A 116,112-nucleotide genomic window follows, 5' to 3' on the forward strand; every position below is an offset into this window, starting at 1 on the left:
TCTGATGCTGAGACACTTAACTAGTCTAGTGAACACCTTAAGTCCTTCTGTCACATTCCCATTAAAATACTAAGTATGTCTGTCTGACAAATATGCTTATTTTTGGGTCAGCTGACTAGATGATTCCATCTCATCTTTTCTGCTCTCCTACTTCTACCTGGACAGCATCACCATTCATATTTAGTGACCTTTCAGGTGTTGCATCTAGTTTCTCAGTTACAAAGGGACATTTCTAATACCAATAATAATCTCAACTTGAATGTATCTTTCCTATATTTTGAGGAAAGTGGTTTTCTGCATACTGTTGTATTATAAACACATTCTTCCTATACAGGAATGAAATTTAGGGACTTTTGAAAAAGGTCATTGTAATAAGAGGAGATTAATTCTTAGGTTGCCTGAACTAGAATGTTTAAATGCATTAAATCTTTAGAGTTGTCATGAGAAAATTACTGAGGAGTCGACTCTCAAAATAATGTTCAGTGGGATACACTGAACACTGATACACTCTCTGATACACTGATACATTCTCTTACATTTCCAGTCTTAGTTGATATCTGATCTATGTAAGCTGTTGTTCACAGACATAGCTTTAAGTAACCTTGGAAATTGTCTCTTGAAGCTCCCAATCTCTTCCTCTAAGGCCTGCCATCTTCCTTCTGAGCACCAAATGCTTGCACTTTTTGGCTTGTGACTTTCACTGGCCGCAGGTGGGAGGAATTGAGATGCCAACACCTGTTAAGTAAGCTAGCTAGAAGGTCTCCCTAACCATAAATTCTATATTCAAAGCATAATTCTGGGGTGCTCAAGAGCTTTTCATAAACCATGAATTCAAACAGAAGTGTTCTTGATATTGTAAGTAGTGGTTATGCGAGTAAATGCATCACTGCTGTGCTTGTGTCTGATTGCCTTTAGTCCAGATTTGGTGACAACATCACCACAGGTATGTTCCTTTGTCCGCTGTGTCACCACAGTGAATCCTGGTCAGACTACCTGGCATAAACATGTTCTTGTTTATGAATGCATGGCTATGAGAATGCGAGTGGATCCTATTTAGTCTAAAATCAAAATTGCCTGTAAATGTTATACACAAGAGCCGTTTGTGTTTGAGGAAGAGGAAGGTGTAACACTGGAAAGGTGCTGCAAAGGTAGATCATAATGCTTCTCTGACCCTTTTCAGTATTTTTGGGTCAGCTGACTAGATGATTCCATCTCATCTTTTCAGTAGTTTGTTAAGTAGAACCAACACAGAAGGTTTTGGGCAACTGCACTCTCAACGCTAATGTTCTCACAATTCTCATTTAGCTACATAAAAGTAGAGCATATATTCTTTTGGGCACTGGCTCACAGTATTTCAGGCACTTTATAACTAAGGTTGTGGTACAGTCTTTATAGTAACACCCTATATAATGAGTTACAAATTAAATATTTATACAGCTTACCTGGTGCTTCAGCAGAAAAAGTATGAAAAATCCATAGCAGAAACTTATGGAGGCTCTTGCAAAGTTGTAGTAGGAGCTGCCATGGTTGAACATGCATACAGTCAAGTCAATGACTTGATCTTTAGATGAACAAGTCATCTAAAGATGGGCAGTCCTGGGAAAAAAAAAGTATAGCCTATGGCTCTTATAAAGAAGACCTTTATGAAGAGTTGCTGTCAAACACTACATAAGGTGTCATAAAATATGTGAGGCCTGCAAACTTGCTAATCCCAAGGAGCCACAGTGCATGTGTCTCAGATATGTCAAAGCATAAACTAAAACCTGAAGCATTTCCAGCACTGGCAAGGCTAGTATCAAAATAAATGTCAGCTGGGTCAGCACTGGAGCTCCAGTGTCAGTTTTCCTCAAGGTGCTCTAGGGCTGCAAGGCACCACTAAAGAGGATCCTTTAGGATCCTTTACAGCCTCTTCCCCTTTGTACAAAAGGAGAGTCTTCTTATTAAAACTGGAAAATTATTCTGGATTTGGAGCTACATGTTGAAAACAGATTATGTTCCTTTGCTTTCTGAACCAGATATTAAAAGTACTCTCACCTTGCTAAAAATACATTAGCATTATTTTCAAGTAAGGCTACATTTTCACATAATGAATTCCATTTTAAGAGGGGAGAGCTGTGAGTCCAGTCAACACATATATTTGTAGATATTTTGTTATAAAACAGCATCTTTGCTCTTGATTCAATAGAGAACTAGATAAATGCTTGCTGGCATGTTTAATGCATTACCATTAGTCATGTGGGGAATATAGATGAGAAACTGTAATATAATGCTGTAATATCTGTGTTAAACTTCTCCTAAACTCTCTTATCTGGGAGATTGACTGTTTTGTGGTATGTGTATATGTGTGTGTGCTAAAATTCTTTCCCTACTAGAAATTAAAAGTCACATTAGTGGTCACTTTTGAATAATAACTTGGATGAGCTTAGGTTGAAGTTAGCTCCCTGAGGTGTGTTTCTTTTTGCAGGGCAACTCCTGAATTCCACAACAGAAAAAAAATCCCAAACCTGTAAATGTGTTTGTCTTCTGACTTCAATCTATATTTGTACATTGCATTCTTGTGCTAATGAAAAAACAGAAAGCAAAGACAACAGATGCCATCACTGTGATGAGGAAGAGGAGGCACCTCAAGGAAATAAAAAATCTCCCCATTTCTTAACGTGTTTAATCAATATCAGAAGATAGCTGTGAAATTATTATTCTTGTAACCAGCTTGTGTTAGTTTCCCATTTCTATTTAGGTACTGATTAAATATAAATGGTAATTTGTCTGTGGATAGTTGAGAATGGAAACTGATTAACATTCAAGAATATATGTATATATTCAGTAATATCCATCTCTTGGTTATTAAACAGATGGTTTCTATAGAGGGCTTGCTGACCTCTCCTGGATAAAGACTCCTAAATGGTTTGGAATGCTGTATTTGTTAATGAGAGAAATCTGATCTCCATCACAAGCTGGCCTGATCCTTTCATCTGTTAAAATCTACATTAGATTTTAACTACATTACAAACTGATTGCTGTAGTTAAGAGCAGCAAATTCCCATTCCATCTCACAAACCATGTGAAAGAAACTGTGTTTCAAAGCATGACTCAGATAAGGCTGTAATACTGGGTTCAGTTCAGTAAGCTGAGCTTTGTAAGTTGAAAGCTTAGAATTACTAACTTTACTGCCAAGGGAAAGTTCTTATTCTTTTAATTCTGCCAAAAAGGGCTCTCTTGGCAGGTACTGGAGAGTTCCTGGGTGACTTTGCTGGAAACCTTGCAAAGTTACAGAAAGCACCAGCCACCCAGTCTGCTGCAGATGGGACATGAACTGTAATTCCCTGACAGTATTGCTGGTCAATTAGAGGTGCACTCCTGTGACTGAGGCCTTGATCTGTGTCTCTGCTGTGCAAGCTGACACATGCTCTTGCAGGCTTGCCAGTTCTGCACTGAGCTTTGCAGAGACCATCCTCTGCAGGGCTTTCACCAAGGACAATGGGGAGTTGGATTCCTTTCATAGTATGATGTGGGACCACTGTGATCTTGCCAGAGGATTCCTGGGAAGCTGCCAAAAAGACAGCAAAACTTTCTTTTATTCCATTCTGAAGGAAAATATCCTGGGATTTTCTACACACACCACACTAGCAGAGGTCTTTCAGTATGTGCCCCCAATCTTTTTAGCTTTAAATCCAAGGTTAAGGTGTTAGAATGTATGTGGTTCAAAGATCCTCCTGAACAAAAAGCTTCTAATACTGTAAAAGCCTGAAAGTCTTAAAATACTGTAAAAGCCTGAAAGCAAAACCTGTGCTTGGTTCTATCTAAGAAGCAATATGTTGAGTGACTTGGAGTGGGTCTTGAAAGTCTGGCAGTGTAAAAGGACATACATGGTATTGAAAGACTTCTTGAAAGAACTGAGCTCATTCGGAAGTGAATAATAACGATTGGAGTCTATAAGCCCTGTAAGTTTCTAAAGGCTCTGCTTCTTGCATCTTTTTCCTTGTTTACTATAATTATTTTTCCTTTAGTAAAATTACTCTTTCTTTAAAAATACTAAAACTGCGTATCTTTCTATTCCTCTAGTGAAAAAAACTTCTTTTTTGATACTGTAATCCTTAACATAAAATCATCATATTTCAATTGACTTGCAGCCTTACTTAGGACAAAAATATCTGTGCTCCTGCATTTTACTTATTTGTTCTCATCCAAATGCTGGTATGGGAAGCAGACTAGAAAACCTGAGGGGTACAATATTGTCTGAAGTCCAGGGGAACAGTAAGAACCATTATAACCTGACAGGAGGATAGCAGCTGATCTTAGGTGGTGGCTTTTTCTTGGTTCTCAGTAGGTTCCTCTGAGGCCTCTTTCCTCTTGTACATGAAGTTTTTTGTTAAATCCAGCATATGGCATTGAGGAGTTTCTGAGTTCAAGCATACTGTGTGGATTTGTTACTGTGCACTGCATCAGGTCTCCTTCCACAGCTCCTGGCATTAATGTTCTTACAGCACCTTCTACTGAACTCTTTTAAAAGTGGAGATTGACCTTCCAGTAAAAAGTCATGCAGGCTTGATACCATAATGTGCTGGAAAAGCTGGATGTCAGTGGGTGTCAGTATGACTTTATACTGAGGATAGCAAAACTTTTTCCCTTCGCAAGCTATCTTAATGAATCTGATGTGTGTGGACCAGAGAAGGGGTGAGTCTGCAAAAGGATTTACAGTGCTTGAAAGCCACCCTCTTGAATATATGCTGGAGGCAGGAATTTCTTGAACATTTTGGAGCAATTTCTTTCTCCCTCCCCCTGAAAGTGACCATCCTGCAGTAGTGTCACTTTATGTGCACACAGAGGGGAGCAACCACAACACTTTTTTTCAGAATATTTAAATGGTTTTGACTAATCTACTGGAGTCAGAGTCAAAGAAACCAGAACTAGCACAGAAATGTGTGGAAAGTGGCAGACTGGCTTCTTCAGTGAGTTACAGAGTCACACAGAATCACAGAATGGGTAAGATTGGAAGGGACCACAGGGGGCCAGCTGGTCCAACCTCCCTGCTCCATTAGGGTCATCCTAGAGCACAATGCACAGGATTGTGTCCAGGTGATTCTTGAATATCTCCAGTGAGGGAGACTCCACAACTTCTCTGGGAAATCTGTTCCAGTGTGTGGTCAGTCACCTGCACAGTAAAGAAGTTCTTCCTCATATTCAGGTGGAATTTCCTGTCCATCAGTTTCTGCACATTGCTGTTTGTCCTGTTGCTCAGCACCACTGAGAGGAGCTTAGTTCAATCCTCCTGGCCTTTCAGAGACTGATAGACATTAATGAGATCCCCTCTCAGTCATCTAAAAGCTGAACAGCTCCCTCAGGCTTTCCCTGTCCTCTCAACATCTTTATTGCCCTCCACTGGACCTGGTCCAGGAGCTCCATGTTATATACACATGCACAGTCATCTCTCAGCTTTATTTCCCCCTCACACATACCCATTTTTCTTACCTGTTTTATTTTCTTCTTCTCTTCCTGACTTCAAATGGTAGAAATGTTGCCTGTCAGTACAGATAAGAGGCAAACATCTTTCCTTGAGCTGCAGGCCTCTAGTTAGACCCAAGTTTTCAACGGGACATGGAAAGAACTTTTTTCTTCATATGCTGATCACAAGCCCCTTCTGCAGCTCACTGAAAGACTGCTCTGAGTCACTCGAGTAGAAAATTTTTGACCAGCAAAGTCGTCCAATGACTGCCTCGCCCACAGATGTGTGTGCTAGGAATATCTGTCCTCATTAGAAGTAGGGGGTGCAATGCAGGAACAAAGCAAGAGGCTGTTTCATGCAAGCCCTAAGTACAATAACATTCCAGTCAGGTATTGTGTAAATGTTTGATCTGCTGCTCATGTTTTAAGGTGTGACTTGGGCAGGTTCTACTTGACTGGGACATAAAACAGATTTACTGCGAGATATACCCAATGACATAGAGTCATTAACTCAAGCTTTTGGGGAAGTTTTACATTGTGGCTATTTTCCAGACAGTTCTAGAAGTCTTTACATAGAGAGGGTACAGATCTTAGCAGTCTGTAAACTTATATTCTTCCTTTTGATATTCTATATTTATTTGCCCATCTAGATGTCCATTATCTAGAATAGTGTGAAACCTCCAGTGTAAGAAAGTGGTCAAAGAAATGATCCATCATCTTTCATCAAAACATCCCTCCAGAATTTCACAGGTACTTCTGAGAGCAGTTTGTGTGTTAAAGGTCATCCACAAAGCTGAGAAATAAACTTTTAATGTCACTGTGGGCTTCCTTCAAAAATTCTAACTTTAGGAGGAAGAGGATATTCTTAAGGATGAAGTAAAAGAGGATGTAATTTTTAGAGCTGGCTGAAAATCTTGAAGGTCACCTGAAATAAACAATTGCAACAAGTAGAGTCACCAGGCTTGGAACAGGCATGGAAATCCTTGCTTTGCTCCAAAGGCCCATTTCTCTAAATATGTAAGTTACTGCTTTGATAGTGTAGGTCAAAGCTTGATCCTGAATTCTGTGTTTATGAAAGACACTCGTATCAATACTTAATGTGTTGTCTTTTAAATCTCATCCTATAGGGTGCTTACATTTTAAATTAATTCTATCCCCACTGAACTTTGAAAAGAGGTTGTGAAAGTTGCCAGTTGGAAGTTCTCAGCCTGGTGTGTGCAAGTTTAAAGGTTAATATGATGTGTCGTGTATCAACACAAATGATTCAGTCCTTCAAACACTATAAACCAAGAATTTTACAATCAGAGCAATGACGTGAAATGGAGCTCAGAGCAGCACTTTAAGGTCACTACTGCTTCGACATCAGGAATATGGTGACACACAAATGGAAAAAATTACATGAAGTTCAAACAGATTAATGAAACCAGACTAAAGATAAAGCCCATAAAAAACCGATTAAAGTCACAGATTAAAAGTAAAACAAGAACTTCCTTTCTGTCCTATAAAAGTGAACATATCCAGATGACTACAGAGATGACCCACCTTAGTTGTTTCTGAGAACAAATATCCTTTGTTCATTATTGGAGAGCTTAAGATTGAAATAGCATGATGTTACACCTGCATTAAAGTAGAACTAACCATGAAGAATAGTATAAAAAAACTTGGTTGAAAGAAGAGCATTATGCATTATGGTTACCTGTTTCAAAATTTGTTTGAGTAAAACAATCCTGTTCACTTTCAAATGGAAAAACACAGGGATTCAGCTAGTCAAAGGAAATCAGATCTTAATAGAAACTATAATGAGGTGCTTTTTTTGTACATAAATATTGTGTTTAAATATGTTTGTTTTAGCCTAAAAGATCACCTGACAACAAATCAAATTTTCTACTAAAACAAGGCCAAATATTCTACAGCAGAGATAAAAATCAAACTCAGATTTTCAGGTTCTGGTGGATTATCTATAACACCTCTTGTCTCATTTGCAGAATGCCCATGATTTGCAGCACTGTAGAATCCACATCAAGGCAGATGGAAGTACTTACACCACCCTTAGAGTGGGATTTAAGGAGCTGCAGGAGTCACAAGGCTTGCAAAAGCCAAGAATTCTGAAAAGTGAATAAAAGCCACGAAAGGACTGCTTTGTTCCAACAGGAATGAAAATGAGAGATTCACTTCCCTCCTGATCTGTCCCAAGAAAGCAGCAAGGGCACTTCTTGTGCGAGGCCAAATACTGGCCATGTATTCTCCTGTTCCATGTCTGGGTGAGGAGAAGTGCCTTGTTGCTTGGGCTGGGACTGAAGATTTAGACTGCAAGGTAATACCCAGGGTCTGAAAGGCAAAAATAGGAGCAGAAAACAGCAAAATTCTGCAAAGATATAAGAAAGGCTGCCATAAAAAGGCCCAAGTCAGGTATATGAAGTTTCTGTTTCTAATGCAGCAAACTATAAGCAGCTATCTAGTTAAAAGACATGTAAATACTGACTAGGAATTCTGGGAGCTGTCAGTTAGTCTGCCCTGGGCTAAAAGATGTTTCTTACAGCTTTCTGCTCTTGGTTGATGCTTCAGACTGAAAAAGCTATTGGCATGCTTCTTCCCTCATGTGCAGGTATCCATCCATATGTGCATGTCAAGGTGTGTGTAACCTATTAATAGTCTTCCTTCCAGGTATCATTACAGATATATCTAGAAGAAATTCTGATTAAAATGAGACTTAATGTTTACAAAAAACCAGGGTTGTGTAAAAATGAGGTCTCCTTCAGGATGAGGGAGTTGTAGCATTGGCCAGTTGTAGCATGTCACCAGCACTGGCTGGTGACTCTCTTGAAATGATGACAACCTCTGGCACTTCAAGGGAGCAGGGCATGCTCATGACTGATGGTCATGTGTTCTACATCCTTGTATCTCCACATAGAGCTGTTACTGAGAAATGCCAGAGGAAACAACTGATAAAACTTTGGTATCAAGGACTCAAATGTGAATGTAGGGATTTTCTTTCTGCTTTTCCAAATAGATCTAGATATTGCAAGTGACCATATCGAAACAGTTGCCCAGAACCAGGGCTTTTTGGAAGCTGTTACTTCTCAATTTATCTCTCAGTAAAGCAATGTCTTGCTGCAGCATGTGAGAGCACTTGTGTCCTACATTTATTAATATTGAAAATTCTTTTAATCTGCCATTAAGATTTACTGTGCTCAAAATGATCTGCCGGCAGACACATTTCTAAGTACCTTAAATATGTAAAGGATAGGTATTCACTTGCCAAAGTGTTCCTGATCTTGGTGCTGTGGTTGTGTACTTGGTCTGTATGGCCTCCAGCTTACACTTTGACAGAGGCTTGGAGAAAACTCCAGTTTCACTTCAGTTGTGGGAAGGAGCTGGGGAAAAGTCAGCATGGTAAACTGTTCTAGCAAAGGGCTAGGAGATGTTTTTTAAGACATGCCTTTGATTCAAAGCAAGCCCAGCTAGTGCTTCTCAAATGTTTGTGCTTGCCAAGGAATAGGACTTCTGCTCTTCTGTCAGCATGATGGATTTTATGACCATCACTAAATCCTTTCATTCAGATTTTCATTCAGAACAGTTCCTTCTATGTCACGTTTTGTGTACTTGTAATTTCACAAATTAGTTTCTTACCTCCTCAAGTTATTTTCTATCCAAATAAGGTTTTCCATTTCTATTATCAAGATCAGCTGACATGCCAGATTGAAAAAACAATCACAACTGGCCAGTGCTGAATATCTGAAGAAAAGTCTTAGAATTAATTTCTAAACTAAAAGGTAAGAAAAAAGTGCTATTTCAGCAGTGCTTCTGGTTTTCTGAAGGGTATTAGACATCCCATGATGTTAAAATACTACTTTTTTTTCCAGTCCTTAGTGCTGCTTTTGAAGATTGCTACAAAAGGCACAGCTCTCTAAAGAGTTTTCCTGCCAAGAATTCAGCACAAATTGACAGGGTGTTAAGCCTTAATAGCTGCTTTAAGGGAGAGAGTTGTATTGGGAATAGAACTGCTTTTGGGCAAAAAAATAAAAATCAGAATTTTGAAGCATAGTTGAAATCTGCACGTAACTACAAGGGTATCTGTTTGGTTCTCAGCTCATTTCCTGACATGGGAAAAACACTGCAGGGAGGGCTCTGGAGTACTGTGGATAATCATCCTCTTGCCCTCCCTGTCTGATTCACTGATCATTCCCTTCCTTTCTGACAGATGAATTAAGAGCTTCCTTGCACATCAGTGAGAAGCCTGTTGCTGAATAAAAGTAAGCAGAATGAGAAGTTAATTTACAACCGTGGAACAACCACATTCCCATTATTAGTGCACTTTTTCTTTTTGCACTAATGGAGTCAGACACAGCAGGATATTTGCTCTAAGATTCTCTCCTTCATCTATTTATTGGATAGCTGTAGTTCCATAACTTTGGAATAAGTTCCTGTAGCCTGAACTGAGAAGAAAGTTCTCAGTCCTGCATCTCCTGATGAATCTCATCAGTGCAGGGTGCTGCCCACCAATTCGTTCTTACAGTTGTTGAGCTCAAGAGAGATTTATAGCACCAGGGATTTTTTTCCTATTGTGTTTTGTTTGTTTGCTTTTGCATACTGGTGAGATATTCTATATGTTGAAATGACTCATCTAAACATTGTACAAGGAGGTGGTTATGTGTAAAAGAAATGTAACGTTTCTAAATTATTATCAGGCCCAGTACTATATAGGTAACTCATGAAATAGCCAAACTCTGGCCAAACTACTGCTCTTTTGAAACAAAGTTCAGCAGGAATATGTGGCAGATACTTGATATAGGTTGAATCATGCCTTGGACAGGAGCACTCTGCTGGGTTAAGACCTGGCTGGATGGGTCCAGAGAGTGGTGGTGAATGGTGCTGCATCCAGCTGGTGGCCAGTCACCAGTGGTGTACCTCAGGAGACTGTGCTGGGGCCAGTTCTGTTCAATATTTTTATTGATGACATGGATATTGAGTCTTTCATTAGTAAATTTGCAGATGACACTAAGCTGGGAGCATGTGTTGATCTGTTGGAAGGTAGAAGGGCTCTGCAGAGAGACCTGGAATGGTTGGGTGGATGGGCAGAGTCCAATAGGATGAAGTCAAAGTTTAAGAAGACCAAGTGCTGTGCATTTTGGCCACAACAACCCCCTGCAGCGTTCCAGGCTGGGGATGGTGTGGCTGGACAGTGCCCGAAAGGGACCTGGGGGTACTGGTGACAGTGGCTGAACATGAGCCAGCAGTGTGTCCTGGTGGCCAAAAAGGCCAAGGGCATCCTGGCCTGGATCAGGAATAGTGTGGCAGCAGGAGCAGGGAGATCATTCTTCCCTGTACTCGGCACTGGTGAGGCCACACCTTGAGTGCTGTGCCCAGTTCTGGCCCCCCAGTTTGGGAAGGACCTTGAGACACTGGAGCAGGTCCAGAGGAGGCAATGAGGCTGGTGAGAGGCTTGGAACACAGGCCCTGTGAGGAATGACTGAGGGAACTGGGGTGGCTCAGCCTGGAGAAAAGGAGACTCAGGGGTGCCCTTATCACTCTCCACAACTCCCTGAAAGGTGGCTGTGGTCAGGTGGGGCTTGGTCTCTTTCTCCAGGCAACCACTGACAGAATGAGAGGACACAGTCTCAAGCTGCATCAAGGGAAATATAGGTTGGATATTAGAAAAAAGTTTTTCACTGAAAGAGTGATAAAGTACTGGAATGGTCTGCCCAGGGAGGTGGTGGAGTCACCATCCCTGGATGTGTTTAAAAAAAAAGATTGGATGTGGCACTCAGTGCTGTGGTTTAGTTGAGGTGTTTGGGCATGGGTTGGATTTGATGATCTTGAATGTCTCTTCCAACCTAGTGATTCTGTCATTCTGTGATTCTGAGTCTATGATAAGACTTGGGTCTAGCTTTGAGCAGATTTTTTTAGAGGGATTATTAATGCAAAATTCTCTTAATTACTTTTATAAATGCCTTTAACTGAAATGGTAGTGTAATGTTAATATTGTTTGGGAGCCTTAAGTAGTGATTCATCTAAATACAGCTGAATAATGCATCTTTTGCAGGAGTTTCCAGTTGAGGCACTGATGGTATGTCTGGAATCTCTCCACTCCCTCTGCACAGTGACTGCCAGAGCTCTCAGGGTTTGAAGGACAAATAATTGTGCTCTGCTCACTTTTCTGTAACGTGGAAAATACAGTGCATCTATTGTGCCTGCTAAGGGATCCAGATGAACAATAGTGCATTTATTAACTGGGTTTCTATACTTCTGGGGATTTTTTTCCCAGAAATACTCAAATGAAAGGTAAACTTCTTGTGCCATGTTATCTGTAGGTTTTTTTCTATTTCTGAGTTAAAAAACAAATTGGACTTCTTTGTCCAGCAAAATCTTGCTGCCTTGATGACGGTTTCATCCTGGGGATAACTCTTCCCAGATCTTAGTCTCCTGTCCAATGATTGAGTCTAAGGTCTGTTCCAGGTAGCCTCATATTGCAGTGAAACTCTGATACAGTGGGAAACAAGGGGAGACACAGCACTGGCATACTCAGACATACCTTCTTTAATGCAGAAAAATATTGGAGCTGGGAGAAGTAAATAGAAGAACAATCTAACTTTCCTTTATTCCAAAAGGGAGGGTCAGACCCTAAACTCTATGCGAAATGATTGCTATAAATGTTGACTAGGATTCCTTTGAATGTGAACCATTAGTCTGCACTGTGCCTCAGTGAGTCTGCGGTGGTTACATACCTACCACTCACATAGCTTTTCAGGAGAGTCTGGGAAGCTTTAAATAGAACTGCATGCTCTTGTGTGACTATGTCATTAAAGCTGAGCTGGTCAGCATGGTTGGCCAGCACCAGAGCTTTGTGCTTCAAGCAAGGCAGCACAAGCACAGAGGTTTCCATTTGTTGATACACAGATTTGAGGAGGAAGGAAGAATAAAAATCCTTACACCAAAACATTCTCAGCTTTGAAAGTCAGCTTTATTGTGAACTAAGAGACAAGCTAAAAAAGGTGGCATGACTTGTCTGTCCTCACAAAATGGATTTCTGTCTGTAACACTTCTCTGTGACACTTTGAAAATAAAGCCAGATAGGTGGAATGTATTTTCCTCTCAAAAGAGACAGGCCTTAGATTCCTGTGTGAAGAAGGGCTTTCCTTGCACTGCTCCTTTGAAAGAACCAAGTGTAATCAAGTGGACTTTAGTTTCTGCATCAAGGTGCAAGGTAGTTTCAGGACTCTGAAGAGCAGAAAACAAAAACCTGCATCATCCAGTTTATGTTTTAACTTCAGAGATGAGGAAAGGGACTCAGCTTCTGCTTGTGTCCTGCCCTGTCAGCTGTAAATCCTTGCACTTAGGTGTATCATCTTCGAAGAGCTTTAACCAGTGCCTTGGAGTATTTATGGCAGCAGAAGACCTTCAGGCCAAGGGGCTGCTGTTCATTCACCAGCAGGGCATCCCGTCAGAGGAGGCCTGAGTGCAGAGAGAGGCTAACTGAGCTGGAAGGTCCCTTTCAGATGTGCCATGAGTGGGAATGACTGGAGGATTAGTGATTGCAGAATCCCTTGGTGCATGTGGCTGTGTTAATGGAACTCAGATTCTTGCTCAGCCCAGCATCTTCACTGGGCACAGGGCAATGGGTGAAGCTTCAGAAAGCAGTGCTTTTTGCCATCCTGGCAATTGTTATCTTCTGGGGTGCAAGCTCTCCGTTCACCTAATGTGATTCAGGCCATGCCCTCAACTGGACTGCAGAGTCATGTAGCTGCTTCTGGATTGTTTCCTCTGCAGATCAGTGGTGTAAGAGCACCCAGCTGCAACTTTGTCCCCACACTAGCAAAATGAGGGAATGTGCTCAAACTTGAGCAACCTGTTAAGTAAATCCCGTCTTCTGTGTATGTCTGGATAAAGAGGTGACTTCCTAGATGTGACAGCCAGTTTAATGTGATAGCAAATTCATCAAATAGCTGATATGCTTTCCCATGAATAAAGCACTAGGGTGTCAAACTTTACAGAGATTTAAAAACAACCGTGTGTGTTGTTTTTAATGACTCTTCAAACTAATCCGGGAATTCCTCCCATCACAATCCAGGAATCTTTTTGCTGACCGTCTGTCAATGCCTCACATACGCCGCCAGGGGGAAGAGTTTATCTGTCTTTCAGGTACCAGGCCTCCATTCCTCGAACTGTTTAAAAGTTGATACTAATTCTACAAGAGAAAGCAACTGGTTGGGTTATAAATAAGTGTTGTGCAACCTAAGGTCTTCAGTAGGTTACAAATAAGTTAAAGTAATTTTTGTGGTCTAGTACAGATTACAAACCTTCCCTGAAAGTATGCTTTTCTTTGGAAAATAAATAATTCCCTTCCCTTCTTTTGGATGCTAGTGCTATGTGATATATATATTAATACTACTGAAATGCTTAAAACAAGAAAATAATTTAAATTCTCAGTATGCTAAACTGAAAACATGTTGTTCTTTCCTTCCATCCTTCAGCCTAAAAGTGTACAGGCAGTTGGACATTTCCTGCTGGGATTTATGGATGCGAGCTAGCACTGGTAGCTTTTTAGAAAACTTGTTTTTTCCCTAAGAAATACTCCAGCAGATGAACATGACTGCGAATATTGGGCTAGGGGGAAGTGGGATGTTAAGGTGCATGGTTTTTAAATTTAGGATCAAGCACCTGTTCACAGAGAGAATCTCTACATAGTCCTCATCTGCTGTGCTTTGTTTTGTGCAGTACAGCAGGCTTTGAGCATGTGAATATTTTGTGTGAAATTAAGCTTGAAGGAGAGCTCTGGCAGTGCCCCTAATGCACTTCAGCCACAAACAAAGCACCAGTCCCTAGGACCAGAGCAAAGCTAGTCTGAAGTAACAACTGCTAAAGTAGGTATGTTGTGGCTGTCAGATCCTCAGCACCAAATGCTCTGTAGGGATTGTGCAAATTGCAGATGCAGACACAGACACATATTGAAATAGTCTGTAAACCATCTTTAAAGAGTCCTTAAATTGCTAAGCCAAAATTGCACAATTATACATGCTCGGCATACATACTAAAAACCTGGGCAAATCCTACCTGCAGATTCCTGCTCTTTCTGAAAATATTCATGTACTAAGCCTGTGAAGGATTCAGCAAAAGTCTCACTGATTGTTATGGGATGGGAACTGACTTTCTGCAAAGCTGCTCCTTCGCTACTGCTGACAGCATTTGGTTGAACTCCGTAAAACTGTCCACTTTTAGCTGATAATCTTTTCAGGAGGAAGTGTTGCCAGCACTGCTTTGAGCACCAAGGTGTATGACTGCCTTGAAATTTGCTTTTGTAGGGAGAGAGCTGGCATTGGCACCTTCTCTTACTCCTTCTAATCCCCAAAACTACATTCTTCTTCTCCTCTTGCTCCTCCCCACCTGTGTCTGTAGAAGAGCTGGTTCTTGAGTGATTTACCAGGAAGCACAGAGGAAAATCTCTGTGACCCTAAGCTCACTAACAGCAACACACTTCTGCTCCAGGAAGGGCCCCAAAACCTTCTCATCCAGCAATTTGTAGAAAAAGAGGTCCTATAGGTTTTTATTCTCTTGATGAAAGTCTTGCTATAATTACTGAGCTTAAATGTATAGAATTTTTAAAATATCAATGCAGAGGACATATTAAGAAGCTGTGCTACTAGAATGAAACCTAAGACTTCACAATGTCCATTGCAGGATTGTTTTGATCCCTGTTCCACACACCTACCCAAAGCATTTCCCATGGGTTTTGCTGGCACTCCTTGCACTATACCTTTGTACACACACTGACAACATGGATGTAACCCTGCAGCTACTTGCCAGGTAGCATAGTATTATCTTAATTTTACTGATAAGATTGACTTGTCTGAGGTCACAGTGGAAAAAAAATTACCATCTTGATCTCATCATGATTCTCAGTGGAGTTCCCTCTGTCTGACAGCGTAAATCAAAGGGAAAAAAATTAAATCAGTGGAAAACTGGTGTAGCTTTTCATCTGTTATCCCTACATTCCCTGTGCCTTTTGAGCTTATTTGATTGCCTTTCAGGGACATGGCTTTTAAATTTAATTAGCATGCTATTACTCTTTCCTCTATCTGACACGGAAAAGCTAGAATTAATTGCGTATTGACTAACTGAACCACTTACAGCAAGGCAGTGCATTCATCCAGCAGTGTGCCCACTGGTGTGTGCAGGAACTTGGGGCTCACTGGGCTGCTACTCGCAGGCTGTGACCTGTAGTACTTGCAGGCACTACACCCAGAGGAGCTGCCACCTCCAGCAGCAATCATGACACCTGAAAGCAAAGATGGCTCTCTTGCTTGTGTTGCAAAGTTTCCTCATCTGCGCTGCCTCTGCCTGCAGCACTCGCTGTGTACCACACACACATTTTGTTTATATGTGTATGTGTGAATTTATCTACGTATTGTATGCATTTATAGGTGTGTAAATGCATTTATAGGTGTGTAAATACATTTATCTGTACCGGGTCTGGCTGGGATGGAGTTAGCTTGCTTATCAGCATTCCCTGTGATGCTGTGTTTGGATTTGTGGGGTGTTGTTAGCATACAGGTTGGCTGTGTGCTTGCTTGGCATGAAGGTTTTCTTTTTCCCACTCTGCCCCCCTCCAGCAGACCATTCATAGAATGGTTTGGGTTGGAAGGGTCCTTAAAGATCACCTAGTTCTGACCCCCACTGCCATGGGGGGTGATGTATATTGTATGTATGAGTATGTGTGGGTCTAGAGAAGGGCCATAAAAACTATTTGGGGTCTGGAACATCTCTCTCAAAAGGAGAGACTGCAGAAGGTGGGCCGCTTTAGTCTTGAAAAGACTGAGAGGGGATTTCATTACTGCACATAAATATCTCAAAGATGGGTGCCAAGAGGATGGTGCCAGACACTTTTCAGTGGTGCTCAGTGAGAGGGTGAGGAGCAGCGGCCATAACCTGAAGCACAAGTTCATGAGGAAGAACTTGACACTGAGGGTGGCAGGGCCCTGGAACAGGCTGCCCAGAGAGATCATGGATCTCCCTTTGGAGACTTTCCAAACCCACCCGGACACATTCCTGTGTAACCTGCTCTAGGTGACCCTGCCTTGGTGGGAGGGTTAGACTGGATAATTTCTATAGGTTCCTTCCAACCCTAACGATTCTGTGATTGTGTGGTACTAAGGTACATATATGGTATGCACGTGTCTTTATACATATCTGTATTTACACATGCCTGCATACAGCCATAGCTGCAGACGTGCACACACACGGTTTGTGTGTGCCGACACACTCACACCTCCCTGCTGTGCCTCCACAGCCGCGTCTTTGGAGTACATGCAGGCGTGTAAGTTTTGCACGCACACTGCCCCATCTATCCCGCACAAACCCCGTCTCCCTGTGCTCCGTGTGTAAATTCACACTCCCGCCTGCTCTCCCGGCGGCCGGGCCGGCCGGGCCGCGTCCCCATGGCAACGCCCGGGGCTGGCGCTCGGCCGGACGCGGGGCCCGCGGCCCGGGAGCTTCGGCTTCGGGACGGGCTGCGCGGCAGGCGGGGGCTCGGGCCGCAGGGAGCCTCGCTGAAGTGAGTGCAGCCCGGTGAAGTGTGCTTGGCCAGCATGTCCGGCGAGCTGACCCAAAGTGTCATCAAGAGAATAGTCCGCCAGGTGGGCCTGGAGTGCGCTGCCCAGGGACAAAGCCTCTCGGAAACCTTGGTGGCCTTCATGGTAAGCGCGAAAGGAAGCGTTCAGGGGCTGGCGGCAGCTGAGGCTGTCAGGGGTGACCTGAGCTGGGTTTCCAATTGCCTGCACTGAGGTATTTTTAAGGGGCACTCAGCCCCAGCATTGGGTCCTAAAAACCTGCGAAAGAACTTTATTCCCCTGAAATCACAATGTGAATATAATGCTCCAAGAAGGCTGCAGGTCCTGAGTCCCGCAAACTCTCTGAACTCCAACTCGCAGCTTTCTTCTGCAGTCAGATAAAACATTGCTTTCTTTCAGAAGTGAAAAAGAGAAGTGTTACCAAGTTTTAATAACGTTTCTTCACACTCTCATAAATGAGCCTGTGATGCATAGGTGAATGTTTAATGCAGCAGCTATATTTATTCTTCGATGTTCACCTCCTCCTTCTCTTGTGATGGATAATTTTGTTTGTTTCTCTGCTCAGACAGAGCCAGGTAGTATAAATGGGCTGAATATTTGAAGGAATGGGCTTTGATCCCATTTAAAGTGAAAATTTAATGGAATCAATATCAGTATTTTCCTTGGTAGACAACTGTAAGTATCCTTAAAAACATTTTAGATTTTGGCATCTCTTAGGAGACGCAGCACTGCTGCAGAATATAGTCTGGATGTACCTGCAAAGCTGTGTCTGAAGAAAGATGGGCTAGATTCCTTCTTTATTGATGATCAGCTCTTGATAAACTTGTATATAAATGTAAATGCTTCACAGCAGTACTGTTAATGTGCTATTTTTTCCTCTAAAGGTGACACTGCAGCTTTAGAAAAAATATTGGGCTCAAAAGCAGTATTAATCAATTAAGCAGGAACATTTTAATGAGTAAAATATTCATACAAGTGGCTGGCAAGATACCTTGCACCAATTGAAAACATAGATTTATTTTCCTGCATGTAGAACACTATATTTTTTTATTCAAATGGTAAATGTTTATGTCAATGCATATAGCACCAACTTAGAAGTTTATAAACAACTATGATGGATTTTCAAACAATGTTACTTAGGAAATTATTTTTCCAAGTAATTTTTAAAGGAGCTATATTTAAATATTTGTATCACAAATTTTTTTTTTTCATTTGGGCCTGAGAACTGAGATTGAAACTGGTGAGATGTGAAATGAAGTAATTTTGTTTCATTATCAAAGACTGAAATGGATAAAAAAGAATAGTAAAGAAATATTGAATGCATCTGAGATTTTTCAGGAAAAAAAAAGTGAGTTGCAAGATGATATTTTGTGATGTAAATTAGTATCTTTCTTTTGGCAATCTCTAGGTGAAAGCTGTTGTTTTAGATCCAAGAAATGATTTTAATATGGATCGAATCCTTACAGAAAACGATATGCAGGATCTCATCCAGGTAATTCTGACATGATGTTGAGAGTCACTACTTATCTAAGGCTGTAGCATTATTTGCTACCTTTTCCTGTAACTAAAATTACATGAACTCTTTCAAAATTTTAGTGCTGCTTTATTCTCATGGCTTTGTAGCTAAAGACTGGATTATGTTTCCATAAACAAATGCCTTAGAAAAGCTTTTTATGGAGAAAATGGTAGTGAGGGGGCTCTACAGCTGTTGTGAAACCTTCAGTAGATCACTGTCAGTTCAGATGTTTCCCCAGAGATGAGAAAGAACTCACTTCTCTGACTCTCTTTTTAGCTCTGTGTTACCAGACTGCTTGACACGACAAACCCATCCCTAAGCACAATTAAGATGCAAGTTTACTTTGATATGAACTATGCAAACCGAGGTAATTTCTAATATGTTTTCATAGAAGTTGATGCTGAGTTTATAATTTATAATAGTAATTAATAGTAATTAATAGTATTAATAAGAGTAATTACTGTTAAATGAATCCTGGCCATAAACAAAATAAAAATCCCAGGAGAAATTTACTGTACAGGAGTCTGATGTTTCAGTATGGATATAGTAGGGTAAAGTGTACATTAGATTTGAGAGTACATTCTTCTCATGCTGTCTGGGAGATTTACTGAATATATTTTATTAGGTTGCTTGAGGACACTTGCACTTTCAGGTTCAGTGGTTAGCTGCCTTCAGCAAGAAAAGCTTGCACCTGCCCCTGTGTCTGAAGGCACTCAGAACTCAGTATTTTATCAATATCCCTAATTGGGAGATTTGAGTAATCTTGAACAATCAGTGACAGCTTTAGCTAAGTATGTTTTTGTCTCATCAGTAGTAATTTCATATGGTCTGAGAATGAGCATGTGAAAATAAAACATGATGGGGAAAATGCCTCTGCTGTAATTGTAATTCCTGATCTCAAAGGGACAGTGGAGGCTGGCTGGGAAATAGAAGACACAGAAGAAGAATAGACATCAAAAAAGCATTTCTCTGTGGGGAGAAAATGAAAATGTTTTCCTGTTAGCATGGATTAAAACCAAAAATTAGCAACTGGGAGCTGCTCTTAAATCCTCTGAACTGTATAAGCTCAGTAACTCCAGCAAGTTTTTGAGATCCTGAGTAGTATTCAGACTTAAACATGTAACTTCAGGTGTGTTTGAAATATGTGTGTGTGTAAGTTAAGTCCTCCTGCAGTCAGAGGAGTCCAGAGAGCCAGAGACTTGCTGTCTAGTTTGGCCTGAACGGTTCTCAGGACTCTACTGACTGATGTTAATTATGCTAATTTTATTAATGTTTAACTCTGCTGTTTTTAATTCTAATGGTGTGGTACTATGAACTATCTCTTCCACGGACCTGTGCTTCAGAAACCTTAAGTTGGTGCTGTGACTGTGGAAATGAATTGCACCCTCTGTATGAGCCAAATTTCAAAGGATTTAGATAGCACTTTCTAAGTGTCCTTCTTTCCTAGATGAATTACTGAGTGAACAGGAGCGTGTTCTGGAAGGAAAACTGGCTTCTATAGTTAGAGCCACCACAGAGAGTGGTCCACGTGCACAAGAAGAAATGGAGAATGTGTATCAAAATATTGTTACCTATGTGCTGCTGAGATCTGGCCTGGGATCCCCAACAGATATTGAGGCTGTCAGGGAGGTAACAGGTCAGTAAACTCCCAGCTGTGAAACTGGGCTTTCTTCTTGAAAAAGTAAAATTTCACCTTCTCTTTGCTGATATTTAGATACAAACATGGTAAACTGTGATGAATGCTTGCTATCCAAACTGTCACTGCTTAGCCTTGAAGTGTAAATTTCCCATAGATTTCCTGCTTTTTGCATTTGTTCAGGAGAGGCTATTTTTGCTTATTGATTTTCTTTTCTGTTCCCTCATATTGAGGGTTTTCTTGCACTTTGTAATGCTTACAGCTGCCTTGCAGAGTGTATTCCCCCAGACAGAGATGATTACTTTCATCTCACTCAGTAAGAAGGACAGAGAACAACAGCTGAAAGATCTTGCCATGCTAGTGACAGGAATTCGTTTGTACAACAAGCAGTGCCAGAGAGGAGGAAGCTGCATTGATGACTGTAAGTACACAACTGCGTTTGAGCTGGGTATTCCCAATTCATTCTGCCTGGACTTCTTCACTGGAGCTGCTCCAATAATTTCCCATCTCAGGGAGGCATGTTATTGTTATTGGTATTTTACAAATTAGGAAACTAAGAATGGAAAATGGTGCAGATTCTCTCAGGAAACCCATGTCAGTTGTAGCAACAGAGCTGCATTTACTATAAAGCAAGTTTTCTCACATTCCTTGACTTGACTGTGGTATTTCCACACCTGTAATTCTAAATATTTGCAACAGCCTAAACAGTGAGATAGGGTGGTTGAATCCGGTTTGCAAGTATTTGGAAATGCATGAATATAAGAACAAAATGTAGAAATCAAAATTTCATTGGAGGACCATTATGTTCAAATACTGCACTTTAACCGTGTGATAATGGTTTCATTCATTGTTTTTATACATATTTCATATTTATTCCATGTGGATAGTGCCAGGCATCCTGAGCGAAGCCATTCCCTCAGCTACACAGACTCTGGATGAACGTCTGAACTCCTGCCAGCTGCTGGCCCACCGCTACACGGCCCTGCTGGAATCCATGCAGGAAAACCCCCAAAGGTTCTCCCAGCTTAGGTTTCTTAAATTGAAAGAAGCACTATTCAATGTGAGACAGTATGAAGCCTTCCTTTGCATCCTTCAGGTGAGATGTTATACCCTGTGGACTTCTATTGCAGATGGAATGTCTTCAAGTTACCTACTTGCACAGGATAGAAATAAAGAAAAAAATATTTGGAAATAAATGAAACAAAATAAAACATATCTTTAGATAAAGAACCATAGATTGTTTAGGTTTGAAAATATCTTTAAAATCATCGAGTCCAACCATTAACCTATTAGCCTGGCACTGCCAAGTCCACCATTAAAAGTTGTTTGCATACTGATTCTCTGCCCCAATGAGAGAAAAAAATCTCCTTGATCAATCCATAAATCATCTCAGTTTTAGTCTGCAGACACTTCCAAAATATATGGAGTAATCAACAGTCTTTGAAGAATACAATTTAAATTCTTGTTTTGTTAATGAAGAGCTTTTCATTGTCTTTTGAGAAATTGAAGGTTTTATTAGTCTTTCCTGTATAAGGCATTGAAAAAAAAATTTTATTCTCTTCATTGGGAAAATGTAGAGGATTTTCCATAAAAATTGGTAGTTTATGTGTGCCTGAAATGCCTGAACACCTGAACATTTAAGGAAAAATGTATTTTGTGGATAGCTAGAGTACATTTCATTCCCTAAAACAATTGTTCTGAAAATAGTTGAATGAAGAGGCCCAGGTAAAGACTTATTACTAAATACTTGATTTTTGAGCTATGATATGTTTTACCTGATATTCTCTTTCCAGTCTGATGCAATTACAAGTGCTCAAGAAGTTGAATCATTGGGTGTTCGGTTTGAAGCAGCAATGATGGTATTGAAAAACACAGTGCAGAATAAGACTTCCATAGAGTCCAGAGAAGTTTTTGTGAGTATTATGAGTAGAAAACCCATTACTTCTTTAGTAGAAAACATTATTAAAGTGTGTGTTTTTAAATAGTTTATGTTTACCAAGAGGGTACAAATTTTCTCTCTAGTACAATATAATCTGTGATTTTTGAAGGGGCAACTAAAAGACTTAAAGTAAGAAAAATGTAAGGTACAAAAAGGGAGCAAAGGAATTAAATGGTATTTTACTGTAAGTGTCTTGAGTTGTCATTATTTGTAGATTTCATTTTGTGTGTGTGTATATACTCTTTCCTGTTCCTTGCAGAAACTGTAAGAACATAATGATTGCAGAAAACAGCCCAACAGAGTATGATTCTTTTAAAGTTCCCTCACATAGCAATCCCTGTAATTACAGTATGAGTCATTGATGTAATTTTTCTGAAGAAACTGGGTTTCTGTGATGGGAGTGTCAGCCTCTTTTCCCTCCCAATAGCTTGTGAACCTATTGGCAAGTTTCAGTTACATTTGTCAGAGTCCAAAGATATCAAAATATGTAATTTTCTGCAAGTTTTATGGGAAAAAAAATTAGCAACACACAATTAGAGCCTTACCAAGATCAGGTCTGAAATGGGGTTTATGCACTCTCTGGCCAGTGAGCAGCCACTGAAGGATTGATATTCTGTACTGTTGCACCCTTGGTTGGGAGCTGCAGGACATGGGAAGGAGGTAGTAGGGGGAAGGGGAATGAGTGCTGGGAACTACAGGTGTTATGAGGGAGGCTGCTTAATGAGCCTGTGAAAACCTGGGATTATTATGCTGGCATGTTATAAAGGAAACAGGAGAGAAATATGCTAAAACCAGCTTAATTTTTGCTTTTCTTGTGAGAGCTCATTATTTTGTGTGATTTGATTATCATTCCAATTCCTTGTGGTTAGTTGCTGCACCAGCATGCCGTTTCATGTATGATTTAGGTTATTTTTTAACATTCTAAGCTAATTTTAAAAAGCAAAATAAAGTCTGCTGTGGAGGAAGAGGAAGATCATGACCCCCACCTACTCAGAGTATTTTTTACACTTCCCATAAGAGCATCCAAGCTGGAAACTCATGGGAAAAGCACTTTGAGTGATCCAAGCTTCAGTTTATGTATGCTTTTGATTTTATAAACCAGATGTTCTCTTTTGGAGAACATTTTTCCTTTTTGTCTAGCTACGCAAAGCAGTTTTTCCTCTTCTATATCTTTGTGGGGCTTGAGTGACTGATATACCTTACGCTTTTCCCTAAAAGCTGTCTATTGTTTGCTGCCTTCCTGGAATTTTTTTTGTCTTCTAGTTGGTTAGTTGTTTTGTCTTCTCTGCTGAAGACAGAATGTATAATGCCTCTTGACTTCAGATCCTTTTCAGGTAGAGATTTTTCAATTAAGACACCATTTAAATAACTTCTTGTCTTTGGCTTGTTGCTGACAAGCTAGATCCTCTACACAGGTAGAGAAGCAGGGCATTCTGTCTTTTAAAAAGCATAGGATAAGGCCTATATTTGTAGCAACATTTGTTTTAGGAAAAATAGTACATTTCATTAATAGTTTTTGCTTATTCTATTAAGAATGTTTTTTATCTTCCTTTAGGTTCTTCCATTTTTGTAACTGTAACATTTCCACAGCATTAGCAATGCTGATGAATTCCAGAGCTGGCTCTGTTGGCTGCTCTTATGATAATGTTGTTACCATGCATAAAATGTGTGGTTAAGTGTACATTTCAGATTGGATGAATCTCTTCCTGTAAATGCTCTCTGTGTGTTTAGATGTAACAGGGCCCATTTTATGTCACTGTCATTGAAAACAGCATTGATACTTAAAGCTTATAGGCTGCTTCTTTATGTGCCTACACCTGTATGCCAACAGCATGTCAGTGCTGGGAAGGGCAGCCTCCAGTTTTGCCCTGAGCCCTGGACCACTCTGAAGAGGCCTGCACCCCTTCCATTTGACACACATGATGGCCTGGGGGCCGTGGTACAGGGCAGACAAAATAACAAAATCTGGTAGTTTGTAGTTTCCTGCTTTAGTAATTAATCAGGTGTGTTCCTTCTGGTTCTTACTCCTGTACACCATATTTTCAGTTATAAAACTGTATTGTCATTTGGAAAATTCAAAGCATGGTCTCACAGTACATTTATTTGAGAAAAGCTCTGGAGTAAAATATAGAAAAATACAACTCTTGCCTGTGGGTTGACATGCTGGACTTGCTTTAGGCATATGTGATGGAAGCTCTTCTTAGAGTGTCCCCGAGTTCCCCTGGAATTTCTGGTTGCTGAAGGCCTTGGAGATCAGCTTTCCTTTGTTCATATCTACATTTCAAATAATTTTCTTTGTGTTCCAGCCTCTGTTTATGGAACTTTCTAAGCTTTGGACTGGCTTTCAGGATGAAATGCTACTGGTAACCTTCCTCACAAATATGGCTGACAATCTGCAACAATTCTTGGAAATCCAATCACAGCTTTTTCCAGAGGAAATGCTAACATCTCTTCTGGAAGGAGTTACTGTGAAAAGTGATGTGGAAAGGATAAAAGAAACCATGGGTATGGAAAATTGAAGTTTTTACAATTTCCTTAATTTTCCAAGATTTTGTAGTTTGAATTTTCTTTACAATGGGTGCTTTACAGAAGGTGTTATATATTGATTTTTTAATACTCAGAATTTCCACAGTAAATTAAAACAAGCCTTGTAGGGTGTAGATTTACATTTTCATGTAGTGTTGCTTGTGATTCTATTTTTACATATTAAAATAGACCTTCTAGATACAAGTATACCTTACAAAAATGGCAGAAGGATCTGAGAATATTTATATTTTTTGTAATTTTTTTAAAGTGTATTCATGTATTTTTATACCTTCCAGAACTTTGGAAATTGAGGGGTAGAGTACAAACAAAATAATTTAATGGGGCTTTGGTTACCAGAAGAGTTTGTTTGTAAGATGGTATTCCTAGGAACCAAGTTTTATGCCAGGGAGTTCGTAATGCATGTGTGGGTGAAAACAAAATCAAATAATAAAATATTATTTTCCTGTTGTTGTCCCATGTTTTCAAAGAAAACTAATGCTACTAAAGAAGGTTCTTGCAGAACTGATTTTCAGTAGGTTCTCTTTCAAGGCAGGACTAAACTTTGGCTTTTGGGATCTGGGCACTGAAGGTCATCCTGTGAAAACCAGTTATCTGGTCATCCTGTAATATTATTAGCTTTTAGTCATCTGATTTTTTAGTATTGAAGTCCTTCCTTTGTTTTATCTTTTCTTAGGAACCAGAGTGAATGTTTCTGATTTCACAAACCAAGAATGGTTTTTTCCAGAGACTACTGATAATTTTGATCAGTTGCTGATCCAGTACCATGGTTTCTGTGCACATTCAATTGGTGTGAAAGGTATCACCCTACCAGGTATGCTTTGTAGTTAGGTATTTTTCATACTGTATACACATACACAATGATCAGGAAAAATGTAAAGGCATTCTGAATGCATCCTCTTACTCCAGTCAAAACTGGAATACTGTTTTTCTACATTTTCAATTTTCACCCCAGATAACTTATTTCCCCTGTTAAAGTATCTTTATTTTTTTTTAAATACACAAATAAACTGCCCTTAGTAGAAGGCAGGACGGGTTGAGGAGGAAGCAGGGGCAGAAACAAGATGGGATGGATAAATGTTTCTTCCTGCTCTGTGTGTGTCTGTATAACCTACACTGCAGGTGAATACAGGTTTGGTTACTGTTGTTAATGTGCAGTAATGCAGGCAGAGGGAAAGGGCCATTCCTTCTATTTTGTGCATCCATATGTAGCAAACATAGCCATTCATGCCTACCTCATATGTATTTTTAAATAGTCATGACAAAAGTACTAAAAATCTTTCCTGAAAAGAATGCAAAAGTGCACTTAAGTCAACTAATTGTAGGAATTTTTGGCCTCTCTATGCTCATTTGTCTTGAAAGTTAGCCTTATTTCAACTATCCTAGTTCATGTTTTCCATCTCCCTATCCTTTCTAGAACCTGTCCATATAGAATTTATTTAAACCTATGGGAGTTTGGAAGGAAAATGTGGCCATTTACTTGTCAGTATTAAAGAACAGATATTTTTATGGCAGTAATTTACTTACTTAGTATTGCACATGAGAACAGCTGTCCTTAGTTGGATTGAAGGTCTCTGTAGCCCTGTATCTGATTACTGCACATGGACAGTCATGAACACTTTAAAATTACGAGAATTCAAGTCAGAGTGATCTTTCCTTTCTTGTTCTAGCAGTTGGTGGTTATGGGATTTCCTCTGATTAATGTTGAGTCTGTAACCTTCTGTTGAATAATCCTTCAAAGAGGTTTTTCATTTATCTAATTGATTTTGGAATCCATTTAGAGTTTGTCATGGGATGTTCTTATTCTCAAGAGCCCCACAATTATTATTATATATGCTGTGAACAGGTACCTCTTTTTGAGATGGTTTTAAGCTCTGGCTTGATAATTTCAACAAAGATAGTCCTTCTGTTAGGAAAATTACTAAATAGTAATTTTATATTGCACACAATTCATGGTTTTATAACCCCCTATCATATTATTTCTTTTTTTCTTTTTAATGCTGAGGAGGCTTTCTTCTTTAACCCCTCCTTCTATGAAAGGTATCACAAGCCTTTGATCACCCCTAGCTCCCTCTTACTTGCTCCGTGGTGTTGGAACAAAATGTATTATTACAAATATTATTACAGTTTGTTATATTGATTTTCTTCTCTTCCTCTGTTTGCATACTAATAATTTCTTTTTTGACTGAGTATGTTCAAGGCACTGTCTATGAGGGTTCTGGTCTTTCTTGGGCAATGACATCTGAAGCCCAACCTGCCACTGTCCTTGAAATCAGTTTGTGTTTTCCTATATAAGTTATTTGGCCTTTATTGACACTTCATTTTCTCTGTTAATTTGTTGTTCTGCTTCCCAGCTGCTTTATCTGCTTCTTCAGTTCATCTCAGTGTTATGCCCTGTGGTATAAATGCACTTCTGATCTGCAATCAGACATTTGCTGGAGATTTTAGGGGAAACATCAGAGGGTAAAGACTGGTTTCTTAAGCCTTTGCTATATGTGTTTTATCTATTGTTTTTCTGAGACAGGCACCTAAGGCATGCTGGATGTGAACTGATCAAAAGCAATTTTACTGACCTAACAAAATGGAGTTTTCTGTATTTTAAAAAAGCTTGCTTTTAAGGGTTTATACTGAGTTCAGAAATTAAGGAAGTGAAACTAACTTGAGGAAAACACAGAATCTTGATTACAAATGTCTTTTGTGTTGGATATCTTACTGTTCACTGTTTTAATTTGTGGGGCTTATTTTGGGTTGGTTTTTCTTCTCATTTTTAGGAAATCCTGCTATTGGAATTTTGAAGCACAAGGAGAAATATTATGTTTTCAGTTCAAAAGAAGCTGCATACAGCTTTGCTGAAGATCCAGATAAGTTCATTCAATTGAATATAGAAAAAGCAAAAAAATATGCAGAGCTAATTCAACTGCTTGAGCTCCATCATCAGTTTGAATACCTTGTTCCACATGCACAGGTACACACTGCCCATGCCTCTTGCTAAACAGCTGCTGGGTCACTGGTTGGTCTGTCCTTTCTAAAAGAGAACAGATGATACCTATCTTTAGGAAAGAAGTAAAATCCTCTGCCTGTCTGAAGGTCCATCTTTTCCAGGTCTTCAGAGTGTTGAAGAAATGTTTCTGCTTAGTGACATTCTCACCTTATCTATTCAGAGGAGAATATGTAAATCCAAAGCATTCTGGCAGTGATAAAAGCTGCTAGTCAACAGCCTAGGCAGGTCTTGTGTCTGATGTTTCTTTTCCTCATTTTTGCAAAAGTAGCTTAAAGGACCAGTGAATAAATGCAACAAAAGATATGTCAGATATCCCGTTAACTGGAGCTTTAGCTTAGCAGTCCATCCATGTGTGCTGGATGAGGGTGTAGTGATATCTGGGGACAGGAGTTATGGAACATATTAAAAAACAAAAGGAGAGTCATCAATAATGAATGTGATGGTGTTATTCTGTGAAATTCAAAGACTTGATTTGGATTTATAGACAACATTCTCTGTGATCCACTTGTGAATTTTATATCCCTAGCAGTGGAAAGAATGTAGTCTTGAACTGGCCCTTGGTTTGAAACATAGTTTATATCCCACTTGTGGCAGAGATCTGTGCACTTCTCCCAGTTATAATTTGTGATTTTTACTCCATTCATGAAGACAGACTGGGGTGCCTGCATCACAAAGTACTGGTAGTGAGGGGACCCATTTTTTCTAAAGTCCAACAATTAAGCACTCACTAGGTAGACAGGAGCCTGCAACTCAGCTGTGGCCTCTGCCTCAAAGGTTTTGTGTCAGAAATTAAATCCATCAGGTACTTAATGTTTTCCTTTTAGTGGGGGCATGGGGAACAAAAACATTGTTGAATGTAAAAATCATTATCCACTTGTAGTTTGCAGGTCTCTATTTGCTTTTAAAAAGTACCATACCCATGTGCTGTTTCTGTGTATTCTTCTCAATGCCTTGCTTGGCTTTGGTTGTTTCTTTTCATCCAGGCCAGAAAGGCAAGCAGAAGTTCGATGAAACCACCCCCAAGACGTGAGACTGGTACTCAAACTGATACTCATATCTTGCCTCCAACTATTGTGAGATCTTATGAATGGAATGAATGGGAACTGAGAAGAAAAGCTATAAAATTGGTTTGTACTGTTATTACCAGATTTTCATTGTTGGATATAACAAATTTGAGAATAAATTATTCTTAACTTTTGTTCCTTGAAACATAAATCTAACCTTTTATTCAAAGACATACCCCTTCATTACAACTGGTTCAATTTTTTTTTTCTAGATATTCTCTCTCCCTATATTTAGACTTCTTCTTTCACTTCTTCCATATTTTTCCCTGCTTTTTTGAGCAGTGCTTCCACTGTATCTATTAATTTCAAATTTTTCAGTTGCCTTCTTTATCTGGTAAGAGTTTGTTGTTTTGAATTTACTTGCATTGAATATTAAGGTTATTTTGCATTCAAACCAATTTAATTGGTTGAAGATACTACTATATAATTTCTTTGTGAGAAAAAGCCAGAGCAAATGTTTGTCATACTATCAGGATTTTCTGATAGTATGACAAACATACATGGATTGGAAATCACAGTCTGTCCATAGAAGGTTGACCACATAAGTACATAAAAACTGTTAAATTAACAGTAAATGTGTCAGGAGCTTCTTTCTAGGGTTTGCCAGCACATGTAGTTGTCAAGGTATAGCACCTGATTTTCAGAATTCAATCAAAATTAACGTCTTGTGAGTACAGGGAATATTGCAGTTAACAATATCAACTGAACATATAATACTAAAGGGTTTTATTTTCTTCTGAGAACAGATGCACTGTGGAGGCCTGTGGTCTACTGGGCAGCCTATTTCCTTTCTGTTTTCCTTTTTGCCATGAAATCTCTAACATAATGAAAGGAAACCAAATTTTGGACTGCGGAGTCTTGCCAGTGTTGCTAGCTCATAAGGATTCTAAGAAATAGTTGTTACTGAGGTATATAAAGAAGCCAAATAAGTTTACAAGAAACCTAGTTAAAAGCCTCTTTTGCTTCTGTAAAGGACAAAGGTCATAAATAAACATAAGATGTGGTCAGTGGCTCTTCAGCATAAGCAAAAGTGGATATTTTCCAATATCTGGTCATGAAGATCATTCCCAAAAATTTGTAGCTCGTTAGTTTGAAATATTTGGAGAATATACTTTGAAGTAAAATAAGGGTGTTTTAGCCTCAAATGTCCAAATGTGAGGTTAGTGATGTGGCACTGAAAGAAAAAATCCCAGATGCATGCAAAAGTGCTTTGACTATGCTAATTTGTAATATAGAGGTGATGAAACATTTAACAACAAAGTGATAAAATAACAGAAATAGTTTACTAGTGCATCATTGAATTTGATTCTTCAGGAAAACATCAGACATATTTGTGGGTTTTGTTAGAGGATGAGCTCACATGCCTTTGGTGTTTTTTGTGTTGTTCATACTTAGCCAAAAAACTTGTAGTGGTATGAAATATTAAGCTATTCCTTTGTTAGAAAACCTATATGCTGCTAGAAGTAAAATTTTTAGCTCACATTTGTTTCTCTGTGCAAGCATAGTTCCTTGTAATAGCATACATTCTGTCATTAAAACCCTCAGAAAGAAAAAAGATGTAATATACCGTCTTTCTTCCCATGCCATCTCTTCTGTAAGTTCCTTATTGTTCCTTGTTGTTGGATTCTGCTTGATGACTCTGCATATAAGATTTAGTTGTAGATTAAGGTACCAAAATGTGCCTACATTTAGGTGCTTCACCTTCCATTCCAGCAGAGAGAGACCTCAGTGATGGAGGCTGGAGAATATTTTAACTTGCCCTGATACAACATTTAGGACATTTGGACAGCTGTATCCCTCTCCAGCTTCCACTGAATCCAGTCTTCACTGACTGGACTGGACTCTAGGGACTCACTTACTTGGAGGGGTCTGAATTCCAGCATAAGACTGCATTTTGTGTATTTTGAGGAGAACATTATCATAATTTACAGTGTTTTACATTGTTGATGACATAGAAGGCTCAGTGGAATAAGGAACATTTTTTTGTTTCAAGTGCTGGCTTTGGAATATTAACACCTTGTGAGAAATAGTTTTGTTGTTGTCTCTACGGCAATTTCTGTGAATAACCAGCTTTAATCATAAATTGCCTTAACTTTTACCCCTTGTCAAGGGGTTAGTGAGCAACGTGGTATAAGAAGGCATTTTTTCACTTTTATCTGATACTTTGTGTCACCAACCTCTAAACCTCATCATCATTTGTCAGAAACCAGACAAAGACTGGAAGCACTTGCCATAAAAATATTTTATTCTAACAAAACAAAGGTGAAGCATTTAACAAAATTTGAAGGACAATATCCAATGGTATGAAATTATTAAGAGACTAATTTAAAATTGTGTGGGGTACCTAAAGTGCTGTTCAAACATCCTGTTAGATCAGGATTTACGAAATCACAGTCATGTATTGTCAGGAATGTAAAGTGGGCCATGTTCCAGGTTTGTGAAGCCCACGGATGTAAAATAAACATTCCTGAGTATATCCTCGTGCTAAAATGTTCAAAGTTTTGCTTAATCTGATTCTTTTTGTGTCTTTAGGCCAACTTGCGCCGCTTGTTAACTCACTCCATGCAGACTGATCTCAGCCACATGAGAAGAGAGAACTTCACCCAAGTGTACCTGCCAAAAGATGCTGGCACCCAGACTAAGCGTGACAACTCAAGCAATGTACCCAAACCCCAGATTTTCTTGAAAGGTCTCCGAGGAGGATCATCTCCCACTACTCATATGGTCACAGTAGACTTGACAAGACCACTGGATGAAACTTAAGTGAAATGAGAAACCTGAAGCTGCATCTTGAATGTGTACATAAAGTCCCTGAATATATCTGAATTTAGACACAAAAGATTTTGCTATGTCTGTTGATTCCAGGAACAGTTGGTCTATTTCATTTATCTTATCTGTTGGTACTGCTGACTGGCATTAAGTGACAGAAGTGATAAGCCTGAAGCAGATTTTAAATAGCAGTTTAGAATCAAGATGTTCCCAAGGACTTTCACTTCCAACATTCAAATATGTAGCATTCTGGGATTTTACTGACGTTTTAGTGCAAAACTGCTTGTTGAAATACTGTCTTTAAGTGAAAAAACTTACCCCGGGAAAGTCACTCAAATGTCACAGCTCCAGCCTTAGAGCAGAATTGTTAAGAAGGCAAAACCAACAAAATGAAACCAGTCTGGGTCCTTGGGCCTGTCTGTTTGTGCTGGCATTAACCCAATGAGAGTAGATCAAGGCTGGGAAGTTGAGAAGAGGGCATCTGTCCTGGGTGGTTCTGGCACCCTTTTAGGTCTCTAGCAATTTCTTGGCTAAACAGTGTACTGGGGAGCACACTGCAAACCATTGGAACTTGACTGCCAGGGACCATTTTGAAAGCTCTCTTTTGGTTGTGTTTGAAAAACTAAAGCACGACAGAGAAAAGGTTTTTATCTTTATGTCATTGTGGCAAAGAAATATTTGCCATGTCTGATCAATGCAACTGCAGATGGTATTTCTGTTTGTGAAAACCCGAATTATTTGAGCTTCAGGATGAAACATCTTCTGAAATGGAAATGGGGTACTTTAAAACAGAGATTCTTTTGATGACAATAAAGACTTCCTCAAGCTGCTATCTGCACAATATCCAGGTGCACAACTCTGATTGCATAGGGCGTGCTAAGGTTTCTAAATCTCTTTCTTTGTGTGCGTGCATTGTGATGCAGTGTGGTTTCCTGGCTGGTAGCTAGACAAGCTTGTGACAAGGAAGATTCAAGCAGCTGAGTGATTTTTCTGTGGCATTGTGCAGGATAGCATTCTCTTGTTTTCCAAGGTATTTGGCTTCACTTTTAAAAGTTACATAACAGGGACGAATCCCCAAAGCATTATTAAAAAAAAAAAAAACAACAAAGGAGCATGAGGGGAGCACTAAGAACTTTGCTAAATTGTTTTTGACTACGTGATTTTCTCTGTTGGGAAAGTAAACTAATCAGTAGCAGCTAGATGTGCTGCTCCTCCATGTTTTTAAATTATGAGCGGGCACCAGTGATTAGATTTCTTAATTAAAATATCAATGCAATTACTAGCTGAAGCTCTTTTTTTTCCCCGAGAAAAATACTGTTGCTTCTTTATTGTTCCTGTGACCTCTCCATATAATCATTATTTGCTTTGAGGCTTTTATGTTATAGTTCTTACCAACAAGCTGGTATTTCAAGAATCCAGAAATACATTTTATTTAAAAGTGAACCGATGACTGAAATTTCATTTTATCCTACTTTGTTATTTTCCACTGGAGAAGGTACTGCAGTGCTGTAAAATACCGAGGAATACGATTGTAACCTCCATCTCGCTTTTTCTCGCGGCAGAAACGTGTCGGTGGCTACGAGCTTGCTCCTGGCAATGCGAAATACGTGTGTGAGATTCCTGGATGTTTGCTGCCAATGAAACGGTTCCGAAAGGCGGCCGGGCGGAGCAGGATGCTCTCCAGGATATCCAGGCGGGACGGAGCTCGACTCGATGGTTCGGCGCGGGCGGCGGGGCGCTCTGGGCGGCCGCGCCGCACTCTATGGTGCGATGGGAGGAGCGGCGGGGCACGGCGGGCGGCCCCGGCCCGGCGGTCCTGGAGCCTTCGGCGAGCACCATGTCGCCTCCGAAAGGTAAGGGCGGCAGAGCGGGGCGCCCGGCGGGTCTCGCGGCTCCCGGTGGGCGGCACGGCCGGAGAACGGGGACAATTTCCACCCGCTTTCCCAAGAGGAAACGCGACCCGCGCGGAGACTCCCCGTGCTCCCCCCTGCCAGAGGGAGTGGAACTGTCCTCCGCGCTGGGAGCTGTGGCACCGGACGCTACTACTGCGGGAGCGAAGGGGGGGAAGGGGCTCCGCGGGGTCGCGCCGGGGAGGGGCTCTCCCGCCTGCTTTCCCGCCCTGCCGCTCTCCTGCCGCCGCCCGGGCGCTTCCCCCCGCCGTGTGGCACCGCCGCGTCCCCCCGTGTGGGCGGCGGGTGCTCCGGTGCGGGGCTTGCCGGGTCCCCGGGACGCCCCCGCCTTTAGGATCAGCCACAGTCGCGTCTCCCCCGCCGCCAGTTCCCCTCTGGGAGCGTCTGACCCCGGCGCAGCGTCTGTGGGGCTGAGCCCGGGGCGCAGGCGGTCAGTGCACGGGGACAGCCCCTGCGCCCGCCCTGAGGGGGCCGCAGGTGCCCCGGGAAACGCCGCAGCGCCCAGGTGCATCCTGGAGTGTGTTTAGGTTGGACATTAGGAGGAATTTCTTCGCAGAAGGGATGATTAGTTGCTGGAATGGAGTGCCCAGGAAGGTGGTGGAGTCACCATCCCTGGAGATGTTTGAGGGAAGACTGGATGTGGCAGTTCGGGACATGGTGTAGTTCACTGGTGGTGTTCGGTCATAGGTCAGACTCGATAACACCAGAGGTCTTTTCCCAACCTAACTGATTCCCTGATTCTCAGGGATTCTGCGTACAACGAGGCCAGAGCCCAGTCCCGAAGGCAGACCCTCGGGCAAGCCAGGAGGGTTTAAATCCGCCCGGACGGCGCCGCCTGCCCCCTTCAGCTGCCCATGGAGGCCTTGCCCAGGGCCGCAGCTCCGGCGGGGCCGGGCGGGGTGAGGGGCAGGGGACACCTGCCAGCCCAGGTAACCGGGCTGCGTGCTCCCCTGCCAGGCTTGGCCCGGCGCTGCCTTCCAGGAGCCCTTAGATGAGCCATGGAGATGTGTGGGAGGCTCGCACTGTTATCCTGAGGCTTTTGGCCTGCCTGGTCCCTTTTTGCCAGAAATCATTTCATCCAGGTGGGATTTACTGGGAAAAAAAACCCCAAAAGCTTCTTCCAGCTCTTCTTTTCTTTAGGCAGGTGTAAGTTCAGATTTATCAGCAGAAGTTATGGGTGCCCCAGCTATGCTTTCTTCTGCTCCCCTTGCTGCACTGGTACTGATGCTGACATGGGAGGCTGAAGAAATGCCCAGGCTGAAAAGAATTACAAACACCTTTCTACATAGTACTGGTACTATCTAGTCTAGATACTAGATTTGTTATGTCTTGCTGCCTTTGGTTTACCCAAGTTCCCAAACCATTGCCACATTGGGGCTTTTTTTTTTTTTAAGAGTAGTTACTAGAGGCAACGATTACATTTAGCTTTAGTTTGGTGGTGCATAGACTTAAAATCTTCGTGTGTCAAATCACAGCATTAATATAATTTCTGTCAGCACTGAAATATCGTTTGAAGATATGTTTTTGTGAAACCAGATGGGGTTAGTTATATTTCCTGGTTGTTATGCCCTTGTATTTCTTCCCCACAATACAAATATAATTTAAAAATGGGTTACAGCTTGTAAATCTCTTCTAAGCATTGTTAGTCCAAAAACTAATTGGCTCTACCTTTTAAAAGTGGTTACTGACGTGCATAAGATTTTTATCTATAAGGAAGTAGCTAATTTAAATGATTGCAGTGGCAGGAGGTATTAACTGTACCTTGCAGAAATGTTATGCAATTGAAGACATCTCTGGTTTGAAAGTAACATGAACCAAAGCATTAGTCGCACTGGACTCAGCAGCTCATTCCTTTATTAAATAAACAAAGTTATTACAAAACTACTTATCCTGTACCTCATTCCCTAATCAGCAGAGGAATACAAACTCACACCAATTAAAACACATTTCTTTAGGATATTTAGAACACGACAGTGGCCCCAAAGGTGCTGTTGAATGACCAATACCCACCAGAGAGATGCCAAACATAACAATCTGCCAGTGTGAAAAGGGATTTTGAACAAGCCACATGTGCTGTGGCTCAGACACATTGCTGAGACATTTGCTGATGTCTCGAGTTGGGTCTTGCCTTTGTGCAGAGAAATCCCATTTGGAGTTGTGTGCTGTTCTCCTGGCTGCTTCAGACTCAGGCTCAGCCATTCCCTGACCTGGGAATGCACTGGAGTGGCCTGATGGAGCTCTCTCAGGCCTTGAAGAAGTGTATATGGATGAAAAACTGCCTTCTTCCAGGGGACCTTGGACAGGCTAACTCCAAAATTTTGCAGGATGGTAGTTGGTCCAGGTCAAAACTGTTACAAGTATTGCTATTGCTGTGGGAATCCTATCAGGGGGAAGAGAGAGGGGCTAGCACAAATTATACACAGTCCTTGTGTGGTTTAATTTACTGCAAGAGCCTTAACCTTGGAGCTTTCCACATGGATTTTTTAAAGAAAGTCCTTTGTGTGAAATCCCACCACCATTCAGAGCAAAATCTTCTTTTACTGACTTAGGTGGAAAATAGGGCTGACAGAAATGCTGCCTTTTTCATTAAGATTTGCTAGATTTCTTTGCTTATACTGAACTTTTCCTCTCTTTTTGCTTTTGCTAGTCTGCCAACGCTCTTTGTGTCAGAGTTCAGTATATTACACGAAGAGGATCAGCTGCTATTTCAGAGCAAGCACCTACTGTCAGCTAAAGAGCAGGAAAGCACAGAAAGACTTTTTGGTTGTTGTTAGATAAATGTTAATGCATGACTAGTTTTTTCTAGAATGAGGGATGATTACAAGGGCAAGAGAGAATCTCATTTTCAAGCACTTGGAGTTCCTGTACAAGCTTCTTTGAGAAGGCTGTAATATTTAACTAAAATTTTTTATGGAAAGTGTTTCTTAACATTATAATTATTGTCTGCTGGCACAGTGGTGTTCAATACACCCCTCCAGCTGGAGAACACACTGTTTCAATTCTTGAATTAAAATGGGGGTCACGCTGAGTCGTCTCCTGTGTTTTGTTTCAGAAAATGTCAGCTTACTGTTCAAGCTGTACTGCCTCACGGTGATGACCCTGGTTGCTGCCACGTACACGGTGGCACTGCGGTACACCAGGACAGTGCAGACAGAGCTCTACTTCTCAACCACGGCTGTGTGTGTCACTGAAGTCATCAAGCTGTTCCTGAGCGTGGGCATCCTGGCTAAGTAAGTGTGGGAGTGCTGATCAGTGTTTTGAAAACCAGTCCTTGCTTCTAACCTCAGATTGTCGGGTCCTGAAGCGCAGGTATGTTTGAGAATGTGGCTGGATAATGGTGCTGTGGAAGGGTAATTCAGAGCAGGTTAGAGCTTGTGAGTCCTCATCAACTGAAACAGCTTTGTATACATCTCAGGTATATCAGGTGTATCCTTTCTACATATTTTCTATTTTTGTGTGCTTTGGAATCAGTTCAGAGTGTCAGCATGGATTATCCATGATGTTTTGGTCTTTAAGATGTTGGTGAAGATGAAAGTTGGAGTTTGATCATCTGCTGTGAGCCATCATCTGCTGAATTACATAAAATTCTAATGTTCCTACTAATACGTTTTCCCAAACAATGTTACAGACAGACATTTTGCTGTCTCTAACAATCTGCAAGCCAATGCTGAAAGGCTGTGATCAAAAAATATTAGTTTCTGTGATCCCAGACTGCTGCTAAGAACTAGAACTTCAGTCCATGCATGAGTATCTCAAGTAGGGAGGCTGTCAGTCTGCTGCCTTTTCTCCTTTTCAGCTTCCCTGTGCTACATCCTTCCTAGGAAGAATCTTTATATTCTGGACTTTTCCAAAGCCCAGTTCTTGCTGCTGTGGTTGAATTTGTTCTTTTAGGGTCTCTGTCTCTCTTTGTGGCTTGTGGTACATCAGAAGGCTGGCTGTTATGTACCAGAGGATCATGGAGTCACATGATGTACTTCAGATTTTCATCAGCTCTTTTCCTCTTAACATACAAATGGCATTTTACTTGCTTTAGAAGTGAGGCGATATTTGAATTTGTGAAGGTAACTGTGACAAACTGCTTTTTTTCTTTAATCTTTCATTAAATGGGATGTGTTAGAGAAGGCAGATGTGACCAGTGGGGAATGTCTGTTTTTCTTTACATGCACCCTGGACTTCTCTGTCAGCACAAAATGCTGGCAGAAGTGACTCTGCTGACACTTGGTTCTGCTGTGGTTCTCACTTGCTCTCTGGAGACTGTAGCAGCCCATGCTTCCCAAAAGTGAGGGCTACCTCTGGGTAGCCTCATCTGTGTGTGTAACTTGTCAAATCTTGTGCACCTGGGACTCAGGCTGTTTATAGTACACCTAGTGCAGCAGGGTAAGCAATCCCTTTTTTAAGGGTCTGTAATATTTTGTTCATTAAATGTATTTTTTTTTACTTGAAATAATTAAAAACTAAATTACTTTTAACTCAGAACGTAGCATGTTGATGTTTTTAGAACAGCCCTGCACAGTAAAAAGTCTCTGTAGCCCATTATTTTCCCTTTGTCAGCAGAAGATGTGTAGAATGGAAGTGTAGCCAAGGGGGCAAACATGGGCTGAGCTTTCCTTAGCTGGTGGCAGAAACTTATGGATCCTGTTGTCTTGTGTTGACAGATATGGTGAATAATCTTTCCTCCTTCATTTTGCTTTTCATAACTCTACAGATCTGTGTTTTCATCACTGATTTATTTCCTAAGCCAGGAGCCCTAGTATAATTTTTCTGGGGTCATCATAGTACCCATCCTTACAGCATTTCCAGTATTGTTACATCCCTTTTGAAACAGGATCTGGAGCTGCATGCTGTATTCAGGAGGTGAACATTCCATGGCAGAGGGTGAAGATGTTTTCGCTCTTGGCCCCAGTTCCTTTCCTAAGGATTCCCCTCATTTCTCTGAAGCTGATGCTGTCTTCCTTGAGCTGGTGCCATCCAAGAAGTATGGATTGCATTTTTTTGCCAGGTGCCCATAACTAGATGAGAGGGGGTTGCTGTAAGTAGGGGTGGCCATTTCCTATGGTTCTTTCTCATTGATTGACACCTGAATCTTGTTTACCAGTTAAAGTGGTACGTTTTAAATGAGATTCACTGAGCTGTTTGGAGGTTATAATGTCTATTCTGACCTGGTCAGCTGGTGGGGTTTTTCTCTCCATAGCTGAGGGAGAGGTGGGCACCAGCAGACACCATTCATCAGGCCATGCTCACCTCTCCTTGGTAACATGTCTGGCATGCTGGTGAGTCCAAAAGTTGCCAACTTTCTAGTAACCTCTCCTTTCAGATCACTTATGAATGTGCTGAACAGCATCAATTCCAGCACAGCTTCTTGCTGTGTCTCCTTTACAGCTTCCTTCAGTTTTAAATCCTAACCAATTAGTCTCACCCAAGGTAAGGTGCCTTTGTAGTTCAGTAACCAGTCCTGGTTTTTTGCTGTACAGCAGCATACATTTGTGTGGGTACCTTTGCTTTTTGAAAGAGATAGTGTTGGTAACTGCAGCATACAGGATACTAGAGCACAGCTCTCCCACTGTTCCAGCTTCCAAATTTGTTTTCTTACACATTATTACATGATGCCTTCACTGTTTACTCTCAAGGCGTCTCCTGGAGGGCAGCTTGGATGGATGAATGCCAAAGAATTGTCTTTCAAAAGAGAAGCTTATGATACTTTAAGCTGTGCTAATTGTTAACTGAAGTATGCTCTCCATTTCTCATGCTTATTTAAAGTCCTGTTCACCATCTGGTAACAGCATTTGCTGCATTCTTAGCTGGTACATAACTACTTAGTAATGGATGAAGAAAAGCAGAGCTGTTTTGCAAACTCTAGTTTTAACTTCAGCTTTTCTAACAAATGAGTTTTTCTGTTGCATAACTGATAGTTATTAGTATTGCTCACCTCTTCATACCTAGAAAGTGGCTTTGTCAGTGGGGTAATGAATTTATGAAAGGGGAAATGGATTTAAAGTGAAAGAAAATAGGTTTAGGTTAGATATTAGGAATAAGTTCTTTGATGTGAGGGTGGTGAATCCCTGGAACAGGCTGCCCAGGGATGTGGTGGATGCCCCATCCCTTCAAGACCGGGCTGGATGGGGCTTGGAGCACACTGGTCCAGTGGAAGTTGTCCCTGCCCATGGCAAGGAGGCTGGGACAAGATGGTCTTAAGGTCTCTTCCTACCTGAATCATTCTACGAAGAAAATTGATTATGTTTTAAAATTCAAACCTAAATCAATGTCAAGAAAGCTGAATTCAAGCTAGATAATTTTTTATTTTCTAATTTGGTCTTGCAGCTTACTTCTTTGGACACCTAATTTTGCTTTATCAGCTGTACATGGAGGTTTGCTTTAAGTTGTTCTTGGCCATGTACTTAATTCAACTTACAGTTAGTGATTCTTGGTAAGTGCATGATTCAGAAAGCACATCCACTGCACTGATAAACTATCAGATAGTTTATCTTCATGTTCTCAAAATCTAAAAGGAAGATGGTGATTATTAGACACGTTATTCTTCATTGCTGAAATTTTCTTCTTGAAGTTAAAGTAGACAGAAGTTACTATTGCTGCTGTGACTTTAAAAATGTGATCAGCAAATTCACTGAGCATGGTCTGGAACAGAAGCAGTTTAAATATTATCTTAAATATTATTTTATAGTTTATTATTTTCTTGTTTGACAGCCCACTTTAGTATCAATTAATAGAAGAAGTTATTCCTGCGCAGTATTTTTTTTACTTCTTATTTTCATAGAGTAGAACCATGTATATACTAAATATATTTTATTTTCAGTTAGACATTTGAGATAGAAGCACTTTAGTCCAGCTATACTAGGGAATTACCCAATTTTCTTGTACATCTTATCTCCCACTCCTAGACAATGTAATACATACATTCAGAAATGGAACAAACAAAAAAAAATCTGCCCATAATATCTCCTAACTCTAACATCTTATACCATTCTGTATCTAGTGCAACCAGATGGTGCACTGTAGCATGAACTCTTCCCCTTTCTTGTATTGCAGACTTCACTTTAAGTGCTATTTGTCCGTGGATTTTCTTGCCACAGTTGTTTCCTTTGGCTAGACATGTCTGGTTTTTTGTGTGTGCTTTCTGCTACGGAAAAATACAAAAAGAATCCCTTGCAGCTGCCTGTATAATGACTGCTCTCCCTGCAGGGGAAAATAAAACTGGAAAAGGAAGGCAAGGAAGGAGGGAAATTTGGATGGAAGGATCATGAGAGGGTAAAGCCTGTAAATCTTTGGAGAGGAAAATTGAACAACTGGAGTACAGAATCAGTTGATCAGGAAGGGAAAATATGCTGAAAGGTGGTTAAAGCTATTTATTCATACAAGTGCAATAGAACCACAAGGAGAATTAAAGAGAATTAAATTTAAAAGCAGTACAACTTATAAGTTGAAAGGCCTGTGGGAGGGGGCAGGAATGATTTTGGGTGTTGGTATTTGTCAGTGCTAAGCAAGAGAAGATTGGAAAGGGGGCTGTGGGAGAACTGGGGAGAGGACTGGAGCAGCAACAACAAGAGAGCAGCAAATGTCAGATTGATGTACAAGTGATAAGGGAGTACCAGTAATGCAGAGGGCAGCTGTGAAAAGCTGAGTAGCAAACTGCAAAAGCAGCCAGCAGCAACACGTTTTTCCCCTTGCCTGCTGTCACACACTAATTACTTTAATGAGAGGTGTGAAATGCAAAGACAGGGACAGGGGAGCCCCCACACAGCCACCAGACCTCTTCATGTGTGTGCTGGTGCTGGTCCAGCATCTCCCACAGCACAAGTGAGACTGGGAGCCCATGGCTGACTGAGGAATGAGAGGTTTTTCTGGGTAAGTAGTATGCAAGGGTACAATCCTTTTTTGACTGTACTGTGAGGCCGAGTTTAAAGGGGGTCTGGAAAGTCATGGGCATTTGACATCACACACAAACATTAATAGCCAGTAAAAAAGGGGAGATGTGAACAACAGCCTTCTGTTCCACTGCCTATATTGACACACTGCTAGACATTAATGCAGCTAACTTCCTGATTCCAGAATGTCTGTCTTGCCTTCAGGGCTTTCTGCTTGTTGAAAACCTCACTTGTTTTTTGCTAGTTAACCACTTTTTTCTTTTATGAGCAGAAAGTACAACTGATTGTGGAGGACAAATTTTCAGCACTCCCAAGGGATTCATTGATTTGATTTCTGTTTTAAAATACCAGTTTAGGAATGCCCTCCATTGTGCTAATATTTTATTTTGCAGAGAAACTGGAAGTCTGACCAGGTTAATAACATCTTTAAAAGAAAATGTATTCGGAAGTCCTAAAGAATTGCTGAAATTAAGTGTTCCATCTGTGGTGTACGCTATCCAAAACAATATGGCATTCGTGGCTCTTAGCAACTTGGATGCTGCAGTCTACCAGGTAATACGGGTTTCTGTCAGTAACAGACCTGGAAATATATTTGTCTTTCCTGGTTCATTAGACACAAGTGTCAGGTATCTGCCTGGCACACAGCACTCTCTTCAGCCTCAGTGTTAAGAGTGAAACTGTGCTTTGTTCTGTTCAGAGCAAACGCTCCGCTGCAGAGCTCTGGCTTTCTGAGCCAAGCCACTCACTGCTACAGTCACTTCAAATCCACATTGTTGTAGTTGGAGATGGATGTGTAGGAAATCAATGAATATAAAAATCTGTCATTCTGTAGTTGAATTTTCTATTTTATTTTCTTGTTTTGGAGGAGTTTATAAAGCCATGTCCTCTACACTACATTGCCATCTGTTTTAGGTGACATACCAGTTGAAGATCCCTTGTACAGCTTTATGTACAGTCCTGATGCTGAGCCGTACCCTTAGCAAGTTGCAGTGGTTCTCTGTCTTCATGCTGTGTGGTGGTGTTACCCTTGTTCAGTGGGAGCCTGCTCAGGCTACAAAAGTACAGGTAAGAGTTAAAATTTTCCCATTTTCCCTCTGCAGATAAAGAATAAATGATCCTTGGTCCTTGGCTTTCACCTTTATTGTGTATCAGTCCAGGCAGGCTGTGGTATTGCTCTGGTCTCACTTGTTGGAAATGCAACAGATTGCTACAATTAGTATAAATTACCACAGCCATCCTAATCTAAGGCACCATCCTAGGAGTGTCGAGTAATGGATTGTTTCCAGCAGTTGGCCTTGGTAACATTGTAATTGTTGGAACAGAGAATTTAGAATCAAAGCCCTGTGAGGAATTGGGCGCAAAACTCCAGCGCAGTGTGGGTATGTCATTTAAACACACCCTTCAGAGGCTCTGACCTAATGCTGCTGTAGGGAGAAACAAGTGTCTTCTGTTTCTTAGGTCCCAGCTGCTGCCCGGCTGCATTAGTGGGAAAGGTGGGTCATGCTCTGGAGTACTGGCCACAGCCACAGCCGAGTAGACAGTGCCTCTGAGCCCTGTGAGAGTACCCACAGAGGGTGAAACACCAGCAGCTACACTGAGCTGATCTCAGGGACAGCCCTAGATCTGCAAGGGCACGTGGTGCTGCACTGAAATGCTGATAATTTTGCTCTACTTTATGAAGTAGCTCTGTGCCCTGGTTTTGGCTGGGAGAGAATTAAATTTCTTCCAAGTAGCTGGTTCAGTGCTGTGTTTTGGATTTAGTATGAGAACAATGTTGGGAACACTGGTGTTTAAATTGTGGCTCAGTAGTGCTTAACTGTGAGTCCAGGGTTTTCCAGTGTCTCCTGCTCTGCCGGTGAGGAGGGGCACAAGAAACCAGCAGGGAACTGACCTGAACTGGCCAAAGGGATATGCCATACCACAGAATGTCACACTCAGTAACATTGGAAACATGGAAAATCAGGGAATTTGGCCAGGAGGGGCTGATTGCTGCTGCGGGCTGGGCTGGGCATCTGTCAGCAGGTGTTGATCAGTTACTTTGTGCACCACTTAGTTTTCTTGGATTTTATATCTCTCCTTTTGTTAATACTACAAATATTAGTAATTTTTATTTTGATTTAGTTATTAAATGTGCTTATGTCAACCCACAAAGTTTACCTTTTGTTTTCAATTATTCTCCCCACTGTGGGGCTTGGGGGGAATGAGTGAGGGGCTGGGTGGTGCTTAGTTGCTGGCTGAATTTAAACCACAGCACTCTGGAATTGATTCTTGTGAATGACTGAAGTGTTGTGTCCTTTCTAAAATAATGGTTGATGTTGCAGGTGGAGCAGAACCCATGGCTAGGGTTTGGAGCGATTGCTGTGGCAGTGTTTTGTTCAGGATTTGCAGGTACAGTATTATTTCTGTATGTGGGCTGCATCTAAAGGACTGCAGAACTCACAGTGCTTAAAACTGAACATTCTACATTTGTTAACTGCCTTCCTCTAATAGTTTATTCCCTCTGCCCATAATTGTATTCTACTTTTGGTAATTAAGGCAGATTCATAACATGATTACTCCCATTGTCAAGCAAATGATAGGAGCATGTACCATTGGTTTTACACGATGCAACATAGAGGGCTGGTTTGCAATTGGAAGTGTCTTTCAAATGCTGTGAATAAGACTGTAGGGAGCAGCCTAATGACTCACTCCGTGCATTTAATTAATGTACATCAATTTTATAAAGTTTACTTTGCAGTGAATAGCTCCCCTTTGGTGATCACATACAATACTTGCATTTTTTTTACAAGGGGAACTGAGCTCCTCACTCACTTCTGTACCAGCTCAGCCCAGAACTATTGCCATAGTTCTGTAGGTGGAAAATCTAACTGGGATGTAGAAGAGAGCATGAGGAAAGCAGAGAGTTAGAGTAGTAGCAGGAAGCCTGGATAAACTCAGTGAAGGATTTTTGGTTTTGTTTATTTTTGCTTTGTTCTACAACCAGTGCCTCCCCTCAGCACAGTTTTTTCTCTGGCTTCTGGAGAAGGACACCAAAACTTTGGGACAAGTGAACTAGTGCTCAGAAATAAAGAAATGCAAATTACTTGTTAATTTGAAATTTGGCTCACAGGAGCATATTCTTCTAACTGTAAACTGGATTCTTCTCCTTTTCCCTGTAAAAAGCACGGTACTATCACCCACCTCTAGCACTGGAAAATCTTGCAATGATCTTGTGCTGTGCATAGATGCTCATTACTCATGGAAAAACACTCTGGTGGGTAGAGGAGTAGAGTGTCATTCTTATTTGGTGTCGTTTCAGTAAAATAGGCACTTTGAAGAAGAAATACTAAATAACTGTGTAGAGCTCAGAGAGCTTTTCCTGGAAAGGTTATGAATTTCCTTATTTAAATAGATGCTCCAAAGCTGCAAGACAAAACACAGCCTTCAGAGTCTCCTAAAACTCCTGCTTTCCCCAATAATGTGGGTCAACAGCTGTGCTTCCAAAGACCTGCAAATTCAGAGCACTGACAGGCTGGTGCAGGCAGCGTGAGACACTTAGGGCTTTCTTCTCCTGCAGAAGGATTGCAGCTTGGGTTTCCTTGCTGACAGCTGAAGCTCTGGGGCAGCTGCGAGGGACTGTGTGTTTCATCCACAGAGCTCCTTGTGCCCTTGGGGGTTTACATGTTGAAAACATAAATTCTATTCAAATCCCTTTCCTGTTCTTCCTTCCCACACTCACATGAAGCAGTTACTTTGCTGTTAGACCTCCAGTTTCTGTACTGACCATGTTTTATGGAGTGTTTCTTTAGCCCAGCAAAATGAAAAAAAGGTTGTGAGTGTTTGTTACTTAGAGAAGGAAAAGAAGTTTTTTCTTCAAATTGCTGATCCTGTGATAATTTCCAAGTATCTGGGGCCCCAGCCATGCTTTTAAAAGCATTGGAGGGATAATTTAACAGCAGATCCTTTGTGACTTAAAACAGTTCTGAGGAGTAGGTTCTCTTAATCAGCCCCCATTCTTTCCTTCATCTTGCCTAGTGGATTTGTGAATTGTATATTCACAAATCTCTAAGCACAGTTTTATTGATTTGCCTACTGTTTTCTCAGTTTATAACATTGACAAGTATGGTTCATACTCAAGCTAAATTTCTGTTATGTTGATTACACCTCATTGTGCTCTGTGGGTCTTCTCAGAGTACAGAAATCTCAAGGTAAATATTCTGGGTTATTTTAAAGGCTGCAGTCATTAACAATACTAGTTTGTTGTTGTTTACATTTCAAAAATTTATATTCTTATGAGATAATACAATATTTTCTTGGTTTTGTAATTATTTGAACCCCTGAAATATAAGTCTGCCTTCTCATTTATTCACCATAAGTACTCACTGTATTCTATTAAATTATAAATGGCATTTTTCACTAATAAAAGAGTAGAAAGAGCTTCCTTGAAGCTAATTTGGGGTTTGGGGGGTTGGGGGTGGTGTGCCTAGGGCTTCTAACACACGGCTCTTTGTGCCACCCTTGTTGGTTCCATATTATTTTCTCATATTGTATGAAGGCTGGTGTGTGATACTAATCACCAATAAACTTCTGGTCAATAGGGCCCTCACCAGAAGGTCATGAAAGTCACTGGTGAGAGTCCTGCAAACTGCTCTCCTTGTTTTGAAATGTAGATGAAATTCCAGAGCTCGGAAAAGTCCTGACTGGGTGAGCAATGGTTAAAAAGGCAGGTGGTGAGGGCCTTGCCAAAGCTCTGCCTCAGTCTGACAAATGCCTCCCAAGTAGAATAATGAAGAAGTATTTGGGGAGTTTCAGTAATGCAGAGCATAGAAATAATGCTCTGCAATGTGGTATTGAGAGCTAGAGCTTTAGATTAAAATGAACTCCACTTCCTCAAAACCAGCCTGTATTTTCAATTAGCAGAAGGCCTCAGTTTTGATTTGCTCTCATAATCCCCTGAAGCTGTGGTTTCAGAATGAGCTGCTGTGCCAAATGCTCTGCCAGCACAAAGCTCCTGAGGAGTTTTCAGTTTCAGTACTGAGGTAATACAGATCCTCCCTTCCTCCCCTACCCTCTGAGAAAAATCGGACTTAAATAAATCTAAAACTAAAATCAACATAAAATTATTTTTATGGAGGCTGTGGATTGAAAAAGGGTAGAGATAGGCAAGGGTAAGGATAAACAGGATTGAGGGAGACCTTCCCATTGAGTCAAAGCGCATCCCCTTGCTAAACTAAGTCCCAGACTTGACCAAGGGTTTAGGCCTGAAGGTTTTAACTGCACTTAAAACGTAACAGCCTAATTGAAACAATTTAACAAAAGATTCTGTGAGACAACAGTAACTCCTTGTAGGGCTAAGTTCGTTACAAACCTGAAGTACTTGAGAATGTAAGAGAGGAACATTCACAGTCCCTTTGCTGTAGCATATTCATGCTCACACAGGTGTAAAGGAGTTAGTGCAAGGTGGAAAATGCCCCTGGAGCTCAGTGAAGTGCTCCCATGGGATACCTTTTCATCCTTGAGCCCTGAGGAGTGACAGCACCAACCCTGGATCCATCATTGGTGTTCAGCAGCGGTCTCCCACGGCCAGTGAGCTTGAGAGTTTGCTGGCTCTAAGAGGTTGTCTGGTTTTAAAATGCAAGAAACCATGAATCATTCTTCTCACTGAAATATTTTCGGGTTTTTGTTTTGTTTTTTTCAGGAGTTTATTTTGAAAAGGTGTTAAAGAGTTCAGATACTTCCTTGTGGGTGAGGAACATTCAGCTGTACTTATCTGGGATTGTGGTGAATTTATTTGTTGTGTACATGTCAGATGGAGACAAAGTTCTTGAGAAGGGGTTTTTCTATGGCTACACATACTACGTCTGGTTTGTTGTCTGTAAGTATCTTGTGGTTTTTGTCTTTTGACATTGTTTTTTTCTTTAACAATGATACAACTGATTGGAAGAAGCTACAAATTCAGTCTGACACACTCTCAACTGTTTTGAGGGATTTTATTTAACAGTATAATTTTCTTGGAAGTTATTCACTGACTCAATTTAAATTGTGCTGAAACAGCAGCCTAAATAATTGACTAGCAAGTAGATCATCTTTAAATGAGTTATATCTTATTTACTGGATGCCATGTAGACATCGTATTCCACTGAATGATCTGTAAATCATTAATTAGGACAGTGTAGCCCAAAGTGGGAGCACATTAGTGGAGTAAAATGCATCGTTTCAGGAGTAACCTACTGCACCTGTACTTATGGTAGCACCCTCTCTGCTTCCCAGTTCTGGCCAGCGTGGGTGGCCTCTACACCTCGGTGGTTGTTAAGTACACAGATAACATCATGAAAGGCTTTTCTGCAGCGGCAGCCATCGTTCTCTCTACTGTGGCATCAGTCATCCTCTTCGGCCTCCAGATAAGTAAGTGCCTTGTTGCCTTTGATTTGATGGCTGTGCATGTTTCCTGCCTGCCCAGCCTGCTGCACACAGCTCATGCCAAAGCCAAACCTCTCAGTTTTTCTGGTTTTAGCTTCAAGTCTTCTCCAGGACTCCTGTGCATTAATGCATCATCGTCCTTGTGGTGCACAAAGGTGCCTGATGAGTCTGCTTTCAAAGGCATCCGTGCTTTGTTCTTTCAGAGGCATCTGCAACTTCAAACAGAAAGAACCTTTCTGGTTTAAAGAGCTTTATTTTCATGCATCACTTTCTGATGCAGTTTAGTGTGTGATACAGCTGTTTACCTGGACTGCTGTTGATGGGTTATTATTTCTTGTTGGGTTTAGTACAGCCAGTGCCAAATTAATTCCTCAGCTATTTCTTCAAGGGCTTTACACATCCCTGATGAGTTACACCCACTACTGCATTAACTTTTACTTTCCCCATCTGCTGTGGACACCACCATGAGAAGAAGTCAAAGAGCAGCTGGGGTTGTGACTGACTGATGTGGTGAATGTCTTTGAGAGGAAACAGCAGATGCTCTGGGCTGTTCTGTAATTTTCTCCCCAGTCAAGTCTGTGTCTGATACTGTGCCTAGCACTCCCACTCAGTCCTTCACTGTGTAGTGGGTGGTTTCCTACCTTAATCCAAAGATGGTGTGGGAAAATGGTGGGAAAACTAGCTTTTTCATGTAGTATTAGTGAGACAAAACTTAAGGAAAGTTTGCAGAAGGAGAAAATAATCAGTTTGGCTGCAAAAGAGCACCATAAAGCAAGGGATGAAAAAAATTCAAAAACTTATTTGGCTTGCTGAAGGTTTCTTATATGTATGCATTAATTTAAACTATTTTGTCTCCTTTCAGCTGTTACCTTCTCCCTGGGTACTCTCCTGGTGTGCATTTCTATTTACCTCTATGGATTACCTCGACAAGACACCACAAAAATCCAGCCCTCAGAGACTAAAAGCACTAAAGAGAGACTTGCTACTGTGTGATGTTGTCCATAAAAATGGACAGATGGACAAGAGAAAAAATAGACTTTAAAAAAAAACTTTTTTTTTTTTTTTTTCAAAATTAGCCTTAAGCTAGTCATGAAATGGTTTAAGTGGGATAGACTAAAAGCAGAAGTTATTTCTGTTTTACATGTGGAGTTTCCAGTGGCTGACACTGAAGCTACACTGCAGCTGAGGAGCTGGCTGGGTATTTTATGGAAGGTATTCTTCATTCATGTTGACACTGAAGAGTCTCATTTACAAGGAAAACCCAATGAAGGAACTGATCACTCAATTGTATATAATGTATATAACACAGGGAAATTGGTTCTTTGTGTATTTGATAAACTGTCTTGCTCTTTGAGGGCAGTAATGCCTGAAAAGCTTCATAAAAAAACTATTAAAAAAAGCAACTACTGCCACAGTTTTCTCTTAAGATACTTGGTACTTGCAGTTTGATTAATGACAGGAAGAGTTTCTCTTCTAGGCACTAAGCACGAGAGGATGCAACCCTACAGGGAATACCCCTGCTTGGAGCATCACCTACCTCAGAGTGACTAGAGGTAGGCCTTGTTGTTTGGTTTAAAAAGTCAGATGAAAGACTCTGACGCTGTGGCTTTCCTTTTACTCTTTAAGTGTTTTGTATATTGGCTGTAGGTGGTAAAGGGCTTTTCTATGCATAGGACAGGGGATGATTTGTATTTGTTCCTGTACCTCTGGCGTGAATAAGTCACACAAAGTTTGTATCTAGAACATCTTTTCTCTCTCAACTTCTGTGCATGCACATGCTTGAAAAGGGCCCCTGTAATGCATGTTCACCTTTAATTTATCAGTGCCAATTCTGCAACTTCAACCTCCTTCCTCATCTTCTGAGGCCTTCCCAATATTTCAGCTCTACATTGAGGGAGAAGTGACCCTGGCACATTCAGGCAAGTTGTTGATGTTCACAGTGGAGTTCAAATGTGACCAATTTCATACTCTTGGCTACATTTCTTTGGACATGAATTAAGGAGCTGGGTTTTACTTGAAAGTGGGGCATGTTAAACACAGCAGTAACAAACATGCCTAAATTCTCTTCCAGTGGGAGAGGATGGTCCCCTCCGCCTTTCGCCAACTGTTCCACTACAGTGCTGCTCCTGGGAGTAAGGCTTCCATGTTGGAAGGTATTGCCAGGAGCTGCAGGACCTCACAGGTGCTGCTCCACCTCTCTACAGCAATGTGAGGCTGAGGGGGGCCAAGCAGCACCTGCCACGTGTGCCTGTGTGCACAGTGCTGAGGGACACTGTGGTTCCTGTTCCACCAGCTGAGCAGCAGCCTCCTCGAGCCGGCCAGCACGTCAGTGGGGCCAAGGAAGGGCTGAGGAGCAGGGTGTGACAGCTGCCAGTTGGGCTTGGCTGAGGTTTCTGAGGGAGGAATGCAGCACAACACTCAGGAAAAGGGCTCTGCAGGGTCTGAGTAACTCCTTTTGTTACAGCAGACAGAGAACCTGAAGCCATTGTGCCATTAGGCCTTGGTACACAGTGGCAACCGCAGGAGTGGAGAACTCTGCTTAGGGCAGCACAGTTAACACCACTTCCTCTACTAAAAGGATGTGATATTTACATGGCAAATACACAGTTCTCTTTTATGGGAAATTCCAGGTAGTGTCTTAAGTACACTGCTGCCACCAAATGTCTGAAGAAAGTGACTGTGATAGCCTGGCCCCTGCCCCTGTGCCACACCTGCTAGTAGGATGGAGAACCTGCCAGTGCAGATGGGGTTTCCAGCCTGCAGCAGCAGTGACACACAGAAGAGGGTTCATGTTATTGTGGAAAAAATAATTTTACTCCAAGATATGACTTGACATTGGATATGGCCTCATTACATTTGAGTTACAGGTGTAATGCCAAGAAGTTTCATTCCGTTGGCTAGAACTGAGCGTGCTGCGTGGAAGAGACAGAGCCGTGCCTGCAAAACAAGGAAAAAAGTCATTTTAGGGTAGTGCTAGAGAACAGGGTGTGGTTCTTGGGACAGCAGTTAGACGCCGAGGTGAGAACACCGTGTGCAGCCTGGCCCTGTGCAGCCTCGGCCCCCCCTGAGTATTAAGGAACACACCAATGCTGCCAGAACTCACACCAGCTGTTGGCAGCCCACTGCACTGTCAGAGGGACACTTTGTCGCACAAAGGAAGGTGGAAAGGAATGCCCAGCCCAACCCTCGGGGCAGAGCAAGCAGAGATGCATGAACAAGAATGCAATGACTAAAAGCTGAAAATCTTTCATGCACCAGGGGCAAGTACAGCCTGATGATACCACCGCACTCCCTCCCCTCGCTGTGCCTGGGTGACAGGCTGTCAAGCAACCACGGGCTGCCTCTTCCTCAGCTGTTACACAGCTGGCTGTTTGGGAAGGGCTCTATCAAGCTTGCTCCAAAAATCATAGCTCTTGAAAGCTGTCACATTGCAAGATACTTAAAAAATATTTTTATTTACAGGATAAAGAACAGAAGTTTTCTTTGAAGTTTGATGCAGTCAAAGGAATGAATGCCTACAGTATCTAAGCTCCAATACTGACTGCAGCTCCACCAATTCCACTGAATGTTTTTCCCCCCACAGCCCAGCTCACCACTTAAATGTGATTTCCTACCAAAATCAAATAGGTAATTCCTTTTGAAATAGATGAAAGAAAATAAGAGAGGCAATGTAATTAATATATAATTTACTGAGTCATTAGGGGGTCAGACATTGCCTAGGAGATCAGTAAAAAGAATTTGCATTCATTTGGAATGGCACATTAACAGTTGTCAGCTTCTGTGCTTTAGCTAGAAAGGCAATACCGACAACTTGGGATATGTAGGTGGCAAGAGGGAGGAGACAGATTCAGTTCTCTCCTAATTCTTTATCTTCCCACATAACCACTAAAGGAAACCACCAAAAGTCAACGAGCAAGTTAAATGCTCAAATGTTTACTCTTAAAACATTTAGAAGGAAAGGTGACGACAAGGTGTTTGACTGGGTCTGGAGCAGCTGTCCTTAAGGAGTGTTGTGTTTTTGGAGGATCAAGCAGAGCAGCCCTTTCGGGAAGGCACAGCTGTGAACAGCCATCCCTGCCTTCCCAAAGCGGTTCCGCCCACGGGAGAGCCTGGCCCTCGGCTCCTCTGCCTGCGGGCTCGTATTCCCGCAGTGGTGACACGGAAAAGCCCTGATGGATCCTTCCTAGGCCGCCCCCCAGCCCGCTGTGCCGCACCTGTGCCACGTCGGGGGCGCTGCCTTTCACGGGGAGGGTTTTGTGTGCCACGGCTGCCAGGTGGCTGAAAGGGAAAGCACGGGAGAAGGGTGAGAAGGAGCAGGTCGCTTGACAAACGCAGCAGCGCTGCGGGCTACAGAAAGCAGCAGAACTGGAAGAGCCACCACAAGTGCAGCATGCCGCGGGCTGATCTCCAACAGCCTCTTCACCTGGATGAAGAGGGCATGGCTCTCTGTAACCCGCATGGTGTTGATGGCATGCCCTGACAATTTCATTCTCCTAAAATAACCCCAAAATAATCTCCCTGCTTGACACATACCTTCCCACTCCCTGCCATCCCTCCCCCCAAAAAACCCACAGAACAGTCTCAAGACTGCTCTGGGAAGATCCTTGAGAGCCTACCCTATCATTCCCAAGCTGCATGATTCTTTACACAACTTTCCTTAACTTGTAAAAGCCTTCCCCATACACAGGCTCTACAGCTTCCTCCACCAAGCCTACACCAGCATTTCATGGTGCTGTCCAATCCCTCTGGGAATCAGATACACAGTATGACTTACACTAATAACAAGCTTTGTTCATGGGCTGAGATAGTGGTTAAAACAGTTTGGATAAAATTTCCTGGCCGAAATGTTGATATTGAGAGGATGTTATCAGCTAAAATCTGCTCCTTGAGACATCATTAGGCCAGCATGATTTTGGGTTCAGATACTGGGTTTCAACCAAATGATTATTATTCCTTAAAAGCTGTTAAGTTTCTCAGGAGGCTCCTGGCTCCAGCCTTAATCTCAAGTATTTATGACATAATTTGCTGTCCTACTTTATATATTTCCCGCTTCAGGGAAACTGTGCCACAAATTTACATCTTCCCACTATTTTTACTCTTCAAAGCAGTGCAGATGTGAGGGCTGCAGAGCCAGCTCAGGAAGACCTGTCCTCACTGGAGACACAGCCAGGATCAGCAGACACCTTACCTCAGTGTGAGGAGGTAGCTGACAATGTGCTTGGGTTGCAGATCCTGAGAAGATCTGTACAGGACCTCGTCATACCTGTGAAGGAAGGAAAGGATTGTTTGCTGCTGAAGTGTACAAGGTGTACTCAGATAGAAGGCTCATCAGACTTGTTTAAGTTAGAACAAGCACACAACCACAGCTGTAGAATTAGCAAAACCGATTTTCTGAAGCAGACCTAAGCCATGTCATTAGCACACAACTGATTATTCCTTCCTTGTTTGTTGGTTCACTTATTATTGAAGGAGATTGCTTCTGCTCCTCATCAGGCAAACAGCTCTGAGAGGCAGGCTATAGCACAGAGAACACAAGAGCTATATTTGTTCCTGGAACATTGTGTCTGGTTTTACATCTCAACACTAATTGTACGTTTCTAGGAGCAAAAAAATGTGTTAAATAACCAAGAAAGTCAAAATAGTCCCTTAGAGGACACTGCCTTTAGTAAATGCAGCTTAGAATTTTAAGTAGATAAAAGGAATCTTGCAACATTAGAAAAAGAAATCCTGGAATACAGCATCACACAGAATGGTTCAAGTTGGAAGAGACCACAGAGGGTGATCTGGTCCAACCTCCCTGCTCAAGCAGGGTCATCCTACATGACTTACACAATACACTTGACTTTGTTAGACAGTATTAAACAGGGTAGTACAGGAGTCATGACAGCTATGTTTTTTCTTCATGTGTTTTGCTGTCCTTTTTCACAGCCTGCAAGAAGGCACCAACACCTCCAGGGCTGAAGAGATTTCAAATTCAAAGTGGGGACTGGACTTGCTGATCTCTGCTCAGCTCCCAGGCCCATCCCTGCCAGCATGTCCAAGCTGAACTGCCATGGAATCTTCCGCTCTAGGACATGCTGCAGAACTGGGGAGCACACCATGACAATGACAGCTCAGCAGTCATGTAAAAATATAACAAAATCCCAAGGAACAGCTCACATGTTTTCTGTGAAATACAATGGCACTGCATAAATAAGACACTAGTGGTCCTGCTGAGAGCTGGCTGCTCCTGCTGCTGCTCAAGAGAGTGTGCAGCAAACCATGGACTGCAGGCAGGCCTCTGGAGGCTGCTCCACTTAATGCTAGGGCTCTGCAGCCCACATGTGCAGCTCAAAGGAGCCACCTGGGGCACTGGCATGACTTTTGGAAGTCCTAATTTTAGACAGATGGCCTCAGAAAGGTCTTAGTATGGTCAAAAAAGTTCCTGCTGACACTGCACAGTGTGCAACGCAGTATATAGGAGTTCTCAGTAGGAATTCTGAAAGCTTTGGTAGTTTCTGACTCCATCACAGGCTGTGCAACATTGACAACTCCCTTGTCTCCACGGTTTAATTACACATCTATGAACTAATGAAAACAAACTGCTCAGCTGAAAGACTGAATTAATGAAGAACACCACTGTTATTAACAGGTACCAGTTGTGCATGTTCAGTAGCTCTGAAGGATGCTGAGCCCCAAATGTGCATGCACATACTCCAGGTCCCTCACCACCTCTCTCTTTCCTCACATTACAAAAACAGAACATGAGGGACCAAGCAAATCTGCAGCTAATACTTATACAGAGCTGAGCACACTTTTGTGAAGACAAGAAATAATTAGGAGGCTCATGTACACAGACTATGTTCCAAATACTGCTTTTCCATCATATGGCTTCTAAAGCCACAGCCATTTCAAATGTTGCAATCCATGTGGCACAAAAGGCAAGTCATTGCCTCAAGCCATTTTTTCTTACAGTCATGCAGTCTGTGCCCTCTCAATAGGTCAGTGGCATATCCAGGAATTTATTTTAAGGGAAATGGTATTTGAAAACTAGACAAACCTGAGAAGATGCTGAAGAACAGAGATGGCATCTGGCTCTTGCAAGCATGCCACATTCACATCAGCTAGCTCTGCATTCCCATGCATCTGTTCTAAACTAAAACATAAGAATGGAAAACAAATATTGGATGAAAACAGTCTCTTAGCAATGCTGAATGAAAAAAACACAGTAATCTGTGTTTTTAAGAAAACAGGGTAGGCTCTGCTCAAGCTGAATGGAACACAGACTAGCTAACTTCAACCTAAGATTTAAAAAAAATTAAAATGTGTGCTGGCCATTCAGTTATCAAGAGGATTAGAGATGTGCATGGACAACAGATCCAGAAGCTAAAAGGACTAGGGAGGTAGTCAATCCCCCACTAAGGGTACCCTGGAACCACCAACACCTACATGACAAGGGAGCACAAGAAGAACAGACCAGAGAATGTGCAAGCCTGATCCCATTCACCCTGCACACCACCTGCTACCATTGCCTCACAACATCAATCTGCTTCACACCTTTGGCCTCACCCAGGAAGGAATCTTACATGAAAACACATATTGAGGTCTGCTCTGGCAATTCAGTGTAATTGATACAACTGTTCAACCTGGACTCTTCTGAAACGCTTTAAAAAAAATTAAACATGTAAAGTGTTTGACCTGAGTCAATAGGAAGTGATCTCCTTTTAATCTTGGCTATCAACAGTGGGAAATAATGTTTAAAATAATCCACTAGTTACTGTGGGTAGCCAAAAGTTTGTGATGTGGTGTGTTTTACAAGTATGATGTAAAAGCCAAAATGCCCAGTTTCCTTAGTTCTAGACAACCATTCCTCATCAGTGACACCAACCACAGAGAAGCTATTCCTAGAACTGAGAAACTACATGAACAGTTAGTTCAGTTCCATGGAAATTAGGTATAAAATTAATTTTAATTGGCCTGCTCTTCTGGAAAGTCTCAATGATTTCTATCTTAAACTCACACTTCTGCAGAAGATGTGAACATGTGTCACATTTAAGGAGTTAGCACTACTACTTAGCAAAGCAGTAAGTTAATAAGGTTAAAATTCATGTCAGACTGTGCTGTGCAGAAATGCTCCTCTTACCTGTGGAGTCTGGCATGGGTGTACTGCAAGAACACACCCGTGTCTCCCCGACTCTGGAGAGCTCGATCCCAGCTAAACTGGTAATCAGATGCCAGAAGGCCCCGGAAGTCCTGGAACAATAAATTGATGTCACCCAGACACAGCTCTTCATCTCAATTTGCAACTTCTCACAGACAATGCAGACACCTCGTGAGGCAGCTCAGACTCACCTGAACTATGAGTGCTGCAAGGCCAACCTTCTCTGCTGTCTCCACAGGATCTTGGATCTCTTTGGTTGCTGAAGAGAAACAGAAAAACCTCGTTAAGTCTGCAGTACCATAATGACTCCTGCTCAGACTTGGAGATGCCAATAAAAGAGCAGATCTTCCATAACTGTACACTAGCAATATGGAAATTATCAGGATGCGTGCAGCAAGGAGTCCAGGATATAAATCTTTATTAAAAGCTGAAAACAGCTGTTTCACTTGGGCTTTTTCCCACTTCCCCTTGTATGTGTAGCACAGATTTTGAGGTGAGAAGGCTCCATTACAACAGACTGTGCAGGCTACACTGAATTCCTTTTCATAATTATGACAGGCAATCTCCAAGATCAGGGAAATGCAGATTTTTTTGAAAAACTAATACAAAGCTCCAAGTGACACAAGATGCATGAACAAAAAAAAGTTGTTCCAATGGCTAATGGACCATCTGGATGTGCATTTAGGGAGTATTCACACCATCCACTGTAAATATCTAAACTGACTATACTGAGGGAATCTGAACTGGGAGAATCACGGAATGCTTTGGGTTTGAAGGGACCTTTAAAGATCATCCAGTCCAAACCCCCTGCCACGTGCAGGGACACCACCTCCTTGTCCATTTTACAAGGGAAATCATCTGTTCCAAAAAAGCTGAGGAGACAGAGCAAGGAAGATGCATACTACTTAAGCTGATCAGATCGTTGGCTCAATCCAGCACCTAACTCCAGAGAGCACAAGAGGGGGCAGCATTTCACTGGGAACTGCTTGGATCTGTAGTGCATCAGGAGGAAACGATCCTGGAGCCACAGCCCCATGAGGTGCAGGCAAACCCCCCCTTCAGCACAATCTGGGGCAGGGCAGTGACCTCCTGGCACTCGGGCACGGTGACAAGGCAGCAGAGGCAGGCAAGCAAAGGTTGCTCTTGCCAGAGAAAACTGTCAGAGCTATAAATCCTTTGGATGAAGTCTCACTGATCCCTGAACTCCAGCCCCAGATCTACTACTGATTAATTTGTCCCTCCAGAAAAAAACAATTGTTGTTCCCAAAGGCAGGTACTTCCTTCTCAGTGCACGATAAAATAGTTTCACTGAATGTTAGAATTCACAAATCTGCAATTTAGGGGAGTTCACAGAATTGCAAAGAATTATTGTAATGTTGTTTATATTATGGTTAGTACAAAAAGAAATAAAAAGAGCATATTACTGTGATTAATGCAACACAGGGAGAAGTGAAGGGTGGAAAAGATGACACAATGTGATCAACACAGAACATCAAAAGAAGCTAATAAGACCTGAAATAGCTAACTTTTTGTGGCAGTCATGTTTTGTAACATCCTTGAGCGAACTTCATTTAAAACATCTTCCAGAAAAATTACTTCTCCTCTCCGAGTCTTCATACCTTGAACTAGACCAAAAGACACATGCTGGCACCTGTGTTGAGAAGCAGCAGGACCAAAATTATATTTCAATCGAGAGAAATGTTTGCAGTGTTTTTTTCAGAGCTGGATTTTCTACCAGGAAACAGCAATAACAGCTGAATAAATAACACTCCAACGTGGGAAGCTCAGTGATATAATCAGTAACTCTCATTTCAGCAACCAAGCCCCATACTTATTATATAATGGGAAAATTATGATCAGAGTTATGATAGCCTGGTCATTTGTGTGCTCTCAGGAATCTCTTGCTACTAGCTTTAGTACAGAGGCCTCAATGCAATAATTTGCAATAAATTGAGGAGAGGCAGGATGTAGACAGATCAAATTACTGTGGCAACAGAGATCTCTTAATATAATTAGAAAAGGAGTCATAATAATTCTATTGTGGCCACATTAGGCTAACAGTATAATTAATCATTGCTAATAATAAAGCATTCACTGTTTCTGCTTGTGATATTCTTGATTCAGAATCTAAGGTAATTTTAGCACAACTTTAAGCACTGTGAAAGGAGGCAGGTTAGTGTTCCTGAAGGCTAAAACCCTATATGTAACCACAAAAGACATGCAGTCTGGCAGAGAGGAATATGATTTAGTCTGGAGATCCATTACTGACCTTTGCTCAGATTGCTAACAAGATTGGTAATTACACTGAATAACAGCAGGGATACACTCCCCTGCAATAGATACTTCAAGCCTGAAGCATGATTCAGATTCTGATCTCTGCTAAAATAAAATATTTTAAGAGGTAATAATTTAATATGTGACCACACAATATCCCAGAAACTATGCCACAAAGTCTCTTAAAAATTGCTTCTCTTTTCCACATCAGGCAGTTATGAAAAACCTGTTAAATGAGAGACAGGGCTGTTTTTCACATCCTAAACACACAGCAATGATTCCATCCACAAATAAATCAGACCAGCAGGAGTGGACACACAGAATGAAAAGGCTGCTGATAAGGACCTGAGGCCCACATTGCACATAATTCTGAGGGTTTGTTTCTCTGCTGGACCAGTACTTTTTGGGTTCTAGAGGCAAAATGTCTGCTTGTACTCTGGACTCCATTACTTGCACACCAGCATCCCAACTTGGAGCTTAGTTTCATCCAAAATACCTACATGATGTATGCTATAGCATGGTGGTGGATGGACACCAGCAGGAAAGTCTCCTCAAAAGAACACTCAGCTGAAGTTTCAATGTACATATATAATATGTTCTTGAGGAAAAAGAAATTAACCACCAAAACCAAAATAGAATTACAAATTTTAAGTACATACCTTTCTGCCCAGTCATAACCCATGAGCTTCAGTATTTGGAATAAATGTTGAAAGTGATTACTTTGGCTTTTATCTGTCTAAGGAATAGAATTGATGCATATCAGAAAACACTACAAGTCTGATAAGGAGTAGCTTTTAACACACAATACCACAGTGCCAGTAAGTCATTGCAAGCAAAATTAAGACCCATGAAGGCAAGCCAGACTTGAAAATTGTGACAGCTGGAATCTAAAGCAATGGGATTTTGAATTACGTTAGAAAAAGAAATCTACCTTTTCAGAAATTATTATTCTCAGGTCATGAAGGCAAAGACATGAAGTGAAAGGAAACCTTAATGTTCTTTAGTTTCTCGCAATCTGAGAGCTGCCCATCAAACAAAACATCTCTGTTTTCACTTCAGAACCTTGCTGCTCTTGTTATACCCCTGGGTTATATCACCAAACTCCAAGGGTCCTGTGGCTTAGGAACAGAACACCTCTTTGGCTGTCTGCCTCCAGAACCCACCAGTTCCTATTGTCTCCAGCATGATTTGTAGTTTTACATCATAAGGCAGGTACGTAATTCAAAAAAATGTATAAATGATCACAATTTCATAACAATGTTGCATCTTGTGCTCTCTTCCACTTTCAGTTACTCTCCTACAAACTGAAGTTATTTCTGATTGCATGTTATGTTTAACAGCCTTCATATGTGTTTCTAGCTACAGCTGCTGCTATGAGGTTCATTTTCCTACCTCGTTGTTTTGACTGCCTCACTCAGACTCCTTTTTGTCCCTCCTTAAAAAACAGTGCAGAGATAACCAAATAATCACTATTTCTCATTTGTTTGCTGTTCTGGGACAAGGAGTGAAATGCTTATCTTGTGTTCCTTCTCAACTACCACTGTATAAGCACCTGCCTCCTCTCTCCTAGTTCCTCACAACCTGCTCTGCTCCTGGGAATCACCTCTCCATGCTGACTCACAAGCAAGGCTGATAAAAGGTCAGCAGTGGCTGGTGCTTCAAACAAGGCTTCCCAAGTCCTTTTCCATGCACCTTAGAGATGAGGTGCATCACTCCACAAAGCCAGACCTAACTCATTCAGTGGCTGGCTTTAAGGCAGAAGTCTGCTGTCTGCCAGCATGGATTATATCTAATTCTTCATATCTAAAAGCATTTTCATCTCCTTCTTGAGTGCAACATTCAATGGAATCCTAGTACCTCTTTCATACCATGCCACACGTTTTAAGATGTTTTGAATATTTGGCTCGTACCACTGCCTTTTTATGAAATAAGTAGGATTTTTTTAAAACCTAAACTGGTGAATACACTGATTTACAGCATTACAAGTAGTAAACCAATTTAATGTTCTTCTTTAGAAGTTGATCTGATGAAAATAAGATGATCTTGTGAAATAAGACTCCAGAGTCTCTAAATAATTTCTTGTAACAAGATCAGCATTCTGAAATACGTTTGTATTTAATTATTAAAGACCAAAATCATTAGCATTCTCATTTAATCCCATGAAGGCCTCCTGCCTCTGGTAACACTGACTAAAGTCCTAACTCACTACGAAACAGTGCCACAAATCAGCAGCAAAGCTAAGCAAGGCTGGCAGCTCCCTCACCAGGCTGTCTGTCCCACAAGAGTCTAAGAGTTTGTTTTGCCCTTTTATTTTATGACCCACTTTCTCAGCCCTCAGAAAGTCAGAAATTATAAAAATACTAACCATGTCCTCTGAAACCCATACAACCTGAGCAGGGCTGAGAGGACAGGACAGGCTAACCTGTCATTTCCCACTTGGACAAGACACTGGCTGTGATGGACACGAGTCACATCACAGTCTGGCTGTGCATCTCTTTGGACTTGAAGGAGACCAGGCAAGGAATTGAACAGTGGCTGGAGTTCAGCTACAGCAGCAGTCTGCTCAAGACTCTTGTTCCTGTGCTTGCTCCTGCCACTAGCTGAAAGTTCAGCTGACATCTCCATTTGTGCCAAGTGGACACCCAACTATTTTTTTTTAAATTGTTCTGTCTCCCTTGGTCCTTGCTACCTCCTGGAACAAACACAAATAATTGCCCACCCACATGAACCAGACAGGAAGCATCCTTAACATCTGAAGCATTGCACTTTCACAGCCACACTGCCCTTTGATGCTGATGAACTCACTGTTCCAGCCAGCAGGGGCAGAAAACCATGCACCAAAACCAAACAACTTCCCCCAGAATAACCAAAAACTCTCTGTTCTGTGACAACATGTAAGAATGGCAAGCTACAGAAAACTTCCTGAAGACTGAAGCTAAAAGGAGGAACGTAGTATAACTAGAAGTTGCACTTTGAACTGTGTATTTAATGTTTGGCTTACTGATCTCTCTCCCTGCATCTTGTTATATGTCACATTATATTGACTGTTGAAAAAGCTGTACAGAGAAGGTACAAGGACATTACCAAATACAGATTTTTTTCCACATGTTACTAATTCTGGACTTCATATAAAAGAATATGGCTTTGGTAATGTTTTTTTCTAAATCTGAGAAAAAGAAGATTTAAAAGCATCACATGCTGTTTTCTTGCTAATACAAGTTCAAAAACAGTTTCAGGCAAGTAAGGACATAGTCCTGCTATTCATATCCATTATTGATACTGCTAGAATTGTGAAAAAACAAAACAATGAAACCAATAAATACAAAAAGATTCCCTGACTACAACTGCTTCATTCAGGTTGATTAAGTAGTACTTTATCTGCACTTTCTACATAATGAAACTAAGGCATTGTTCAAAGCCATAAAAATGTACATTTCAGATAAGATATCAGGACTTCAGAGTAGACTTAGATTCATTTTAGACCATTAATTTCTAAATTAACATTTTAAAACCCTTTATAATAGTAACAGCTTTTTCTGGTTTGTTTGATTATTAATTACAACATCTATAAGGAAAATAAAATGTCAAATCAAGTAGGAGTTCCTTTCAAACTAATTGCAATGAGTAGAGACTAACTCCAGAGCTAATTTTCATAAAATCATAGAAAGGCTTGGGTTGGAAGGCACCTTAGATCACCTTGTTCCAACCCCCCTGCTGTGGGAAAGGGCATCTCCCACTGCTCAGAGCACCATCCAACCTGGCCTTGAACACTTCCAGGGATGAGGCATCCACAGCCTCTCTGGGTAACCTGTTCCTGTGCCTCAGCACCCCCAGAGTGACAATTTTTTCCCAATATCTAAAACTACTCTCCTTCAGTTTAAAGGTATTTTTTAACCATTCTGGGGGTCACGCACTGGAACAGAACCAAGAAACACTGCCACACAGAGGCACAGCTGCTGGGCAGTAAGGGCACCCATTTTGCTGCCCAAAATACTGTGTGTCAAAGTCATATTGCAAGCCAGAGGCCCCGGGTTACTGGAGAGAGCCAGCACCAAAGTGTGTGCTGAATCCAGAATTACTTACCACATAAATCATGGTATCCCAGCTGTGCTTATTCATTCTGTCTATAGCAGCTGCAAGATCTCTGAAAGAGATAATGAGAAACTATTTGAACTTTTGCTCAGACATACCTCACTAACTTACCTCTTAGAAAAATAACCTGCTTTTTATGGAGGGCAGAGGACTTCCTGAAGAGAAGGATCCATGTATGCCTTACACATAAAAAAGGACACGTGTACATTGCTGATGACACATCTGAAATGTTTTTTTAAACCACTACCTAAGAAAGTTACTGAGGAAACTGTTCTTTGGTGCAGAGTAAGTCCAGTGTCTGTCTGCCTGCTGGGACCTGAGAGAAACAACCCTTTCCTGGAAAAATAACCTGATTTCAGCCTTAGCTTAAATGGTACAAAGCTCATCTAAACACACACAAGCACACAGGACTGTCACAGGAGAACCATGAGCCTTGCATTCCAACCCAAAAAAAGCATTTGCAATTGCACGAGATTTGTCATGGAATGCTGAGGGGAGGAGCCAAAGATAAGAAAAGAGAAGTAGAAGAGGATAACAGGGATGGGTGGCTTGTAAGTTGATTGCTGGTTATACGTTTGTGTAGTTCTGTCCTGCACCTCATCAGCACAGTCTGTCCTGTCTTCCCATGAAACTCCATTTCAAACTCTCCTGGGGTGAGGGGGCTCTCTCCTCTGTGTGCACATGGATCTGGAGTGTCAGCAGCTGCAGCTGGGGCCTACAGCTCATGCAGGCCATGAATCTGTGGTGTCAGAGACTGAGGGGACTGGGCAGAAGTGAAACGAAATGATAACAGCTGGAGCCTGACCAGGGGTCACAAGGTGTCTCAGCCAACAGCTGGAGTGAGGGCACACACATCCTCCTGTGACTGACAGCAAATGCCAAGCTGAACTGCCAAGCAAGTAGGCAAAATGTCCTGGGAACATGTCCTGTCCCCCCGATGTGCCTGCAGAGATGGGGCACCCAGAGCAGTCTGCACTGTTGGGTCCAGGCCAGCTGCTGGAGAGACCACAGGGACTCCAGCCACTGGAGGGATACACAGTGCACATACAATACACATGTATATTGATTGAATTATTAAATTATACACTTGTCACATACCTAACACAAGCATATCTATCACAATGCGTATCACATACACATATGTATCTATACACATAGAGCTATATACTCATCCTAATCATCCAGAGGGGAACAAAATGCCAACTGTGCTGAATGGTTTTGGGTCTGTGTGTGGGCCTGTTGAGATCAGGTACTCATGCTTACTCTCCTGGCTGACCTGTGGGCATGGAGTGTGGCATCTTTGTCTCTATTTGGCTACAGGATTCAGCGGCTCCCTAATGCACAGGATTGACTGCAGCATCTCTCTAACACCTTTGCCTTGAAAAGCTGTACAGAGTTTACCCTGAGGGCTAGACACTAGATTTATTTACATTCCTGGCACAAAGAAACTGTTAAGGCTTCCATATTAAAACACCCAAGAGGAATTTTAGGATACTGATGAGATGGCTGAAAAGCAGCAATAAAACTGATGTTACACCTCTGATGGTCCACTGAGTCAATGAAGACAAGGCTGAACAAGCAATTTTTTCCTGTATCACACCATCAATAAACATTTTAAGCAAAGGTCTTTTTAAAACCTTTATTATTTGGCAACTATTTATTAGATCCAGAGATTCCAGCTTTGTTTTCAAAGTTAGTAGCTGGAGAAAATATTATGATTTATGCAAAGAGGAGATTTACTAACAATATTTAGGGGGGAGGAAAAGCATTTAAAAGCCATTTTCATCCCATCGTAGCTACATTGCTAGCTTCACTTACAACCATCCTAGAAATAAAAATCTTCAGAATCCACACCATCAGTTATAAATGTGCTCATGTTCAGAAGTCCCCTGGCCAAACGACTGGCAAGGAGCACAGGTTACTTGCCTTGTTATATAAAGAGATGTCCCATCACTGCGCATGACGGTGGAAACCGCTGACAGGTCCTTCTTCTCCGAGAGATCCACAACTCCTGTCCCTTTTCTGGAAGTTGAGGGAAATACTGATGTCACTGCAAGCTGTTACACAGCAAGACTGAGGTCAGAGCCAAAACCAAGGCCTCTTGCCACAAGCCCCCTTCCCTCCAGACAGTCTCCTTCTTTTTCTTTGAGGCTCCTTTCAGGCTTTTTGAAGTTCCTGTAAGTTTGCTGTCACCACTGCTGATGGCAGGGAGCAGCCTGCCCACATTCTGCTGCATTCCATGATTACAGCCTCCATCCCAGTTCAGCCTGGCACCTCGTTCATCAAGGTAAGGATCTCACCTAATTCTGCTCATTAAGTGGCACACACAGGTACCAAACTACTCAACAGCCTAAAACACCACTAGGAGCTGAACACACTCATTGTACCCAATTTGTCAAGGCCAGGCTTCTGTGCTAGTCACAGAAAAGGAAAATGTAAATTTTAGCTGTGATTGCACAAATCCTGATGGTCTTCTACTGGAACAGCTACCAAAACCACATAAAGAAAACTCTTCCCCTCAGATTATGTACAAACCTCACCCATCTTATCTTGTTTGAAGTGCAACTGAGATGTTAAATAAAGTGCACCAACAGATTGAATGAGTTCATACATTGTTTTCTGAAGGAGTCCTTTATCTTCCAACATCTTCAGAACTTCCTGGGCCTTCTCTTGGTAAAATGACTCTCCAGAATATTCATCAAAGTGCACTCCTAGACGCTGAGGAGTTACAAGAATGCAAAGAAGGGTAATATTGTTAAGATCAAGGCTAACCATTTTTCTTCAAATTAAGTCAGATGATAGGTCACAGATCAGACAGTGCAAAGATTAATGTTATTCCAAGAAATGTCACTTCATTGTTAAAAGGAAAGGATGCTTGGATTTTGATTTAATCGATTTCTGCATTCGAATGAATCTCTCCCTGAGGTGAACATAATGTTCAATGTAAGATTCATGAGAAATCAGGCAAAAATTGGTCAGAGGAATTCATACACAATTCTGAGACAAGTCTCTTCCTTGCTGTGCTGGAGGTGAAACCAGTGGGCTGCAGAGGAGCTCCCTGGACAGGACATCCACCCTATTTTAAAAGGATGCTAAGAGGAGTTTTAAAAAGTAAAAGCTGCTCACAAACATGGCTGAGCATATGCAAATTATCATTGCCATGAAGGCTGAGGGTACATTCAGAGGAGACAAGATGACCTTAACTGTCAGACCTGGTCAGTTCATCAGTTCAAAACTTTTTAGTTTAAATGAAATTGGGAGAGAAAGACCTAGCTGTACCAGTCATCATGTGATCAGTGATGGGTGACTTTCAAGAGGCAGCTGCACACACAGCCCAGTACCTAATGACCTCCAGAGGCCAAATTTCCACAGGAATTATCCAGTGTCTCACTTAGGAGATCTTAAGAATACTTTCTTGGCTCCAGTGACATGTTTCAGGGAAGAAGCTAAAGCACAGCCAGGTTATCTGGATTATAAGCTGTTTCAAAATTTTTAAGGTTAATTTTTAGGTCAGTGGCACAAACATGCCTCATGAAACAGCAGACACTGGCTCCACTCATGAGATCACAGTGTGCAACAGAAAGCTCTCTATTAGCTCAACTCCACCTGCAGGGAGCTCCTGCTGCTGTAATGTCTTACACCCAATTTAATATGCACCATTACAACATTAGATCAGAAATGTGAAAACAGTCATCTGCTAATAAAATTTATTACATGGAAACTTTTAAATTTGGTGGGTTGTTTCTGACTTCAAAGATATAGCAAAACCAAGCAATAACTACTCAACACTGATTTGCCTTGCTGCTTAGCACCACACTTTGAGCTTCAGGACTTTTGAGAAGGGAGAATTTGCCTAAAGGTCAATTACCTGAACACAATTAAATAAAACTTATCTAGCACATCAGCAACTGTAGTGACAGCCTGCTTGGATGAGAAATCAACTACTGTGCTTTTTCCAAGCAGAATGAGGCTCAGCCTGGCATACTGAGAAACAGCTTCCCCACAACATTCTAAAGTTTATGGGGAAGGCAATGAACTGGTAACATCAGAGCAATCTCTGATCCCAAGCAGACTCACTGCTTGGCAGTCTCCGACATGAAAAGGTGCTGTGCACTGTCAATTACGTCCATGAAGCAATACAGAAAAGAGATCATTTTACCAACAACACAGAAAAAACATTTGGATGATTTGTACCTTATAAATCCGGATGTATTCCTCAATACTGAGGTCTCTAAATTGCTTCCAAATTGACAATGCCTGCTCATCATGCTCTTCCAGTTTTCTAAAGAAATCCTTAGCCAGCTTTTTTGTGTTTTCATTTTCTGCTGCTTTGTTAATCTGCACATACACCTAAAATATGACACTGAAAATGATGAAGTAGTATAATCCTCTCCTCCAATAAAAACAGTTCTACAAGAACAATACAAATACATTTAAAGATGACATTTTTAACATCAAAATTTTAAAATACTTATTTAAGCAACACATTCCCCATTTAAAGAAAGAATAAATAGCCCAAAGCCCAATAGGCAAATGTGCAGCTTATCTTGAAAGAAGACTAATGCCCTAATTCCTTACTGCTGCCACTATCATCCTCTTCATAACCTTGAAAGAACTGCAGCAAAATACAGAACTAATTTATGCATGGAAGGGAACCTATCACAGAGGTTTAAAACCATAGCCACGTCTTCAGAGGACCAGAAAATTGACATTTATGGAAACTGCACTGCCTAAAATTGAGATAACAGTTGAAACAGCAAAATCTTTGATAGACTCAGTATTTTACAAGCTTCTATTCATAGGAAAGATTGATTTCACACACCAGCAGAAAAAGCTCCACTTTGAAACACATCTCAGTTTTTGATACAGCCATACAGCTGAACAAACACTTAAAAACTGTGAAGAACTCAGAAACTAATTTGGTCTCAAACAACTACTGTTTCAGAATCTTTTGTATCTTGATTGAATCTCTACACTTAAAGGCAAATTTTTAAGGTCATAAAGCCTACATCCTACTGCAATAACCGGTATTTTGAAACTTTAGGGCAAAATTCAAGCATAAAAAATTTAAATTCTAAGAGTGGACTGAAAGTACAAATAAAAATGAAGTAATAGACAGTGATGCACGACCCCAAAAATATGACTGCTTCTTGTTTTCTCTTTAAATCACTCCACAGCTCTAAAACACCTCAGTGCTGACAATCTATCAACTTAAATCCTCAGGGCTCAGGGATGAGGGAACAAGCAGAAAAAGTTTACCTGTGTCAAAGAAGCTGGCAAGCTCAGAAGGAGCTACCCTGCCATAGAAACAATCTGACTGACATGCATGCAGCTGCGGAGTACCCAGGTATTCAAACACAGTGTGTTCCTTTGCCATGAGACAGATTTGTACAGAACAGTTGTCCTGTGGCATCCTGCCTGAGCACCAGCATGAGCCACAGCTCCCACATCCAGCCCAAAGGAGCAAGCACAGCTCAGCTCTGTGGTAAGAAAACTCCTGAGAGTGCCAGACAAGAACATTGACTGACTAAGCCCCATTAACATGTGAGATCTTTTAGAGGATGAAGGCTTGAACATTACTCATCCTCTCCTCTTGGTTACTGGGTCTGTGCAGGTCAGTACATAAATCCCTTATGTGCTTTTTATCTACATCACACACAAAGTACCATTTACGAGTATCAAAAAATCAACAAAAAGTAAATACTAACTCAGATGGTATCAGGCATGTTTGAATGGGGCAAGCCAACAAACCATAACCTGTTTAATCCTGGAAAGGCAAATCTAGTTGGTCTTCTCTGAACTTACCTCAAAAAGGTGTTGCAACGGACTAGATTTTAGTTTTTCTTTGTTGCCAAAGGATTGGAAACCAACACCCAATAAGCCTTGAATAACAATTACATATAGAGTTAGACAACAGACCAGAGTATATTGACAGGTCATTTTTGTAAGTCTAGTCTTAACACTGTAACATTTTAAAAGAATATAATGGTGTATGCTACAAAAAAAAAAACAAAACAAAAAAACAAAAAACAAAAGCACAACATATTATTCCACTGCACAAACACCACCCCCCACTAGAAATATAACAGCTAGAAAATACTACTATGTTGATTTCTCAATTCCTCATGAAAGGAATTTGTTTCTAGATTTGTATAGACAATTATCTTTTACACAGCACCACGATATAAATGAGAAGCCACACAGTGGAAACAGAGCATGCTCAGAAGTCCTTGTTTTGCTTCCTCCCTTATTAGTATTATCATTTTAAGGACAATAAGAACTGGGATACAGCCTCATACTCATGCAATGTTTTCAAGGGAAATTTAATTTTTGCTGCCTGCTTAGAATATGCAGCTTTTTGTGAGCATCCAATTCAGATTCAGGACTTTCCAAAAGTTATCTAAAAGGGAAAAAAAATCCAAATCACAATCCTTTTGTCTAAATGAAAAGACCCCATTAACTCCTTCAGTAATGCAGCAGTATTAACTCATCAGCCTTTTAGATTATCTGAGGCTGACTTTAAGGCCAGCTTATTCCTCTGAGCTGACAAGGAGCAGGACTGATGTAGGAACAGCTATGCAGGTATCCCTTTGGAAAACTCTCTGCAACTAAACAAATAGCACTGTCTCAAGAATTTCCCTCTTAGAAACACTGAGTACAGAAGGACAGAAGAAGGCATGGCAGACTTGAAGAAAAACAGGTCAGGTTTTAGGAAATACCATTAGTATTGTATTAGTAATCCTATTGAAAGGAAGTTTAGTTAAGGACAGCTTGTTCTATGAGCAATCAGAGGTGGGTTTCCTAATGATCTCTCTTAGGTATTAGTGTACCTAAACATTCCACTATTCAATGCTGACTTCACACTCCAATCTCCAGCACAACTGTCAGTCTTTATTCTACCCAAACACATCCTTCCATTTTCTGTCCTTCCCATATTATCCCCAGACCTTGTTACGCTCACCAGTTAATGGCAAGATGCAGCTCATGTTGGAACTGATTGTGACTTAGAGGTGCTGACTGGTTAGCCAGCAGGTTAAACACAGAAGTTAACTTTCCCTCCCAGAGGTCAATACATTGTATTTCTGCCCTTACTGGGCTGCCAACTGTCATAATGCCAAAAGAAATTAATTCTCATGGAGTTATTTTTCTTTGTCAGATCCAGCTAAAGTTGCCCAGTGGGGTCAAAATTTATTAGGGGCAGAGTGACAGGAAGACAGATGGACAGATAGTGTGACTGCATAGGCTTTGTTACTTTAAGAAACCTGCCCCAAAACTGCCTAAAGGCTGAGGGCCTCTCTGCTATGTTTCAGGAAAATACGTTTTCAATTCTTACATTTTAAAGCCTCTGACAATAGCAGTTGTAAAACCAGCTGACAGATCATTAATTACAGCACTGCTTCTGAGAAAGGACCATTACAGTAGCACTGCTATGCTACAATCCTGTGAAGCAGGATCATTATTTGTTATAATACTGCCATATATTTGACCTGAGCCAGTCCAAATAGAGGGGAGTGCCTGCTTGGAAAAAAAATAGCTGGAACTACTAGGTCAGAAACATGATTCTAGGAGTTGTGTGCTGCACAAATGGCACACATGTAAATAACAGGTACTGTGACAGGTATACCTTCAGGAACCTTTATATTAAAATACATAAAATTCTTGATATTCAGACTTCAGAGTGCTACTTAGTATCTTCAAAGGCAGACTGAATGAGGTCAGCTGAGAAGCCTTTTATCTGCCCAGCATTTCACTGCTTAACTGTCATTGCCACATTCATTATACAACAGCATAGGGATAAAATTATGTCTAAGGGGCAAACATGAATGACATATGCAAGGATGAAATTTACTCAATTTTTGGTGAACTCATTCTGTATTCAATTCTTATGAGACAAATCATAACATGAAACAAAGCTATAAGCTACAGTTTCATGCTATCAGCTACAGAAACATGATCAAGAAAGACAAGCTGCAGGGGATATAATTTAATAAAGGAAAGAATGTTTTATGACCACTCTTACAGTCCTGAGAATGTTACACTGCACTGTCTAAAACCCAGGAACTTAGTCTGGAATGACAACAGGTAGAATTGAATGTATTTTAGTTATCTACACTTACAAAGCTGAATATAAAAATGGAGTGAAAGTACAGTATTGACTTTAAATTTTCAACCTGATTCTGTTCATAAAATTGATTCCTTGATGTCCCCAAAACCAGCAGTACCACTGAAACTGGAGGGGGCAGCACAAGGGCTGGAATAACCAGAAGTGACCACTTGACACACACGGCACTCTGTGTTTGCCATTTCAACATCAATAAATGGACAGTTTCCAGAGCCTACTGCAGAAGAAGTGGGGATTTCTATAGTTTTCAGAGGTGCACCAGCTTTCAAGAATGAGGAAGTGGCCATGACTGCCTTTATTTAAAGGCCTAAAAAATGCCAAAACCAGCTTTTTGGGGGAAATTAGAAAAATAGATCAATTTAAAATGCAAGACTAACAACAGAAGTCAACAAAGCTGTGATGGGTCAGCTGCCACAACAGAGGGATTGCTATAGATCCAGCAGTGGGGCATAAATGACCTCTGGTGTGGCAGTAAACATCAAGCCATGCATCCTCAGGCTGCACTTGAGAGGATTTTTCAGTCCCCACTGATCTGATGATTTCAGAAGGGATGGGGGTGCCTGTGTGTGCATACTGGACTGACAACCTTCCAGTCCCTATTCACGTGCACATTCTCCAGCTACACACCTCTCTTCTGCTACACTTCAAGGGGAAACTGAGTATTTTGGGGAAAATGTAGGGAGATCTCTAAAGATCTCTCTCTGGGCCCCAATGTGCCAAAATGAGGTTGTTGTGGAAATTAATTAAGCTCTATGAATAATGAGAAAAGGAAAATCAACAAAAAACAAACAAACAAAACAACAAAAAAGCCCCCAAAAACACCCCAAAAATCAAGCAACCAAAAAACCAAAATCCAAACCCAAACCAAAACATATAACCTCCAAATTACACATTTAGTCTGAGAGAGGAGCTACTGAGGAACAGTTGGATAAATTTGATCCTGTTATTTCTTGGACATCAGTAGAGCTCATACTGCTGATGGATCAGTCTGGATTGTTTTGTTCAGATTTTTTAAGGAAATGAACCATAAATTACCCCCATGGAAACAAGATATCATTCCTTATGAGCAGAGTGAATCCAGTGGGTCTACAAAAACTAAAGCTGAAAACCTAGACCATACTATACAGTAGAAAAGGGCATAGCATAAATAAATATTGAAACATACCAAACTGCATGCCCCAGTCACCAAGGTAATTTATTCTCACTACTTCATGTCCCAGCGCAACTTTGAGATTTGCTATAAAATTCCCTGGTAATGAAACAAAAATGATATTATTATTCAGTTGCAGGTAGTCTCTCATCCCTATGGAACAGTTTTCTGGTTTTGTAGCACCTGTTTTCAAAATGAAGAGGAAAAGTAATCACATGGAATACTCCACAGGATTTGCTAAAACACCTGGCAACTGAAAGCAGCAGGAGCAGTAATTTTAAAAATTGTGAATTTGTTCCTTTCTGAGCAGGAAAAGAAAAGCTGTGCATCTCAACAGTGCCACAAAGTGTCTCAGACAACAGGGACAGAAACATACACGGGTGGATGGATGTACATGCACATATTGCAAAGTGTAAGATCACAAATGCCACAAATACATGGCATTATACATAATTCCATCACAGCCAGGCACCCTCATACCAGGTTAGGCAAACACACAAAATTCACAAATTGCTGTTAACTCTGATGTTATAAATAGAACATCAGCTCCTGAATCTCTATAGATGTAGGAGCAGTTCTGAGCTCTGCACTTAACAGACTATGCTCCAAACTTGTCATATCATATAAGGACATATAAATAAGTTCCAGCTGCTCTTACAACAAAAACTCTTCATCTCTCCCCTGAGCTTAGCTATAACCTTAGAATTACAAAGGAGAAATACCCACATCCCTTCCTCTATTTTCCTGTGCTTTAAAGGTACCTTTTAATTACAATACTGTTGTAGAGGATGCAGAAAGCTCTCTTCTTGTATTGTTATAACACCACATTATAGCTTGCAATTACTTCCAATTCCATTCTCTGTAATTAATTAATTGTCTTATTCTGGGACAAACATTGCTCTACAGAACTACTTCTGAAAGTGTTTTTTTATATAACAAAAGATCCAGAAATGGAACATAAAAAAACCCCAAAATACATCATTTCACTCAACTATCTGTCCATGGAAGAAGCAATTACTTTGCATAATTAATAACCATACATGATGAATTAAGTATAATTAAAAACTGATACATTATCAGATACACAGATTTTCCAGGATCTTCTGCTTCAACCTACTGGTTTTATTGTGAGATCAGGAAATGAGGGACAAATACAGTTTTCATATACCATTAGAGCACTGCAGTAGAAATTTATTAATTATTCTATTAGAAATTACAGCAACTATCTCAGTAATACTGGCATAAAGTAATTAGCATATAAAAGCAAGCTTTTTGCAGGACAGACACCAAGACATAATGATCTGAACTGCTCTGCAGTCCAGTACAAATTGAGAATTTGAAATTCAAAGAACTCTCATAACACCTCCATAAAAACTGCCTTGGGTGTCTTTGAAGACCAATTTTAAGCTACTTCATTTAATATCCACAGTCATAAAACTATATTATGTGTGACTTAATAAATCTGTCAGCGACACACCACGTTCTTTTCTTCCCTGCATAATGAGCAGAAAGGTTTTAATTAGCAAGTGGGGCCTGACAGGGCCACTGACACCAGAGGAGGGAGATGTCAGCAGTGCTCCCCTGTCAGTGAGGCAGGCACACAAAGCAGCCCCTCCAGGAGACAGTGAAATGCACACTCACCTACTATGGTGGAACGCAGGTGTCCTATGTGAAACTTTTTGGCAATATTAGGGGAGCTGTAACAGAATTTTTACAAATAATGATTGTTCAGTGGACAAAACTGCTACATCACCAAGTTAAAAGAATTCAACTCATGCATCTAGAAGAGGTGAAATAAAAGCTCCATTTTCAAATTTCCCATAAGATTCCCTGATTAGCTTCTGTCCTAGACAGCAAGTTTTCATATCCAACCTGTTTTCCCCCAGTATCAGTTAACAGACAGTGTTGTGGTTAAACCACCCCACAAACAACAAAAAAAGCTAACCAATGCCCAGTTGTGCAGGTGACAAAGAACCAAAATTATCTTTTCACCTTTTACAAGTTTTGGACATATGGATCATTCTCCTCATGTCTTTTTCAGAGATAAACCAGGACGAGAGATCTTATGTACAATGATCAGCAACCAAAATTACATCTTTCCAGCAATGCCCATCCCCACAAAGAAGAAAAACAAAAAACCAACTCTCTACACAATTGTTTGCCCAGATAACAAAACGAAAGTTCAGCTATGAAAATTCAACCTTCAAATTAAAGCCAAGTTCTTACTTTCCGTGACTATCTAAGCCTGAACAGAGAATATTACTCAATAAAAATATTTATACATTAAAAAAAAAAAATCTGAGTCAGCCACTTTTCATCCCATGAGTAGGTGACGGTCAAAAAAATTGCACTGGAAAAAAATTTTGGGGGCTGCAATTAAACACCTGCCTGCTTTAACAAGTCAGGGAAGAAGGTATTAAGGTGCAAAAAGAAATTCTTTAGTGCCTGGAAATCGAGGTTTTGTTTCTTCATAACAAAATAAAAAGAAGCTTTCTTAAAAACTGAATGCTATTATGCATTAAATGGGAATATTCTTAATGGAGGGCTGCGTAAGGCATGAACTCCTTAAAAACATTCTGGGAAAAAGCCTCAAATCCCTGAATATAATTTATATTCTACTTGGTGAATATATCAGAGTGTTAAATACAGCTAAATATAATACTAGTTAATATGGTTTAACACCACAGGCATCACACTTTACAGCAAGGAATATCAACCAGAAAATACCAATCAGCAGACAAGGCACTTGTCTCAAAGGACCCCTCAGATGTGCTTACCTGAACTCAATCACTGCCTTTTGGCTGGGAACTGTAGAGAAAAGTTCACTTTTTACTCCATACTCTGAGCCATCTTTCCACACTTGTTGCAGCACAGTCTGAAGCACAATTAAAAAAAAAAAAAACAAAAAAAACCAAACCAACAAAAAAACAAACCCCCAAAAGAGTTTCATCAACAGAAAGCACTGCCAGGAAAACTGTTTGCCAGCCACAAAGGAGACTGATCCCACATCCTTTATTCACATTACTAATTAGACAGCTGGTCTATGGACCAAGCAAACAAGGTCTCATACACAGGTAAAAATCCCACTAACTTTTGAAAGCTCTATCTGATAAAACAAAACATTTAAGAGAAACTGTAGGCAAAGTTCTGACGGAAATTAAGGCTGAATTTTGTGAAAACCTTCTACTCTTTTAGTGCCAAAGAAAGCCAACTCTTCCATCCCAATGTAGCCAAACAACTCTTCTTTCTCTCTCCCACCTGCAAGTCTGTAAGGCCAGTATGAATGACCTGTACCAAAACATGTCTGCATTGAAAGTCTGGAGGCTGTGTAAAATACCTTAAAATATTCCTCAAGACAGTTTGTGTGAGTTTTATCAGTGATGTGCTCATAGCACCAAGCCAGCCCTGCATAAACTGAAATGTGTGAGGTCACACAGACCAGTGCAGCACAGACCTAATCTGTGAAGCCATATGAACAGGACAAGATTCCTGAAGATAACAGAAGCCTTTAACAAAGTCAAATAAAGTGGAAATCTCACTTCATTCAGTGGAAATTTTTCTCATTCAAAAAAATCACTTTAAAGTTTTTCTACAGTGGCTTTTTTTTAAAGAAACAGCATCTGAAAAAACCTTTAATTCTGTTCTGACTATGACACCTAAGAAGGCAAGCTAGACACACACAAAATTTACTTATTCCCTTATTCTCTAGTAGCCATTGGCTCAGTTACAATGTATTTGTATACTTCAGTCAGGATATTGAGGAATACATCTTCCCTTCGGGATTTTTTCCCCTTGACTTTTTTTTTTTCTTCAGCAAAGCATGTAATGAAAACTATCAAATACCTCTATGCCAGATAAAACCAAGAGTATTTACAAGATGAAAACTTCTGAGTTGCACACTGTAAAAACTCAAAGTAGATGTAAATAAGCCTGCACTTTAAAGCAGAGAGAGAGGAAAATGAAGAGTTATGATTATTAGTGAACAGTAGGTGCATTGTTTCTTCACAAGAGGAAAGTTTCTTGAGCCACATTTCAAATTCTAGGCCTACATAACAAATCAGCAACAAGGGAGGAGGGATCCTCAGGGAAAACTTGTGAAAGACAATTTTACATAGAAAATACCTTCCTAAGACAATAGTAGGTATTCTATAGTTTTATACTGAAAAAAGTGATTTTTACCTTAAAGCACTTAAAAGGCATTACTCACCTTTGCTAACAATTCCCTGTTTATTGTAAAATTCACTGTTCCTGGACCAGCACTGATTGCACTCACTACTGAATCACATTTTAGCTAAGAGAGTAAAACAAAACAGAAACATTAAATGAAAACAGGTGAACTGGAAAACTGTCACTCAATCCACTGTGAATATTGATTTAATCCACTGGAAACATTAAATGTTATTTATTTCTTTGAAGCCCTCATAAAGGGATAATTTCACCAAATGTTGTTGGGAAAGGGACACAATGTTATTATTTCCCATTCATGTTTAATAAGCTCTGATTACAACTCAGCTTGAAATGCCACACATATATTCCACTTCAGACCCTGCCTGTACACTCTGTGTTTCCTTTGGACGGGGATCAGTAGTTGAACTCTTTGTATAGACAAAAGCTGAGATACATTTGACAACTTACACAGTAGCTACCAGCACTTAACGAAAAAAAGTTAAGTGACAACATTTGTGGCACCCCATGTCACAAAATAAAGATACTAAAGGCCAATTTATTAAAAATTTCATTTACAATTTCCATAAGGCACATGTCTTGAAAATTCTGGACCTGTAAGACATGTTTGGCCAACCAACACCTAATGGCAACAGAAATTTGGGTCTCTTCACAGGCCAAGAGCTTTGGATCTCAGCCTGTCAGATTTAAGAGTTTCTTATTAAACAAGCTGTCTTTCACAGTCAAGAAGCTGTCTAAAAAAGGAAGAGGAGGGATGGAAAGCATATAAAAATATGACACAATCACGTTCTCACTTGGTCAGTACCTATGAGAGGGGCAAGCTATACCCTCCTACAGAAGCTCCTCACCATGAAGAGGAAATTGTACCCCCATTCTAGGTCTCCAGCTTGGACAGGACCTATCCAGGAGAAATCACAGCTAGCTTTGAAATTCCTTTATTTGCACAAACTCTGCTAACAACAAATTCTAATGCTAACTCCCAAGCTATGTGAAAAGAACATTTACCATGTTGACATTGAATTTTCCACCTGTTTTACAAATGGGTCTGTCTACTTAGGGAGCAGAGAGAAAACAGAAATACCCACTGGACTTTCTCCACAACATTTGTTCTGATAAACATTTTCCACATAATCTGTCATTTGTCATGTCAGTAGTTTTTAATAGGAGTGCTCATTTGTCCTCTCCACAGCTTCAACCACCTCTTCTCCAAGTGCCCTGTGGTCCTTTAGTAACCAGAAGTCCCTGTGCCCAAGGCTGGGACTAGGATGCACTGTGCAGTACAGAACCCAAAAAACCCAACACAACATCCCCTCCACAAAGAAGCAACAGTACAAAAATGGAACAGGAATCAGCCAGCCAAATGAAATCAAAAGCCCATGGAAACAAGACCCTTCTGCCTTTCTAAAAGAATTTTCAGTATTCAGTACAATTTTCAATACTTCAGAGCACATTGCTTCATCTGCTGTCTCACAGCCCTACTATTTAAGTCAGTTGGAAAAACTTCCATCTCTTTTTGTCTAACCTAAATACCTGCATTTCAAATACTGCATTTCAACTACTTTCAGTTGTTTCAGAACTTTTGGTTGTGTATCTGTGCATTGTCAGTTCTTCTTCCACCCAAGTCAGAATATTTATCTTGCTCAAACAGGTCCAAGACATGGATAACTCCAACACCTCAGCGGTGAAGAATGGCATGAGAAATAGTTTAGCATCTCAGTAGTATCACAACTGGTTTTATTTGTCCTTTTTTTCAGTATTAACACCCCAGCTACTGCCATTTCCCAAACCAGCACACCTGAAAAAACTGCTGTTCCAAGAAAACTCAGTTTCAAGCAGACAAGGATTTGAAAGTTAGGCCTGTTTGTCCCAGAGGCCACCTTTATCCATTGACTTCCCAGAGCTGGGTTTTGCAGGCTTTGCTTTTCCAAGCTACCACACATTCAATTTCCTCCTGGGGAAGCAGCACAGACCATGGCACACCCTGCAGACACCCACCTAACTTCAAACTGTTTGAAAACAACACTTCACAAGGACCTTACCAAAGCTGCTTCTCCAGCCTCTGTGAAGATGCTGGGTACATTACAGTAAGAACAGCCAGCAAAATACCCTGACCCAAACAGATGCCTGCAGAAAGAGTACTTTCTAAATCTCATTATGCCCCTTACACCTCCACTAAGTTCATTATTACATACATGTGTGAGGAATTCATTAGCATACCCTTCCAGCAAGCTGCTGAGCTTGAAGATGCAGGTCCTGTGCTAAGCAATCACCAGAACTGTTTTCTATAACTGAAGCAATGGAGAGCTGGAAATCTGCAACATGCCTGAAAAAAAAAACCAAAAAAACAAAAAAAAACAATCAACATGTGAAAATCAGGGAAGAAACCTGCTGAAATGCTGGGGAGATTTGGCAGATCCAAGCTGACTCTGCATATGAGAAATGTAATTGTCAAGCATAACCCAGCCACAAATATCTGAAGATTGAGTACATTTAGAAAAGTGGACAAGAAGGCCAAATATCACTTCTGCTCTAATCAATCAGATTAGATATAGTGAGAACACCATCTCAAAATAAACAAAAACCATTCCCATGAATAAGTAAAATTTACTTCCCAACATTATTGCAACTCCTGAGCAGGACACTGAAAAAACCCCCCATAAAACTTCCCATTGGCTCCAAGCAGTTTCACACTCAGCTCATCAGTGCTGAAGCCTTTGCCATTCATCCACTGCCAGCAATTTGTACGGGCTTGTAAGCAATCACATTTACTTTGAGCTGTCTTGAAAAAAACACAAGGATTTAATTACATTGAACTATCTCATAATTACATTGGTATAAATTGTTTTGGGTTTTTGTCTGCATTTTTCCCCTTGAAGTCTTGTTAAGCTTTTGCAATAATAGGCATGACATAAAATAGTAAAACGTGACCAACATTGTAAGATAAAATGTAAACAACTACCGTTTTTTGGAGACAGGAACTGCAGATATGGACTTTATTAAATTCTCTGGTGGCAGATCCAAAACTTTTGAAAGCTAAATTGAAAATAAAGAAAGAACTGACTTAAGCAAAAAGACAAAGATCCAAGGAAAAACACTGCTCCCTGTTTAAATACCCACGGGGGATGCACCTTTAACATCTGAAATCTAATTTCAGCCCAGGTTAAAAAAAAAAAAAAAGCAAAGACTTCAAAACTATTATGAACACTGCAATAAAATATAAACCTAAGAGATGCTAAAAGAGCCTTAAAAAAAGGCAAGGCAAAACACCACAGAAAGTTGATTTTTTTTTTTTTTCTCATGAAGGATCCCACCGAACCCATTATGGACTGAAGCAGTCACGGAATGACAGAATGGCTTGGGTTATTAAGGACCTTAAAAATCACCTCGTCCCAAGCCCTGCCGTGTGCAGGACACCTTCCACAGCAGGCCAGGCTGCCCAGAGCCCATCCGCGCTGGCCTGGAGCACTTGCAGGGACGGTCGCTCTCCCTCCATCCCTCCCTCCCTCCCTCCCTCCCTCCCTCCCTCCCTCCCTCCCTCCATCCCAATCCCAGCGGGAGCCCCACAGCGCGCCGCGAGCCCGCGGGACCCGCTCACTGCGGGCCGCCCGGGCAGGGGGGACCCGTCGTGAGGGCACTGAGGGGACACCTGGCTCAGGGGGCACTCCCGCTCTGCGCCAGGCGTGGGAAAGAGCCGTGCGTACCTGGGAAGCGATGCTCCTCCGGAAGGAACCTGCTGCCATGGCCACACGGCCCGGCGGAAACTCCGCGGCCGACCCTTATCCCCCCCCCGCCCCGCTCCTTTCCGCCCGCCCAGGGGCGGGCTGGGCCGTACCATTCTCAGGTTACAGGGGGAGGAGGAAGCCATTGGTTGCGCTGGGGGCGGAGGAATCGCGCAGCGCAGAGGGGGCTGTACCACTGCTCAGGGAAAGGGAGGTGGGTGGTGCGCCGGGAGCGCGCGTGCGCGGGAACTCCTCCTCGTCCTGCGGCTCTCCGGTGCCGGCGGGCGCGGGGCGACATGAGCACGTGCTCCGTGTCCAAGGTGAGGAGCGGGAGGGAGCGGGGGGTTCCCCGCGGAGCAGCGCGGCCTGTGCGGGAGCTGGAGCCGCGGCGCCGTCCGCCGCCTCCTGCCCCTGCTCCTGCCCCTCTTCCCGCCCCCGGCAGCCGCTGCCCTTCCCGCCTCCCTGCTGCCCGCGCTCCCCGTGCCCCGTGCCGCTGCCCGGCCCTTCCCAAAGCCTTACAGGCTCTTCATCCATGCCCGGCCTCGCTGTGCCCTGTTTGTCCTCCCCGCAGGCCCGCAGGGTCGCGGAGTATCCCGGGTTGGAAGGGACCCGCAGGAGCACGGAGCCCAGCGCTCCTCCCTGCCCAGGGCAGCCCTGGAGTCCCTCCGGGAGTGCTGCGGCCCCGCAGTGTCACCACAACAAACCCCGTTCCTTCTGGGAGTAAAGCTCGCCCGGAGCAGAGCCTGGGCTGTGTGGCTGGAGGTTTTGTCCCTTCCAGGTGAGCTCTGGTGGCTCTCCTTGCTGCCATGCTCATTGCTTCCCCCGCCCCAAAACTAATTCAACGAAGAAATGGAGCTAAAAGTGCTGTCCCCCCACACGTAGTGTTAAATAGCTGTTATTGCCTTGGTATTTCCGAATTGAAAGCTTTCATGTGGGCTGTGTTCAGAGCGGGCACTAGGCATAGTGATTTCATCAGAGCGTCAATGAAATGTTGGATTGAAACACTTATTTCCTTTCTTTCGTGATCATGCCGTGGACAGCAGCAGTGGTTCTCAGCGCCTGTTTTATCAGCACGGGAAGACTCCTGCCCCTCCCACTGTTTTTCACTGAGTTGTGATACCCAGCTGCATCCTTCAGTGTGGAAGGCACTGTGCAGGTGATTACTTCCAGAAGTGAAGTGCTTCCAAACAAACTTGAGAGTTGATCTGAAACAGCTGGATTTCACTTTTGACAATGGCTATTGCCTGATAGTTTGGCAGCGAATCATGTCCCTTCACTTTGCCTCCCACATCTTATATGTAATACTTCTTTGCAGTTTTATATTCTACTTTTATTCTCAGCCCCATTTAGTGATGTGGAAAAGCCAATGCTTGCAAAGCATTCAGCAGTATTTGTGTTTGGTTTGATTAAGCACCCATTCTCCTTTTTTTTGTATATGATTTATACTTAGTGTGGCCAGTTGCATTTGTGCATGCAGCAGCACAGATAAATCCATAGGACAGCTTTTTGCAGTGGAATTGTTCCAGAGTGTTTAGCACTTGTAGAATAACTCTACTTTTGTCCAGCTGTTTTTAAATGGTCCTTAATATACGTAGTAAAATGGAATGTGTCTGAAAGCATCTCCAGTTGGTGAGGCTGTTTTTCATAGAGGGCCAGTATAAATGTTGGTGTTTTACTTATTTCTTATTTGTGCAAGAAAGGAAATAACGTGTCTGAAGTCACTCAACAGACTGGTGACTGTGATCAAAACTGAACATACCTCTGGTGTTCGATTTCCTCTACATCATTCTTACTCCAGTGGCTGAACTATCCTGGGTTGAGTTCAGCAGTCCTTGTATAAGCATTTCCATTGAGGAATATGGCATTGAATCAGTCTGTTTTGTTTCCAGCACTTAGATGTTTCCTTCCCCCTTGCTGCAGCACAAGAACAACACGGTGAGAGTTGGGCAGTGCAGTTAACTCTTCAAAAGAGATGAACTTCTGTAGAGAGGATGGGGGAAGAAATTGCAGATTTTCTAGAAGAAAATCAAAAAAGTCTTCATGAACTCAAAGCTTAATACTTGAGTGATGAAATAGGTCTAACTGGGAGATTACTTCTCTCGACAGGAATTCCTTGGAACAGAGAGTTTTATATGAACCTTTTCCCAACCATTTGTCATTCTGCTTCTAACCACCTACTTTTTCTGAGTTGGGACGTGGTTCACTGTGGCTTGGGCATGTCATTTCCTTTTATAAGTGACTTAATAATGCTCATTGCATTATTCTGGATTGTGTTTTCCATTTATCTCTGCCTCTTACCTTTTGTTTTGTACTTAACTGAAACTGTACTGAGAAAACCGTACTGCTGCATCCCCAGGGAATAATTTCCTTTTAATTCTAAACCTCTTGGAGGTTTTGAGACATTTAAAGAATCTGCTGCTGGCTCAGTTGATGGTTGAATTGCAAAACATAGCGGAAAGATGAAAAAGTTCCTAACAAGTGTGCTGGATTACTGCTTCCACTAGTGTTCCAGCTTGAAACACAAATACAAAGGGACAATATGTAACTTGATATTCTTAAGAGGCTGGCAATTCAGTGCAAATTATTGGTTTAATGGAGCACTGAAATAAAAGAACAATAAAGTGGCCTCTGGAGCCAGTCAGATTGATGCTTGTATTGAAGTCTGTTTGGGGTTTTTTTGCTGTTCTCTAGGGCTGCTTTGTTTTTAAACCAAGTACCAAGAAGAGAAGATTGTCTGATAAAACAGGTTAGTACATTTTCATTTATGTTTCTGTTTTTGAGACGGGTTAATCCTGAAAGGTTCATCATATCTGATTGAATTAATGTCGTGAGTTCTGTCATAGCTGTGTGAGGTTTTCCCTTACTGCTTGATTGCTGAAAACTCATTTCTTCAGAGGAATGCAAGCAAATTATTGGCTAGAGTAAATGCTGGGTTTTTCTCATCTCCAGCAATCAAGATTGTATAGCCATCTTTGTCTTTGCACTTTTTTTTTTTTACAAGAGAACTCGTCATCATGCTACCATAAGTTTTTTGCTAACAGACAAACAATTCACTTAAAGGTCTGAATGAGCCCTTTTTAAGCTGTGGGAGTCAGAAATTATATCCCATCCGTAAATCTCACATCCTGGGTATTGTATGTACAGAATACATTAGGTGTTTTGCCTAAGTTTCTCTTGGAAAAGAAGGAGGAAAAGCCATTTGTGGCTTCTGTCCACTAGTATTTGCTGTGGATAGCAAATATTTGCTATACATTTTCTCTAGATGTGTATGCACATTTGGGGACTGACTCTTCTTGGAACCAGAAATAATGTATCTTAAATAATTGCTATTTGGGACTCAGTTGGGAAACTTACTGTTTTTATTCCCAAGTTAAACTACTTTTGTCATCATTAGAGCTGTGAAAAGGTTTGACAATTTATATTAAAAAGATGGAGAGGAAAGTAATAAGCTCGGATTTTTTGTCGTTGCAGGAACCAAGGCCTGTGCACTTAGACCACATTGAAATTTTAACCCTTACTGGGTATTATGTTTTTGTTTTTGTGAGATTAGCTATGCTTGGATAAACTACTAAGCATATTGTTCTAGTTAGCAAGTGCTTTGAGGTGGAAAAATAAATTTGACTGGACTAGCCCTAAAAGAGAGAGACAGAACACACAGTTTCACAGCAGCTGGTTAGAGGGGTGTTCTAAAACATGTACTTGGATGTGCATCTGTCCAGTCTGGAAGCGCAGTCCAGTCCAATGGGAAGTTTTAGTTGTGGAACTCCTCGGCATCAGTAGTAGATAATACTGTCACACCCCATAAGAGGCCTTTTGAGGACATTTGCACCCATAGTTTGACTTTTGGTAGTGAAAAAGGATGTTATGCCTTGGTATGTTACCAGATAATGTGTTGGCTGGATTTTCTTCAACTCGAAGTCCAAGATCTGTGTATCAGAGTTGGTTATGTATTCTAAGTGATTTTTCTTAGGGGTACAAATGAGGTGATAGAGGAGACAATGAAAATGGAGGTGGAGGGATGTCTCATTTGTCATTTACAGACCTGTTTTGGGTGGGTTTAGTGCTTTAAGAGATTATGCTCATCAGCTGGCTCTTTTCTAGAGATCAAGCCACTCCAGGTGCTCCATTGAATGGCAGCCAAGTGGACCCACAGAGATTTCTGAAACAAGGGCAAGATGATGATGATGTTTATGTTTGTTTTACTTTAATAATAAAGGCTGTTTGCTCTGATTTAGCCTTTAGCTTATGTAGGACCTGAGATAGAAGTCTCTTCTTTACCTTTTGTCCCTTATACTTGGGTAATTCTGCGTGTTCTCTTGCTTATTCTACTAAATGCCAGCAATTAATTAATTGCTTAAGAGAAATGCCATCTGCCTGAAATACATATGTACAGTTGGATCCTTTTCTTAATCTCAGGGAAAAAAAGTCTTGTTTTCATGAGCTTATTTGTGCTTTCCTTTGCTTTCTGTGTTTCCAGCTCATGATTTCAGAAGCACAAGCAATGATTCAGAGGACACTGAGCTACGGTTTGTCACCTGTCAGGCTTTATGGAACCAGATCAAATCTGAAACAGAGGTGAGTCTCGTGCCTCACACTAAAGTGGTGCTTTGCATTTGTAACAGTGCTGCTTGCTTCTTTGTTTCTGGGGATCTTTTTGACACGCTTAAAAGTGTATGGCCACATAGTTAAAGCAATGGGAGGGCCAGAAATATTGGCTGTCCAGAATATAAAGTAGTAATAATAGATGCATCAAGTACACATTACTTGTAACCACAGAACTGTACACTTCTGCAGCTTCAAGCTGCTGCTTCTAAGCTTCTCTTCCTACTAATTGTCTTCTTTATTAACTCCTGGCATACTGCTGTTTTAGTTCAGTTAATGCTTGCCAGCCCTTTGAGGATTTTAGGCTGGTCTTGACCTGAGTGTTCCAGAATTCATACACAGCAGCCCAGGATTCACAATGGATTTATGTGAACACAGCTGCATGGATGTCAGATATGGAATGACACTGCTCAAATATGGCCTATTGAATTAGTACAGCTGGTGTGAATGGGATCAGAGTGAATTTCCTACTGAACTGTGGCCTCCTGACTATTGTGTGTTACATGGCATGCTGTTGTTGTGTCCCTATAGCCAGCTGGCTTGCATTATACTATGAATAATTGCTTCCATACAGCAGAGATTTCCTTCCCTCCTCTGTGCAGTGTCATGGATTCTGGGAAAGTATTCCATATTCCTCTGCTTGCCTTGGGCTCTATAGAGAATTAGGAGAATTTTTTTCCCAAAGTTTGTTTTGGGATGTGCTGTAGAAGCCAGATGGATGTAACATAAAATCTGGACCCTTGGGCTAAGCTCATAAATTCCTCTAATTTTGTTCCTACCCTTGTTTTCTTTCAGACTGTTAGGAGTTTTCCAGATACTTTCTTCTGGTCTTACTCCTCCTGATGGAAGACAATTCCTCCTATACTGACATATTGATATGAGCATATTTTAGAGTTTTAATTGCCCAAGGGCAGATTTCCTGAAGTTATTTCTGCTGCTATGCAGAGAATTTTCTTCATACTGCCTCTGGTGTATCAGTGGTATCTTTCCTACTGAGTTTTGAATTATCATCCTTTTATTCTACTGTTGGCAAACACAGAGCTGATGGTTGTTCTTACATCAAAAATAGTGTGGTAATTTAGGTTGGAAGGGGCCTTAGAAGGTCTCTAGTGTGAACTCTTCAAAGCAGCATCATCTGTGAGGTCAGACCAGGTAGGTGAGGGCTTTAGCTAGTCAGGATTTCATTTCTTAGGTGTTTTCAAACCTTAGTGTAGCAAACCTGACCAGTGGCAGAGTACGTGGAAGCATGGGGATTGCTGGTTTGGGCTTTTATTCTAGGAGCTCTGGTAGCATGATAAGGGAGCCTAGCAGGACATTCTCCAAAGGTTTTGCCAGGGCACTGCTGCCTGCTGATTTTTTGGCAGGCCTTGTTGCTTGCACTGGTGTTTTCCTGGTTCACTGCCTGAGGTGTTCAGAAGGGGATTTGCCCTCCAAGGCACTTTGTTGTACAGCATTCTTGGCCTTTGTATGTCCATCATAAACTGTGCTGTGGTTGTGACAGCAGCATCTGTCATCTGGTGCTTCTCACAATTAAAAGCTGGCAGAAGTGTGGCAGGAACTACCCTTTGTCTTTAGAAGGTGAATTTTAGTTGTTTTTTGGTTTCAGTATTGCAGTGTATCCCAGTTTTGACTCCTGGTGTCAGAAATGGCCTTGCAAATGTTGTTATGATAAATCTCATAGCATTCTTCTGCTCTGAGACAAGAGTTTGTTCTACCAGGATCTGGGCTAGAAAAAAAAAGCAAAGTGCAGGGCTAAAATACAGTAATTTTTGTTCTAATATGAAGATAATGGTTTTTAGACCACATAACAAATAGTCATGACAAAACCAGGTGTTATGGCAGTAACTGAACTTCCAGTTCCCGTGACTTTTCCAGAGTAAGAATGCCATAGAAGTAAGTGACTTGGTCACTTGAGATGCAGAGCAGCCTGGTGAACTTTCTGGAACATTACTAAAACAATGCTATTAACAAAGTTGTTTTGACAAGAAAAAACTGATGTATTTTAAGAAAGCTAGGTAAATGTTTAATGCTGTGGCAGACTGAATTCCATTGTCACAAGTGCATGATGTAAGAAATAATATATACTGTAATCATGCAGAGTAAGAACTGAGGTTCTTGTTAGGTCAGCTTAGCAAAAACAGTAGTGATCACAGGAAGTATAGGGTTTGATGGAATCTGAAACAGAAGCTCAGAGGATTGTTAAAGAATCTGTGGTGATACAGGAATTGTTACAATGGTGTTATAATGCTGATGTTGTAAATTCTTTCCAAAATGTCATGTTACAATTTGTTCTGCGTTGCGTAGGATTTATCAGGTAGGAGTTCTGAGCTGCACAATCAACATCAGAAAGCCAAGAAGAATATTCTTCAATAAGGAGAGGATGAAAAATATTTTATGTACAGTTTTATCATTTGTTTAGGAGATCAACAGAAGCTCTTCTGTATTATGGAAATGGAGTTCAGGCTATTGAGCAGGCATCATGTGCAATCTCCTGGAGATGTGACCATTGATACTGGCCTCTTCAATGCTGATAGAGGCAGCCTTTGCCTCTTTGCTTAAAATCAAGTTCACAGCTCTGTGTGTTACTTTTTGTTGCTGATAAATCTTGATGATGATTTTGTTTGGAACAAGGGTTTAATCTTGTTTCTAACATGTGTGTTCTAGAGTATACATTGATATCCTGAACTTCAGAGTACAGGAGGTTTTTGTCTGTTCTAGCACAAGGCATATCTTCGTTTAGGGACAGATTATCAAAGGCACACAGATAAAAAAAAAGAAACACAAAATACTACTGATGTATATTTGCTTTAAAAAAGTTTTATTCCGCACCCCCCACCCCCACTTTTTCTCAACTTGTTATATGTTCCTGCTTATACAGATTGTTGTGTGAAAATAGTCCTGAATGTCAAAAGACAGTGTAGCAAACATTGGAGTCACGTGGTTTAGTATTTTTTCCTATAAAACATATTTAATGATTTCCTTTAATTCTGTTTTTACTTCTTTTATCCTGAATTAGATTTGGAAGAGCAGAATATTTGCTGTCATTTAGATCTCTCAGAAGAATGTTTACAGGTGTTTTGTGAGAAGGAAGAATAGGAATTTCCATGGACATTGTTCCAGAAACTAATTAAATTGGGTTTTTTTCTGCCTAAATCACTGAGGCTTTGTCAGTACATTGGTTTTTTCTCCTTCTTTAAATCCTGTGGTGTGACAACACAGTTAAGCTCACTTGCTTTTCAAATTATTCTTGAGGCACTTGACCAGAAGTTCCAAGATGGGAAATGGTGTTTGCCACACAGTTAATAAATTAATGTGGTTTATATAGATGACAGGAAAATTTAAAATCCTGGGATTTTAAGGGTTAAAGATTATGCAGGAAAGAGTAGAAAAAGGAAGATGCAGTGGTGTTTTCACGTTTTTATAGATAAATTCTCTCTGTGTATGTTTGCAGCAAATACAGGAAAACTTGAATAAGCAGTTGCTTGATAATCTGCTGAGTTTTTTAAGCCGGTCTCATTCTGACTTTCAAGAGAAGACAACAGAATGGACTTGCAGGATGAAGTTCAGAGAAATCCCTACTGCAGCTCTTGTCTTAGGTAATTTTTTGAAGATATTTTTGTAATGTACATCTGATTAAATCTCACAGACATGTCAAAGAAACTTAGAGTCCCATCAATTACTGTGAGCAATATCAGCCTCAAATATGTCAACAGAAGAGATTGGGCAGGGAGAAGGAAGTCAGATAAAACCTCCTTCCCCTTTTGTTTATGTTACTTAATAGTCCAGTAAGTCAACAACTCCCCTACAGGTCTCTCTTATGCAGCTGGTAGGGATTTGAGTTTTTTTTTTGTTTGAGGCACTGGAGATAACTTTGATTACATCCCTGTTGCTGCCACCAGCATGCTTGGTGGTTTCTACAGCTTAACCATGGGAATTATATAGCTTCTGTATTTCTGATAAGTGTTCTTGCAGTGCAACTTTACATGAAGGAAAGTAGTGTCTTTATCTTGGGAAAAGAGCACGGGGGGAAAAATAGCTGGAGATGAAGTTAGTGAAGTTCTGAAGTTTTTGTTTTGGTTTGGTTTTTTTTCTTCTGTTCTCCTTTCTTTCAGAGGTTTATACCTATAAATCCTAAACCTGATTTAAGGCAAGTTGATTACATTTTAAGTGGCTTGTTTTAGAAAAATTAAAATCAGGCCTGTGCTTCAAACTTACCATGTAGGCACTAACAAAGAGTGGACTGTACTCTACTTTTGTAGGTAATAGAAAGTGAAAAACTACTGCTTCAAATATTTCTGTGGACAAAGTTCTGAACTGCCTCCTGGAGGGGCTTGTTCTTTTTTTTTTTTTTTTTTTTTGTTGATTAAGGATATTAACAAAGGCAGTAAATACTAAGTAGTTCATAGTGAATTCAAACTGAGTTTCACAGCAATTTACAGTAATTTTCCTCTTTACTTGAGGCATGAGAGGATCCAGGTATGGATACAGTATTCTTCTATAGAGGGTGAATTTAACTTGTTGTCTGCAGGCCTTACATGGCTGTGGATAGCTTCTGAGGGATGTTAGAAAACCAATCCTGCTTCCTGCAGGTTTGCACCCTTGGAAAACTTTCTTTTAAAAACACCACCAAGCTATATGATGAAGGGTATTCACAGTGACTCCCTGCTTCTCATAATCAGGGGCTGTCAACATACATGTCTAATCTTGTGCTAGTTTTTCATCTTCCCTCACAGCTGATGTGATACTTTTAATTATTTCCTTAAATATTTGAGGTATCTTCTGTTTTTTGTCCACGGTTCAGTTTATTGTGTAATCATTGTGCTCATGAGTCATGGGAAAAATGCCCTTAAAAATTTGTCCTTTTTTTATTTTTCTAGGTGTAAATGTTACAGATCATGACTTGACTTTCCGAGGTCTCTCGGATGTCCTTCGGGATAATATTACTCCTTATGTAGCCTTGCTGGAAGCCAAAGATTGCCCAGGTAAATACTTCAATAGTACAGCTGCTTCTTTTGCATAAGGAATTCTAGCTTTTGCCCCTAAATGCAAGAGTAATGGACAGAGGGATCCTGAAGACTTTCCAAAGATTTGCTCAAACCTGTGTAAGCAGAGCAGTAATGCCTACTTGTATTTTGAGAGGTATCCAGTTCAGTTTGAAACACTGAAGATTGAAATGCTCCTTAGCTGTAGCATAACAGTTAAAAGAACATGCTGCTTAGAATATTGCGTGTTGATGTTGTAGGTTGGTTTTCTTCTTGTTTATTTGGACAGTGGATGTCTGCATTCCACTTTTTAAATGCTTATAGTCACATTATTTAGTGAGAGAGTGGCAGAATAAAATTGCCCCACCCTCCTTTCTCCTTTTTTATTTTTTAAGCGAAAAGATTGCAATTACATGTGGCAGCATCCTTAGTTCTGTGGAGTGGCTGCCTTACTTATTTCTAGGCCACTCTTAAAAGCATATGGCTGGAGCTCAGGTAAAGATGGAAGACCAACATCTTAACCTCAGTTGTTGCCATTAGGCAAATTGCATGAGCAGCATGCATATCATCAATGCTTTCAGGAGCATGAAATGTGCATTCTGGAGGGAGAAGGAGAATAATTAGAAATGTGGAAAATAATGACTAATAACTATGGGGTAGTTTTTTTATAGTACGAGACAGAGAAGTGTTGCCAGATAACCAAGTGTCTTTACCACATTTCTAAAAATGTTTTGTGAAGGTGTGAAAAATCTGATGCAGAAGCTGATGGGGCAGCTGATGAACTGCGATATAGATGTGGACTCACTGGAAGATGAGGACTGTGTGCAGGTTTCACACAATAGAATACGTTGTTCAATGACTTCTCTTATCAGCTGGTATGACAGTGTAACAAAGGTATGTTGTTGGTGTTTTTTATCCCCAGTTAATCAAAATGCCTGACCTTTAAAACAGAAATTTAATAGCTCAGCGTTGTGTTTAAAACAGAAATTTAATGACTCATCTTTCTGTGAGAAAATGCCAAAGGTTAATTTTTTTAAAATAATGTGGTATTGAGGTGATTTGGATATAATATGTGGCACATAGAACCAATGTGGAGTTAGTTACTGATGATGTATGAATGTCAGAATTCTGAAACACAAGCAAGTACTATTTTATCATATGTTTAATTGGGAACTGGAAGCTTAAAATGCAGTATCAGCTTCATGCCAGATGCTTTTCTCCCAGGAGTGCTGAGATATTTTGTGTATTAAAACAAAACTTTACAGAAGAACAGCTATCCAGGGCAAAGGTACTGTATTAGTGCTAGTGGGCCATGATGTCATCTGTAGCCCACACTGCATTGGCAAGCAGTAAGGAAATCACTTTCCTTACTGTATGTTTTTGTATCTTCATGTTTGCTAAAGCTACTGAAGTTTTAAGTTTTGTTTCTGTCATGAATACAAGTTACAGCTGATTTTTTGATGACTTCATCAGAGCACTGTGATAAACCAATGTGTACTGAGTGCATGCTCTTTTTATTACTGGATAGAGAAAATAAGCAATGTCTGTGTACACAATTAAAATCTCCCTTATTCCCAACAGAACTCGACCAGTTCTGTTTCTCAGAGCTATTCTTGACATTGCTGGACTGTGTATTTACAAAAATCTATTTATTCTTCATACTTCATGCTGTGCCACATGGAAGAGAAATGGCAGTTCTAGGTGCTAATAATAAATGCAGCTGACAAAACGTCAGTCACGTCAATTTGGAGTATTGTAATATCATAGGTATGATTCAGTCTTTTTATTTTGCTGGCTTCTGTGTATTAATGTTTAATAAATGGCTTTAAAGAAAACAGAAACTCCAAGCAAAAAAAGAAATTCCTCCTCTAGACACTGGCAGTATCCTCCAGTTGTAGTCATTTTCAAAGACATGGAAAGTTTCACCACAAAAGTTCTTCAAGACTTCATAGTCATCAGCAGGTAATGTGACTTAAACTTTAGTTCTTTCACTCCTTTACCCATTTTCTATTTGCAGCTGTTCTGAATTTTAACAGTTAGATCAGTGAAGCATTGGAATCAAATATTGGTGCTGCTTCTTTGCAGCAGTGATTAAGCAAAAAACTACTTGCTAGGTTTTAGGGTAAATTGTGCTAAAGCTAAACTTGAGACTGTGAACCAGGGTGCCTAAGGGCCAGGTTGAGATAAGGCAGGGGGCTGATTTAATTCTTCACATAGTAGGATTTACTGGTACTAGTTGTTAAAGAATTTGTGAATGTGAAAGTAAATTTTCAAGATGTCTAGATATTTTTTAATTGTTTGCAGTATGTATTTTTGTGTGACTTCTGATGTAATGCTGCTGCTTAAAGATCACTAGCTTACTAATAATGGTGTATATAAAACTTCCCCAGCTGGCCAGAATCTGTAACCAGCAGCTGACTACTTCAGGTGCTCCTGTACTTCTGTTCTTCTTTAATGTAATCTGTCTTCCTTAATGTAATTCTGTTTCTGTCTTCCTTAATGTAATCTCAGGCATGCTAATCAAAACCTCATGCTGCTCTCCAAAAAGAGCATCATGCATTTAAGTCCCCAGGCTGGAGCTGTTAGAACTGGAGCTGCAATTCCTCAGCAATTCACTTGTTGTGCCACCAGCAAGAAATTGTATACCTTGTGTTGTTGTCTTCATCTTAGTCTTAAGCATGTTTAATAATAAAGGTGAAGCGGACAAATGTGAAAGGTTCCTCTGATTTGTTAATCACAAGTTCTGTTTACTTTTTAAGATTCTCTAAGGTTATCAGTAGTTGACAGTAATAGATTAAGCTTTTTGGTTTTATGTTTGTCTTCAGCAATTTCTTTTGAGAAGTTAGAGAAAGAAAGTAATTGTAAGATAACAATTAAAATCCAAAGTCAAAAAGTTGCTGTGGCAAAAACAAAGGAAAGGATAAATTGACAATTTTAACCTAGAAGGTATTTAAGATACCATATTTTGTACCTCCTTGAAACCATTAAAAATGGAAACACTGAAAATACAGCAAAAATACTGTCTTTTGTATAAATTGTATGCTGTCCTCAAAGAATATACATTCAGTCCTGATTTTCATTTCTAAAGCAAATCCTAAACAAATATCTGAAGAAGATTAATCTATAGAAGTTGGAAATTTTTTAAAGTGTGATTGGATCACGCACTCATCTCCAGACATTGGAGTTATTTCATATTTAATTTATTAAATGGTGTAAATTTTCTTGGATGTTACCTATTTAATGTGTCTTCTTAGTTTTTCTTTGTATCTTTGAAAAAATCCTATATAAGACTCAGCTCTCTGAATATAATTTTTGGGAAGGTAGGATCAGCACAAAACTAACTGAAATGATGCTTTTTGTTCCGCTTTATCGGCAGCAAATATTTTAATTTACCCCTTTCTGCATTGAAACTCAGTGCTTTAGTAGGAACATAATGCATTTGTTACACAAGCTTCTATAATGTAACTATTACTTTTTTTTTCCTCTTCCCCCATTATCCAGTCAGCATATCCATGAATTGCCTCTAGTGCTGATTTTTGGAATCGCTACATCACCAATGATTATCCACAGACTACTTCCTCACTCAGTTTCCTCTCTGCTGTGCATAGAGCTTTTCCAGTCCCTTTCCTGTAAGGAGCACCTGTCTACTCTAATTGACAAGGTAACTCCCTTTCTAAATAGAAATGAGGAGTATGTGTGTGTGTGTGTTGAAGCACAGTTTACATACGTGGTCTTTAAATGCAGGTTTGCCTGAAGGTTTTGGAAAGGACTCAGTTCCTCAGAGCTGTGGATTTTAGATATTTCTACTTGCAGCTGCAGAGCAGTGCAATACTGAGAGCTCCCTTCTCATACTGAGACACACATACACACCTGCTTTCAGCTTTCATTTGCATTGCCTTGTGCAATTACACTTTGACATTCACAGTTCTTCATTAAAGTCAAGCTGTGATTTCAGTTTCACTTAGTTCCAGAAAAAGATAGCTTTGAAACTTAGCTAAAATTCTGAAAAATAAAGTTCAGTCTGAGTTTTGCCACCTGTCAAACATTAGCTGAGGTATCCATATGTTCAAGCCATATAACTGTTGTGCCTGTGGATTCTTGGTAGAGCACAGGATTTCCAAAATCTCTGTTACACATGCTGAAAGTAGTGGTATCATTGTTTATTACAGCAGTCTCTGTTCTATTTGTAATTTTACAAAAATAGCATTAAGCAAAATTAACTTAAAATGTGTTAGTAAAAGATACTTACGAAAATGTGGTAAAATAATAAACTCAAAATCAATCTTTGCATGGATATTTCAGTAGAAATACTATTTTTAGAAGCTGGCAGTGTATTTAGTATGTCATTTCATTGAATGTTAACACAAACTAAGAGTTGTATCAAGTTGTGTATGTAAGTTTTACTGATTTGGAGAGAATTTCTGCTATGCCTGTTTTTGATTTTTGTCTCCTTTTTAGCTGCTTCTGACATCCCGGTTTCCCTTTAAACTGGGAGAAAAAGTTCTGCAGGTTCTCATCAACATATTCCTGTACCATGATTTTTCTGTACAGAATTTTATCAAAGGATTTCAGGTAGGCAATGGTAACAAGAATTCAAATAATGGTTGTGTCCTCTGACACAATTTCTGGATGCACATTTCCTGCCTTTTCAGGGAAATAGGAGCTGCAGAGTCATTTACTTGGTGCCTCAGAGGAGGTAATACTTGTGCTCCAAGCAGTTGTGTAGCAGTGTGGGAGTTATATTTACCCTCTATCAGGAGACAAAGTGGGAGAGCTCAGGGGGTTTCCAAAAAGAGTCTCTAGAGAACATGATAGTTAATTTTTTATTGTCTTACATAGTTCTTCATATCTAGATATATTTCTGTGTCTAGGTCTCCTTGTAGCTTTTGTGGATTGCAGACAAGAATTCTCTGAAGAATTTGTAGGCCCTGTCAGCTGTTTTAATGCAGGATTGTGAATTATTTCTCTCTTACCTAGTTCCATGTGTGAACCTGCTAGTAAAATATGCCTGTGTAATGTCATATGCATTTAGAATTTCTCTGATTTTTTGATATATAAGATTCAATGATTTCATGTGGCCACGAGAAATATCCTGGCCATAGTACCTCTTCTTGAAGACAGATCTTTGTGGGCTTTCATAGGTTTCAGCTCCTCTTATTTGAAAGGGTCATCAAAGTTTAGTACTTCTCCATTGGCCTGACATGCAAATACAAGTTTTAGACCTGACAGTGCATGGCTGTGTCCTTGTGTGTTAAAAGAATTCAAGGATGAAGCAATTTCAGATCAGATTTTTGAAGTCATAAATACAAGAGATCACCATCATGTCATTATATTGAGGTGTGATGTTACATAAGGGGGGGGGGAAAGCTGAGGTACTGAAAATTAATAGCACATATGGCAAAGAAGGCAATTATGTGACTGTGAACAACTGTATAATCAATGTCCTGTAATGATTTATGGAATATTTATGGATTGTAATTAATATTTTTTAAGGAGTACCATTACTACCATTGTAGTATATGCAATGTAGTAGTAACGAAGCATTAAAAGGTAGATATAGCAGGGAGATTGAATTTTATTAACATCCCTAGTTCTTGGTTTGTTTTTCAGCTCTGTATTGTGGAGCACTTCTATTCCCAGCCTCTCAGTGTACTGTGTTGCCACGTGGCAGACATTGAGAAGAGAGTTTATTCTTTATCACATGATCAGTGTGAAAACATTCGGAGACTGCCCTCTTTTAGGAGGTAAGGGTGGAAATACATTTTTTTGGACAATCATGTATTGAGTTTGCTTTAAAAAAGATTAAAAGAATCTGTAAATTAGTTCTGTGAACACTGTGGCTGATTTGTGCATTTTCTATAGCAAAGGTAGATTGATCAAACAAAGGACATTTCTAAATAATTTCAGGAAGCCTTAATGTTCCAGTTTAAAGAGTACAGCTTCTGTGATGTGTAATCACTTGAATTTACTTTTTTTCTTCTCGTTCTTAATACAGAAACAAGTTATTCTGACAAAAAACTGTAAATCACTTTTGAGCTTGTTAAGCTGATTTGAAGCATAATCTCTAGGGTTTTGGAGTGGCCTTTCAACTTGTTGGATTTCACTGTCCTTTTTGAACCTTTCCAAAGAAAGATACATATTTCTTATAGCAGCATAAGCCTTTTAAATGTTTTTAACCCTAGGATCTTCCTTTACATTATAATTTTATGTTGGTTTTATTTTTTTTTCCTGCCATAAGGTATGTGGAAAAGCAAGAGTCAGGGAAACAGATTGAACTGCTGACAAACGACAGCTTCTTAAAGGTAAAATTTTAAGAATGTCTTTGGAGAACAGAAATAACTTGCCCAATATATCACTTCGTGGAGCATAATAAAATACAGGACCAAGATGTAGAGTTCTTTATAATATCTTTCATACAGAACATACTGTGCTTTGTGATCAGTAGTGAGGAATTAGGATTGGCAGATCAGAATTCCAGATCTCTAGGGTTGCCAGGTCAGCCTTTATGTGAAGCTGCACAACTTTCTTACATCAACTTTTAGTTATGTCTAGAAATAAAACTGCTTTAAAAGAAGGATACAAGGTTTATTTATGACCAGGTCTTTTCATGCTTGCCCAGACTGACTTTCTTGGAAGGTCAGTTAAGTGTTTGAAGCATGTGTAAGTTATCTTGGAGGTTATTTCATAAGCTTTTAATCCTTCATAGTCTCTGCATAGTTTCTGATTGAACTCAGTAGGGCAGACCCTGTGTCCCAAGGCACACATTCACCCCACACCTCATACAGGATTAAAACTAATTTGTTACATGTTTATCTGAAGCTTTGCCAACGGGTTGAAGTCAGACTACTGCTATTGTGAGTCCTTTAGGAATTCACCAACAAATATCTGTTGGTTATTTTCACCATCTGAGCCACTCCCAGTAGAAGCATTGCTGAAGGTAAAGGATTTCTCCTGACTCTTCATTTCAAGTATTTGTAACCTGTCAGGCAAATGGTACTTGCCTGGTGTGGAAGCTTTTTCAAGTGTCAAGAACAATGGTAATGGCTGGAGGGGAGGTTAGGAGCAAGCAATATGGCAAGTACAGTTGCAGTATTCAAGATGAGATATGATTTTACATCATTTTATGATCCACTGTCTTCATTGGCAAAAATAACTTAAGCTACTTAAGCAACTGTTCCCTTGCCCTCTATTCACGCCTGCTTTGAAAGCTGAATAATCATCAGCTTAAACCTTACATGTTTTCAACCTTACATGTTTGATAATACACCCCTTAATTCACAAGCCTCAACTTTTAACTTTGGGAAGGAAGCTGGAATTCTCATACTTAGGTGCATATGATGCTTCTCACAGATTTTATTGAAGACATTTGTTCTAATCTCCACAGTAGAGGTGGGACCATTACTGCCTTGCCAATCTGGCAGAATATTCTGCCTGGGGAAAAAAGGTCCTACTGCTGCATTAATGAGGTGCTGTTTATTCTGATGTCATGCTAATCTACAATGTCATGCCCAGCTTTGGAAACACTTTCAAAGTCACTATAGTAATCTTTCATGTGAACTTGGTGTTTTAGCACAAGGTCACTTAATCTTCCAGTTTAGCCCGTAAACCTGCAGTACATTTTATCAGCCTCATTTATATTCCATGTTGTTACCAGTTTTTTAATAAGTAGTGGAAGAGTTTCACCTATTTAAAATTATCCATTTTAAAAGCAATTTTACATCATAATTATTAACAAATCTTTCTGAAATGTTTCATGGCAAATTTAATTTGAAATTATGTAAATGTGGCAATCTGTTTTTTATCTCTATTCTGGAAATAATATTGCATAGTCTTCTAATGACATTTTCAAACTCTTCTAAAATGGATTGTGCCTTTTCACTTTCTTATTTGGCAAAATACATTGTTATTTATGTATATTAACTATATTTGTCTTGAGCTGGGACCAAGATGAGGGAAATATAGATGTGTTAATGCTTGGGGTTTGGGGAAATAAGGTTGATGAAGCAGCATTAGAGAGAACTTGTTTCTTTTCTTTTTTATTGTGGTAGTGATTTTTTTCTTAATGATCCTACTTAAAATACAGACTTGTGAATGTCTATCTTAAGGTTTTAGAGGTTGCCTTAACAGTTGTTATATCAGTGACTCTTAAAATTCCATATATAAAAAGTCTGTGGGGAGAAAGATTGTTAATGTTTTTAATAATTTAAAACTTTTTTTTACATCAGAAAGCTCTCTGTAGCGCTGTCTTTGTTACGTTCAGTCTTTGCAATATGATACCTTTTCTTTCCATACATCTGTACTTTCTTGTATTGCCTGTAGACAAGGTTTTCCTTTTCTTTTATCTTTAATACCCTTTGTTTCACTATCCCTCTAGAAAACTTCAGTGGCTTATTTTGTTTTTCTCTTTCCATTTGGAATGGTTAGTTCAGAGTTGGGCAAAAGGGGAATTAAATATGTAGAGGATTCTGTGTTTTTTTCCTCTTTATTTTTGACTGAAGACAGAGGAAAGAAGATCTTTTGATTCACAGACTTAAATCTAATGACCACAAAGTCTAAATGACTTCAGTATAGTTACCAGAATTTTGAGTGTGGCTTTCCAGAAGCAATATATGCTTCCATGGCAGGCCCGTGATAATGTGGTGCCATCCAGAAAATTCAGTAACAGTAGTCAATAATTTCTATTTCTTAAATGTGATTTTTTTATTTCTGTGGTTCTCAACACATGAATAAGCAAAAGTCAAATTAAAAACACATAGGAAAATCAACTGAATATTTCTTTGTTTTCTGTGAACTGGTCTTTTTATGTACGTATAACTAATAAAAACAGCAGCCACCCACAATATAAGAAACAAATTCTTTAATGCATTTGTAGTATAAAAATGCAAATTTTCAAGTAAATGTAGCTGTGTAACTTCTCATTGTCTGCTAAAGGAGTAGTGTATACTCTCATTGTTGTGAGAAGACATTTCAAGTCTAAAGGCCTAAATATAGTTGAAAATGGTAAAGTAATAATGCTAGTCAATACCAAATCTGTGCTGAGCTGGAGGAAGAAAGTAAAGGTAACAAGATGCAATGACAGCGCAGTGAACTGTTTAGTGGTCTCAATTTAAGATTGGTGGTTTAAATCAAAGCGCACTACAAAAATTCAGAGTAATTTATGGGATTAATTAATTCAAAACTTTATGGGAGTTTTGAATGGATGTCAGAATTACTTTTAAAATTATTCTATCACTGTAGGAAGAAACACAGAAGTTGCTGGAGGACTTACATGTTTACCATGAAAATTATGTTTCCATTCTGAGATGTCTTCATGTTTTCACATCTTCTCTTCCAAAGTATCCTTTGGGCAAGCAGGTGATGTACTGTTATATGTGGGTCTTGTTGGGTTGTTGTTATTGTGGTTTTGGTTTGGTTTTCTTTTTTGTTTTTTTCCTCAAAGTATGACAGTTAAATAAACATTTACTCTTTATTTATTAATGTGCTGTTTTGCCCCCTGCTTCTTAAAATGGAGAGAGATGCTCGTTTCTATGGGCAGAGGATGAGAGTATGTGGTTTCTTTACTGGCATGGATGATACCTTGTCAGTGAACAGGAAGGAGTTTCCAGGAGGAGGCAGATGCACAGATCAGCAAAAGGATCCCCACATTGACTTCCCCACATCTGAGATTACCTGTATGCATTGCAGACAGTGTACACACTTCTACCACCTGTTAATTCACTAGTCAAATTCAGATGAGTTTTTAGCAACCTTCTATACAGAAAAAAGCAATTGTAGGAGGAACAGTGATCATTTCTCTGTTAATAGTCCTATTGCTCTGATATCATTTTATCCACCTTTTCCTGCTAAGCAATTTCTTCCACTAGAAGAGCAATTATATATTCTGTGCATGTGCACCTGTCTCTCAGTTCTCAATTTATTCCATACTGTTACTAGAATCTGTCACTGACTACAAAAGCATCATGAACTGTGCCACTGTTTGAGAACAAAAGGATGTTTTAGCTGGGGTATTTGATTGGAGTTCCTTTCTATTCACTGCAGTTAACTTCTCCTGAATGTTAGTTGTTTGGAACCTGGTGCAGAGCAACAGTCTCCAGCAGAAGCTTAGTTCTGGAAGATATTAAGAGCTCTCATTCCTTTTGCAATCATTCTGCATCTTTGGAAAACAGGCTCTAAAGGAATTGCATATTGCTTTGAGCAGCTTGTTGTAAGATTTCCGTATTACTTGATAAAACACTTTATCCTTTCTTCACCTTCTGCATAACAGATCAGGGAGTTGCACTGTGCTTGTTTGGAAAACCGAGTGTGGGAGACAGAGGAGTATGAGTCATCTCTTCAACTAGCCAGGTGATTTTTTTTTTCCCATTTTGTTTTAATACTGCTGTACACATGGAAAGTATCGGTCATAAGTTATTCTGGAACTTAAAGCTGAGGCTATTACCTGTTCACAGCTAGTTTTAGGGTTGTTTGCAAGTGTAATTGGCTGCTGTTTTCAGTTTGGTTTTCTACTGATTTCCATGAAATTCAGCCAGGTTCTAATATGTCATATGCCCTGAGTAATTTTGCTGAAACTACTGAGATGACTTTGAGTGAATGAGAACGAGTTGGGTTTTGTCTTTCAAAGTATGATATCAAATTATTAGTCTTAGTTGTTTTAAATTTTAATCTCTTGTGAAAATTAGAATCTCTTCCAAATGAGTAGTAGCTGAGGCCTTTCTTTTTTATTTTACTGCTTTCCTTCTCTTCCTGATTTGCCTTAACAATTTTTACAGGGACTGAGTTGGTTTTTTTTTGATACTGTGGGCATAGGACTTTAAGAGGCTGTACTTGTGTTATCTGCCAGTGTTTAAAATGCCAAAGTCATCAAAGCCAGTTTTCTTGATAGAAAACCTTTCAGTTGCAGTGTTGCAGGTAAAGACTTGGAAATGTGCTTTCAACAGACACACGGCAGTGTCTGTCTCCTGATAGTTGCACTCATTCAAATCATCCCTTGGCATCACACAACCCCATAACTGTAACTGCCTCTCCCAGTCCCCCTGAGCTGCTCAGGTTTGATGTGTCTGGCAGTAAAACTGCACAGAAAAACCATTTCGGTGGTGGATGGAGGGTAGCTTTCTGGGCTGATACACCACAAGGAAACACTCTTGAAACTGTAGCTTTGCCATCCTGAGTGGTTCTTGCACATAGCCACTTTTCTGTGTTCTTTACCCGCATCACTTTGAAAGGATTACATGCTTGAGTTGTCATTTCTGCAGTCTTTCCTTTGTGTTCCTTCTCTAATTTACCTGAATCTTGACAGCACTCAGTCACTGCTCAGCTCTTGGCCAAAAATGTGTCATTCTGCTTTCTCTACTGTCTGTCTGTAATCTCTTAATAACTTGGCCTTTTCTCCCCTCTCCTTTTCCTTCTCCTTTGTTTAATTTGATTTCATCCTCTCTGAATTCAGCTGTCTCTTCTCCTGTCTCAAAGCTGGTGCTGCCATCAGATTCTGGCTTGCTCCCCTTTTGTTCTTATCTGTTCATCTCCCTCCTGTTGTTCTTCTGGTCCTGGCTCTCACTGTGGGAGCCTCTGATAGAAATACAGTGATTACAGTGATCATCATGGTCGCTGCTTTCATAGATGGTGATTCTATGATTTTTTTTTTCTTAAATTCAGAAATTCTGTCATTTTCGTAGCAAAACTTGTCCAACAGAACTTCTTCAATTACTTGAAGAAGTAACTTAGTAACAGTAACTTAGCTGCTACTGTTATTTTTTCAGCTTTTAACTTCTGTTTGCCTTTTTAATAATAATTTCTCTTGCCTCTGCTTTTTCTATATAGAAGCTTGCTGTTACCTTTTAGAAGAAAACTGTAAAATGTGGTCTTTCCCCTTCTACTCACAATCTTTTTTTCCCCTTTTGCTCAAATTTAACTCACTGTTCCTTAATATCTCTACCTTCCTGGGAGTCACATCACCTGTTGATATCCTTGTGTTCATCCTTCCCCATCCCTTAGTCCTTTTCACTGTTTTTCTGGAATCCATTTTTTTCCTTGTATTTAGAAAGTAAAAAATAGAGAAGCTTTAAATCAGCTTATTTCTCATTTTCTAACAAAGTACCTCTTTTGCCTTTTATGAATGTAAGGTTTGAATGTAAGGTTTTAAGTTTCTGAATTGTGTTTCTTTTGTGACTGGCTTCTCTACTTCAGCCTTTTCCTGGACAGCCTTTTATGCCTTCTGCTAGAAGTGCTCTTGCCAAAAATGGTATTTCAGGGTAATCTAACTTGAGCAGTCTAGACAGTAGTTACTCTACCTGAGTTTTCCAGAGTCTAAAAGATGCCATGGGGCATCAGAGAATGTGTGAGCTTCAGTTCATTTTGCATTAATTCCATCACAAGAAGATTGGAGAGCGTCTCACTCGATTGGTTATGTGGAGCTAACTGGCTGGGAAATCTCATCAACCTTTTGGGTGGCAAAACTTCAAGGACTGTCTGCCCTATTGCCTTCTGTCTAGATATTGTACTCTGGTTTTTGTCTGCTTATTATGGATGGCTTTTCATCACATGCTGCTTATCACAGTCCTGCCCTTCAGTGACCGGTGCTGACCAGCATGGTATCGCTTCGTCAGGTGATTTCCCTCTTCAGCATTCAGAAGCAGTTTCTGTAGACTTCGTTGTAGCTTCCCATCTTTTGGATAACTTGTCTGAATAATCAGAGTTAGATTTATTTACTGCCTTTTGGTAATCTGAGATCTTCCTCCCTGCTTTAAGCCTGGCTCCTCACCAAATTAAAATCTTAACCTCGGTTATACCTGGCATGCCTTGCAGTAATCGCAAACCTAAAAGGTTGCAAAGGATCCTTTACTGTTTTCTCATATGTGATAACTGTCTTCTTGCCTTTTCTTTGGGCCCTGTAATCACATTGTTGTTGTAAATAAGTTTTTCTACAACTTGCAGTTTCCTTTTGAATAATACTAGGAAAATAAATGTGTTCTTTCCTGTTTGCAGATCTCCAGACCTGCTTTGTCTTCTCTCCAGATTGGGTGTTTAACTGCAGTGTTTTGTCTGGCCTGGAACAAGGCTATCTTGTTTACCCATTATAATACAAGGCAGTTTCAAAATGTTTGGGTGGTCAAGGTCATCCTTTCTGTTGTTAACTCCTGATGCTTTTCTGTACACAACAAGTGCATCTGAAGGCAATACCTGACTTACAAAAATCTGTAGCCCTGAAGCAGATAAACTGAAGCTTTAATTTTAACCTTTTATAAGCATTTAGTATGTATTGCTAGTTAGGAACTAGAGCTTAAATTGCAATTGTCCCTCCAGATATCCGCAGAGCTTCCCCAGCCTCTTCTGAATTCCTCCTTAAATTTCTAGGTCAGTTTTTAGGTAGCTGATATGGGAACACACTGCTTGAGACACTGACCACCATCATTGCTTTGATATCTTTTACATTAAGGTTTTGAGACTGGGCAGTGCTCAGTGACATTTGGGAGAGGCCCTAATAACTAAATAGTAAGTAAATGCTGACTTGCAGGTTGGGCTAGATCTCAAGAGATCCCTTCCAGCTTGAATGGTTCTGGGATTCTAGTGATGACTAGATTTACAGCAATTAAATACAGAAAAAAGCATACAGATTTCATTTGAGAGTCATTCTGAGTCACAAGAGATTAATTTTCTGGATGTCTTTATGTAGTGAATTTTTTTTTTTTACCATTTCATTTACTGGTTTTGGGAATGTGTTCTGAACTCTGTCATGATTGGTTTTTGAGTGTTGGGTTTTTTAAATTTTGTTTTGATGTCTGACTCACAGTTTCAAAAATTGCAACTCCTATGTCCAGCAAGTGTTTTTAGATAATCAGAAAAATGACTGTTCTGCAAGAAAACATTATCACCAAAACTAATTGGCTTGTTTTCTTTCTATTAATGATAGCAGGAAAAAAAATTTGACTTTGCTGCAAGACTGAATGCTTATAATCCTGGAGATTTTTTTCTTTTAAAAGGAGTTTTTCTTTTTTTTTGAACTTGTCTCAACTAAGAACATTGAAAGCTGTTTCATCATCCTGCATTTCAACTTCAGCCAACAATTGTGTCTTTTAGGATGCTGAATAAGACTGATTTGGTAACCATGCTCCAACAATGTGTGGAAATTTTGATGTCATCTTCTGGAAAGGAGTTTGGTAGGGCAGTAGAAAAGTTGAAGCAGTTCTTGACCCAGTTTCAGAATCTAGAAGGTGGGTGTGTACCATCATGTATTCCATTACAGATTATATAAAGGCTATTTTGTAATCTGACTGTTTTCCCTGAGATAGCCTGTCATCGTATTAAGCCATCATATTTGCAGGACTTTTTTTTTTTAATACATGCACAAATTTGGGAAATGTTTATATTCTCTATTGGTATGTGATTTATGTTTTTTATAATATGGAAGAGTGATGTAAGATAAGAAATTGGACAGATCAGCAAACATTATCCCCTAAATCTCTCATATGTGTATTTTGAGTATTTTAGCAGATGTTGTAGTTGCTATAAACAAACTGTTTTTAAACATAAATAGCAGCAGACAGGCAAGGACTGCATAAGCTGTCCTTATGACATGGAATTTAATCAAAATGTAGGTAAGGTTCCTTGCTCTGCACGTTCAGAGCTAGGACCCCACGTGCCAGTTGTCAGCTCTGCTGACAGGCTGTGACTTGTCAAGCCCCCAGATCTGATTGTTCATGGTACAGGACCTATTTCAAGGTTTAGCAAGGCAAATGAGTGGCAGCATTCTGTCTTTCAGGGCAGGTTAACTGAAACTGCTGCATTCTCTCTGAAACATGAGTATGATGTATTCCAGCATTCTTCTAGAATAAGAATGTTGTTGCTTTCCCTGGATTATGGAGAAGCACTCCACAGAGATTGGCTTTTGAAGATTAATTGGTTATCAGCTAGTCTGTTTTATGCATATTAATCAAGCTCATTATCAGTGTGGTTGCTGTACAGCACTTGGACAAGTAGGCAGCAACCCCCAAATACAGTCAATATTAATTATAGTCACATTACAATGTAGGGTTATCTGGAGGTTGTCCAAAAGAATCAGCTCTTGTCTGCACCGTGTATTTTTTAATAGTTGTAGTAAAAGCAGAGCTGTGGTAGAGAAAATAGGTCATCACTTTGAAAAAGCTGTGTATGTCACTGCTGGTACCAGCACTGAGGAATCTGAACTATGATGGAAAACCAAAGGTTTGTCTAGTTTGGAAGAAAGAATTAAAGCAAAAGGCTTTTAAGTAGTTGGATTCTTACCTTGAGGAAATAAATAAGGAACAACAACTCCGGGGATTCAGAACTTCCAGAACTATAAAGCAAAAAAGACAGTATTTTTACTTAGGATTTGAAGATGGGTTTAAAATAGAGAATGTCTACTGAATCCATGAATGATCTTAGTTTGTTTTCAAAGTGGATTTAATTTAAGCTCCAAAGGAAAAGTGAGAAGGGGAAGTTAAGATATACTGTACATGAATAGATTGCTGAGTTAGATAACTTTTTACTTTATATTTATGTGATGGTGTTGATCTTTAGTGGGGGTTCTTACATGTCTGCCAAAAATGTGATGTACCCAAATTGTCCACAGAGCTCTTAAAGTGAAAGGATAGTCCAAAATACTGTATTTTATAACAGCAAGAGAGTCCGTTGTCCTGACTGCCTAATGAACTGATAAACATAAAATCATGAAGCTTGCACATACAAAATATCTTCACATTCAGTCTATTTTGAGCTGCAGGATTTGGAAAATAAAAAATATATTGGTGTACTAGTGGAGAGGAAGTTTTCTGATTTGAAGTCTTCAGCACTCAGACGAATGTCTGCAGGACCCTGGAAGATACCAAATTGTTCTCTGCAGGTCACCAAAAAGCTTTTAAATATGATTGTCACTGCTGATAGAGCTTTACCTGTGATGTGTGGGTGGAATCTCCATCTGCCATCTTAAATAAGGCAAGAAATCTAGATTCCATTTTTTCTGATTATCACTCATCCTAGCACTGATTGTGCTTTGGGGGGTTTTGCTTCTTTGTTTTTACCTAAAAATTAATAATTATTGGTGCAATTGATCACCAAACTACATGTCCATGAAGATGAAATTTTCTTATAAATTAAGCTGAGAATAAAACTGGGCAATGAAGTACCTTAGTATACTTCTGTTTGCTGCTCTGGTTGCAGTTTCTGCATTAGGTAGGGAGAACTCATTTTTTACTCATTTCTTACTCATTATTTTTCTGCACATGAGAAGGGAAAAAAATGCAGCATGTGGCTTTTTGAATATTCCAAAAGCATGAGTAGTACCTAGTCCTAATCTGTCAAATTAACAAATGTTGAGAGTATGACCTAGGATGACCTAAACAGAATTAAAGTGATGTGCAAGGCTTGTACTGGGCCTTTGCTCAGGGCTGAATTGTTACTTAATCACTGCTGGCTAAGCTGTACTGCACACTCCTTTTTTAACAATCTTCTGCAAGATGCAAAACCCAAAAGCTGCCTGTGACTGGGTCTGTGTGAACAAGGAACTGCTGAGTACTTTGAAGATTGCTTGGGTTAGGAGGTTTATGTAGGAAAAGTCTACCCCACATATCAAACACCAGTTTTGTTGTAGTAACAGAAGCTTCCCAAGAACGAGATGTGTCCGTATCGCCACAAAAGGAACTCCAGAAGAAGACAGACCTCTATCACCTTCAGAAGGTTAGGCCTGCCTAGGCTTTACTGACTGGTTCCTTAAATTAATGTTTTGAAATGTTCATGTTGCTGGAGCTCTGAGTAAAGGGTTGTGTGTGAGTGTCTCATCTTAAAAATGAATGAATAACTACCAACTATGTATTTCAGGCCTTCCTGACACATAGAAAATTATAGAAAATAATCTATCATAAACCAGGATTTTAAAATGCAAATTAGATGTTTTCTTTTTATTTAACTTGTAATTTAGACATTCTGCCTAACACATATTTCTTTGAATTTCTCAAACTCCTACGGGTTTGAGAACTGAATACATTGGCCTAAATAAAAATAACTGCATGATTACATTTCAAACATCATCAGTGAAAACATGTCAGCAAAAATTAATTATACATGTTAAACACATAGATTGTGTTCTCCAGAGAATAACTGCTTCCCATGTAGTCTTATGCACCACTTTTTTTTAAAGACCTTGTTGGAGTTGAAGGAATCAAGGAGGTCTAAGAAACTGACAAAGTTTGAAATGCTTCGTTTTGAAGTTGTTGACTATATAGACAGTCTTGTAAGGTGAGCCTTCCTGTTTTATATTCCTGCATTAGTTTTCATCATAAGTTGCAAATGAAATTTTACTAACATGTTAATCTTGTCAAAATTGTGTCTTGGTCCCTGTGGCATACTTTTTTTTTTCCACTTCCTATTCTTCTTTGAGGGCTCTAAAAGTAATAACTAAAAAATACCAAAACCAAACCAACACACCTCTTTTCCAATAGATCAGTTGAAATAATTAGAATACAAATGGACCAACCTGCTTTGGCTACTGAGACAGTGTTGAGGGAGCAGTGGGTATAAGTGGCAAAATAAAGTCAAGAGTCTTTACCCTAATCTTTGCTGATCTGTTCTACTTATGAAACTGTACAGATGTCAAGTGAGATATCCTGTCCATTTTGGGAACTGTTCTGGTGAGCAAGCCGTAGCAGATGCAGTTTTGGAGGCAGCTCTGCAGTGGAAAATGTGAAAGGCTTGTTGTGGTGGGGGAAGAGATGAAGGCATTTGTTAATTATAGAGGGTGGGGGGGAGGCAGGGAAGCTAACACAAATATGACTGCCAAGCAAAAAGCCCCAGCTAGGAAGGGCAAGATGAGCAGAGACTCATGGTGAGGCCTTGAGATGGATAAGTAAGATCTGTGGAGTACTTGACTGGGTTAGCACTGTAGCTGCTGCCCTTATTTTTGAATTTGTCAGTGTCCCAGCTAGAGTTCTGTGCTAAATCCATTAGATATAGAACTGATAATAACAGACTTCTCTGCTTAGAAGTTTATTTCAGTGCTGTTCATCTTGTTTTTCAGAGATTTTTCAGTACTGGATGGGAAACATGCATTTTTATAGTCTTGACAGCAGTAGACTTGCATTGTTTCCCTTCAGCTGAAGCTTGTGTCTCCCCCAACCCCCCATACCTCATGCTTTTCCAGAAGATACCTGGTTCCTGCAGAGGACAGGACCCTGCATGAGATTGTGTATTTCAACGCAGCCGCTGTTCTCCGCGGGCACTTGAACGCGGCCCCCAGGACTGCCCTGCACACAGCTTTGAACAACCCCCACTGGTACCTGAAGGTAGGAAACAGCTCCTGGGCTGCTGCAGCTCTTCTGCAGGGCTCTGTGAGCACGGTGTGCAAGGCTGCGTTTTGCTGTTTCATGAAGCTTGGCACATATTCAGCTGTTTTGCAGAGAACTAGCAAGTGCTGATAAGCAACTGGGGACTTTGTTCAAGGAGCTGGGGAATCTGTCTGGCAGAGGTAATTCTGGGAAGAGTTCTGTAAGGAGGAATCCATTTTTCAGAGCATGTTCTAGACATGTTATTTTCTTTCTTCTGTAGATGTAGCACAAAACTAATTTTGTCCTCCATTACAATTAGGATGACTGTCCACAGGGAAAAATAAAGTGTCTGTTACTCTTTCCAGAGACTTTCTTAAGAGGGCTGGTGCTCAGTCCTCATTGTGTAGATTAGCTGTAAGGTAAAGGCTGTTCAGGTGGAGTCATAACATTCAAATAGCATAATTACAGCGTATTTAACCAAGTCCTTTATTTCCCTCTATGATTTCATTTTAATTCTTGTTGTACATTGATATCCTGTATTTTCTGAGTCCAAGAAAAGGATCAGCCTAACCCTGCCCTTTTCTAGAAGAGAAAAGCAAATTGTTCTCCACTTCTTTCATAAGTCAAACTGAAAGGATGACCAAAAGAAATAAATAGACTAGGATTTGGAAAAGGAGTGAACATACATTTTTTTACTTGTTTATAGAAGGTACTTGAAGTTGTTCTTATTGCCTAACATTTTTCTTAAAAAAACTGATCATAATTTTGAAGAAGCTATTGGTTGTGGCTGTATCTGAGTAATGCACTACTTGAATCAAAGCTAACACTTACCAGGAACTGTAAAGGCTGATAAAGATCAGCCTTTGAATTCTACAACCTGATTTGTATTGGGTTTGTTGGCAGCGTCCTCTATTTAAATGAGGGTTATCAGTTTTGCTGTGTGCAGGAGTTATTACTAAAACCATTTACAGAGCTTATTTGTGAGAATAGTAGTTAGCAAGTTACCGTTAAAGAAACCTAATGTGAACCTCAGTAATTTATATTTTTAGTAAACCTGTAAATGTATAGACTAGGACAGCCAAGAAAATGTAACTACTGATGTCTTTAATAAGTATTCTGCTCTCTTTGATGAGTTGACAAGATTTAAAGCCCTCTGTCATCCTGTACTTTGTACTTGGACATGCTTTAACATATTTCCAATGTTTTCTGAGAAGATTGTGAAGTTCTGGCATAGCTTCTAACAGTAGCAGTATTGGCTGAGTACCTTGCTTAGCATTTTAATCCATGTGAGTCAAATATTTTCTGTCTATGACTTGTGCATGGTTTGTGTTTTTCTGCATCGTAACCAGAGCAAAATTCTCTAAAACTTTTCCTTCCAGAAGGCCAGGAAAGAACGAAGTGCTTCAGTAGAGTACCAGTGTATGATTAATATGTGATGCACTTCTTACAGGAGTCCAGTTACTTATTTAGCAAAGTGTGAACCAAGGGTCATATTTATCAGGCTGAGGGGAAGAAGAGAACCCAAAAAAACTGCACCAAACCCAGCATAATTCTGGTTTCACTGATCCTTTGAAAATTTAACAAGCTGAAACTTGGGATACCAGCTCCCATATCAGGGAAAGAGGGTTTGGTCCTTGGGATAACAGCATTGATTCCAGAGCAAGGTATGCTGTGTCCTCTGTCTAGCCTTGGGGCAGGGTCAGGCAAGAGCAATTCCTCATCAGCTGTGTTCTGGGTTGCTCCCACTCCTGTTCTCTTCTTTTGGGAGCAGCACCTCTGTGCTGTACAGATGGATTCACAGCTGGCTACTTGTGGTAGGGCAGTTCCTGCTTGTCAGCCTGGTTATTTCCTCTCGGGACCACAGGTGTGCTGCAGCCCCAGAGCCAAGGTTTCCCTGCTGGCAGCTGCAGCTCCCTCCCTGCTCCCTGTGGCTGCACTGCAGAGCTTGGCCCTGGAAGCACAAGGGAGCCTGGGATCCCTCAGGGCTGCTGCACATGAGCCTGCCCCAGCCACACCCTCAGTTGTGATAACTGTCCTGACCTTAACATTAGAAAAGCAAAGGGTCCAGCATTGCCAGGTTGGCACATGGGTGAGTAGTAGAAAACCACAGAGCTGAGTGCTGTAGGAGAGGGGAAATGAGAAGGGTTTATTGTTGTCCTTCTGGGCAGTGGTGAGTCACTAGATCTAGATGAGCCAGAAGTGTAACCTCACGTGTGCCAGGTACTAACACAGGAGTATTGGAAACTATTGTGGTACACCCTGAGTTACAGAAGTGTACCATTATACTCCTGAGTTCCTGATGAACTAATGTCAGCGTTGTAACACTGTGAGGGGTTAGCCATATTTCTCTGAATTTTTCTGGAAACCCTCTTGTAATGAACTGACAGATACCAACCTAAGGTCTACAGTTTTTATGTTCCTTGTAGAGGAGAGTAAATAAACTTGAAAATTACTAGGTGTTCTGTAAATTGTGAAATGTCTCATAAGTGACAGAGTCCAAACTGGAGCTGAGTCTCAAAAATTGCAGGAATTGAGATCTATGGGTAAACTAAAGATTCTTGAGTGAATTTTTTTTCCCTAGCCTTCTTTCCTGTCTTGAAAAGCATTTTTCTTTTGAAGGTGTCTGTCATTACTACAGCTTTATAACTTCCCCTAAAGTTGCTTGTATATTTTACTAGCATATGAAAGTGTTTTAGAACTAACTTCTATGACCTGAAAGGAATGATCAGTGGTTGTTTTCATGTTAAGACAGCTGACTTCTTAGAGTGCATGAAACTGAAATGAAATGCTGTAAATTTCTGCAGCTGTACAGAGACTTGCCTCTGGCTCGAGTGGCTTTTCAGCTTCCCAAGTAAATGGTTCAGTGCTGATGACCTTGAATCCGAGGCTGGAAAGCTGCCCAGCAGAAAAGGGCCTGGGGGTGCTGGCCAGGAGAGGCTGAACAAGAGCCAGCTGTGCCCAGGTGGTCAGCAAGGCCAATGGCACCCGGCCTGTGTCAGCAACAGTGTGGCCAGCAGGGCCAGGCAGTGACTGTCCCCCTGTGCTCTGCAATGGTGAGGCTGCACCTCGAGTGCTGTGTCCAGTTCTGGGCCCCTCACTTTAAAAAGGATATGGAGGTGCTGGAGCATGTCCAGAGAAGGACAACAAAGCTGGGGAAGGGTCCTATGAGGAGCAGCTGAGAGAGGTGAGAGTGTTTAGCCTGGAGAAAAGGAGGCTCAGGAGGGACCTTATCACTCTCTACAGCTGTCTGAAAGGAGGCTGTAGCCAGGTGGGGGGTGGCTTCTTCTCCCAGGGAATCTGCAACATACAAGAAAAAATGGCCTCAGGTTGCACCAAAGGAGATTTAGGTTGGATATTTGGAAGAATTTCTTCCTGGAAAGAAGCAGCATTGGAACAGGCTGCCCAGGGAAGTTGTGGACTCACCATCCCTGGAGAGATTTGAAAGACATGTAGATGTGGCAGTAAAGAACACAGTTTAATGGTGGCTGTGGCAGTGCTGGGTTAATTATTGGACTCGCATGATCTGCAAGGGCTTTTCCAACCTTAATGAGTCCATGAATTTCCTGAAACACAGTATACTTAGTGAGAAATTAGACTTTTGCCTTTACAGATGCTGAATTTCAAGCCAGAGATAAATGATTGTTACATTTCAAAGTTAAAACTCTGAGATGAGAGAAGCAATTATTTTCAGTACATATGACAGATCTATAGTAAGTCTTCCTCTTCCTTTCAAGGGGGCTGGGGGAAAAATTATACTTTCCTATTTTCTACATGGTAAATCATGACTAGTTTCCTCTCCCGACTCCATAAAATGGAGTATTTCTCTCTGGTATGTAAATAGAACTAGCAAAAAATTGCATAAAATCAGATAATCACTCATTACAGTAGATACTGCAGAAGTGTTACAGAAGGAACACCAGGAGTGAAGTAGCTGTGGGGGGGTTCTGTTGGGTTTTTTTTAATAGTATGCTTATTTTCCTGTTTGTTTTTTGGGGATTTTTTTTTTTCCTTTGTACCATCAACTTGTCATTAAACACACAAACAGTAAACATTTGCATAAAATACCTACTATCTGAATTACCTGAAATGTTTTATCTAGCTCTTGGAATTGCTCAAGATTAGACACTGATCAAAGTTACTGCCTTCAATTTTTTTTCATCAGAATCAAGCTCTGAGATGTGATGGAGGAGGCATTTCTAACAAAGCCCCTGACATATGCATTGTGTATAAGCTCCATTTGGAATGTGGCAGATTGATTAATCTTGTTGATTGGTTAGAGGTATGTGATGATGCAAACAGCTCCTTCACCTGCTTTCATTATTCTCATTTACCTTTGTGCTGCATGTCTGCTTTTCTTTAATGCCCCTTTTGACAGCTTAAATCATTGCATACCTTGGTCCACAAGACCACAAGAACCTGCAGTAATCCCAATAAGTCTTTCTCTTTTGTGAATTATTTATTTCTAGCTCTTTTAATCGGTGATGAAACTATTTTGCTTCTATTTCTATTTTATGCTCAGCACAGATCAGATTTTGTGCTTAACAAAGCTGCCTTTCTTTTTTCGTCTTTAAGTATTCTGTGACACTTTTATGACAACGGGCAAGGAGGGCTCTTGGAGACAATATGCCAGGGAAAAGCCTGGGTCCTTCTAGCTTGGCAGCCTGTCTCATAGTGTAGCCAAAAGCAGAGAGACTATAGCAAGAGATACATTAATATGATCAGGTCTCCCTGGCTAACAATGACATTTTAGTTCTAAGGTTTCCTAAAGTTGAGTGGTTCTTTTGTATTTTGTAAACCTACCTGGATGTCATTACCAGTATCTTTTAGCAACCACAGCATCTTCTGCAAGAAACTCTGTAGCTTAACCACCTGCAGTTTAGAGAATACTCCTTTTACTTCTTCCAGGTGTGTTTTGTTTGCTGTTGTCCTGGTTGTGTATTGTATATTCCTACCCAGACTCTTGCTGTCCCTCAGTTTTAAAGATTTCTTCACAGCCAACTTAACTTCCCTAGAATATTTAAGCAGTCTCACTTTGAGAATATTTTTTCAGTTCTGTAGTTTCTCTGAGAATGGGTCAGGACCCAGAACCATTTGAGATGCCAAATGCAGGCACAGGAGTTCAGAGAGTGATGTCTTGCATTCTGTATTCCTGCCATGGTAATGTGTAACCTTGCTTGCTCTTTGATCCTGCTGAACTGACACACTCTTGGAGTTCTCCTTATAAGATCTTATTCCCCCTGCATGATAGCCTTCAGCTCAGAGGTCACCATTTTATATGCAGATCTGTCTGTCTGTGAACTGGAATAAATCTTGTGCTGCTTTTCCCTTTCTAGGCTTTCTCAACTGTGGTGATGGCAGCTGAGGAACCAAATGCAGATGCAGCTTCCTCAGACCAGGTGGATGATGTTATCCAGTATCCTTTCTCATTTTTCTCAAGTTTGACATGGAAAATCTTACAGGATTTATGAACCAGGGGTTTTAAAATACAGTTTCATGTACACTGATTAACTAATTCAGAAAATATTCCTTTAAACAGCCTTAATATATTGAAAATATCTAAGAAATAGATCAGTTTGAATAGTCTGGCTAGGAGTGGCGAGGTAAGAGAGCACCTTTTGTCTTCAGGAGGTGTTTGGGTCTGAAACAGAACCAGAAGTCCATAAAAAAGTTGAAACTGTTTGGGTAAATCATCAGAGAGTTGGTATAGCTGCTGGATAGAGGAACAGATGGGAGGAGGGTTCTGACCCAAGAGCAGATGGAGAAATAGAAGCAGTAGTTCATTATGTTCCAGTACCTTGGAGTTGAGAACTTGCTTTGCACAGGACACCCATTCTGCTTCTTACTTTGTCCTGATCCTGAACTGAGGTCTAAAAAATATTTAATAGATGAGCATTAGAACCAAACCTCATGGCTACAGCAGTAGTGCTGCCACAGAGAAGAAATGAATAGTTGTACAAAAATAGGCTTAACTAAAGGAAGGATAATTATATGCTCTAATACTTTACCTGGCTTTCCTGGCGCTTCCTTTTTTACAAGCTCCACTGTTAATTGTCACTAACAATAAATTTAATCCTCTAACTTGGGAATATAAACCTGTATGTCAGGGAGGCAGCAACAAAAGCAAAGTGAATAAAAAGGAGAAGGCGGTGCCATGAAACCTCAGAAAAAATCTCTGTAATTATCTATCCATTTTTTTGTCAAGGGACATAAAAGTATAAATTCTTCTGAGACATTACAAAATTGGTATGTTTGCAGGCTTTAAGCTTCTCTTAGGAGTGGGAAAAGGAACTCTTCCTTTGCTGTCACGTCATATGCATGTGGCAGAACTACTGATCAGATTGAAGATTTGTCTTACTGTAGGCAGCTTGTGCTCTGCCCTTATTTCCAACAATGTCATTGTGCAACACATGGTGTAATCTGTACGTACCATGACTTGGAAATCTTGCCCTCCTAGAAGAGAACAGTGTGTCTGTCACTGTCTCATCAAAGTGTACTTGGTTTCTTTCCTTCACTGACATTCCAGCGCTCGCTTTATTCGAGCTGTTTCTGAGCTGGAGCTCCTCGGGTTCATAAAGCCCAGCAAGCAGAAAACTGACCACGTGGCAAGGCTGACATGGGGAGGCTGTTAATGTGCCACCAAGGTGCTAATAAACTTCCCAGCAGAGCAAGGGCTGTGTTCCCACACAGTTACTTCTTGCTAACTTTGCATACTGAGTCAAAATCAGCAGTGCCTGAATGTTGTGAGATGCATTCTGAGTGCCTGGGCAGGCTTGAATAGAGATGTTGGTTTTTAATATTCTGCTGTATTAATGCTCAAATACTGTATTGTTGTGCCAGTTTCAATCTTCTTTGATGTGTGATATTTAACAGTCCACTGATACAACTCAGGCTAGCAAGCCAAAAGGACAACACTGGCTGTGTCAGCCACAAAAGTGATGAAGCAGTATTATTGACATCCTTATAAGCTGATAGGATTTGAGTCATTATTATAAAATGCCTCCTAGATCCTTGAACTAGGTTTAAAAATAAATAAAACAAGTATGCTAAAGAAGACAATGAACTTCCATGTTCAGCCTCTGCTGTGTGTTCTTCCAAACTGGTCCTAACTCCCTAAAAACTCCTTGAAGAAGAGGAGAGAATAATTGTGAAGGTGCAGTTTTGCCCTTTGGCAAGAGCAAAAGTGAACTGTTGGAATTCCTTTTGCTAGTTGAAGTTGATGGGTACTAGTTGACTCCTGCTGTTAGGAAAGTTTGTGTCAGCAGACTGAGAACATGGCAGTTGTGCACTCAGGTGGAAGGTAGGAAAATCCCCACCTAAAGCACATGTTGTAACCTCCCTCTTTGCCAATGGTTTGTTCTGCATGCAGGCTAAGGAACCAGCTGTGTGAAATGTGATCCATCTTCAAAAAGCCTTCTCAGACCAACCTCTTCCCTTGACTGTGTGTATGGAGCAAATGTGTTTATGCCAGGGTCTGTGCCCTGTTCTTCAACCATGGGAAAAGCCTTAGGAACCGAAGGGGAAAAGCTGCGTTGCCCTCCAGAGCAGTGCATCTGCCATGCTTTGCTAAACCCTCTGTAATCACTTCCATAAACCAGATCTCTGCTGGGGAGAGGAAGTCGTGCTACAGAACCAGTAACTTAGCCAGCTCTTTCCCCAGGAATGCGTATCAGAGATGTCAGGCTTGTTTTAAATACACAACTCCTGCCCTCTTGGAGCATTATTTTCCAGCTGCAGGAATCACAGAGTCACAGCAACAGGTCGTGCTGTGTGGAAGTGGGGGTCTGGTTCTAAACTCTGCCAGCCAGTTCAGAAGGGGGAGGAGGAGGAGCTTATCAGACTACTGCCAGAACATACAACTTGGGAAACAATGACAAAAACCTCAAGAGCATGAATTTTTAGGATTGCAGTAGAGTATTTGCAAAAGTTTCAAGACACAGGTAAAAAATTCCTGTTCTTCCCTGGTGAGCAGGCTCAGGGACCTGTTCAGTAGCACAGACAGCTTTCCAGGTGCTGAGAGGAAAGAAACATTTCAGCAGAGGGGGAGGCTGAGCACCCCCATCCTGAACCTCACCCCATTTATCTTGCAAACACACTTGACAAAGGAAAGGGAGCAGCACCAAACGTCTCTGTGCTGTGCAAGAGGACAAGAAGCCAAGTGCTTTGCTGTGTAGCTGTCTCCTGCCACCCCCCTCTGCTAACCTCACCCAGGTAACTTTCACACCCCGAGGGTAAAACAATCAGAAATAAAGAGAAACCAGCCTCAACAGTGTGTGGCCTTTAATCCCCAAATGTGCAGGCAACATGACATTTAAACAGTAAAATTAATAGTTAATGGCTGTTTCTTCCCTTTAACTAATAACAAATTTGTACGGTTAAAGTCACATTTGCTGTGCTACATACGGTTTCTCAGATCAAATCTGTAATTCTGTACTTGGCGCTTCATTTTCTTCAGCAAGGAGGGTAAAAGGTTGAACAGTTAAAAACACAAACTAAACTGGTCATAAATTTAATTTAGTTCACCTTTCTTTTTTCAGAAGCTGGACTTTGCAATCAGTCCTACTTTCCTGGAAAGAGCTTAACATCACTGAATCTAGAATCAACATCAGTAACAGCTGAGACACCCTCACATACCTTAGCTGAAAGAGATTTCAACTGGAAAATTAAAAATTAATTTCTACAACTGTCTGCATAGTAATAACATGTTTTGCAGATATTCCAGAAAATCTTCACTGTATGCAATGCTCACTTAAAGAAAACAGGATAAAAAAACCCCAAAGTGTTAATGTCTGTAGTAGTTCTCAAACTCCAGTGTAAAGCCTCACCTCTGAACTCTTACCATCTTTCAACAGAACTACTGCCAAACATCAGACCTGAATGCAAGTTAACGCTCATTAAAATCATTTTCCAACC

At 40.5% G+C, this 116,112-nt stretch overlaps 4 protein-coding genes and 1 long non-coding RNA gene across 18 annotated transcripts; 3 read left to right on the forward strand and 2 right to left on the reverse strand.

Moving 5' to 3' along the window:
• Positions 1 to 12,381: 12,381 nt before the first annotated feature.
• Positions 12,382 to 16,878, reverse strand: LOC135296367 (uncharacterized). Of its 2 annotated transcripts, none has more exons than XR_010358427.1 (3): positions 16,796 to 16,878; positions 15,568 to 15,715; positions 12,382 to 13,627 (listed from the first exon to the last, which is right to left on the reverse strand). It is a non-coding gene; the product is annotated as an uncharacterized LOC135296367 (long non-coding RNA). The 2 variants fall into 2 exon arrangements; XR_010358428.1 differs by having other exon boundaries at positions 16,704 to 16,833.
• Positions 16,879 to 16,925: 47 nt separating this feature from the next.
• On the forward strand, positions 16,926 to 31,545 carry CFAP206 (cilia and flagella associated protein 206). The gene is made up of 12 exons (XM_064412622.1): positions 16,926 to 17,132; positions 18,415 to 18,498; positions 18,799 to 18,889; positions 19,970 to 20,158; positions 20,421 to 20,579; positions 21,046 to 21,254; positions 21,952 to 22,071; positions 24,404 to 24,602; positions 25,318 to 25,455; positions 27,413 to 27,606; positions 28,626 to 28,769; positions 31,239 to 31,545. The coding sequence occupies exons 1-12, from the start codon at positions 17,025 to 17,027 to the stop codon at positions 31,467 to 31,469; spliced, it is 1,866 nt and encodes a 621-aa protein (XP_064268692.1). The 5' UTR covers positions 16,926 to 17,024; the 3' UTR covers positions 31,470 to 31,545.
• Positions 31,546 to 31,697: 152 nt separating this feature from the next.
• Positions 31,698 to 49,090, forward strand: SLC35A1 (solute carrier family 35 member A1). Its single transcript, XM_064412623.1, has 9 exons — positions 31,698 to 32,505; positions 33,038 to 33,328; positions 36,438 to 36,615; positions 41,658 to 41,817; positions 42,178 to 42,330; positions 43,587 to 43,653; positions 46,943 to 47,119; positions 47,515 to 47,649; positions 48,527 to 49,090. Exons 2-9 carry the CDS (start codon positions 33,100 to 33,102, stop codon positions 48,655 to 48,657), a joined length of 1,230 nt encoding a protein of 409 aa, XP_064268693.1. The 5' UTR covers positions 31,698 to 32,505; positions 33,038 to 33,099; the 3' UTR covers positions 48,658 to 49,090.
• Positions 47,221 to 79,438, reverse strand: RARS2 (arginyl-tRNA synthetase 2, mitochondrial). 10 transcript variants are annotated; one of them, XR_010358424.1, is made up of 20 exons: positions 79,329 to 79,438; positions 78,587 to 78,660; positions 77,845 to 77,950; positions 75,650 to 75,733; positions 74,220 to 74,317; positions 73,084 to 73,139; positions 71,458 to 71,541; positions 67,976 to 68,052; positions 66,365 to 66,520; positions 64,706 to 64,888; positions 64,097 to 64,227; positions 62,162 to 62,222; positions 58,738 to 58,814; positions 57,331 to 57,455; positions 55,996 to 56,063; positions 55,787 to 55,896; positions 54,704 to 54,799; positions 52,853 to 52,927; positions 50,376 to 51,942; positions 47,221 to 47,873 (listed from the first exon to the last, which is right to left on the reverse strand). XR_010358424.1 is itself a non-coding variant. In XM_064412619.1 (20 exons), exons 1-20 carry the CDS (start codon positions 79,365 to 79,367, stop codon positions 50,515 to 50,517), a joined length of 1,740 nt encoding a protein of 579 aa, XP_064268689.1. In that variant the 5' UTR covers positions 79,368 to 79,438; the 3' UTR covers positions 47,221 to 50,514. The 10 variants fall into 10 exon arrangements, 6 of the variants coding, with proteins under 6 accessions (XP_064268689.1, XP_064268688.1, XP_064268687.1 ...); XR_010358423.1 differs by having other exon boundaries at positions 47,221 to 47,879; XR_010358422.1 differs by having other exon boundaries at positions 49,474 to 51,942.
• Positions 79,439 to 79,534: 96 nt separating this feature from the next.
• Positions 79,535 to 114,262, forward strand: ORC3 (origin recognition complex subunit 3). Of its 4 annotated transcripts, none has more exons than XM_064412611.1 (20): positions 79,535 to 79,666; positions 82,038 to 82,092; positions 83,824 to 83,921; positions 87,400 to 87,544; positions 88,826 to 88,930; positions 89,670 to 89,824; positions 90,762 to 90,892; positions 92,432 to 92,591; positions 93,389 to 93,502; positions 94,541 to 94,674; positions 95,169 to 95,232; positions 98,168 to 98,284; positions 99,195 to 99,274; positions 103,004 to 103,137; positions 105,534 to 105,619; positions 106,080 to 106,177; positions 107,079 to 107,220; positions 111,365 to 111,481; positions 112,536 to 112,615; positions 113,726 to 114,262. In XM_064412611.1, exons 1-20 carry the CDS (start codon positions 79,643 to 79,645, stop codon positions 113,829 to 113,831), a joined length of 2,145 nt encoding a protein of 714 aa, XP_064268681.1. In that variant the 5' UTR covers positions 79,535 to 79,642; the 3' UTR covers positions 113,832 to 114,262. The 4 variants fall into 4 exon arrangements, with proteins under 4 accessions (XP_064268681.1, XP_064268683.1, XP_064268684.1 ...); XM_064412613.1 differs by having other exon boundaries at positions 105,540 to 105,619; XM_064412614.1 differs by lacking the exon at positions 82,038 to 82,092 and having other exon boundaries at positions 79,611 to 79,666.
• The last annotated feature ends 1,850 nt before the right edge of the window (positions 114,263 to 116,112 follow it).

Source organism: Passer domesticus, chromosome 3 (genome assembly GCF_036417665.1).
Source record: "Passer domesticus isolate bPasDom1 chromosome 3, bPasDom1.hap1, whole genome shotgun sequence".
NCBI classification, from domain to species: domain Eukaryota; kingdom Metazoa; phylum Chordata; class Aves; order Passeriformes; family Passeridae; genus Passer; species Passer domesticus.

What these genes read in the sequence shown, in the direction of transcription:
- CFAP206 (XM_064412622.1), top strand. Translation starts at nt 17,025, where the DNA reads ATGTCCGGCGAGCTGACCCAAAGTGTCATCAAGAGAATAGTCCGCCAG. An exon ending in AAACCTTGGTGGCCTTCATG is followed by an intron (nt 17,133 to 18,414) that starts GTAAGCGCGAAA and finishes GGCAATCTCTAG; the next exon opens with GTGAAAGCTGTTGTTTTAGA. An exon ending in AGGAAGCTGCATTGATGACT is followed by an intron (nt 20,580 to 21,045) that starts GTAAGTACACAA and finishes CCATGTGGATAG; the next exon opens with TGCCAGGCATCCTGAGCGAA.
- SLC35A1 (XM_064412623.1), top strand. Translation starts at nt 33,100, where the DNA reads ATGTTTGCTGCCAATGAAACGGTTCCGAAAGGCGGCCGGGCGGAGCAG. An exon ending in AGCGTGGGCATCCTGGCTAA is followed by an intron (nt 36,616 to 41,657) that starts GTAAGTGTGGGA and finishes TTTATTTTGCAG; the next exon opens with AGAAACTGGAAGTCTGACCA. An exon ending in CTCAGGCTACAAAAGTACAG is followed by an intron (nt 42,331 to 43,586) that starts GTAAGAGTTAAA and finishes TTGATGTTGCAG; the next exon opens with GTGGAGCAGAACCCATGGCT.
- RARS2 (XM_064412616.1), bottom strand. Translation starts at nt 79,367, where the DNA reads ATGGCAGCAGGTTCCTTCCGGAGGAGCATCGCTTCCCAG. An exon ending in AAACATGACTGCCACAAAAA is followed by an intron (nt 56,064 to 57,330) that starts GTTAGCTATTTC and finishes GTTTCTCTTCAG; the next exon opens with CAACCAAAGAGATCCAAGAT. An exon ending in TTGCAGCACTCATAGTTCAG is followed by an intron (nt 55,897 to 55,995) that starts GTGAGTCTGAGC and finishes TTATTGTTCCAG; the next exon opens with GACTTCCGGGGCCTTCTGGC.
- ORC3 (XM_064412611.1), top strand. Translation starts at nt 79,643, where the DNA reads ATGAGCACGTGCTCCGTGTCCAAG. An exon ending in GGAAGCCAAAGATTGCCCAG is followed by an intron (nt 88,931 to 89,669) that starts GTAAATACTTCA and finishes TGTTTTGTGAAG; the next exon opens with GTGTGAAAAATCTGATGCAG. An exon ending in CAAACGACAGCTTCTTAAAG is followed by an intron (nt 95,233 to 98,167) that starts GTAAAATTTTAA and finishes CTATCACTGTAG; the next exon opens with GAAGAAACACAGAAGTTGCT.